At 35.9% G+C, this 144,179-nt stretch overlaps 8 protein-coding genes and 1 long non-coding RNA gene across 13 annotated transcripts in view; 6 read left to right on the top strand and 3 right to left on the bottom strand.

Annotated features, from left to right (window-relative positions):
* The window catches only part of myb (v-myb avian myeloblastosis viral oncogene homolog), a 10,128-nt gene extending 3,600 nt beyond the window's left edge, over nt 1-6,528 (top strand). Inside the window, exons 4-16 of one of the 5 annotated variants that reach the window (XM_048178457.1) lie at nt 252-344; nt 760-980; nt 1,064-1,283; nt 1,392-1,460; nt 1,790-1,894; nt 2,185-2,379; nt 2,474-2,632; nt 3,346-3,470; nt 3,624-3,735; nt 4,197-4,319; nt 4,590-4,673; nt 4,765-4,869; nt 5,125-6,528. In XM_048178457.1, coding sequence (XP_048034414.1) covers nt 252-344; nt 760-980; nt 1,064-1,283; nt 1,392-1,460; nt 1,790-1,894; nt 2,185-2,379; nt 2,474-2,632; nt 3,346-3,470; nt 3,624-3,735; nt 4,197-4,319; nt 4,590-4,673; nt 4,765-4,869; nt 5,125-5,235 — 1,722 coding nt within the window. In that variant the 3' untranslated portion in view covers nt 5,236-6,528. Of the gene's footprint in view, nt 1-251; nt 345-759; nt 981-1,063; nt 1,284-1,391; nt 1,461-1,789; nt 1,895-2,184; nt 2,380-2,473; nt 2,633-3,345; nt 3,471-3,623; nt 3,736-4,196; nt 4,320-4,589; nt 4,674-4,764; nt 4,870-5,121 lie in introns of all 5 variants that reach the window. The other 4 variants (XM_048178456.1, XM_048178455.1, XM_048178459.1 and 1 more) reach the window with 4 other exon arrangements.
* Nucleotides 6,529-46,138: 39,610 nt separating this feature from the next.
* Nucleotides 46,139-49,225, top strand: LOC125260655. The gene is made up of 3 exons (XR_007183095.1): nt 46,139-47,891; nt 47,985-48,077; nt 48,994-49,225. It is a non-coding gene; the product is annotated as an uncharacterized LOC125260655 (long non-coding RNA).
* Nucleotides 49,226-54,229: 5,004 nt separating this feature from the next.
* On the bottom strand, nt 54,230-63,679 carry mtfr2 (mitochondrial fission regulator 2). The gene is made up of 8 exons (XM_048177308.1): nt 63,579-63,679; nt 63,127-63,276; nt 62,893-62,997; nt 61,240-61,364; nt 60,800-61,017; nt 58,658-58,946; nt 58,397-58,580; nt 54,230-54,845 (listed from the first exon to the last, which is right to left on the bottom strand). Exons 2-8 carry the CDS (start codon nt 63,196-63,198, stop codon nt 54,801-54,803), a joined length of 1,038 nt encoding a protein of 345 aa, XP_048033265.1. The 5' UTR covers nt 63,199-63,276; nt 63,579-63,679; the 3' UTR covers nt 54,230-54,800.
* armc1l (armadillo repeat containing 1, like) lies at nt 63,666-69,256 on the top strand. Its single transcript, XM_048177309.1, has 7 exons — nt 63,666-63,799; nt 64,993-65,157; nt 65,748-65,839; nt 66,072-66,261; nt 66,381-66,497; nt 66,642-66,716; nt 68,557-69,256. Exons 2-7 carry the CDS (start codon nt 65,005-65,007, stop codon nt 68,746-68,748), a joined length of 819 nt encoding a protein of 272 aa, XP_048033266.1. The 5' UTR covers nt 63,666-63,799; nt 64,993-65,004; the 3' UTR covers nt 68,749-69,256.
* Nucleotides 69,257-69,357: 101 nt separating this feature from the next.
* On the bottom strand, nt 69,358-85,724 carry nlrp12l (NLR family pyrin domain containing 12-like). Its single transcript, XM_048177306.1, is given in 14 exon segments — nt 69,358-69,990; nt 70,884-71,057; nt 72,137-72,310; nt 72,596-72,769; nt 74,490-74,663; nt 74,733-74,906; nt 76,892-77,065; nt 77,172-77,345; nt 81,579-81,752; nt 81,857-82,257; nt 82,259-83,651; nt 83,830-83,931; nt 84,022-84,138; nt 85,602-85,724. Coding segments are annotated over 13 exon segments (3,342 nt in total). The 5' UTR covers nt 84,066-84,138; nt 85,602-85,724; the 3' UTR covers nt 69,358-69,980.
* A 395-nt stretch (nt 85,725-86,119) lies between these two features.
* si:dkey-126g1.9 (uncharacterized protein C1orf115) lies at nt 86,120-92,203 on the top strand. Its single transcript, XM_048177310.1, has 2 exons — nt 86,120-86,538; nt 91,263-92,203. Exons 1-2 carry the CDS (start codon nt 86,284-86,286, stop codon nt 91,398-91,400), a joined length of 393 nt encoding a protein of 130 aa, XP_048033267.1. The 5' UTR covers nt 86,120-86,283; the 3' UTR covers nt 91,401-92,203.
* Nucleotides 91,958-98,636, top strand: nemp1 (nuclear envelope integral membrane protein 1). The gene is given in 11 exon segments (XM_048177307.1): nt 91,958-92,096; nt 92,347-92,515; nt 92,518-92,562; nt 93,423-93,544; nt 93,631-93,850; nt 94,021-94,093; nt 94,221-94,314; nt 94,746-94,860; nt 95,884-96,109; nt 96,195-96,362; nt 97,926-98,636. Coding segments are annotated over 10 exon segments (1,341 nt in total). The 5' UTR covers nt 91,958-92,096; nt 92,347-92,457; the 3' UTR covers nt 98,146-98,636.
* Nucleotides 98,637-105,957: 7,321 nt separating this feature from the next.
* On the bottom strand, nt 105,958-111,992 carry ormdl2 (ORMDL sphingolipid biosynthesis regulator 2). Its single transcript, XM_048178846.1, has 4 exons — nt 111,850-111,992; nt 111,226-111,400; nt 110,672-110,823; nt 105,958-107,231 (listed from the first exon to the last, which is right to left on the bottom strand). The coding sequence occupies exons 2-4, from the start codon at nt 111,397-111,399 to the stop codon at nt 107,096-107,098; spliced, it is 462 nt and encodes a 153-aa protein (XP_048034803.1). The 5' UTR covers nt 111,400; nt 111,850-111,992; the 3' UTR covers nt 105,958-107,095.
* A 6,873-nt stretch (nt 111,993-118,865) lies between these two features.
* Nucleotides 118,866-142,713, top strand: pan2 (poly(A) specific ribonuclease subunit PAN2). Its single transcript, XM_048178017.1, is given in 27 exon segments — nt 118,866-119,022; nt 122,030-122,330; nt 122,641-122,810; nt 122,977-123,097; nt 124,007-124,084; nt 124,785-125,055; nt 127,866-128,211; nt 129,187-129,283; nt 129,573-129,692; nt 130,011-130,130; nt 130,744-130,872; nt 130,999-131,198; nt 131,314-131,462; nt 131,647-131,753; nt 133,199-133,297; nt 133,606-133,688; nt 134,732-134,873; nt 135,014-135,151; nt 135,233-135,292; nt 135,436-135,526; nt 136,893-137,050; nt 137,148-137,270; nt 137,272-137,292; nt 140,607-140,786; nt 140,878-140,971; nt 141,064-141,255; nt 142,172-142,713. Coding segments are annotated over 26 exon segments (3,612 nt in total). The 5' UTR covers nt 118,866-119,022; nt 122,030-122,042; the 3' UTR covers nt 142,207-142,713.
* Nucleotides 142,714-144,179: the final 1,466 nt, after the last annotated feature.

Genomic DNA, 144,179 nt, shown 5'->3' with positions numbered 1-144,179 from the left:
GTCAAAAATCATCTATATCTAGATAGAGATTGCTACGCATCAATCTCATCACACAAACAAGAATAAGAAACTAAAGCTGTTTCATTTCTGATTCACTCTGTGGGGTTTCCGAAACACCTGGGATCTCATGTGCGGAACATTGAACTTATATTAAATTTACTTTAATTCAAGTTACACACCACAATGACAACCCAAAATTAGTTTCCATTCTCTGTTAGCTCACTGTACTTGTGTGTGTGTGTGTTTCACAGAATCGAACAGATGTTCAGTGTCAGCATCGTTGGCAGAAAGTTCTTAACCCTGAACTTATCAAAGGACCGTGGACGAAAGAAGAAGACCAACGGGTAAGACATCTTCAACCTGACATAAAATAACCATACCACAACCAATATGTTACCTCAGATAACCAAAACACAGCCACAGGATTGCAATTACACAACCCACTAATCCGCATACAACCAGGAGAAAGTTGAGCGGGAAAGCAAAGATCCATTGAGCGGGTGTTGTGTTGTAATGATTAACTGGCGAGACCAGGTGTTTCTCTATTTATCGTCATTTTTATGACCCAGCAGAAGTCATTAGCAGGTGTATTTCGCAGATATTCAGCGTAATACCACTATCTGTATCTGTGTGCAATCTTTTAAAACACTTATGCAACGTTAGTTCCCTTTCTCTCTGGGTTTGTGCTGGCCCCCTCGTTCACCTCCTTTTCCTTTTCCCGCGCTTGCTCACCATGATTTTCTTTTCTCTCTGTCTCAGGTGATCGAGTTGGTTCAGAAGTACGGTCCCAAACGTTGGTCTGTGATCGCGAAGCACTTAAAGGGGCGGATCGGTAAGCAATGTAGAGAACGCTGGCACAACCACCTGAACCCTGAGGTGAAGAAGACTTCCTGGACTGAGGAGGAAGATCAGATCATCTATCAGGCGCATGAGAAACTTGGAAACCGATGGGCTGAGATTGCCAAGCTACTTCCGGGCAGGTAAGGAAATGCTATTTAAATGCTTACGTTCTACATATTTGTATGTGATTTGTGACAGTCGTATATTATGTTCTCGTCATCAGAACCGACAACGCCATTAAGAACCACTGGAACTCCACTATGCGGCGGAAGGTCGAGCAAGAGGGCTACCTTCAGCATGCTGCTAAAGTCAGCCCCACTCCACTAAACAACAGCTACGCTAAACCTCACCTCCTAAACTACAGTCACACTCCGACCAACACATCCATGCCTCCCTCTTCCATGAGCAATCAGTATCCGTACTACATGCCTGACTCACAACGGGTACGAGAAAACGTATCTCGCATATGTTTACCTGTTAAAATAATGGTTTGAAGTTTGAAGCAGCAACTTCTTCAGTTGGTAATTGATCATTTTTTTTCTTGTGTTCAGGTGCCATTTCCACTTGCTCTTCAATTGAACATCTTGAACATTCCTCAACATGGCACTGCTCCTATCCAGGTAACCAAAGAGCAAATGAAACCATTTAAATAAATGCTGTTTGTTTCTATTCATCAAAGAATCCTGAAAAAATGATCATTGTTTCAACATTGATAACAATAAGAAATGTTTCAGCATATTAGAATGATTTCTGAAGGATCATGTGACAAATGATGCTTTGCCATCACAGGAATAAATTGCATTTTAAAATACATAAACACTTATTTTAATTGGTAATAATATTTCACAGTATGTTTTCTCTTTATTGTTTTCATATTATTTCAATGCGCCTAGTTTTTTTATCTGATCGCATTCACTCATTTTGCTCGATTTTGATTCCTGTGATCTAGAGACACTACAGCGAAGAGGACCCCGAGAAAGAAAAGAGGGTGAAGGAGATTGAGATGCTCTTGATGTCAACAGAAAATGAGCTAAAGGGACAACAGGCACTACCAGTAAGTGTGTGTGTCTGTGTTTTTGTGTAAGTGTGTGTGTGTGTGATTAATTGGAGGAAGCATCTGGGGGTCTATTTCACATTCTAACTGCTTGGCTAAATGATGCAATTGTGCCTTATCACACCACAAGCTCTGTTTAACTCCTTGTGCAACTCCGAACCCCCTCCCAACACTTCACATCATTCAACTCAACAAGTTCCCTTTCTCTCTGACTGTTCTTCCTGCATGCATCCCTCTCTTTATTTTGCTTAATTTCTGCCACTTACTTTTTTTTCCTGCTCTCTCTCTAGCAGATCTCCATGAATGGCTTCAGTGGGTGGAACAGAGGCTCTTTGACGGACACCTCGGTCGGCGTGGTCGTTTCAGTCCCGGCTCCATCCCTAGACCAGGGATGCCTTCCAGAAGAAAGTGCCCATGGCAACACAAACAGCCCAAACAATGACTCCAGCTCCAGTTTACCAGAGTTCATTGATGCTATTGATTCGGTAAGAGACCGTAAAAGCATCCTATATTAGATCGGTCAGCTGCGTTTAGTTACCTGACACCCTCGGTGTGCCTCATGTGATTTCGTCTTCTCAGGCCCCGTCTATCTGGGCCAACATACACTCTGATAGGAGGTTGCCTAAAACTGAGGCTCGATCCAATCAGGGTTCGCCCACCCACAACGATGACAGCACATTTCTTTGCTCTACGCCCAAACTTTCAGCCATCAGACACCTGCATTTTTCTCCCTCCCAGGTAGTCTGAAACTTCTCCGCAAAAATCAATCAGTCACCCAATAACTCAATCAGCACCATGAATCAATCTCTTCACACTAATACAAATCAGTCTGCATTAGTCAACATGCGTAGGATTCATCTAAAGGTCGTCAACATGCATAACCCACGCCCACGAGTGTTTTTTTTTAGGGTGTCATAATGTGTGTGCTAAGGAAAAAGTCTTAGATTGTATTACATCAGCTCTTAGTGCTACACTTTTATGACCCTCTAACACTTTTTATCCCTTCGGAATGACTCTGCAATCAGTGCTTGGTTGTTTTTAGTGAATTAGTTTCAGAAATCATTTGAGTTTATTGTTCATGAAGGAATGCTGCTTTGTTTTCTTGACTGCCAGGGGCAAATTGAAAGGAACGTCTAATGAACGCCGCATGCAATCACGTTTAATTTCATTTGACAGATATTTATGTTGCACTTGACAGTTTTATGCTTAGCAAATATTTGCAGTGTTTTTCATTACATGCTAGTGTTGCTCTGATCGTACAGAACCATAACATCAAGCTACCATAATGCTTTTAGCCTAGTTACAGTAGTGCATGATGAATCATATGTGAAACTCATTTTTTTAATTTATGCTGATTTTGACCCCGGTTAGAGGTCCCTCCTACATCTCTGAATGTTAAATATGTGGTTTTCAGTGATATCTCATTGTTGTCTTCCTTTCCTTTGTTGTAGTTCTTTAATGCATCAGTGAGCCCAGATTCAGACAGTCAAAATTTACCCGTCACGCCCTCACCTGTCTGCTCCCAGAAAGCACTGCAGCAAGACCTTGCGCTTCGGCCTCAGAAGGAAAATGAGCTGTAAGAGCCCATTTTAATACTTTTTGCATTTGTAATGGTTCTTTATTTGATTCATAAAGAAGTTTCCCATACAGATATAAAGCATAATCAAATGACTGATTTAATTTGATTCTAATAAAACACTAAATAATTCATATGGGCGTTCTGTTTCAGGTTCCGGACCCCCAACCTGAGGCGTTCTATCATGGAGTGCTCTCCTCGCACACCCACCCCATTCAAATCCACACTGACAATGCAAGACGCCAAATACGGACCGTTGAAAAGGGTGAGACTCCTTAGTTTCTATGAGAAACACATTTCATCCAATTTTATCCAATACATTAAAAAGCATTTAAATATGGATAGTTCACCCAAAAATAAAAATTCTGTCATCATTTACAGTTCCAAACCTGTATGAATTTCTCTCTTCTGCTGAACACAAAGGAAGATATTTGGAAGAATGTTTGTAACCAAACAGATCTCGCCCACTCCATTGACTACCATTGAAGGAAAAATAAATAGTATGGTAGTCAATGGGGGGTGAGATCTGCATGGTTTCTTCCAAATATCTTCCTTTGTGTTCAGCAGAACAAAGAAATTCATACAGGTTTGGAACTGTAAATGATGACAGAATTTTCATTTTTGGATGAACTATCCCTTTAATATCAGCCAATAACCAATACGGAACCGATACATTATGCATCACTACTTTGGAATATTTTATTCAAGACTCTATTCTGGTTCCAGGCCCACAGCCCTTCCTTGGACTCTGGGGTGGTTGGTACTATCAAACAGGAGCCTCAGGAGTGTGAGATCAGCGTTGGGGGGGTGCATCTGGACCAGCCCCCCCTGAAGAAGATCAAACAGGAGGTCAGTTTGGGCTAATGTGCGCCCCTTCATTTGAATACATCTCAATGTGATATTCAAATAGCAGAAATGTAAAAACTTCTTGTCTGTAGTTTGCTATTTGAATTTGTTAGTAATATCAGTATGCAGTCAAACTTGTCTGAACCGTCTGTGTAAGAGCGGGGGTGTGAATTGGCCATTTGATATTATACGCAGGATTATTATGAAAGCGATACGCTGTAATTTACGCGTGGTGGATTTTGTATATCGTTAATAATGGACTCGGATCTATAGGTGGAGTCGGCTTGTCTGCAGTGGGAGGAGCAAGATCTCCACACCCAGCTGTTCCCTTCCAGTGGCTCCGCCCATGACATGCCTGTGAGTGTCTTAATTTTGTTCGTATATGTACATTGATCTCCGCCTATCAGCATTATTTCGATATGTGACGACTTCTCTTTGGGACTTATAGGATCTGTTGACTAGCTCTGTGCTGATGCTTCCCAATGCAGAGAAAACCGAGGAGGGACACAAAGCCGCCCAGCTGCCCCGCAGAGCCATGGGAAGTCCTCTGCAGGTATAACATCGACCACATTCAAAACGTTCGGCCATCGGAAAGCGTGTAGTTGTTTAGTAAAACTTTATAGCTCATTTTGTAGTAGCACATATTGATTTTATGACTCCAGGTGCTGAATTGTGCCATAAAATTGTAAATGTATGATTTATTAGACACCGAAGCGTATGCTATGCAAAACCTGACCAATCGCCTTCATCTTTGACTTTTTCTACTTCTCTCCATCTTTACTTCCTCTCCTCTTCTCTCTCGCAGCAGTTGAGCACATGGGAACAGGTGCTTTGTGGGAAGACGGAAGAGCAGACGATGCCCTCTGAAGCCACGCACAAATACCTCAGCAATTATTCTTCACGAGCACTGGTCATGTAACGAGACAGATAGAATGAGACAAAGACAAAAATAGAAAGGGAAGAAGAAGGAGGGAGAGTGAAAGAAGACAATCATTCTGAAAAGAAGTAAAAGAGGAACACTCCTACACTTCTGGTACATTATTTGGGAGAGGCTCAAAGCCATTTTGTAGACTGCACAGTTGATGTTAGTCGCCATTGTTTAAGCTGTGCCGTCGCTTATTTGATTCAAGCAACCAAAGACATTTTACATGTTGTTTTTCTACCTTTTTTTGATTTCAATTTAATAATATTGTATTATATATTTTGTATTATATATGGGAAATGAATTCTCTATGTGGGTTCTAATTTTATGGATTTTAATATAAGGAACAATTTGCAGTAATTTATTATTATTTTGTATTAAGAATAATAATTAACTACGATGGGCGCCTTTGCCAGTGTTTGACCCCAGTATTGCTCACTTCTTAATCGCTAAATGTGTGTTAATTGTAAGGAGCGTGTCCTCCTAGCATTATCAGAATCGTACACCTAAAACTAGACAAGATTTGTACTCCGTATCTGTGGGAGTCCCACAGAACTGCCCTTGCAGAGATATGTATTTCGTATGTATTTCAGCCAAATGCCTAAAAGCACTGTTACGTATTCATGGCCAAAACAAACCATGCCCAATGCCTAAAAATGACTTTGCCAAGTTTGAAAATGCAAGTTTGCCTAATGTAGATCTTAGGTGATATATCTAGAGTAAAAAGGTACTCTGTCGGTTTAGTAGTGTTGCCATTTCAAAAGCGTTCAAGATCGAAACCACAACGTTGAGCTTTCATTGTATTAGCACTATTTCAGGTTTTAGATCAACTATGCAAAAGATTTCAACAGAACAAAAAGTGTTTGTTTTTTTACAGTTTTTGTATTAGCTAAATAGGAAAAACAAGGTTTACCAAGCATTTTCAAGTCAAGGGTTTAAATGGTAACAAATTTGCCTTTGAGATGATGAAACATTTCTTGATCGTTTTTTCTTAAACACTTTTTTTTGTAATCAGATTTACATTTGGTATTTTTTACTTTTTGAAACACTGAAATGATTGTTGCTTTTATACCTAGTCGGCTTGTTTTTGATATTTCAATCAGCCTTTGATACTAAGATTGCAGTGTCCAATCAAAAGCATTTAGCAATAACGTTTTTGTTATTCGCTGCCTTTTTGTATTAGCTTCAAGTACAAACACTTTTTTTTTACACTGATTATGAACTTTTCATACATTTTTTATACAAACTTTTATAACTGCCTTGTAAATAAAGTGTGTTTTTGAAAAAATATCTCTGGCTTTATAGTTTCCTTTCCACTTATTTGCTAAAGCCATTGAGTTTGAATGGCTTGTTCCTCAATGTTTAATAAAATCTATTCACTTGTGCAGATGTCCATAAGATCAAAATGAAACCACTTTCTGTATTTGATGCCAAATTACATGAAAAACTAAAATAGTAATTGATTTGTATTATTTAATCAGTTTAGTGCCACTGTATAGCATTTGAAGACTTTAGTAAGTCTTAAAAAAGTAATAAGTCATGCAAAAAAGTGTGTGCTATCTTTAAAAAAAAAATCCCACTTGATGTTCAAGTTTGGTTTTCTTTATAACATAATCAAAAGACATTCATACATTTTTAAGTGTGGCTTAAAATACTGGTCCAAAGGGCAACCAAATACTTTTTCAGACCAATAGGCCTAAGATGGATAATTGTGACCTTAATCCAGTTGTGAAGAAACAACTTCACACACCCACATAAATGAAGGCAGCCATTTTCCATAGACCACTGAGCCATCTCGACTAGTATTCACTCAAACACTTTGCAGGCAGTGAGATAACTACAATAGTATTCAAATGGTTCTGTATAACTCATAAAGAAATGATAAAGGCTCAATATGAATGGAGAGAATCGGGAATGACCTATTAACTCTTTATCAGGGTTTGTAGTAAGGGATATGCAAATGCCACCAACTGTATTCTCTCAGGCTATCTTAGGAATGCTTTCCCTGAATCCCTATACACACCATCACACACACAAATTGCCAAGTTAGATAAAACATCTATTTGTTCATACTGATGTGTTGACTGTTTTTGAGGGTGAATTTGAGATCTTTAAGCGAGGTGTTTTGTAGAGAGCTGTGAGTCCCCCAGGGCTTCACACTGATGGAAACACTTTCCAGCTCTAGCCCTAACAGATGCTCCCCCTGTGTGTGTCTGTGTGGGTGAGAAAATGAAGAGAAAAAAAAAGAACATTATGGGTTTATACTAGCATTTGAACATGTATAAGTGTATGATTGAGGTGCAGAACTCTGCTTGAGTCTCTTGAGGATATCGCTTTTCCTGTGTGGCTGTTGAAGGCGGAGGCCCGGCTCAGACCAGGGCCTAAATTTACAGCTGCCCAGCTCTCACATCCCCCATCCTGACCACCTGCTCAATGGCGTCCCCACACCCACAGTCAGCCCCAAAAACACACCAGTGGTGCCAAATATACACTGACAGAGCGCTAGTGACGGGCTATTCATGGTTCAGTACACTAGAATAATATCACAACCCTAAACCACACATAACGTTGATTTACTGTAAGAAAGATCTAGATATGTGTTCAAAATAGGGTGGTTTTCAGATAAAAAGAGATGATGATGACCCAATATAAATTGTTCTGTCGTCTTATTTTTATTCGGCTAAAAGTACTTTAGTTAAAATGATACACAGTTAAAGAGGACGCCTGAAAGGGGAAAGGGAGGTAGAAAAATGGAGAGATGAGAGGAGAAACAGAGAATTATTGTCTAAAGAGAGTTTTGCTACTGTGTCAGCTGATGTTCTTTTGTGCAAGCATCTGTTCACTAAATGTGTGCTTGTGTGTGTGCGAACGCTGTGGGTTACAGGAACGGAAAGGCCTGTCAATGAAGAGACACGAGCAGACTTTCAGAACAGGAGCACAGCCCCCCAAAACCCCACACACCTGCTCTCTGTCTGAGAGAGAGAGAGAGAGAAAGAGAGAAAGAAAGAAAGAAAGAAAGAAAGAAAGAAAGAAAGAAAGAAAGAAAGAAAGAAAGAAAGAAAGAAAGAAAGATGATGTGGTGGTGGCAGTGGTGGGGGGTGTATCACCACCCCAAAGTGACACCAAAAAAAACAAAAACACAGGTGCAAAGAGTTTCTTCCACTCATACACACACCCCCCGAATGTGACCTTTGTATTGGAAACATGGTGTGTGGAACGTTTCCGAGCTCAATAATGACATCACATATGTCTCTAATCGACCTCCAGTCAGAACTCAGGGTGCAGTTTACTGGGTGGGTTGGAAGGGAAGATCTGACCCCCATAATTAACATTTCAAGAAAATGTTTGGGGGTTTTAATGTAAAAACTATATATATATTAATGTAGAGTTTACATATTACGCATATTTTTAATTGCGCACATTTCAATTGCCTTTTTTAAACTTTTATAAACTATTATAACCACAATAGTAAGCAAGCATTATATTATATTATATTATATTATATTATATTATATTATATTATATTATATTATATTATATTATATTATATTATGTATTCAAATATTGGTAACACTTGTAACACTTTAGGATAGGTAACGTATTCACTATTAACTACAACTTTTCCCTCAATAAACTCCTAATTTACTGCTTATTAATAGTTAGTAAGGTAGTTGTTAAGTTTAGGTATTGGGTAGGATTAAGAATGTAGAATAAGGCATTAATATGAGCTTAATAATCACTAATAAACAGCCAATATTCCAGTGATATGCATGCTAATAAGCAACTAGTTAAAAGACCCTAAAATAAAGTGTTACCGAAATATTTAATATAAACCATTCAATAGATTTTTTTTAAAGAAATTAATACTTTTATTGAACAAGGGTGCATTAAACTGATCAGAATGGCAGTGAAAACACTTATAATGTTACAGAAATTTCTATTTTAGATAGAATGCTGTTTTATTTGTCAAACTGAAAAAATATATATCCACCAAAATATTAAGCAGCACAACTGTCTTCAACATTGATAATAATAAGAAATGTTTCTTGAACAGCAAATCAGTATATTAGAATGATTTCTGAAGGATCATGTGACACTGAAGTCTGGAGTTTTTTTTTTTTTTTTTACAAAAACATTAAAAATATTACCCACCCCAAACTTTTGAAAATTACTTAAAGGGCACCTATTATGCAAAATCCACTTTTACATGGTGTTTGGACATAAATGTGTGCTGGCATTGTGTGAAAACAACCACTCTACAATGATAAAAATCCACCCACTCCTCTTTTTTAAATCCCCACTAAACCGTCACATTAGACATGCCGGTTTTGATTCTCTGAGCAGTGTGACGTCACACTGCTCTGGCTCCGCCCATGGACGCTGACTGACAGTCCTGCATTACCACAGTTTCCGCCCTCAGCGAGTTGTACGCTGTGCGCCATTTTCTTCGCGCTCGAGCAGTTTTAGCAAAATAAATGTCTCGTAAGCAATCCCCGTGTTCTGTTGGATGTAAGCGTGAACATAAGAGACTTAATTTTCTCCCAACAAGTTTTACTTTTGAAGGTAATGCGCCCCAAAATATACCTAAATTCGTTTATGTCTGTGCAAATCATTTCACTCCAGACTGCTTTGTGAACAAGGGGCAATACAAGGCAGGCTTTTTGCTAAAAGCTGTTGCTCAAGGATGGTCTTTACCAACTGTTTTGTGATCCAGCTTCACCTCCAGAAGAAGTAAGTGTCACACTGTTTATTTTTTTATGATTTTTGAGCAAATTGCCATTTCAGTCGTTGTGCCTGTTAGTCCAGCTCCACAACAAATGCGGCTAAAGCTATTGTTGTCTTAGAGACCAGATGTCTGTCTTTTATTTTAAAGGTGCCCGCGAATGAAAAATTGAATTTATCTTGGCATAGTTAAATAACAAGAGTTCAGTACATGGAAATGACATACAGTGAGTCTCAAACTCCATTGTTTCCTCCTTCTTATATAAATCTCATTTGTTTAAAAGACCTCCGAAGAACTGTTACGTAACAGTCGGGGTGTACGCCCCCAATATTTGCATATGCCAGCCCACGGTCCAAATTATCATTATGAAAGGCATTAGACAAGGGCAAAACGTCTGGATGTGCATAGCTGAATCAACAGACTAGCTCAAGCAAGAACAACAGCGAAAAATGGCAGATGGAGCAATAATAACTGACATGATCCATGATAACATGATATTTTTAGTGATATTTGTAAATTGTCTTTCTAAATGTTTCGTTAGCATGTTGCTAATGTACTGTTAAATGTGGTTAAAGTTACCATCGTTTCTTACTGTATTCACGGAGACAAGAGAGCCGTCGCTATTTTCATTTTTAAACACTTGCAGTCTGTATAATGCATAAACACAACTTCATTCTTTATAAATCTCTCCAACAGTGTGTAATGTTTGTTTTAGCCACGCAGCATAGCCTCAAACTCATTCAGAATCAATGTAAACAATATAACAGTATACAATACTCACATAATCCGACGCATGCATGCCGCATGCATGACGAACACTTTGTAAAGATCCATTTTGAGGGTTATATTAGCTGTGTAAACTTTGTTACGGCACTGTTTAAGGCAAGCGTGAGCTCTGTGGGCGGAGAGCACGGGATTTAAAGGGCCACAGCATAAATCGGCGCGTTTATAATGATGTCCCCAAAATAGGCAGTTAAAAAAATTAATAAAAAAAAAATCTATGGGGTATTTTGAGCTGAAACTTCACAGACACATTCATGGGACACCTTAGACTTATATTACATCTTTTAAAAACATAATCTAGGGCACCTTTAAACCTTGTTTACTGTATAACAACACATTTGTAAAGAACATTGTAAAAGGTGATTTTCTTGAAAACTGTGTACATTTTCTGTAAAAATAAGGCATTAAAAACACTATGATTTATTTGCAAAGGCCAGCACATTTATCCATGTAACCATTTAGAAAAGTCCAGATGCATTTTATAAGCTGTAACGTCTTCCTGAGTCTCTCCATCAGTGTCCGACTCCGGTTTGAACAATGTAAGGCTGAGCACCGTTACTGATAATCATCATTTTGGCTGCGTGTGAGATTCTCCATCTTTATTGTTATTGACAGTGTTGTCCAAGTCTGCGGTTTTCCCACGGAATTGGGCTACTTTTACACTGGTTGTCCGCGGGTTGTTTTTCATGTCCGCGGGTTGAAGCGACCCCAAATAACATGATATTTAGCCCCTGGAATGCGAAATTTTACCTGGGGAGCCCCGTCAAAAACGCAGGATTTTACCCCCCGGAACGCGATTTTTACTGCAGTGGAACCCCCGTGCGATTGGGCTAGTTTTGGGCTAGTTTTGAGTAGCAATTGGGCGGGTTTTGTTTTGGAAATCTGGCAACCCTGGTTGCTGAGTATCCGAAGCAGGGTTGCCAGGTTTTCACAACAAACACGCCCAATTGCTACTCAAAACTAGCTCAATCGCATTTCACAGGGGGTCCCACAGTAAAAATCGCGTTCCGGGGGGGGTAAAATCCGTGTTTTTGACGGGGCTCTCCCAGGTAAAAGTCACATTCCAGGAGCTAAATATCATGTTATTTGAGGTCGCTTCAACCCGTGGACATGAAAAACAACCCGCGGCAACAGTGTAAAAGTAGCCCAATTCCACAGGGAAAACTGCGGACTTGGCAACACCGATCCGAAGTGCGAGCTGTTAAAGCTCCACCCTCTTCTGGAAAGCGGGGCCAGGAGCAGCAGCTCATTTACATTTAAGGGACACACACAAAACATCTTGTGAAAAGGGGCATAACAGGTGCCATTTAAGATTTATTTGATAGATTTATTTGAAGATTTATATAGGTAAATAGTAATACATTATATAATAAAAGTATATGTCCCACTGGCACCAAATAAACACTTGCAAACAAAGGTCATGTTAGGATAACAACTGCATTGACATTAACTGTACATAAATGATTATTTATTTACTTTAATACATATTTACAAAGTATATGACAAAAATGTCGTTTAAAATTTTTATTTACTTTTGTTTGACTTCTTGCTAACAGTACCTAAAAATGATAAACCTCAACATATTGTGTGTTGCAAATTAAAGTGCTTTAAAACTGTTGATCGCTCTGAAAGTCATGGAATAATTTGCATACAGTCAGAAATGATATCTTTAAGAAAATCCATCACAAATCTAACTACATTTTCCCCAGTTATCTAATGTTTCAAACCGGGGTTAAGAGCTCAGTGTCACCTGCAAGATTATGTTGCAGGATGGTCAATGTGGTTAAAGTCAGCTCTGACCAATTTACCTGTCAATGGTTAGTTTACATGATGACACAATCAAAGCAGACATAAACATGCACAGGCATCTCAATGCAAACTCCACCTTCAGTGCAGCTGACATACAAAGATCCTTTGCGCAAAGCAATTAGAAACGCATTCACGTATGTCTCCAATTTGAATTGATTTGCATGTGAGTCTATAGGGTATATGAATGAAAACAAGTTGACATGTGGTGTCAAGAATAACTCTGGCATTCTTTCATATCTCTCAGTTGAGTCACAGCTCTTTTTCCTCTCTGTGTTCAACAGGGCATCTCTGTGTCGCAAGTAGATTGGCACATAAATTCAGTTCGTTCGACCTGTCACAATAAATTATTAGCCGGATGTTGCAGCAGCACCATTTTTCCTTATTTTTTCACTCACGCACTCTCTCTCTCGTTCTCTGGCTCACTCTTCTCTGACTTACCCACCCATACACATACACACACACACACACACACACACACACACACACACACATATACATGCACATGTACCCACTGGGAAGATTACAATAGGCTGATTTCCTCTGTGGTCAGGCCTAGTAGCCACTCCCCGTTCCACTGGCAGGTACAATGCCTCTGAGCTGCCATGATAAGTCTATGTGTGTGTGTGTGTTTGTGTGAAAGATCTAGAAGACTGTCACAAAATTTGTAACCCGAACATTAATTAAAATCATGATGAACAATTACCCATTAATGTCTAATGATTCTTCTGTTTATGATGGAACTGCAATGACAAATAATTAATAACTATTAAACGCAAAAAAAAAAAAAAAAAAAAACAGGGGGAGGAGTGAGGATTTAGATAAAACATGTTTGTCTGTTATTTTAACTTTCCAATAACATCATTCAAACCACAATGTGTACAAAAACGACATTTGACGCATACACAGCTGTTTAATGTGGGGGGAAAATCTTATGATAGATTCATGGAGATATTCTCAACATATACTGACTGTTAAATATGTTAAGTACATCTTAATATATTGTATGCATATTTTAGATGTATTGCTGTAGTGCCAGATGGATTTAACTCATTTTACAACCATAACTTAATCTTTAATTTCTTTGAAAAAAAAAAAAAAAAAAAAAAAAAATCTTACTGATCCCAAACTTATGAAATGGTAGTGTATAATGTTATAAAAGATAAATGCTATTTTTTATTAAGATATTTCAGATAAATGCTCTTCTATTGCATTCTAAAGAATACTGAAAAAAAAATTATAATTGATAATTTGATAATATTATTAATAATAATAATAATAATAATAATAATATTTCTTGAGCAGCAAATCAGCATATCAGCATATTAGAATGATTTATGAAGGATCATGTGACCCTGAAGAAAAGTAATTTGCTGAAAATTTAGCTTTGCCATCACAGGAAAAAATGTTAATTTTAAAATGTATTAAAAATAAAAAACAGTTATTTTAAATTGTAATAATACCTCACAATACTACTGTTTTTTGTGTGTATATTTTTATTCAAATAAATGCAGCCTTGGGTACATAAGAGATTTAAAACAGAGATAAAAACATTTAAAAATCTTACCGATCCCAAACTTTTGAACAGCAGTGTATGTATGTATATGTGTGTGTGTATATATATATATATATATATATATATATATATATATATATATATATATATATGTGTATGTATGTTTATTTATATATAGTCAAACCAAAAATTATTCAGACATTTTTGATATATTTTTAGTAGTGGGTTCAGGACACTATAGTTCATTTATGTAAGTGAGAATAGCAAAATAAGTAAACTGACATATTGTACCCAAAAATTCTTCATACAGTGGACTACTAGTAAAATTTATAAAAAATTTGGAACCAAAAATTATTCAGACACTTTGACCTGACCATGTTTTGCTTAAGTGTTATCTGACATAATTAAGATAATTATAAAATAAATTTTGGTTTGACTGTATATACATACACTGTAAAAAAAATCCCAGTAAAATTTACGGTAAAAAACCGGCAGCTGTGGTTGCCAGAACTTTACCGTAAAAAATACAGTAGCAACGTAAAAAAAAATCTGTTAGATTTACGGTAAAATAACGTATTTCATTAACTGATATAATGTTAATTTACCAACCTAATGAAGTACTAATATCTGTTTTGTACCTTTATAATACACTGACAGTCACCAAACACAGTGGTGATAAGAGTCACATGATGAATCAAAGTTCATCACAAGCAGCTTTTCCACAAGCTGAGGAGGACAATGCTAATATATAGAAGGTGCACACAGTGTCATTCACACACACACTAAACACCATCATGGTAACATGCATGAAATTTTAAAAATGCAATAAACATTAATTTAACAACATTAGATGTAACATAAAATGTACATAACTGATTAGAAAAAAATGAGAAAAACTAAGAAGAAACAGAGTTATTTCAACGAAAATATATCAAATGTGAAGTGTCACGCAGGGAATTGTGGGAATGTCAACAGTGTACATACACACACACACACACATCATAACTTAAATCATAACTTAAACAACATCTGCAAAGTTACATCGCTCAAAGTTCAATGCAAAGGGAAATATTTTCTTTTACAGAAATGGCTTTTTAAGGATTACAATAAACGGCTGGTAGGGGCTACAGTGATCTTCTTCCCGGGTTGGTGACATCACAAACCCCAAAATGTTTTTGCTCACACCCAAATAGGGGCAAAGTTGACAAGCTATAATAAATGATCTGTGGGGTATTTAGGGTGAAACTTCAGAGACACATTATGGGAACACCAGAGACTTATATTACATCTTGTGAAAAGGGGCATTATAAGGTCTACTATATCTACTATATATCGAAACATACTGTCAGGACTTTTCAGAGCTTTGATGGCATTAATAAGCAACACATTTGTTTATATTCATAGGCATACAGTATATGTCAAATTAATGTTCAATAAAGCTTTTAAAAAACTTTTTTTTAAAGCACCAGTTCACCCAAATATGTTACTGAAATTTGACATTCAGCCTAGCTTAAGTTCATGAGAGAAGCAAAAAATCACAAACAAATAATTTTTCACTCTGAGAAAGAAAATGGTACAAAAGCTGTCACTGGGATGGTACCTTTTAAAAAGGTTCTAACATGTACCATTTCGATATTAATATATTCACTTTTGGTACCAATGTGTACCTTTTAAAAGGGTATTTCCCCAGTAGCTTTTTTTCTGACAGTGTTTTGAATCTGGTCAGAAAAATCACTCAAATCAAGGATCTGCCTTCCCAAATTTCAAACTTGCTAGAAGGAAAGATGAATAAAACTTTAGTCTGTTTCTCACACAAATCTATCATATGGATTCGGAAGACATGGAATATGCAGTGAGTCATAAGGACCACTTTTATAATAAGTTTATGTTAATTTTTTAAGCTTGAATGCTCCAGTTCATATTAATTTCTATGGAAAAGAGGGACCTACACAGTACGCAAAATTTTCTTTTTTGATGCAAAGAAGACGGAATGTAATAACAGTTAGGAACAACATGAGAGTGAGTAAAGGATTAAAGATTTAAATGTTTTAAATAAGACAGAAACTTTCAAATCAGCCAAAATTACATATTAAACGCAATGAAGTGTAACCTAAATCTGGACATTTTCACAATTAACAACATGGTTACCAAAATACAAAACTTGTGCACATAATCCAGACACCTGATATTTGATTTGGTTCACATTGTGAAATATTATTGCAATTTAAAATAACTGTTTTCAATTTAAATATATTTCAACGTCATTTATTCCTTTGACAGCAAAGCTGAATTTTCAGCATCATTACTATTCTCATATGCTGATTTGCTGCTCAAGAAACATTTCTTATTATTATCAATGTTGAAAATGGTGCTCTAAATTGTGCTGCTTAATATTTTGGTGGAAACCAAGATGATTTTTTTTTTCAGGATTCTTTGATGAATAGAAAGTTTAAAAGAGCAGAATTTATTTGATATAATAGAAAATAAAAAACTTTTGTAGCATTACAAATGTCTTTACTGTAACTTTTGACCAATTTAATACATCCTTGCTCAATAAAAGTTTTAATTTTGTCCAATAAAAAGACCCCAAACTTTGAAAAGGTACCGTATATTCTTCTACAAGTGCAGCTCAAAACATAATGCCAAAGTAGACAGACTCAAACTCTAAACAAGCTTTAATGAAATTTTAAAGATCTCTTTGATCATTTGATCTCTGACAGAATTACGAGAACAGCGGAAACATGAGGAAGATGGAAGATGAAGGACGTGCTTTGAATATCTGTCTGTTAAGGTAAAGGTTGAAACGATGAGGCAACACCGTGAGATAAAGACAAAAGTATGTGCTGATGAGTGTAAACAAAAGCAAACCAAAACCAAGTCACAAACACACACACACACACAGAGCGAGGGATTGAGGTGACAGATGGTTTATTAGCGATAGAGGAGAGAACGCAGGACCAGACCCCTGCCCAAAACGACCCACTGTCAACCAGACACTCTCAAACTTACACAGATTGATCAGATAAAGAGAAAGCGAGAGAAAAAAGGCAAAAGAAAGAGGAGAAAGGGAGGAGGGCCGAGCAAGTGAGTGCTGCACTGAGGGTGATTAGCCGAAGAAACTGTCTCTGTCCTCAGATTTGGCCCAGTGTTGGCATCCGTACGTTTGACCGTTTGTTTGTGAGAGAGCAGAATCATATATAGAGCAGCTTGCCAGTGGCTGATAATCACAGAAAAACAATATTAACTGTAAACACACACACAAAAACAACAGTAGAACAGTTCACAGATGAGAAGTAGGTCAAGGAGAAAAGATACAAAGCAGGGCAAAAGTGATGCAAGAACAACAAGGAAACAAAGATAATAAAAGAACATAAAAAAAATCACTGAAATCAGCTGAAAACATATTCAGATTCTGATACAGTCAAATAGTCATTGTATTTCATTACTGTTTACTTTTAGCAAATTAGTTGTAGAATTAAAAATGTTATGCCTACTGTAATTCAAATGTCACAGTTTGGAGACTAATATGTTTATGCCAGAAGTACTGTAATTTGAGACAGCAACACTTCAAATTCATGAACTCATAAATTATTTAGGTTATTCTACAAAATGGGTGTCATTGTGTTCCTCAAATATTATGTTAAAAAATTAATGAATTAATGAAGAGTTGATTCCAGATTTTACTGTTCTAAACACATCAACAAAAGTCCTCTAACTTTCTTATATATTTGAAAGATTTTAAACAATAATTTTACATAAAAGATACATTATTGTTTAAAATCTCATGAGAAATAAATTACTAAAAAAGCAAAAAGCAAATTACTACATTTCCATATGAATTCCCCTTAATATTCTTTTATAAAAAAGCACAAACGTTGGCATATATTGGCATATCAAACATACCAAGCATTTAACTACACTCTAGTTTGATTCTATTATGGTTGTTTTTATATGATGTCATATTTAAAAATGCTACGCATTTGTAAAACTCCGTTTCCAGCTTTTTAAATTATAAATAAAAAAAAAACACGATTTTACTACTTGGAAACATACTGGGGTTAATGAATTTCTTGTTGAAGGGATAGTTCAAGTCAAGACAAGTCACCTTTATTTATATAGCGCTTTATAAAACGGTTACTTCCTGTCCTTGATTCTGATTGGTCAATAGCTGTGTTTTATTCTGGATAAAACACGGCTATGACTGCTTCACCCAACAGTTCTGTGTATCACTACACAACACCCTTAGCAACCACTCTTAGCAACGTAAACGGTATGTTCTCAGTTGATATTGTTCATTGAAGCTTACTGTATTATGTAGAAGAGTATTGTGAGAAAGAGATCGAGTGAGTGAGTTTATTACCTGCATTCAGATTTAGCATTTTCCTTCAGGTCAGTCCTATGTTCATAATAAAAAATCTGTTTAAATGTCCGATGTATTATCTTGTCCTTTTAACATTTAAGGGGTTTTCCGTGACTGACAGCACTAGTCAAAGCATTTGTCAGTTGCGTCTTGTTCCGTGTTCACAACAATTCAGTCTTTTCAATGTAAAAGTCTTCGCTACTGACTGACACACTCATAAAGACAGTCTTTGCTGCCATCTAATGGCGTAATAAAGTAACTTCTATTGCTGTTCACAGTCAGGGACTATTTTTTTCTGGCGGAAGGAAGGCTTTTAGTGATTTTACTTCATGAAAGTTGCATTGATGCATATATTTTTTGGCTTTAATATTTGTATTGTGTGGTAACCGTTTTATAAAAGCAATAAGGTACTCGAGTGCTGTATCGTGAATACTCCGCTTCGTGTCGTGCCTAACAACGCCCTTCAGCCGTTATTTACTCACGATACAGCACAGCCTCGATTACCTTATTGCTTACTTTTACAATACAGATTGTTTCAAAGCAACTTAACAGTAATAAACAGGAAAATAATGATTCAATGATGCAAACAATTTAATTTTGCAGTAAAGCAGCTCTGAAAAGACAAAAGTGAACAGTCATTATTCAGTTGAAATCAGTTCGGTGTTGATTCAGTTTGGTTCAATAACTGTGTCAAGTACATCAATTATGGAATGAGTTCAATTCAGCTATAAAGCAGTTCTGCAGAAAACAGTGATGTCATCATCAGCTTAGTTCAGGTCTACTCCAATAGTGTCAGTGCAGTCAAATCAATAATATTGTATATATGTGTGTGTGTGTGTGTGTGTGTATATATTCTACATTTTTCATCTTTTCTTTCATACAGTGGAAGTCAATGGGGTCCAATGTTATTTGGTTCCCTATACATTCTTTAAAATATGTTCCGCATAAGAAATGCATACCAGACGTTTTACCAAACATCCAAATGTTTAAAACATGAAAATAAACCTACATTTTGGCAATTACTTCCACATATAATAAATACAACATGCATACACAAACTGAAACTTAAATGTACAGTTCACACACATGCACACATACACTTTTACACAAGGGGCAAAACAAGAACTACCACTCTTGTGGTAAAAGCTGAAAGCCCAGAGGGGCCTGTTCAGTGACTGCTAGTCCTGCTGAGAATGATGACATATCCTTGTAGTGTTCATTTCCTTAAGGGAAAAAAATTTCCATAATTGCTCAAACACATAATAAAGAATATTTATAAGCAAAACAGTACAGTAAAAGTGAACATGAATGCAGACACATGTATGCATGGGGGTTGGGGTTGTTTGTTGCTGAAAAAGTAAAAAGCCTCCTGCTTCCCGCGCTAAGTCAGTTTGTGTATGTGTGTGTTGTGCTCCATTCACCTGGTGAAATAGAGCAGAATGAAAAGACTAAACGGAGCTCATTATTCTTCCCGATACACACTCCCGCCACACACACGCATGCAAACCCCCTGCCCTGAACCCCCAACACCAGGCTGCTGTCCGCTCTTTTGTTACTCTCTAAATGATCCTGACAGCAAATGAAGCAACACAATTTGGGCCACTCGTCATTGGTCACTGGACATCACCAGCTCGAAAATCTCTAAACATGTCACTCAGTTACACTATATTAATTTATTCAGTGTCTTCATCTATACAGTGATGCAACTCTGAATTCTGTGAAATGAAAGCGAAAGTTGGTCTGTAAATGACAGTGCGGGTTGGTCACAAGTCTTTCCGGTTTCTCCTCTTCGCTGGTGTCTAAAAGCGAACATTGATTTTTTTCACAGACCTGTGCTTTTGTAGTGCGAGTCATTTCAAACACATTCCCACTAATATTTTAGAATAGGAACATTTCAACATGCAATATGACTCCGGCTGTCACCAATGTGACGTAAACATGATGGCAGTCATTCATGAAATCAGAATGAAATTCTGTGAATCATTCCTAAAAACACTCTTTCATAAATGCCACATGAATATTTGTCATTTGTAGAACTGTAAAAATCTATTTTAAGGCTAATTGACGATTTACATTAAAAGTAAAAAATTTTTTACATACACTAACAATTTAAATGTTTGGTGTCAACAAAATATTTTTTAAAGGAAATTAGCATTTATTCACTAGGACAGTTTCTACAAAAAAAAAAAAATATATATTAGGCATATTAGGCAAAAATATATATATTAGGCAGCAACTGTTTTTAATATGGATAATAATAAGAAATATTTATCGAGCATCAAATCAGCATATCTGAATGATTTCTGAAGGATCACATGACACTTTTTATGCCAGAAAGTTTTTCTTTATTAATTATTTCCACAAAAATCACTCTGTCTGTGTTGCATGAATGAGGGCCAATCAGTATATAGTCTATAAAGACTAAATATAAAGTCTATTTAAAAGTCTAACAAAGTTGTTCGAGTGATTGTGTTGCAGGGGTGTGGAATGTGTGTGTGGTCCTGGTAAACCCTTGTTATGGAGACAAAATGTCCCTACAAAGATTGCAATATCCAACATCTTTGTCCTCGTGGAGACATTTTTGTGTTCAAAAACAGCTTTTAAGTTGTAAAACTGCAGAAAGTTTTCTGTGATGGGTGGTTTAGGATTAGGAGATAAAAATCATTATGTCTATGGAATCTCCCCATAAAACATGAAAACCCAATGTGTGTGTGTGTGTGTGTGTGTGTTATTGTGTAGGGCAATGCAGTCAGGGGATTCCACAACACCTGTTCAAGTGTTATCACTCATTTTATAGTGGTACATTAAATGACAGTACTGCTTCTATAAATATAAAGTCATACAAAAGCAAACAACTCACACACATTCATATGCATGTTATCAGGGAATATTCATGATATTAGACACAGTAGCCCCTGTGAGGGGGTTTCCAAGTTGTGTGTGTGTAGTTTGAAGTATACATGCTGCTTTGAACCCACTGTACCTATAATGAAGTTCTGCAAAGTCTATTAGAAATATGAGTGTATTTTTAGCACATTTTGTACTGTGAATGTGTTAAATACACTTAAATAAGGAATAACTAAGTGTTGCATGCACATACACAAACAGGAGTACATCATACAAAAGAAAAAGAAAAAAAAGGAGAAGTAGTGTATGTGTGCGCTTTGTTAGTGGTTAGCGTAAGAGAGCTGGAGTACGAAATGAAAACAACTCGACAAGTCACTTCCCTATAGCTACACACACACACACACACACACACACCTTCCACAATACCTCATTAATGTCATAGAAATATCCTCTTAGGACAGTTAGGGGAGGGATTTGGAAGTGTTTTCGTTTACTGTTTGTGCGATTGGGTCAATAATGTGAAGGAGAGGCTGTCAGCGATGGACGGTGCATGACGATGCGTGGATGTGTGAAAAAGAGCGACAGTAGATGATACAAGGGAAAGTGTTAAAAAATAATGCTGATGATGTTCAGAAGAAATGGAAAAGAGAAGCATGAGAGAGAAATTAGGCTAACTGTAAAAATTAGAGGTTACTAGATATTTGCACAGAGCTGAAACTACGATAAATACATGTGATGGATGTAAAAAAAAAAAAAAAAAAAAAAAAAACAAGCAGTTTAAATAAGATTCTTTTTATTTAAGACATTTTAGCACATCAATTCATGAAGAGTTATCTTATAAAGGTAATTACACTATATATATATATCAGAATATGAAATATACATTGTCAGAAATTAAATGTTAGTTAGTAAAATGATATTTAACACACACACACACACACACATATATATATATATATATATATATATATATATATACATATATATAGTAACACTTTAGTTTATGGGAACACAAACTATTAACTATGACTTGCGTAGTTGTTAAGTTTAGGTATTGGGTAAGATTAAGAATGTAGAATAAGGTCATGCAGAATATGGCATAAATATGTGCTCTATAAGTGCTAAAAAACAGACAATATCCTAGTAATATGCATGCTAATAAGCAACTAGTTAATAGTGAGAATTGCACACATCCACACATTTGATACATATCAGTTGTTCTAAATTACGGCAAATAAACTTTAGTATATGAAACAGAACAGCTGAACTCAGCACACTATCACATAACACACTGATGCAAATACATGCAACTCTGCAAGACAAAAGGTGGAAAATACGTTCCGAGTTCTCTCATATCCACCCTAAACCACATCGCTATTAAACTGGGAAGCCACCACTCTGGGTTCCCCTTCACACACAAATGTATGCATGTACGCACACACACACATACACACACACAAAGAAAGAGAGAGAGAGAGAGAGAGAGAGAGAGAGAGCTAGGCATTATCAGAGCACAGCACTTGGGTAATGTGTCATTAGAAACACTTGGGTTTCAGACAGACCTAAACAAAGATAACAGTGACAGAAACCACAGACACACACACACACACAGAAAGAGAGAGAAAGTGGATAGGATTGAAAAAGTAGAAGCACAGAAGGTCAGAGAGATAAGAAATGTTTTTGTTTGTTGTTTGATGGATAGAAAGTGCAACATGTCATTGAGGACTTCTCAAACATGATCTACTATCATTGTGTCATAAATAAGGCAGAAATACTTAATAAACCAAAAATATTATATGGGTAATTAAAAATTATAACTCATTTGACTTTCTCCTGCAGAACAATAAATGAGATATTATGAATACAGATACAAATGAATTAGTACTGAAGCTTTCACGCTTCAATACGGTATAAAAATGTGGTCTTTTGCTATATTCCAAATAATAAAATAGTTTAGTTTGAATGTTAGACAAGTCCCCTGCTGTGAACTATTAATCATTGAGTCATTGAGCGGAACTTCAGAAATCAAACTTTTTAATCATTTCATTGAAAATATCCAACTTAAAACAACAGTTTTGCTCACAAATTGGACATCTTTTTTTTTTTTTCATGAATTTGCAAAGGAGAGCCATTATGTGGAACACTTTAATGACAGTTTTTTTGTTTTGTTTTTGTGTCCTTTTTGATGCTTAAAAACTTCAATCCTTCTAGATATACAAGAAGATTCTTCAGAATTTTCAGAAGATAGAAAGTTATACGATTTTAGATCGACATTAGGGGGGATAGATCATTTTTAGGTGATTAATCTAAGATGTGGACCAAAGTTAGAATGTGATTTTTTCAACAGAATATATAAATTTGTATTGCAGTATTATTCCTCTATGTGGAATTGTAGATGATATTTTGTTGTAAATATACTATGTGGTCTCGCTAATTTCATAATAATTTGAGGAATTTTTCAAAATCCTTTTATTGAATCGGTAGCATCGACTAACTAAAAAAATAAGTTCTGCTTTATGGCATTTTTTATTAGGATATTTGACAGCAAAACTGAAAAAATTTAATCATAAAAGTAAAAATCATTAGCCTTAATTCAAATGTCACAATGGCTTTTTACTTTCCTTTCACACTTTCACAAATAAAACAGTTTTGCCAGATTAACTGACAAGATCAATGAAAAGCTGAGACAGTTATGTTGAGCATATTTGAGGAATTGTCTGAAAACTGATTCATTACTAAAATACCTTACAAGCCAATAAGAAAGCAAGAGAGAATGAAGAATGAGAGAAAATTACCCATGTCATCTTTAGCCGAGTCCAGTACTGCGGCTATTTACCTTCACGTTTTATCCTTCAACATCCTCTCATACAAAGTCAGTAATCCATCTGAAAAACCACACAAACACACACTAAATCACATACAAGTGCTCAAATGATATTTGCTTCATACTCACTTTTCCTTTGAAATTTCAACAAATTGACTAAATACGAACCTCACGCAAAGCTAAGTAAGAATGAGTAGATCGAGCCGACTCACCGTGTGATGGTTTGTTCGGAATGGGGAAGAGGGAGCATTGGAGTTATGCAAAACACGCATATATTCACTGCCACTTTGCACAGCTGACTCATTACACTGCTTTTGGACAAACGTTTGGTCAAAGATTACTGTTATGATGTTTAAGGCTAACAATTAAAAAGAAACAGTCCTTCATATGAACACATTAACCAATCCAGTCGCCTGCTTTTAGAAGTCAAGTCACTGTATTGGGAATCCACCGCGAATCCTACAACATACTAGTCTGCTTCTTAAATTCTTGTATTGAAATATAAAGTAATTACAGATTGATGATTTAAAATGTTATCTATTCTCAGAGAAGAGTTTTTGTGCAGTTTATGGAAGTAGAGGAATAAACTCTACTGCTCTGTATGTTTTTAAGAATTGTATTAGCCTACAATTTTTTAAAGACTTTAAAAGAAATTAATAAAATGAGATTACATCAAATCAGTCACAAGTGAGTTCTAAGTATACATATACAATAAGTTGTGGTTACTTAATTTTCTCAAGGCAACAGGATTCCTCAATTTAATTAAAGGGTTAGTTCACCCAAAAATCATGTCATTCTACACCCCTAAGACCTTCACTGATCTTCAGAACACAAATTAATATAACACAAATTGATATTTTTGATGAAAACCGATGGCTCAGTGAGGCCTATTGCCAGCAATGTCACTGAACCGCTCAAAATCCATAAAGGTACTAAAAACTTATTTAAATCAGTTCATGTGAGTTCAGTGGTTCTACCTTAAGATTATAAAGCGACGAGAATACTTTTTGTGCGCCAAAAAAACAAAACAAAATAACGACTTTTCAACAATATCTAATGATGGGCGGTTTCAAAACACTGCTTCGAGAACTTTACGAATCTTTTGTTTGGATTCAGTGATTCGGATCGTGTATCAAACTGCCAAACTGCTGAAATCACATGACTTTGGCACTCCGAACTACTGATTCGAAACAAAAGATTTGTAAAGCTCCGAAGCAGTGTTTTGAAATCGCCCATCACTAGATATTGTTGAAAAGTCGTTTTTTTTTTTTTTTTTTTTTGGCGCACAAAAAGTATTCTCGTCGCTTTATTAATAATAAGGTAGAACCACTGTAGTCAACTGTTTTAAATATGTTTTTAGTACCTTTATGGAACTTGAGTAGTGACGGTGACATTGCTGAGCCATTGGATTTCATCAAAAATATCTTAATTTGTGTTCTGAAGATGAACGAAGGTCTTACATGTGTAGAACGACATGAGGGTAATTAATGACAGAATTTTCATTTTTGGGTGATCTAACCCTTTAAGTAGACAGAACTCAGAAAAACTTGTTAGCTTTAAGTTAAGTAGATTGACATTTTTAAGTTATTGCAATTTAATAAGATTAAGTTAGTCCAACTTAAAGAATAACTTGAAATTGTCAAGTACACATAACTTAATATTTTTGAATTATGCAGATTTAATGAGTTTAAGGCAACGAGTTTCCTCAGTTTTTTTTTAAGTTAACTGATCACTTTTTACAGTGATAGCCTACATTTCACTATAGGACTAAAGGAAAGTCTCACAATGTGCTTCAGAAAACAAGCATACTGTACATTAAATGCTCATTAACATTAGTCACTTAAATGTTAGATGATTATTTAGACTTTTACATACTGAACAGAATACAAAATGTTTTAAAAGGTGTATTACAAGCCCATGAAGCCAACAATAAAAAATGTAAGTTTTTGCAAAGTGTGACCTTTGACACGACCTTTGACATGTGCAGTGTGATGATAACTGCTGACATCCAGTTATAATGCTAAGTTTTGAATCAATATTCCAGATGCACAAATGGTTTATTCTTGCAGGTAAAGCAAATTAGAATATTTTTTTGTGATTTAAATTTTACAAGCTAAATTTGCAATAATCATATACATTATTATTGTTATAGTTGTTGTGTTAACAAGGGAACACAAAATCACAAGTGCATATATGCATGCAAAAGTCAAATATATAATGAAGATATTAACTGAAAAGTTAAGTGTGAATTAAAAAGACAAAACCAGTGCATGATGTCACATTTTTATTGGTGCATATCTTGTAATTTTGATTATATGTAGGTCAGAACATTAGTTTGATATTGTATCATTTTGCACTTCTACAAGTTTTATTACCTACATTATCCAAAAACTCATTAAATAACATGTCAAATTTCAAACTGAGACAACTTACCCCATATGATGTGACAACATGCACTGCTATTTAGTCATGACCCTGAGTAATATTCACTGGAGTAAAAAAAAAAATGTGACAATTACCGTCTTCCATATTTCACAGTTTAGAAAAGTAAAAAAGTGGATGTGATCTATGTGGGCAGACCATCAAAAAGTAGACTGTTCCTATTCAACATAAATAAATGTGGCTTGTGAAGTGCCCCTTAGTCAGACCGGAGGAAGATATAAGGAAGTGAATTTAAAGCTTTACATAAACATTTATAAAACAAAATAGAAATACCTGAGAGCAAATGCAGGTACAAAATGGAGGCAACATCAAGCATAAGACACAACGCAATCTGCGGTGTAGTGGGGTTTTTCACCATTTTGCAATTGCTAAATTTATTTGAGACCTTTATTAGTTTACGACACATGTTGAAAGAAGTGGTGAGAAAGTACAGCCTGGTTTCAGGGGTTCCCTGCATGGCAGAAATCCACCACAAACTGCTTTGTCTTGCTGATTCAGCTGAAGTTTTCCTTGCACACAACACAAATTGCCCCACTAGTTCCTGTACTCTAAATCATCTCCATTGTTGATGCTGGCAACAATGGAAATGGTCGTCTCAAAACATTTGGAGAGGAAGTCTAACCGGTGCCCCAAGGCAATTCACTAAACTTCTAAGGTGAATCATTAACATAGTCTTTTCCCTACCACCCATTGTCAAGATAATATGTGATCCTGGAAAATGAAGTCCCAGAATGCATCAGTCTTGTGAGGTTATAGGATGGCAGTGAAGCCACTAGAGAACAAAAAACTGTGGAGCCAATCACAATTAAATTTTGAATTGGCCAAAGGATGCAAAATTGCAATGGGAATTTGAATCAATCTATCTATCTAATTCATTTAATGGACAAATAAGTAAATATTTACTACCATTCAAAAGTTTAGAGTCTATATTTTTTTTAATAATTTAATTTTATAGTTTTATTCCACAAGGAAGCATTAAATTGATCAAAAGTGACTGTAAAGACATATTTAATGTTAAAAATATTTGAGCACTATGAGCACTAAATCAGCATATTAGAATGATTTCTGAAGGATCATGTGACACTGAAGACTGAAGTAGTGATTGCTGAAAATCAACCACAGGAATTCCACATTACATTTTAAAATATATTCAAATAGAAAACAACAATTTTTAATTGTAATAATATTTCACAATATTGCTGTTTTTTTGCATTGCGTTTCTGTATTTGATTGAGCTGTGAGTATTTGCAGTGTGTTTCTGTATTTGATTGAGCTGTGAGTATTTGCAGTGTGTTTCTGTATATGGTTGAGCTGTGAGTATTTGCAGTGTGTTTCTGTATTTGGTTGAACTGTGAGTATTTGCATCGCGTTTCTGTATTTGGTTGAGCTGTGAGTATTTGCAGTGTGTTTCTGTATTTGTTGAACTGTGAGTATTTGCAGTGTGTTTCTGTATTTGGTTGAGTTGTGAGTATTTGCATCGCATTTCTGTATTTGGTTGAGCTGTGAGTATTTGCATTGCGTTTCTGTATTTGGTTGAGCTGTGAGTATTTGCTTTGCGTTTCTGTATTTGGTTGAGCTGTGAGTATTTGCAGTGTGTTTCTGTATTTGGTTGAGCTGTGAGTATTTGCTTTGCGTTTCTGTATTTGGTTGAGCTGTGAGTATTTGCATCGCATTTCTGTATTTGGTTGAGCTGTGAGTATTTGCATTGCGTTTCTGTATTTGGTTGAGCTGTGAGTATTTGCAGTGTGTTTCTGTATTTGTTGAACTGTGAGTATTTGCAGTGTGTTTCTGTATTTGGTTGAGTTGTGAGTATTTGCATCTCGTTTCTGTATTTGGTTGAGCTGTGAGTATTTGCATTGCGTTTCTGTATTTGGTTGAGCTGTGAGTATTTGCATCGCATTTCTGTATTTGGTTGAGCTGTGAGTATTTGCATTGCGTTTCTGTATTTGGTTGAGCTGTGAGTATTTGCTTTGCGTTTCTGTATTTGGTTGAGCTGTGAGTATTTGCAGTGTGTTTCTGTATTTGGTTGAGCTGTGAGTATTTGCTTTGCGTTTCTGTATTTGGTTGAGTTGTGAGTATTTGCATCGCATTTCTGTATTTGGTTGAGCTGTGAGTATTTGCATTGCGTTTCTGTATTTGGTTGAGCTGTGAGTATTTGCTTTGCGTTTCTGTATTTGGTTGAGCTGTGAGTATTTGCAGTGTGTTTCTGTATTTGTTGAACTGTGAGTATTTGCAGTGTGTTTCTGTATTTGGTTGAGTTGTGAGTATTTGCATCTCGTTTCTGTATTTGGTTGAGCTGTGAGTATTTGCATTGCGTTTCTGTATTTGGTTGAGCTGTGAGTATTTGCTTTGCATTTCTGTATTTGGTTGAGCTGTGAGTATTTGCAGTGTGTTTCTGTATTTGGTTGAGCTGTGAGTATTTGCATTGCGTTTCTGTATTTGGTTGAGCTGTGAGTATTTGCTTTGCGTTTCTGTATTTGATTGAGCTGTGAGTATTTGCATTGCGTTTCTGTATTTGATTGAGCTGTGAGTATTTGCAGTGTGTTTCTGTATTTGGTTGAGCTGTGAGTATTTGCATTGCGTTTCTGTATTAGGTTGAGCTGTGAGTATTTGCAGTGTGTTTCTGTATTTGGTTGAGCTGTGAGTATTTGCATTGCGTTTCTGTATTTGGTTGAGCTGTGAGTATTTGTTTTGCGTTTCTGTATTTGGTTGAGCTGTGAGTATTTGCATCGCATTTCTGTATTTGGTTGAGCTGTGAGTATTTGCATCGCGTTTCTGTATTTGATTGAGCTGTGAGCATTTGCATCGCATTTCTGTATTTGGTTGAGCTGTGAGTATTTGCATTGCGTTTCTGTATTTGATTGAGCTGTGAGTATTTGCACCGCGTTTCTGTATTTGGTTGAGCTGTGAGTATTTGCATGACGTTTCTGTATTTGGTTGAGCTGTGAGTATTTGCAGTGTGTTTCTGTATTTGATTGAGCTGTGAGTATTTGCAGTGTGTTTCTGTATTTGATTGAGCTGTGAGTATTTGCATCGCGTTTCTGTATTTGGTTGAGCTGTGAGTATTTGCATCACGTTTCTGTATTTGGTTGAGCTGTGAGTATTTGCAGTGTGTTTCTGTATTTGGTTGAGCTGTGAGTATTTGCATCGCGTTTCTGTATTTGGTTGTACTGTGAGTATTTGCAGCACATGTGTTGTCATAATGATGAAGATGTTTTCTTAATATGCTGGTGCTTTTCTATTGACGTGTTTTCTTCAGTTGCAGCGTGTTGAGCTCTCTTAACCACCGTAAATTTTACTGTTTTTGATCAAATACACTATATTGACAAAAGTATTGGGACACCCCTCCAAATCACAGAATTCGGGTGTTCCAATCACTTCCATGGCCACAGGTGTATAAAATGAAGCACCTAGGCATGCTTCTACAAACATTTGTGAAAGAATGGGTCGCTCTCAGGAGATCAGTGAATTCAAGCGTGGTACCGTGATAGGTTGCAACCTGTGCAATAAGTCCATTCGTGAAATTTTCTCAGAACTAAATATTCCACGGTCAACTGCTAGTGGTATCATAACAGTATGTCATATCATAACGAAAGTGGTAGGCCACGTAAAATCACAGAGTGGGGTCAGCGCATGCTGAGGCGCACAGTGCGCAAAAGTCGCCAACTTTCTGCAGAGTCAATAGCTACAGACCTCCAAACTACATGTGGCCTTCAGATTAGCTCAAGAACAGTGTGTAGAGAGCTTCATGTAATGGGTTTCCATGGCCGAGCAGCTGCATCCAAGCCTTACTTCACCAAGTGCAACACAAAGCGTCGGATGCAGTGGAGTAAAGCATGCCGCCACTGGACTCTTGAGCAGTGGAGACGTGTTCTCTGGAGTGATGAATCACGCTTCTCTGTCTGGCAATCCGATGGACGAATCTGGGTTTGGCAGTTTCCAGGAGAACAGTACTTGCCTGACTGCATTGTGCCAAGTGTAAAGTTTGGTGGAGGGGGGATATTATGGTGTGGGGTTGTTTTTCAGGGGTTGGGCTTGGCCCCTTAGTTCCAGTGAAACGAACTCTTAAGGCTTCAGCATACCAAGACATTTTGGACAATTTCATGCTCCCAACTTTGTAGGAACAGTTTGGGGATGGCCCCTTCCTGTTCCAACATGACTGCGCACCAGTGCACAAAGCAAGGTCCATAAAAACATGGATGAGTGAGTTTGGTGTGGAGGAACTTGACTGGCCTGCACAGAGTCCTGACCTCAACCCGACAGAACACCTTTGGGATGAATTAGAGCGGAGACCGTGAGCCAGGCCTTCTCGCCAACATCACTGCCTGACCTCACAAAGGCACTTCTAGAAGAATGGTCAAAAATTCTCATAAACACAATCCTAAACCTTGTGGAAAGCCTTCCCAGAAGAGCTGAGGCTGTTATAGCTGCAAAGGGTGGGCCAACTCCATATTAAACCCTACGGATTAAGAATGGGATGTCATTAAAGTTCATGTGCACATAAAGGCAGTCGTCCCAAAACTTTTGGTAATATAGTGTATATGTCCTTCAAAAACATTTCAAAAAATCTTTAAAATTCAAATATCATTATCAGCATTTATTTTAAAGGTGCCATCAAACGTTTTTTTTACAAGATGTAATATAAGTCTAAGGTGTCCCCTGAATGTGTCTGTGAAGTTTCAACTCAAAATACCCCATAGATTTTTTTTTTAATTAATTTTTTTAACTGCCTATTTTGGGGCATAATTAACTATGCACTGATTCATGCTGCGGCCCCTTTAAATCGCGCGCTCACTGCCCCCTCTGAGCTGTCGACTATAATACAGTGCATTTACAAAGTTCACACAGCTAATATAACCCTCAAATGGATCTTTACAAGATGTTCGTCATGCATACATCGATTCCTGTGAGTATAGTATTTAATTTGGATGTTTACATTTGATTCTGAATGAGTTTGATAGTAGCTAGGCTGCAGCTAACGGGCTAAAGCTAACATTTCACACTGTTGGGAGAGATTTATAAAGAATGAAGATGTGTTTATGAATTATACAGACTGCAAGTGTTTAAAAATGAAAATAGCGACGGCTCTTGTCTCCGTGAATACAGTAATAAAAGATGGTAACTTTAACCACATTTAACAGACATTAGCAACATGCTAACGAAACATTTAGAAAGACAATTTACAAATATCACTAAAAATATCATGTAATCATGGATCATGTCAGTTATTATTGCTCCATCTGCCATTTTCACTATTGTCCTTGCTTGCTTATCTAGTCTGATGATTCAGCTGTGCACAGATCCAGACGTTAATACTGGCTGCCCTTGTGTAATTCCTTGAACATGAGCTGGCATATGCAAATATTGGGGTCGTACATATTAATCATCCCGACTGTTACGTAACAGTCAGTGTTAGGTTGAGATTCGCCTGTTCTTCGGAGGTCTTTTAAACAAATGAGATTTATATAAGAAGGAGGAAACAATGGTGTTTTGAGACTCACATTTCCATGTACTGAACTCTTGTTATTTAACTATGCCGAGGAAAATTTAATTTTTAATTCTAGGGCACCTTCAATAAAGTTTTCTGAAAAATCTAGTGCACATTTTGTGCTATATGAGGCTAAATAAAAATCCCTTTTCCTGTTGTTAAGTGTTTTGACACTGAACTATGTTTAAAATGATCAGTCCATCAGTGAATAAATAGGCATAACTAAGTTAAATTAAGTTTTGAAACTTAAGCAGTTCATCGGTTCAATTTCAGCTTGGTAAACTCCACCTCCTATACTATATGCACCTTTAGCTCTATTAGTCAGCATTCCTGAACTCCTACTGGACAATAATGAACACAGCAGTTCTGTCAGGACAGTCCTCACACGTGTGTCGCAGAACAAACATACTGTCTGACAGACCAAAACACTCCCTGAACCACTGACACACCTTGCACACATACACACAAACAAAAACACAAACTTTTCTAACCACGCCTTAATTTGCACACCCACACAGCCACATAAAAGACAAAAACTTTGCTATATTTTATTCTTCTTCCATTAACCCTTCTAACTTATTGAAGATCTTGTACAAACAAAAACCCTCTTCTAAGGAATGGATTTTTAGCAGAGCAAATATTTAACACAATTGTGGGGAAACCCAAGCTATGACATGATCCTATTTGCTTTTAATTATATAATATCAGCACGTTTTCATTAGCATACAGGTATGTATGGTGGCTTTGAGGCTGACTGACAGGTGAGTCATAAAGAACAGGTGCAGAGCCTTGAGACTAGATAAGAGCTTGTCAACCCTGTACCATCCCCCATGAACACACACACACACACACACACACACACACACACACGCATGTTTAAATACACACACATGCATTCATGCGAACGTGCAGTTGTGGTAATATAAACAATGGACGCCTGAACGCTTGGGGTGCTTACACAACAGGAAGTCAGATTTTGATAAAGACAGGGTGGCAGGTTATGGAAAAGGGCATGCATCCTATAAACACGGGCTATTTCCAACATATACCTACTCAAAATTACCCACCAATGCAACACACAAGCACACACACTTTAAATATTCAAAAGAGTCTGTTGCAAACAGTATTATTGTTAACTCTAAAACTATTAAAAAAACATATTTGTTCATTTAAATGAGAATAAAATATAAATATTATATAAAAAAACTGAAACTAAATGAAAATTTGATGTTTAATTGGCAACTAACTTACACCCGGTGCAATGCGAAGCCAGGTGCGACGCGAGTGTTTTTTGCTAGTTATCAACACAGTTATCATTTTCACGTCCAGCGCCATGTTGTTTAAATAGCAAATGCACTCGGGCCCATCTGTTCGTCCATGGGCGTGCTGGTCTAAAAACAAGGTGTGTTCAGGCGCATTATTGGCGCATTGCTATTTTGAGGCAACTGAAAATGACTGCGCCATTGACCAACAAAATTCCACCATGTAAATAGCTAATCTGCCATGGTGCAAGCACAACTGGCTTTTAAAGGGAATGGGAGATGACACTCTGATTGGTTTTTCTGATTGGTCTCATTAAGAGACTAGGAACAACTCCTTTTGGACCGTGCGCCTGGTGCGCCAAATATTTTTTCTGTGGTTAAACTACCCTATTTTGGGGTAAAATCATACCCTTTATATTGTATTGTTATATATTGTGCTTACAACTCATCAATTAAATATTTACCATCTTATATTTTGCATAACTGAGCGTTTTTAAATAAACACTGACAAAAACTATACAAGTTTTAGGGCTGGACAATATGATGATATATATAACATGGATATAAGTGATCACTCAGATTTAGACCTACCTATATTGTAGTTATATAAAGCGTTCACAGGCAGATTTGCTTTATGTATTTTCCTGGCGGCGAAATCAGGCACATATAAATGTCAGTAAACACGATTCCTGGCTGCATGTCAATATCCATAGATTATGTTTCTTTCTTGTTATAAGGAAACACTTTCGAGCCCAACCTTTAGTGTAATCATTTGTTTTACTCGCGTTTTCGCAGTTTCCACTACTAAATCCAGTCATGCAGCAGGTTCTTTTGCCACTCAGTCCAGCTGACAGAGCGTGTTCCGGCGGGAAAGTGACGTCAGTGCATACCCTCTATAGAAGTCAATGCAAAAGTTGCTGCCTAGAGTGTTACAAACTAGTCACTTTATGAGGGCCCGTGATGATTAGGATGATGGCTATGTAGTAAACAGGCAGCTCACTATGTTTTGACACAGGGCTAAAGCTGAGAAAATGAGCAGCGAAGAGAAGACAAAAGGAATATTTCTGTCACAAAACAACAAATCTGTCAAGTTCCTGGCCATACAAATACACACACATACACAAATGTGTGCATACATGCACAAATAATAATGAGGAATGGAATACAAAAACAAGAAAGAAAGGACTGGGTAGAAAAGGAGGATGTAAAAGTTGTGCTATGTGATCCTTCTGGCAGAACCTGATTGGGATAAGTGTGAATCAGCACAGGCTCGGCTCATCTCTGCCCCCTCACCCTCCCATCACGCCCTGGACCTCTCCCCTGGGATCCGGGATCAGTCCAGACACGCTAACATACACAACACAACCCGGACACGCACGACTAACCTGTACTGTCACCCTGCTCCTCATTCTCTTTAATCATACCAGAGTGAAAGAGAAATGACAAGTCAATAAAGGTTGTTTACAGCAAAGTGGGGTCACAGAGATGCTATTTTCTCATTAAATTAAGATTTAATTAATTGCAATTTCATTAACTCCAATGACAACAACAGTGTGTCTAAACAAAATTCCAAAATAAACTGAGATGTTTATGCAAAATGAGCATCAATAACACAACAATATTGTTCAAAATGAAAAAAAAAAATGGTTAACTGTAAGTTACATTACAATTTACAGTGCAAATTTGTAATTTGTAAATATATATATTTATTCATAAATTTATATACCTCTTTATAGAACCACCAAAAAAATATTTGTAAAATATTCAGGAATCCCGTAATACCTTAATAGAATTTCTGGCAACCACATGTAGCTACCAGGTTTTTTTAATCATAAAAATAACTTGATATTTTTTAGTGTTAATCAGGTACAGATGGGAGTGGCAAGCCTTCGGTGGGGAAAAACACAGCTATTATGGTCCAGTGGGAGTGTAGCAAGAAAAGAATAGATAAAAAGACATATGGCTAGCAAGAAAGTTGGATGGCAAAGCATTGTCAACAGAGCCGTCTGCCTGCCTGACACATGGAAGAGCCACAGGCCATGGCAATCCTTCTCTTTAAAGCTGCATACGTCAGTCTCCTGTGTCCTGGGAACCTAACCAGCTGGTTTAGCTCAGAGATATCTTTGCCTCCAGTCCAAACAAGTACATCATGAAGGCTGCACTGATCCTGGAGTGATCAAGGCAAGAGGAGGCACAACTGGATTTCTGCCCACCTGATGTACATATACACCACCTCAGAACGGCTGTCAGTGTTCTGCAGCATAAACATACCATATAATGCAAAAATGTGGCAAGGGATCAATGATTATTGGGAGAAATAATTAAATATATAAGGTAAATAAGTTTATTACCTAAATTTATCGACAGATGTTATAGTACACTGACATAGAGCTAAAATCCAACTGCTCCCAGAACATGTTCACATTACTGACTTATTCTTAGTGACTATTAACAAACAGTGCCATGATACTTATCAAATAGCAGATATCTAATGTACTGCCCACATGACACTTATTCAGACAGTAAACACAGAGACCTATTCATGCTGATATTCAAAATTACTCTTTACGCAACAGTTTAGCAAACACTTGTAGCAACCTGATAAGCATCCATGTAATACCTTGTCAAATTCATAGGAAAAAAAAAAACGTCTTGTATCCGGTTTCTATGATATCTAGACAATTAAAGGGAACCGTATTAAAGGAACAGTGCACTCAAAAATAACAGTTTTGTTATAATTTACATTCCAAACCTGTATGAGTTCATTTTGAAGATTTTTATGAATACTCTTTTCCATTAAATTACAATAAATTGGAACTGAGGCTTTCAAATGTCAAATATGATTCATTAAAACATATATTTATGAACAATAAAACACTTCCATTCAAAAGTCTGGTGTCTGTAAGAAGTCTCTTATGCTGACCAAGGCTGCATTTATTTGATCAAAAATACAGTAGAAATTGTGAAATTAAATTAGTGCAATTTAAAAAAAATAACTTTTGTATTTTAACATATTTTAAAATAAAATGTATTTTTATAATAGTATAATAATAATATTCTGCATTATTATAAATGTATTTACTGTCATTTTTTTTTTACCAATTTAATGCAGCTTTTGCTGAATAAAAAAGTATTTCTCTTTCAAACTAAAATATATATTACTGACCCCAAACTTTTGAACAGTAGTGTACATCATCTTATTAAGTTGAAATGGCCATAAATGGTTTTTCCATCGCTGCAGTATCAAAAAATACAGTAAAACATGATACTAGCCAAGAGAAATGAATTCCTTCAGGACAAACTGCTTGCAAATTAGACATTGGTTAGTGATTGATAGAATTTAATGATTTATAATGGCTAAACGGCACAGTACGGCCAAATATTTGAACTTGCAAAAACTTTTTTGACTTTACATTTGAAAGCTAATAAAAGAAAAAAGCATGGGATTCAACCAGGTCACAGAGACACATGCTGGATGAATATCTGATAACACACAGACACCCTCATTTACAGAAGCCTTCCCTTAAATCCCAGTGGAACCCCCAGAACCGCTTGGATGGTCACGGCTGTTCTCGTGGGAAAATGCTGGACCGATACTCCCTCAGTCGGGACACAGACCTGGAATCCCGTCAGGCCTGTTTCCACCTTCTCCCTATTCTCAGAGTCCCCAGCATGTCCAAACCCGCCTTGGTAAAGACTTGCCGAACGGGAAAAATGTGACCCATTTGACGTGGGGAGCTTATTTAGGCTTAATTTAATTTTTTTTGTCAGAAAAGGTTGCTCGTTCTTCTAATTGCCTGTTACCCCATTAACGTGCAGGAATTAGGAAGCCTTAGAGGAATTTTATGAAGCTGAATAAATATTAAAAATCTTTTAATATAGCAGAATTCAATTTACATTTATTGGGGTCACACTTCTGAATCAACAACGGGCAGCACAAAGGGTCAACTACTCCTAAAACACAGAACAGGTCTATAAATCCTGATATACACGGATAAGCCTGACCTCTTCCCCTCTACCTCTTTCACCGCTTCTTCTTTCCTATAAATTCCAGAGATAGAGGAAAGAGGAGGCAAACAGGACAGACCGGATCTGACTGATGTATAGTTCTGCCAGAGGACTGAGATGAGGATTCTCCATCATAACGTGGGAGGTTAATCACCTGCCTGAAGCCCTGGCAAGCAGGGTTTCGCCTGAAAAGAATGAAGTCATTTCCTCAAAAAAAATTTTAGTGTGCCGTGGACAGGTTTTGCTGCTTATGTTCTCAATTCTAATAAAAATATATAATATGAATTCCACTTGTTGCAATGCCATTCATACATTTTTTAGTGCCTTGGGTCCTCTCTGCATGAATTTCAATCCAACTTTCATATATCATATTTACTAGTAAGTATTAACTTGATGAGCCTAGGTGATGAATTGCCCCATAAAATTGTACAGAGTTTGAACGCTGTCGTAACACTTTACAGTAAAGTTTCACTTGTTAACATTATTTAACAACATTAGTTAATACGAACTAACAAATGAACAATACTTATAGAACATTTATTAATCTTAATCTTAGTTAATGTTAAAATCAAAAGTTGTATCTGTTAACATTAGGTAATGCACTGTGAACTGACGAACAAACAGTGAACAATTATATTTTTTATAACTTTAACAAAGGTTAAAGTTCACCAAAAAAATGAAAATTCTGTCATTAACTACTCACCTTCATGTAGTTCCAAACCTGTAAGACATTCGTTGATCTTCGTAACACAAATGAAGATCTTTTTAATGAAATTTGAGAGCTTTCTATCCCTCCATTGACAGCCTACGCAACTAACACTTTTAAGCCCCTAAAAGGTATACATCATTATAGTAATCCATGTGACTCCAGTGGTTTAACCTCAATTTTATGAAGCGACGCACATGCTTTCTTTGCACAAAAACCATAATTTATTTACAAAAATATTTAAAAATATAAATCACTTTATTTATAAAATATTTATCTCCAAAGCACATTCATGCAACAACATCTGGGGCCTGTACCATGATGATAGTTGAACAAACTCAGGGTTATAGGATTAGTTTCGAGTTGACAAAACCAAACCCCTCCAATCCGGCTTTGTTGGTACCATGATGCTGATCATCAACTTTCTCTGTCAACTCAGGCTTTGATCCTGAGTTTGTGGAGCGCGTGCACATGAATGCGTGACATCAGTGGTGAATAGCCAATCACACGCCTTGCAACAGAGAGAAACTATGATTCACTTCTCGTGAGAGAGCCAGTGTGATTCAAAACTCATTTGCTGAAAATGAAGAATTTAAATGCATTTACACTAATGGAAAATACTTGTCTGTGAAAGAGGACAAATAAAAGAAATGATCTTACTCTATCAGTGCAAGTGAAAGTTGTGACGTTAGTTTATATAGTTGATAATATATAGCGATATAGACTCAAACATATAAGGTCACATGTAGTCATATTTAATATTTACACCTTATTTATATTACATATGATCTATATATATTAATATTCATTGAAACTAAATACTTAATAACAACTGTTAAACTAAACGTGTGTGTGTAATGGATTAATAAAAATATAGATCATATAATTAAACAAATCATATATAAATCATAAAATAATTCTAAGTAATTATCATTAAAACTAGACAATTTCATCGTTAAATATTTGTTTTCACTATATAGTGCCCTTTAATTTGGAGGAAGATAAACTGGGGGAGTGACTTTATTATGTTGGGTGTGTTCAGTGTCACTTAGCTTACATCTGATTGGTCCAATTTCAGTTTGAGATCTCTAAACCAGAACATAACCTGCTCCGGAGCAGGTTAGCCGTGGAGCTTAAGTTACTATGGTGATGAACACCACTAAAAGCCAAGTCACTCTCATGGTACCCAAAACCCAGGATTGGTGCAAACTAATCTGAAACAAACAAAGCATGAATAGCGATTTTATTTACATTTATTCATTTTTGGCAGATGCTTTTATCCATCAATATCTAGTTATGGGCGATTTCAAAACACTGCTTCATGAAGCTTCAAAGCTTTACGAATCTTTCATTTTGAATCAGTGGTTCAGAGGGTGTATCAAACTGCCAAAGTCATGTAAATTATTGATATTTTGTAAATTGTAAATCATGTAAATTATTGATATTTTGTAAATTGTAAATCATGTAAATTATTGATATTTTGAAACATTATGACATAACGAAGCCTCATTTACTGAAATCACGTGATTTTGGTGCTCTGAATCACTGATTCGAAACAAAAGATTCAAAAAGCTTCGAAGCTTCATGAAGCAGTGTTTTGAAATTGCCCATCACTAGATATTGTTGAATAAAGTCGTTATTTTTTTTTTTTTATTTTTTTTGGCACACAAAAAGTATTCTCGTCACTTTATAACATTAAGGTAGAACCACTGAACTCACATGAACCGTTTTAAATATGTCTTTAGTAGCTTTCTGGGCACTTGAAAAAGGAAATGATCTTGCTGGCAATGCAGGCCTCACAGAGCAATCAGATTTTATCAAAAATATCTTAATTTGTGTTCCGAAGATGATGAAGGTCTTACAGGTGTGGAACGACATGAGGGTGAGTAATAAATGACAGACTTTTCATTTCTGGGTGAACTAACCCTTTAATAAATGCTGTATAAATATGCTGCTCATTGTTAGTTCATGTTAGCTAATGCATTAACTAATATTAACAAATAAGACTTTATGTAAAGTGTCTCATATTAATTTTAAGTAATTCTCCACTATTCTAGTACACCTATTTATCGTATTCTAATGCATAAGTTTGCTACTTAAGACTTTAGAACTTCATAAAAATAATAAATTTAAAGCACAATTAAGAACAAAAACACTAATTTGCCTCAGCACCCCATTATGATGTAACTCTCTCTTTACCACTCTGAAAAACACCTGGCAATGTCTTGATGGCCTTCTAGACACACCTTGTCACGGGTCTCCTTATTTGCATAACATTTGCAAGTCAAATTAAATTCTCTGCCTGATATCAGGCCAGGGGTCTCAGCAGCCAGTTTTCCACACACTCTGTCTTCCCCCTCAACCTCCCAGACACACCTCAAACTACCCATAAAACATAGCCTCAAGCACAAAAACACACATCAAGTTTACTAAGCAAAATATGTTGCAATTTTTATCATCCAGATCTACAGAAAACACAACACACCAGTTAATGAAAAATTATTAACTACACTAGGCCATTTGACAATAGTCGGCTGTTTCAAATAGACACGATTGCATGTGTGTTTGTGTTTTTCTTGATAGGAATGATATGATAGATTTCTTGATAGATTATCATGTAGTTTAAACTCCTAGGGCCCTATTTTAACGATCTGAGCGCACAGGCGCAGATGCACCATGTCTGAATCCACTTTTGCTAGTTTAACGATGGAAAAAATGGTCTAAAAGAGTTGTTCCTAGTCTCTTAATGAGTCGTGGATGTGTTTTGGGCATAATGTGCATTAAACCAATCAAAGTCTTATCTCTCATTTCCACTCATTCCACTATTTACATGGAGGATTTTGCAAGCAGAAAGACTGAATGCTTCTCCAGAGAGGGATCCTTTTATTTTTAATATTTAAAATTGTTTGTGTGCTGCTGCGCATCCCTGTGTGTAACAAGCAGAGTGTACGCTCATTGCGCACTTGCCTATAGACACATAGGCGTACACTTTAAATAATAAAAATAAATAAATACTACACCACTGACTTTAGACCAGGTTTTAGTTGGTCAGTGGCGCAGTCATTTTCAGTTGCCTCAAAACAGCAACACGCCAACAATGCACCTGAACACACCTAATTTTCAGACAAGCATGCCCATGGGTGAACAGATGGGCGCGAGTGCATTTGCGATTTAAACAACGTGGTGCTGGACGTGAAAATGAAAACTGCGTCGGGCTGAAACTAGCAAAAAACACTTGGGTCTGCATTCTCCACCACATATGAAAGAAAGTTCAACTCAAAGGTTGAAGTTTTAAAAATAAAGTTTGAAAGTACAAAAAATAAATAAACAACAGAAATAAATATAAATAAATATTGAAAGAAAGAAAAGGGTTTTTCTATAAAACTTCAAAAGGAAACATGTTTGAAAGAAATTTTTAAAAAAGAAAGAAAATTCTAGAGAAGTTCAAAAGAAAGTTTACAAAGTGAAAAAAACAAGGGAACAAGCAAAGTAAAAGATGTCTGAAGGTTTAAAAAAAAATTGAAAAAAGTTCTGAAAATGTTCAAAACAAAGTTTGAAAGATCAAAGTAGAATAAAAATATAGAAAGAACCCAACCAGACAGAAGGATTGAAAAACAAGAAAAAGTTTAAAAGAATTATTTTAAGAAAGTTTGAACAGCTAATGGATAGTTGCACCACCATATGTGTTTGATTCGCACATTTACAAAGAACATAAGAAAGAAGGCAGAAACGTTCTTCCAAGAAATCTCTCAATAAGAATTCTTGGGAAGGCACTGAGAACGTAATGACGCAAGAATGCTGTGGACCGCTGTACTCATAATGTGGCAGAGGCAACGTAATTCTACATGTGTGTCCCTATCTTGGCCTACACAAAGCATGCATACTCACATACTCATACCTCTCTCTCTCTCTCTCTCTCTCTCTCTCTCTCTCTCAGCATGACCGCCACACACACTCACACAACTGGCAGACACATGACCACCTCCTTGACACACCCTAACTCAGGGTCCTCATTTGCATATAGATTTGCAAGTCAAATGAGATTGTATATTCCCTGTGTCAGTCCAGGGTTAGACATCTCCAAGTTTATTTCACAAACACACACACTTTCCATTCCAAACCCTTCAGTCTCACAAATTCTTGATACACATGCAAAATGTTCTTGGCACTCATAGTTCCACATAAAAATTATTGTTCAAACAGATTTCCAACTAGTCAATGGTTTAAAAAAAAAAAGAAAAAAAGACCACACACTCACATTATAGAATGTAACAGTACCCATCCCAAGGACAAGGACAAGGACAATTCACAAAATGGACAGATAATACAGAAAATACAGAAGTACAAGCAAAGTACAACAATCAGGACAATAATTCAAACAGTAAACATATAGCATGGCAGATAATAACTGGACAACTCTTGAAATAACAGGAAGAAGAACCAATTAGTTGCAAAACAATGTGAATAAATGACTTATAAGTTCTGTCTTAAAGGTCTGTAGTGATGAGACGGCACAGTTTCTTGGAGCAGCTTATTCCATGTCTTATAGGGCCCATAATACTGAATGTCCTACCACCAAGCAGACAGTTTGAACTTGGGTAAAACAAGCAAGCTGTCTGAACTAGATCTAAGAGAACGGACAGGAGCGTAATAAGTCAGCTAGATATGAAGATGCTAAACCATAATAGGCCTTATTAACTAACACAAGTAGTTTAAACTAAATGCAATAGGGAGCCAGTGTAGTTGGTGAAGGATCGGAGTGATACAAGCAGATTTTTTGTTAAATGTAAGGGCACGAGTAGCAGAGTTTTGTAGCAGATCCAGTGCAGACTTTAGCTGGAAGGACACTTAACAATGAGTTACAATAGTCCAATAGTTACAATAGTCTAGAGGTTATGAAAGCAGGAATAACAGTTTCAGCATCTTTATGGTTAAGTGAAGGACGTATGCGAACAATATTTGTGAAGGTGGAAAAAACAAGATTTTAGAAGATTTGCCAATGAAATAATCAAATAAAAAATTGAAAAATATAAAACGATTTATTTTACAATGTTGATTATATGTATGAAAACAATATATATACACCAATCAGGCATAACATTATGACCACCTTCCTAATAGTGTTGGTCCCCCTTTTGCTGCCAAAACAGCCCTGACCCGTTGAGGCATGGCATGTTGTGCTCCTCAAACCATTCTGGAAGCATTTTTTCTTTGTGGCACGGTCCTGCTGAAAGAGGCCACAGCCACCAGGAAATACCGTTTCCATGAAAGGGTGTACGTGGTCTGCAACAATGCTTAGGTAGGTGGTACGTGTCACGTGACATGGATGGCAGGACCCAAGGTTTCCCAGCAGAACATTGTTCAAAGCATCACACCGCCTCTGCCAGCTTGCCTTCTTCCCATAATGCATCCTGGTGCCATGTGTTCCCCAGGTAAGCGACGCACAAGACCCAGCCATCCACGTGATGTAAAAGAAAATGTGATTCATCAGACCAGGCCACTTTCTTCCATTGCTCCGTGGTCCAGTTCTGATGCTCACATCACTGCGGCGGTAGACAGGGGTCAGCATGGGCACCCTGACTGGTCTGCAGCTATGCAGCCCCATACGCAACAAACTGTGATGCACTGTGTATTCTGAAACCTGTCTATCAGAACCAGCATTAAAGGTGCCCTCGAATGAAAAATTGAATTTATCTTGGCATTGTTAAATAACAAGAGTTCAGTACATGAAATGCTACAGTAGTTCAAACTCCATTGTTTCCTCCTTTTTATATAAATCTCATTTGTTTAAAATACCCCCGAAGAACAGGCAAATCTCAACATAACACCGACTGTTACGTAACAGTCGGGGTGTACGCCCCCAATATTTGCATATGCCAGCCCACGTTTCCAACATTATGAAAGGCATTAGACAAGGGCAGCCAGTATTAACGTCTGGATCTGTGCACAACCAAATCATCAGACTAGGTAAGCAAGCAAGAACAATAGTGAAAAATGCAGATGGAGCAATAATAACTGACATGATCCATGATAACATGATATTTTTAGTGATATTTGTAAACTGTCTTTCTAAATGTTTCGTTAGCATGTTGCTAATGTACTGTTAAATGTGGTTAAAGTTACCATCGTTTCTTACTGTATTCACGGAGACAAGAGAGCCGTCGCTATTTTCATTTTTAAACACTTGCAGTCTGTATAATGCATAAACACAACTTCATTCTTTATAAATCTCTCCAACAGAGTAGCATTAGCCGTTAGCCACGGATCACTATCAAACTCATTCAAAATCAGAAGTAAACAATATAACAGTATACAATACTCACATAATCCGACCACTGCCGCAGATGACGAACACTTTGTAAAGATCCATTTTGAGGGTTATATTAGCTGTGTAAACTTTGTTAAGGCCTGTTCAAGGCAAGCGCGAGCTCTGTGGGCGTGGACCACGGGATTTAAAGGGCCGCAGCATAAAATCGGCGCGTTTATAATGATGCCCCAAAATAGGCAGTTAAAAAAATTTATAAAAAAAAAATCTATGGGGTATCTGAAACTTCACAGACACATCAGGGACACCTTAGACTATATTACATCTTTTAAAAACATAATCTAGCCATCACAATTTGATCTATAGGCCCTTGTCAAACGGACCAGCCTCGCTCATCCGCTCGTAATCAATGAGCTGGCCGCCCGTATGCACCGGTTCACCACTGCCCTTGGAGCACTTTTGATAGATACCTGCAGACCAGGAACACCCCATAAGAGCTCTTTTGGAACTCTGAAATTAACACAATTCGGCCCTCAAACTCGCTCAAATCCTTATGCTTGCCCTTTTTTCCTACCAAATTAACTTTCAGGACAAAATTCATTTGCTGCCAAATATATCCCACCACAAACAGGTCCCATGATGAATAATCGGTGTTATTCACATCACCAGTCAGTAGTCATAATGTTATGCCTGATCGGTGTGTATATTATATATATATATATATATATATATATATATATATATATATATATATATATATATATATATACACACACACACACACACACACACACACACACTACCGCTCAAAAGTTTGGGATCGGTAAGATTTTTAATGTTTTTAAAAGAAGTTTTGTCTGCTCACCAAGGCTTAATTTAATTTAATTAAAAATACAGTAAAAACAGTAATATGAAAAATTCTTACAATTTAAAATAACTGTTTTCTATTTCAATATATTTTACAAAGTAATTTATTCTCGTGTTGGCAAAGCTGAATTTTCAGCATCATTACTCCAGTCTTCAGTGTCACATGATCCTTCACAAATCATTCTGATATGATGATGTTCCTCAAGATTAGTTCCTTGTTATTATTTTCAATGTTGAAAACAGTTGTGTACCTTTTTTTCAGGATTCCTTGATGAATAGAAAGTTCAAAAGAACAGCATTTATCTGAAATACAAAGCTTCTGTAGCATTATACACTACCGTTCAAAACTTTGGGGTCAGTAAGAATTTTTATTTTTTTTTTTTGAAAAGAAATTAAAGAAATTAATACTTTTATTCAGCAAGGATGCATTAAATGAATCAAAAGTGACAGTAAAGACATTTATAATGTTACAAAAGATTAGATTTCAGATAAACACTGTTCTTTTGAACTTTCTATTCATCAAAGAATCCTAAAAAAAAATATTGTACACAAATATTTTGTACAATTGTAAACAATAAATGTTTCTTGAGCAGCAAATCATCATATTAGAATGATTTCTGAAGGATCATGTGACACTGAAGACTGGATTAACGATGCTGAAAATTCAGCTTTGCCATCACAAGAATAAATTACATTTTAAAATATATTCAAATAGAAAACAGTCATTTTAAATTGTAATAATATTTCACAATATTACTGTTTTTACTGTATTTTTAATTAAGTAAATGCACCCTTGGTGAGCAGACGAAACTTCTTTTAAAAACATTAAAAATCTTACCGATCCCAAACTTTTGAGTGGTAGTGTATATTTACATATATATATATATATATATATATATAGACACACACACACACGTCTATAAAGTAGTTTGAGAGTGTAGAGACTGGCTGTTTCATGGGAATGGGTGGGCGTTAAAGAGTTCTTTTGGTGTGAATTGCTTGTTTTTGTTCTCTGATTGGATGATGATATCTTTGCAAAATCTTCGGTAATGTGGTTAGTTTCTCACAAGGATTTCCACTGTTAATTATTTTAAAAACACGTTCAAATAATGTGGGCTGATGGTTTCAACAAAAGCATATACCATTAATTAACAACCTTTTAACTTAGACAGTAGGCCTGTCTTTAATAGTTTATAAGTTATCATTAAAAATCAATTCACCTAAGAGAAAATGAATGGGATTTTTACTTCCAGAAATGGACAGTTGCACTCTATTTGAGCATGTTGCAGGTAGGAATTTTCAAACAAACAATCTTTTGATGGCATCACATTGACACAACAGGGTAACCAACTTACAAATGTCTTACAGTTGTAATAATAAACTAGGATAGTTTAATTAACATCGAAAAACTACACCCCACTTTAGGTTGTTATCTGAACATTATAGTTCAATGTAATGCCACACATGTCATGAACCCCTGAGAAACAAATGTACTGAAACATGAAATGTTTTCTAATCATGATCATAACCATAACTTTTTAGTCATCACAGTAAGTCACGGTGAGTCAGTGTGTACTCACAGAAGGAGATATTGTTTGTGACCTAATATTTGACTAATTAAACAACAAAAAAAAATACAATTAAAGCAGACAGCTGAAAAGCAGATAAACTAGCTCGACTCAACCTACAGGTTCAGGTTATTGAAACACCTTTTTTCTATTTATCATCTCTTCTTGTGTGGAAATCACACACACAACAGCTGACCCGTGACACTTAGCGGCCTGCTAACACACAAAAAGCCGCTCTCTCTTTCTTACACACGACTATTATGTTTATGATTGCTATAAGAGCAGGTGATAGAGACAGGTGTGTTTTCCTCTGTTTATAGGGGCTAATAAAAAATACATGAGACTGTGAAAAGCACAAAGTAGTATTTAAGCATACACACACATCCACTATCCACAAATAAAACTTGCGTATGTGTGTCAGAGGGCTAGATGTGCGTAGACTTAAAAGTCTAAATGAAGTGCAGAGTGGAGGAATTAAACAGAAACAAAAGGAGAGCAGGAAGAGACAGAGTGACAGGAAGAAAGAAAGAGAGAGAGAGGGAAGAGAAAAGGAGAGAAAAAGAGATGGGGGCAGTAAAAAATTAACCCTTTCCTTCCCAGAACTTAGCTTACTCATTTAAAAACTCAAATGACTCTCACGGGGAAAGTACCAAGCACAGGCCAGAAAGGAGGTTACACACGCAAATGACGCTTATACAGTACATTTATGTGTTGCAAACGTTAAAAAGAATTTAATTCTAGAGAAATTAAATTAGTCAAGTGTAGTCCTGGCAAACGATGCAAGTGCAAATGTGGTCATACCAGTCACAATGGGCCTCATAGGGCTTTATGTGTTGGGTGTAAATAGTGCTTGTGTAACATGCACACATAAAAACAGATTATGTTCAATGACTTTAAACGTCATTTGCACCTCCTGCTAAAACTTAGATGCAGTCTTTGCTTTTTAACAATGCAAGTCAAAAGTTACATGAAGACTCTAAAATTGTATGCTGGTTTCTGCCTGTTGGGACATTTTATTGGGTTGAGTAGTTTTGTGTCACCCACTGCTGGGTTACATTTCACTGACAGTACCTGCTGGGTAGTAACTCACTGCTGGTTTAAAAATGAAAACACGGTTTGTCAACGGTCATTTTGTCCTCCTGTCCTGAGAGAAAACGTCCTGAGGTGATATTCGTGAATAGCGTTGAGGTTTGTATTCACTTGTATATAAAATAATAACTGTACAGACAAAAATCATCTGTAGTTTCACCCTTTTTATTAATATTATTTCACGTTTCCTAGGTTCGCTTGCACTGCAGACCGAGTGACAGACGCGACGCCGCCATATTAAATTATCAACGTCAGCGACGCGTTTCGAAACGACAGGTTTAAAGGGTGAGTTCACCCAAAAATGAAAATTATGTAATTTATTACTCACCCTCATGCCGTTCCACACCCGTAAGACCTTCGTTGATCTTCAGAACGCAAATTAAGATATTTTTGTTGAATTCAGATGGCTCCGTGAGGCCTGCATAGGGAGCAATGACATTTCCTCTCTCAAGATCCATAAATGTACTAAAACATATTGAAATAAGTTCATGTGAGTACAGTGGTTCAATATTATTATTATAAAGCGACGAGAATATTTTTGGTGTGCCAAAAAAAAAAAATGACGACTTACATAGTGATGGCCGATTTCAAAACACTGCTCCCTGAAGCATCGGAGCACAAATGAATCAGTGTATCGAATCGTGATTCGGATCGCGTGTCAAACTGCTGAAATCATGTGACTTTGGCACTCTGATCAGCAGATTCGATACACTGATTCATTTGTGCTCCGAATCTTCCTGAAGCAGTGTTTTGAAATCGGCCATCACTAAATAAGTCGCTCTTTTGTTTTTTTTTTGGCGCACCAAAAATATTTTTGGCGCTTTATAATATTAATATTGAACCACTGTACTCACATGAACCGATTTAAATATTTTTTTTAGTACCTTTATGGATCTTGAGAGAGGAAATGTCATTGCTCCCTATGAAGGCCTCATGGAGCCATCGGATTTCAATATCTTAATTTGTGTTCCGAAGATTAATGAAGGTCTTACGGGTGTGGAACGGCATGAGGGTGAGTAATAAATTACATTATTTTAATTTTTGGGTGAACTAACCCTTTAAAAATCTGTAACATCTCAGTTGATTATAATGGGAGTGATGGTCGTGCCACGAGACTGTAATGTTTTTCTTTAACATAACTTAGCAAAAGCGAATATTGCCATTGAACTGAAATTCATTCCGTGTTTTCTTCTTCTCACAGATGCCAGAAGGGCACTGAAACTGCTCCTGTCACTTTCTGATGTTTTATGTTTTAATATACTTGCCATCAAATAAAAATACTGTTATGTTTGTTTAATGCCGATTCATTCTCCTGTAAACAGACAATAGTTTATCAATATAAATATATATATATTTTTTTTAATTATATAAATTCACTAAATACTGTTTACATTTTACCATTTATGAGGTAAAATTAGCTCGCTTTTATGATCAAAATAAGCTGACATTGGGTTAAACTACAACTCAGCCAGCTGGGTTAAAACATGTAAACCTTAGGCTACTTTAACCAAGCATGTGTTCTGTCCAATATTTACCCAGTGCTGGGTTGTTTTTAACCCAGACATTTCTAGAGTGAGATTTTCCTGCAAAAAAATAGAAATAATAACCATTTTTGAGGTAAAATAGGTCAGCTTTTAGTCAAAATGAGCTGACTTACATAGGGTTAAACTGTGCAGCTCAACTTGCTGGGTCACTTTAACCCAGCAGGTGTTCTGTTCGATATTTACCTAGCGCTAATTTACCAATTTGGCTGTTTTTAACCCAACCATTTTGGGTTAAACCCATAAGTTAACTTATGTAACATCAAAACCCACAAAATTACTGTTGGTCCACTAATATAGTGATAAAATATTAACATTAAATAGGTTTTCATCAAGGTCTGAGGTTCCAGTACCTTGCAGTGTTGTAAATACCTTAATTTGACCCCTGACCTTCAGATGTTTAGCTTCTTCTAGCCTCCACATGCTTTTCAAACACAGAAAACACCTATAGAGACACACACAAACACAACAAAATCTGCAAACTGATGTGTAGAAACCCTCCACAAGGAATTTTTCTCCCAGGTAAATAGGTAAATGTTCTAAATAGTGAACAAAGAGTGCATCAGGTGACCAAACAAGCAGCCAATCACGTTGCAGTGTTCCTTTAAATCTTTGAGTTGACTTTGCATTGCAAATGAGTTCATACAAGTATGCAAATTCAAAATGACACCGACTCATGAACTTTCGTGGCCTCACCCTCGCCCTATTTTTTTTATTTTTCCACTCTTATCACATCTCTGCACTGTATGTTTTGTTTCTCTTTCTCTGTAAACTGGCCCTGTTCATCAGTAAGATATCAGTTTCTTCAGGGTTGTTTCTGATAGCACGACGCCAATCCTTAAGCGCCCTCTTGTGGTTCTTTAAATCATTTTTGTTCATAAAGGTTGTCGTCAAGTACAGAACTTCCATGAAACAGTCTGTATTTACCCTATACTTTATTATTATTCGTGCAGTTAAGAGCTCACATTAATACAGAATATATGTGACTAAACTGACTATATATACTGACTACACAGTATTTACATTAATAAAAACAGGGAAAATCTTAACACATTGGTGATCCATTAAAAAAAACATCTAAAAATATACGTTCCATTAAATGCTCAATATTAATTCAAATGTAAATTCCTGATTATGAAAAAACATTTGGGTTGCCTTCAGTTAAAGGATTAGTTCACTTTCAAATTAAAATTTCCTGATAATTTACTCACCCCCTTGTTATCAAAGATGTTCATGTCTTTCTTTCTTCAGTTGAAAAGAAATTAAGGTTTTTGATGAAAACATTCCAGGATTTTTCTCCGTATAGTGGATTTCAATGGAGCCCAAACGGTTGAAGGTCAAAATTACAGTTTACAGCGATCCCAGATGAGAAAAAAGGGTATTATCTAGAGAAACCACCGCTCATTTTCTAAATAAAAGTTACAAATTTTAACAATAAATGCTCATCTTGAACTAGTTCTCTTCTTCTCTATATGAATTCCAGCAGTGTAGATGCTGCTAAGTGTATTACTGCCCTCCACAGGTCAAACTTTGAACTAATTGTCATACAATATGCTAGTGCAAGTATATAACAATTAGTTCAAAGTTTAACCTGTGGAGGGCAGTAATACACTTAGCAGCATCTACACTGCTGGAATTCAAATAGAGAAGAAGAGAGCTAGTTCAAGATGAGCATTTATGGTTAAAATTTGTAACTTTTTTTTTAGAAAATGAGCGATGGTTTCTCTAGATAAGACCCTTATTCCTCGTCTGGGATCGTGTAGAACAATTTGAAGCTGCACTGAAACTGTAATTTTGACCTTCAACCGTTTGGGCTCCATTGAAGTCCACAAAATGGAGAAAAATCCTGGAAAGTTTTCATCAAAAACCTTAATTTCTTTTTGCCTGAAGAAAGAAAGACATGAACATCTTGGATGACATGGGGGTGAGTAAATTATCAAGAAATTTTAATTTGAAAGTGAACTAATCCTTTAACACAATAGACGTGTCAGTTTGCTACATGCTATTGCTAATCAAAAAGCTGCCCACGAGTGACTGGAAGAGAAAGACTGCAAATTTTGTACGTGTAAAAATCTGTTTATTCATTTTGTCTAGTTTTACTAGTACACTAGCAAATTTATGGCCTCAAAATCACAATTAAAAGGCAACAACTTAACTCAAGCTTGAATCTTTTGACAAAATTTTGAAATAAAATAAAAATGTCTCTGAATGCTTCAGCCATCTTACATTGTTCAAATCCTTAGGAGGAAAGCAAACAGCCACCTACAAGATGATCAGCTAACAGATGAAGGCCACAGTCAGGGTTGAATCACAAAACTTATTTCCTTTCTGGTAGTATTGACACGTTTTATTTGTGGTATTAACAAAACAAAAAAGGCGGGATGGGGGGGTGGCATTATCATCATCATCCTCCTCCTGCCAGATTCTCTCACCCTTAACAACAAACAAACATGTGTTACGGAAACGTGGGGGCATTAAATTTAGTCCACAAGTTTCTCATTAGAGCAGGTGCATTTCTGAAGATAAACAAAAATAGAAAGCATATGCAAGATATAGCAGTGGGGGTGAGACTTTACACTACAATATTCCACTCTGAACACCCTCCTGTCAGACCAACATCATAACATGTCTGACGGAAGCAAAGGATCAATCAGATTTTCAGCGTGTAACCATTTCCTGTCTCGGTAGACCAGCATATCCTCTCCATGATAACCTTTAGTGATTGGAAGGATGTGGTTTACAGACACAACACGTCGCAATTATTCCATCAAACAAGCATCCACCCACACATACAAGGCCTGACAACAATAGTGTAAACACATACTGGTTTGAGGAGGTTGTTAGGTCAGGGTCAAAGGTACACACAGCGTTATTTCTAAAAAAAGAAAAAAACCACACACACACACACACACACGCATATGCATGTGACCATCAGTGGTTTTAATGCATTTAATGCAAGTGTGCTATAGCCACTGTTTTTGCTCTGCATATGGCAGAAAAAGTATACTGCTGTCTTGAAAATCATAGTACTTTTCTAGTAGATTTTTTTTTTTTTTTTTTACGAGTATTCAGCTAAATGAGATATGCAATTAAAATAAATTTAATTTTTTACAAGAGATGTGAAAACAGTGGCAATTTTAATTAGCTGGGTGAGAATACATGTATTTAAAGGTGCCGTAGAACGTCTTTTTAAAAGATGTAAGGTGTCTAAGGAGTCCCCTGAATGTGTCTGTGAAGTTTCCGCTCAAAATACCTAATAGATTTTTTTTAATTAATTTTTTTAACTGCCTATTTTGGGGCATCATTAAATATGCGCCGATTCAGGCTGTGCGGCCCCTTTAAATTCTCTTGCTCTCCGCCCCCGGAGCTCGCGCTTGCCTTAAACAGCATAAACAAAGTTCACACAGCTAATATAACCCTCAAAATGGATCTTTACAAAGTGTTCGTCATGCAGCATGTCTAATCATGTAAATATGGTATTTATTTGGATGTTTACATTTGATTCTGAATGAGTTTGATAGTGCTCCGTGGCTAAAGCTAACATTACACACTGTTGGAGAGATTTATAAAGAATGAAGTTGTGTTTGTGCATTATACAGACTGCAAGTGTTTAAAAAATGAAAATAACGACGGCTCTTGTCTCCGTGAATACAGTAAGAAACGATGGTAACTTTAACCACATTTAACAGTACATTAGCAACATGCTAACGAAACATTTAGAAAGACAATTTACAAATATCACTAAAAATATCATGATATCATGGATCATGTCAGTTATTATTGCTCCATCTGCCATTTTTCACTATTGTCCTTGCTTGCTTACCTAGTCCGACAATTCAGCTGTGCACAGATCCAGACGTTAATACTGCCTGCCCTTGTGTAATGCCTTGAACATGGACTGGCATATGCAAATATTGGGGTCATACATATTAATGATCCCGACTGTTACGTAACAGTTGGTGTTATGTTGAGATTCGCCTGTTCGGAGGTCATTTAAACAAATGAGATTTATATAAGGAGGAGGAAACAACGGTGTTTGAGACTCACTGTATGTCATTTCCATGTACCGAACTCTTGTTATTTAACTATGCCCAGGTAAATTAAATTTTTAATTCTAGGGCACCTTTAAAGGGTTAGTTCACCCAAAAATAAAAATTCTGTCATTAATTACTCATCCTCATGTCATTCCACACCCGCACAGGCTTCCATTGACAGCAAGATAATTAACACTTTTAGATGCCCACTTTCAGTGGTTCGGAGCGTGAAAGTCACGTGATATCAGTAAATGAGGCTTTGTTACATCATATGCGTTTCGAAATTTTACTGGTTCACCACTGGGGGGCGTGATTTTGGCAGTTTGATACGCGCCCCGAACCACTGATTCGAAACAAAAGATTCGTAAAGCTTCGAAGCTTCATGAAGCAGTGTTTTGAAATCGTCCATCACTAGATATTGTTGAATAAAGTCGTTATTTAGTTTTTTTGGCGCACAAAAAGTATTCTCGTTGCTTCATAACAATAAGGTTGAACCACTGTAGTCACATGAACTGTTTTAAATACATCTTTAGTAGCTTTCTGGGCATCTGAAAGTGTTAATTATCTTGCTGTCAATGGAGGCCTCACTGATTTTATCAAAAATATCTTAATTTGTGCTCCAAAGATGAACAAAGGTCTTACGGGTGTGGAACGACATGAGGGTGAGTAATTAATGACTGAATTTTCATTTGGGTGAACTAACCCTTTAATATATACAGCATTGGCATGGATAATGGCGAATATTAGGAAATATCAGATGGCAGAATGGTGCAATTCACTAGACAGAATAAAATATTCCAGAGACCTGTGTCATAAACTAGTTTATGTTATAGTACACACTTGACGGGCGGAAGACGACACATTTGAAAGGCTTCTTACTTGTTTATTGCTTCTGATAGTGATACTGCATTAACAGTTTGTAGGAGAGGATGAAAATACAGCAGAAACATGGATGAACCAATTATTAGCAAAAATAGGTACCAAACTTAAAATATCACTGATAAGTTGTTCAGAGAACTTTTGTTAGTCCAACTATGCTTTAAATGAAAAAAAAAAAAAAAAAAAAAAACATCAGTATAAAAAGAGGCATTGCATAGATCCACATTTGTGGCTTAAAGTTGTAGCAACTTATGACATAATTACTGCCATCCTGAATCAATACTTTTGATTCAGGATGTAAAGTATTAATCATTCACAATTAAGAAGTCCTTTGTATATAATATTTACAAATAAAAATCAGCATGTACAAAAATTACTTGCCCACACACAAAAAAAAAAAATCTCAAAAACATGCACAGTGTTTTCAGATGGAGGCATGTGTGATAAATTCAGAGAGAAAGTGGAAAAGGAAAAAGAGACCAACATTGAAAAGAAATCTGTCCGTCACATAAGTCCATGACAATTTTGATTCCGGAAGACTTTAAGGTCAAGGGTCAAAGGTGAATGCGTCCCTGGCTGCGTCTGGTGTGATGGAGAATCTGTAAACCATTAAGACACTAAAGTCACAACAGCACACAATGCATTCTCATGAAACTGCATTCTCAACTAAATTTTACAGCAAAACGTCAAGGGTTCTGTCTAAGTATTGTGCAATAGTGCTACATAAACACAGGTGTAGGAAAGTGGTTAGGAAAAGCTCTTCGTTACAGAAGACCACAAGTGTTTTAGAAAGATATACTAAGATCTGAGCATAAAGAGCTTAAAAATGAATTAGCACTCATAACTGCTTTTAATAGGAATTCAGATTTAATTCCCATAAACGGTTTCTATTCGGCAAACAAATGGGTTCAGTCAATGCTGAGGTGTCTCATTTGCGTTTCACGTGGCTGCTGCACTGTGATGAAAAGTTGCCCTCTGCTGGTCTAAAGGTAACAATTAGGTTTCTGGACTTACACAACTTCCCCTAGCGGTTCAAATTAAAAATGCACTGCTATTATTGCTCTCAAAAGGCTCAAAAATCCAACATGAACCCTGCTTGCTGCTAGTTTAACATCTATTTCCCAAGTTGTGCTATGTTTTTATGGCACTCAGAAACTCCTGTAAATTAACAGGACTGGTGGAGAAAATTAGCATGTGTGCTAAAACACTTAAGCAAGTGCATATGGTTCGTCCAATTGAACTGTGATGTCCATGTCAAAAAAAATGTAATAATAATAATAATAATAATAACAACAACAGTACATATCTATAATCTGAGGAGATTACTACTGAGGACATTACGAAAGCGACAGCAATGAATGCATGGACAACACCACAAATAAGTGGATAAACATTTGCATATTCTAAAAAAAACGGAAGAAAACTATGTTTACATGAGATTTGAAAATATTGTATTTTTCTCAAATGCCTATTAAAAAAAAGGTAATACAGAAGTTCACATACAGTGTAAAATCAGGGTAATGGGTAGGGCTGTATGAATTGCAATTGTTCTGCTTGTTTGACAATTTGGCCAGAAATTGTCATTTATCTCAATATGGCTTTAAATTAATGATAATATTATATTATTATATTTTATTGTAATATATAACTATTATTATTATTACTAATTAAAAATATTTAACAAAGAAATACAGTGCCCTCCACAATTATTGGCACCCTTAGTAAATATGAGCAAAGGTGGATGTGAAAATAAATCTGCATTGTTTATCCTTTTGATCTTTCATTCAAAAAATTCACAAAATTCTAACCTATCATTGAAGGAAAACAGTTGAAAGTGGGGGGAAACTCACATTATGAAATAAATGTTTTTCTCCAATACATGTTGGCCACAATTATTGGCACCCCTAGAAATTCTTATTAGTAAAATATATCTGAAGTATATTCCCATTCATATTTACATTTTTTTAGCACACCAGGGTGATCATAAACATGAAATTGTCGAGCCATGACTTCCTGTTCCACAGGAGTATAAATATGAGGAAACACAAAGGCCAAATTCCCTTAATCATTCATCACAATGAGAAAAAACAAAGAATATAGTTCTGATTGTTGAGCTTCACAAAATAGAAAGTGGCTGTAAGAAAATAGCTAAAGCATTGAAAATCCCCATTTCCACCATCAGGGCAATAATTAAGAAGCTTCCAATCAACTAAACGTGTTACAAATCTGCCTGGAAGAGGACATGTGTCTAAATCGTCCTAATGTGAAGTGAGGAGGAAAGTTTGAGTAGACAAAGACTCTCCTAGGATCACAGCTGAAGAATTACAGAGATTAAGCTTGAGTCTTGAGTCTCAGAAAGCCTAAAAAAATGATCAAACAGCACCTACATCCCCACAAGTTGTTCGGGAGGGTTTTCAAGAAAAATCCTCTGCTCTCATCCAGAAACAATCTCCAGTATATTCAGTTGTCAAGACACGACTTGGAACTTCAAACGGGATCCAGGCTTCTATGGTCAGATGAAACTAAAAAAAGAGCTTTTTGGCAGCAAACCCACCAGATGGGTTTGGTGCACACATGGATAAAAAGTGCCCCATGCCCACGGTTAAATATAATGCTGGATCTTAAATGCTGTGAGCCTATTTTTCTGCTGGAGGTCCTGGACATCTTGTTCAGATACATGGTATCATGGATTCTACCAAATATCAACAGATAAAAAAAAATCAAAACCTGACCGGACTTTCTGCTAGAAATCCAATAATGGGCCGTTGGTTGGATCTTCCATCAGGACAATGATTCCAAAACAAACATCAAAACCAACACAAAAATGTGTCACTGAGCACAAAATGAAGCTTCTGCCATGGCCATCTCAGTCCTCTGACCTGAACCCTAAAGAAAATGAGTGGATTGAACTGAAGAAGAGAAGCACCAGCATGGAGCTGAAAATCTGAAGGATCTGGAGAGATTCTGCATGAAGGAATGATCTCTGATCTCGTCAGGTGTTCTCCAAACTCATGAGGCATTATAGGTGAAGACTCAGAGCTGTTATCTTGGAAAAGGAGGTTGCAAAAACTATTGAATAAAAGGGTGCCAATAATTGTGGCCAACGTGTTTTGGAGAAAAACATTTATTTCATAATGTGACTTTCCCCCCACTTTCAATTATTTTCCTTAAATGAAAGGTTATAATTTTGTGAATTTTTTGAATGAAAGATCAAAAGGATAAACAATGCAGATTTATTTTCACAGCTGCTTTTGCTCATAATTACTAAGGGTGCCAATAATTGTGGAGGGCACTGTATCACCATTGTAATATTTACTGTAAAATTGTTTAAGATAAATAATACAATACTGACAATTTTTGTGTTAACTAAAATCACAATACTAATATTTATGTTTTTAATTTCATCAAGCTTCTATTTTGGCAGAAAACAGCTGGCTTATAAGCGCTTATTTCAAATTTGGGAAGATGGTTGGAGCATTTGCATTCCCAAATACAGAGCAGATGCAGATATGAACTTGCGTTGATTAGCATTTACCGTGAGACGAGTCGGTTTGAGCCACTGAAAACATTGAATCATGAGCTGCTTGTGTGTGTAAAAGAAAACAGTGCTGTGCTTCACTCTGAAACACACCCCAAATTCATTTAATTAAATTGCAGCCTTTGCATTTTGATAATTGCACTGACTCATATTGCGATTTTGGTTTTATTTCAATTAATTGTGCGGCTCTTGTGTGGCGAATGTTTTTTCCTTAAACTGTTATTAACTTTTATCTGCTGCATTTAAAGGATTTACATGAACTTACACCATGTCAAGTTATTAAGCATAATCGGTGTAAGACTGTGCATGTAAATGCACTCAATAGGTACAAAGGCATTTTGGATGGTACCTTGAGGTTTGATTGGTTGGCTTGTACATGATTATATTCCGCCCATATTGTTAACTTGACACAGTGCGTGATGTTGACAAAACTGTACCACATGACATAACAGCTAATGATGCCATCTGACAAATACCTCATTTCATTATCACCCTGTACCACCAAATACTCAGCTGTTTTATTTATCGAGTAAACAGTCAAAACAACACAACCCCTATTGCACTACTGTCAACTGAAATAAAAGTTAGTGGAAAAAGAGGAAGAAGACCTACCCTGGGAGTGTCTGGACTGCTGAAAGGAGAGGGTTCAGCCGAGCGGTTCTCTTTACCAAACGAATCGTCTCTCTGTCTGTGTGCAAACTTCTTTTTCAGTGCTTCGGCGATGAGAGCTGCAGGGTCAGATGAACATGCTACACCTTTACTCTTCCGTCTCCTTACTGGAGTTCCACCTGGAGATCTACAAATACAAAACCATGTTCAGTACTGAGCTTAAAACTAAGACGTGCTTCGAGTTTGAAACCGGTAGATCCATACCTCTCGACAGAACGCAGTTTGACCTGATTCAGGTCTCTCAGCACCTCTAACATGGACGGCAGGGCAGCAGGCGCTGTACCCAGAGACAGATCACACTGCGCAAGCTTTTTCCCTTTTGCTGCCTGTCTTTGTCGAATCACCTCCGACACGGACACCTCTGTGCAGCTGGCCATAGCCGGAGGAGGAAGTGGGGGTGGAGGTGGAGGAGGACAGACAGGAGTGGAAGTGAGGACAGGAATTGGTAGAGTAGAGCATGGAGTGCCAGGATCAGCTGGAAGAACGGCACGGCCTGAGATATAAAAAGATATCAGAGTGATACATTAAAGGGGTCATATCATAATTTATTTTTAATCATTTTATTTTGTCCCTGAGGTCCACGAATATTAATCAGTTCATTCGGCATGTGATTAGCTAAGGACAAAAAAAAAATAAAGAAAAGAAAAAGAAACATTTTCCCCATTCAATCTGACTATACAATAATGATAATAATAATAATAATTATTATTATAAACAATATTTTTATTTTATTACAAGGTATCAGTGATGTTATATGTTATATCATAAATTTTTTAGTCATTTTATTTTTCCTCAGCGTTCCACGAGTCAAGTTATTATTTGCTCCAAAAACAGCCAATTAGGACTCTCTGACCCATAAAATATATATATATATATATATATATATATATATATATATATATATATATATATATATATATATATATATATATATATATATATATATATAATAAATATTTAATTAATAATAATTTAATCTATTTAATAATTAATAATTATTAATCTATTTCAATGTAACTTTCATTCTAAATTAAAATACTAAAAAGCACATAAAAACCAAGATTTAAACTGAAATCATCTTTTTTCCCCTCCTTATCTATTGTATTTAATTGTTCTTCAAGCTTTTGGAATCACAAAATGAATTGTGGTTGATTAATTTTACATATAAATAGTCCTAGTTTCTGTTAACAAAAACGTTTGAAAACAAGCAGCTTTGTTATAATTACAGCAGAAATACCAAAACTATCTATTTGGGGGTCCTTTGAATATTGTGTTGGACAACAGGGGGCCTTTAAGTCAAAAGCTTGAGAACCTATACACAGCTAAGAACAGAACTGTCCGAATTTCCAACATTTGACCCCCTTAAGCGCTCTAATAAAGCAATAAGCTCTGTGAAGCCATGCTTTACAGTGAATTTATAACAGCTAAGGGGCGTTGTTAGGCCCGACGTGGAGTGGAGTGCCTAAAACACCCTAAAGCTGTTATAAATTCACTGTAAACATGGCTTCACAGAGCTTATTGCTTTTATAAAACGGTTACCACACAATACAAATATTAAAGCCAAAAAATATGTATCAATGCAACTTTCATGAAGTAAAATCATTAAATGCCTTCCTTCCGCTGGAAAAAAAATAGTCCCTGACCATGAACAGCAACAAAAGTTACATATATTATGACTCTAGATGGCGGCAAAGATTGTCTTTATGAGCGAGTCACTCAGTCGCAAAGACTTTTATATTGAAACTTGTTGTGAACACGGAACAAGACGCAAATGACAAACGCTTTGACTAGCGCTGTCAGTGTCAGCAGGGCACGGGAAAACCCTTTAAATGTTAAAAGAACAAAATCGCAGTGGATATTCAAACAGATTTTTTATTATGAACACAGGACTGACCTGAAGGAAAATTCTAAATCTGAATGCAGGTAATAAACTTGCTCACTCGATCTCTTTCTGACAATACTCTTCTACATAATGCAGTAAGCTTCAATGAACAAAATCACTTGAGAACAAACATATATTTAAGTTGCTAAAAGTGGTTGCTAAGACAGATGCAGCAACATACACACTCAGTGGTGCAGCGATACTTATGTAATGCGGTCAGCTATATGTTTTCAGGAATTTTACAGTGGCTTCGAACGCGGCTCAACCAATCAGAAACAAGGGCTGGAACTATCCGTTTTAAAAAAAAAAAAAATAAACCATGTTTGTTTCTTTAAAAGTATAATCTATGTGAATTTGGGTTTGTGGCTAAAAATATCCACCACAGACAGCCTTTTCATTATATGAGATAGGAATCTCTAACAATCGGTCAGTTACAGCACTGGCATATTAAGAGAGTACAGTACCTGCTGGAGCTGTGACTATCATAGCGATCTGTGCTCGTAGTCTCTGCAGCTCCTCTTCCAGAGCTGAGATCTTCTGCAGGGCCTCTGGCTGAGTGCCCGGCTCCAGCACCCTGCCTCTCTTCTGAGCCGGTACAGACACGGACAATGGACGTTCACACCCCAATGAAGGAATCTCGAAACCTTGCTGTACACAGTGTTTCCTCAGCGGGATTGCAGTTCTGTTATAAACATGGTAAGACATGATGACACTCTGAACTTTCTCCATAAAACAAAACTAGCATAAATTACATACACACTCTCTTGTGAAGATCAGAATCCATCAAGAAATCTCATAACAGGCGTAACTTATGTTCAGAAGTATATTTAGCACTCATACAGACACCGTCAGTGAGCTATTAATAAAAACCTTTGTGTTTTTACAGCTGCTGATGTGTGACAACCTGAATTTAGTGTGGCTCTCTCCTTCATCTTCCACCAGCCAAAGCACATCCGCCAATGTAGGAATGGCTGGTGTATCCACTGACACATCAATATGCCCTTGTCTATTGAATGTCTGCAGAGGAATCTAGAAACAAAGAGTAAGAACTCATTGGTGAAGGTGCACTTAAGTCTTTCAAAGCCTTGAGTATGCGAAGAGACTTTATCAACAATTTATACCATGTGAACACATGCATGTAATAACCTGACCTGTACATTTGCCTTATGCATGTGTTCCAAAATGAGCTATTCATAAAAGATTAATACTTTTTTATATTATATAATAGAAAAATACTTGGTGTACACTTGCTGTATGAACAGTTTTATTATTTTGTGAACAAATGTTCATGCAAAAATAGCCTTTATCTTGTTTGAGTCGATGCTGTTGTTGATAAACTATTAAAAAGAAAAAAAAAGATTAAAAAGAAAAAAAAAGAAATTGAAATAAAATGTAATTAAATAATTAAATTATAAATATTAGATGAAATGCTTTTTAAAAAGAGTAACTAAAATAAGCAGATTAAGTGCTAAAAATACTAAAACTGAAATAAAAGCAAAATTGAATTAAAAAAAAATAATAATAAAATGACAAAAGCACAGCAAGTTACTAAAACTAAAATGAAGATGAAAACGAAAAATATAAATATAAAAACTAATACAAAATATTAATAAATAATTAAAATAACACTGATGTTGAGTGTAGATTTTTTAATTATATTTTCTAAAAGTTTTAAAAATTAGAAAAATAAATGACTGATCGGATCTTTAAAGGATTAGTTCACTTCTGAATAAAAATTTCCTGATAATTTACTCACCCCCTTGTCGTCCAAGGTGTTCATGTCTTTCTTTCTTCAGTCGAAAAGAAATTAACATTTTTGAGGAAAACATCCCAGGATTTTTCTCAATATAGTGGACTTCACTGGGGTTCAACGGGTTGAAGGTCCAAATTGCAGTTTCAGTGCAGCTTCAAAGCGTTCTACACGATCCCAGACGAGAAATAAGGGTCTTATCTAGCGAAACGATCAACCATTTTTTTTTTTTATTATAAAAATTTATATACTTTTTAACCACAAATGCTTGTCTTGCACTGCGATCTGCCACGCATTACGTTAGAAAGGTCACACATGATGTAGAGTAAAAAACTTCATCTAATTTTCTTCAAAATCTTCCGATATCATTGTTTTAACTTTTTTTTGTAAAGGGCATTTAGCTTAATTTTGGCACGTTTGGTTTGAAGACACTGGATCGGTAGTTTCGGTACTACGTCACGCATGACCTTTGTAACATGATTATGTCATGTGTGCGGATCGCAGAGCAGATTTTTTAGAAAATGACCGATCGTTTCATTAGATAAGACCCTTATTCCTCATCTGGGATTGTGTAGAGCTCTTTGAAGCTGCACTGAAACTGCAATTTGGACCTTCAACCCGTTGAACCAAGTCCACTATAATGAGAAAAATCCTGGAATATTTTCCTCAAAAAACTAAATTACTTTTCGACTGAAGAAAGAAAGACACAAACATCTTAGATGACATGGGGGTGAGTAAATTATCAGGAAATTTTCATTCAAAAGTGAACGAATCCTTTAATAATACATAGATACATAGAGACAGCACCTGAAACCGCAGCCGTGGGTGAGGACAGAGAGGAAGGTTTGTTCCAATCATACGGACTATACTGCGGTACTGTCCACACTGTGTACTCTCCCATACTGGAACCAACTGCAACAACAGTGTTCACAAACATATACTGTTAAAAAGTTGCATTTATCAACTTGAGCATGTAAAATCTCGTTTATTGATTTGTTTTTCCACATAGTCACACTAATTTAATTCAATTATCATATTTACCATATCAGGAGGCACTCCAAAGTATTCCAGGACACATCTCAGCAGATCAACGATGTCCTCCAGCAGAGACATTGACAGTTTCCCTGTGTTTTCCACGCTGGATTCTGCTGACAGATGAACAACACACTGCAGCAAACTTCTCCACGTGACCTGAGGGAGCAAATCCGCTGCAGCCGTTCAATTCTCTAACAAAACCGTCGGTAAAACGTTTATCGTTTAAAACTTTAACGATGAAATACCGAGAACAAACGGCATAACATTATATTATATGAGAGAGAAACGTAATTAAGGACAACACTAATTATTTATCAGCATCAGCCACTATCCTACAATGAGCGCGTGAGAACACAAACGTATTTCAAACCGCGTTAATCTAATTTATACACCTATGCGTTGAATTGTTACTAAAATAGCGTTTATATTTACAAAGACAAGCGTATTATTCACTTTACCTCTTTCCTGTATCACGCTTTCCTTGTTCAGGTAAACTCAAATAAAGCTCTTTGCTTGAGAGCGTTTGTGATTGGTCCGGAGAGGAGGGGTGGAGCCTGTTGCCAATCAGATTGAACGTTTTATAAACGTCGTCAAGCGCCTTCGACCAATCATTTTGTTTGAATAGAAGCAGTGGGAAGTTTTGTATTTTGTGTGTTCGCTGTTAAAAGTAACGGTAGTGGTGAGTACACTGTAAAAATGTTTTGATAATCAACATATTCCAGGAAGTAAGTTTTGAGAATGATGTGTAGGTTAAAATGAATAAAAAACAGATTCTCTTTCAATTACAGAGATGTAAAGTATGTAAAACTTGAATCTGAATTCAAACTACATTAGCTATCATGCTAACAGACTGCTGAATAAGGAACTGATGGTCTCGAGGTTATTAGTGTCTTCAGCTTTTGTGCTATAATTAACTATTTTTCTGTTAACTCTTTTAATTCCACTTGTGACCATAATATACTTGTTGAGAAGGACTGAAAATATGTATTTTACTCATGGTTTTGATTTAATGTGGGTATTTTTACATGACTTGTGTCAGTGGTCACATGACCGGAGCTGTTGTTCTTTCTGAAATATGTTTGTGTCAAAGCTCTATAGAATAAAACATAAAAACATGGTACAATACGCCCACAGCTACCATATTAGTACATGTATACTATTTATAGGGTCTATTATTAAAGGGTTAATTCACCCAAAAATGAAAATAATGTCATTTATTACTCACCCTCATGCCGTTCCAGACCTTCGTTCATCTTCGGAACGTAAATTAAGATATTTTTGATGCACAAAGAACAAAGCCATTCAAACTCTCAAGATCCATTAATGTACTAAAAACATATTTAAATCAGTTCATGTGAGTACAGTGGTTCAAATAAAAAAATAACGACTTATATAGCGATGACCTATTTTTAAAACACTGCTTCATTAAGCCTCAGAGCATAATGAATCAGCGTGTCGAATCAGCGGTTCAGAGCGCCAAAGTCAGCAGTTTGGCGGTTGATTTAAATATGTTTTTAGTACATTAATGGATCTTGAGAGAGGAAATGTCATTGCTGGCTATGCAGGCCTCACGGAGCCATCGGATTTCAACAAAAATATCTTAATTTGTGTTCCGAAGATTAACGAAGGTCTTATGGGTGTGGAACGGCATGAGGGTCAGTAATAAATGACATTATTTTCATTCTTGGGTGAACTAACCCTTTAATGTGCTATTACAATTTCTCTATCAATTATGACCACAATACATAAAAACAAGTGAGAAAACAAAAAGATTCGTTTTGATTAAATGAAAGTATTGGATCATGTTTTAAAAGGGGATTTATGTAATCAAATGTTTCAAATAATTTGTCTTCATATCCCTCGGTGTTTCAGGTATCCACAAAAATGATGGACGCATTATCAGTAGTCACACAGCTGCGGGACTTGGCATCAGAACCACAGAATCGGGAGGCGATTGTTCAGGACCAGGGTTGCCTTCCAGGACTAGTGCTGTTTCTAGACCATAAGGACTCTAAAGTGCTTTTTGCCACCCTCCAGGTACCCTCAGACCTGATTTGTCAGCGCACAAAAACTTTCTTGTTTATAAAAGAGGGCCTATTCTACTTTTTACATTTTCAACTTTCTTTAGTGTTTAATGTTGTCCACTCTAAAAGGAGTTATTCTCTATATCAGTAAGCAAGCACTGTTTCTGAACTCACTGAAACGCTTTGATTGTAGTCTTGAGTTTTATTCCAGGGATGTACACGTCACATTATCCCTCATTTAAATATTATCGACCAAGGTTGAGTTGCATTAGTTGTGTGTTTAAACTTGCACTTATGGAAAGGGGCATGACATTTCTGAAACACACTGAAGCGGTTCACTAATCACAACACACTGGTACAGCCAACCAATCAGAGCACACTGTGCTTTTTGGAAAGAGGGCGTTCATAGAGACCAGAGCAAAAAAGCGCTTCCTGACAGACTGGGAAAAGAGGTGCTGCAACAATGTAAAATATGTGAAAAATAATGTGTTTTTTGTACATTCAAGCATAAAAACTTATTCTGTAAGACCCTAAAAACAAAATCAAGAGGGTATAATATGGCCTCTTTAAAAAGTCCTAACCTTTTCTGCTATGTCTCCTCAGACTTTGCGGTACCTGGCCGAATCGCCCCGCAACATCAACACTATGAAAAATGAGCTTGGCATGATGGTGAGCCTGGAGACACTGATGGAGAGGTGATTTTATTATTTTATCTTATTTACTGGTAGATTAAGTGATCTAAGATCTATTTTTAATATATTGAAATTTCCATAAAATCTAATTTGACCATAATTACTTTCTTTATACATGTTTTTTTTGTGTGTGTATTACTGTGCACAATCCATCTATTCACCTTATTTTAAAGAAAAAAAAAAATAGCTTGTTTTCATGATTTTTTTATATCTCTCCCCCCTCTACTGATTGAAGGACTGGCATGACGACTGATATTACAGACCTTGCGAAAGAGGTGTATGGTGTGTTGAGTGGTCAAACACAGAGACAGGCTTGTCAGACTCCAGAGCAACAGAAGAGGAGAAACAAACCACAGTTCTTCATCAACAGCTCCAACAAGAAAGCCAAATCAGTTACCCTGCACATACAAGGCTTAGATGGGGCAGTACGTACCATACATACCTTTCTCACATGCCCTTTGTTAATCCTTCCTGGATCGTAAACTGTTTCTCTTACATTCATGCAGATCACTGGGTAAAATCACATGTGGTATTGTGTTGACAGGATCAGAGAGGTGTCTGTGAAGAGGCCCTTTTGAGGGTCAAAGGTGTAATCAGTTTCACGTTCCAGATGGCTCTGAAGAGATGTACCGTACGCATCCGTGCCGACCTGCCCACTGAGGTACATATACCTTATGTGCATTATATTCTTCTTTCTGTGAGGAGAGAGTCAACTAATAAAAGCAGCATTGTTCTCATTATGTGCAAGAGAAACTAATGTCTTAGTGCACTAATGCACTAACTAATGCAAATGTCTTTTGTTCAGAGTCTGGCCACTGCTATTGCTGCCACAAACATGCTTTCAGCTAAACAGGTAGTGAAAAATGAAAATGGAGAAGAGGTGAGTGTTGCTGTTGTGAGAATGATGATCCGGTCAGGTCAAATTTTTACATGCCATGACATTGTTTTGAATTGTCATCATTAAATAATTAAATTAGATATACATAATTGATATTGATATACATTTTTAATGTTTATATTTTCTTATATTTTATTAGATTAAAATTTGATATATATATATATATATATATATATATATATATATATTATTTATTTTTTTTTTTGTTGCAGTTTGACAACTTTTTATTTTCAAACATTACAACAAATAATTGTTTAGGTTTATTGAGTTGACTTGTTAATTTACAATACTAGCCAGAAGTTACACAGCTGTAATGTAACTATACCAGCTATAAATCCATAAAAACAGTGACATTCAGTGGTTTGAACTTGCCACTATATATATATATATATATATATATATATATATATATATATATATATATATATATATATATATATATATATATATATATATATATATATATATATATATATATATATATATATATATATATAGTACAGTCCAAAAGTTTGGAACCACTAAGATTTTTAATGTTTTTAAAAGAAGTTTCGTCTGCTCACCAAGGCTACATTTATTTAATTAAAAATACAGTAAAAACAGTAATATTGTGAAATATTATTATAATTTAAAATAACTGTTTTCTATTTGAATATATTTCACAAAGTAATTTATTCCTGTGATGGCAAAGCTGAATTTTCAGCATCATTACTCCAGTCTTCAGTGTCACATGATCCTTCAGAAATCATTCTAATATGCTGATCTGCTGCTCAAGAAACATTTAATGTGTACAATTGTACAAAATATTTGTGTACAATATTTTTTTTCAGGATTATTTGATGAATAGAAAGTTCAAAAGAACAGTGTTTATCTGAAATCTAATCTTTTGTAACATTATAAATGTCTTTACTGCCACTTTTGATTGATTTAATGCATCCTTGCTGAATAAAAGTATTAATTTCTTTAATTTCTTTTCAAAAAAATAAAAATAAAAATTCTTACTGACCCCAAACTTTTGAACGGTAGTGTATAATGCTACAGAAGCTTTGTATTTCAGATAAATGCTGTTCTTTTGAACTTTCTATTCATCAAGGAATCCTGAAAAAAAAGTACACAACTGTTTTCAACATTGAAAATAATCATAAATGTTTATTGAGCAGCAGATCAGCATATTAGAATGATTTCTGAAGGATCATGTGACACTGAAGACTGGAGTAACGATGCTGAAAATTCAGCTTTGATCACAGGAATAAATTACTTTGTCAAATATATTTAAATAGTACACAGTTATTTTAAATTGTAATAATATTTCACAATATTATTGTTTTTTACTGTATTTTTAATTAAATAAATGTAGTCTTGGTGAGCAGACGAAACTTCTTTTAAAAACATTAAAAATCTTAGTGGTTCCAAACTGTGGACTGTACTGTGTGTTATATATATATATATATATATATATATATATATATATATATATATATATATTTTTTTTTTTTTTTTTTTTTTTTTTTTTTTTTTCCCAATTTGACAACTTTTTATTTTCAAACATTACAACAAATAATTGTTTAGGTTTATTGAGTTGACTTGTTAATTTACAATACTAGCCAGAAGTTACACAGCTGTAATGTAACTATACCAGCTATAAATCCATAAATATATATATATATATATATATATATATATATATATATATATATATATATATATATATATATATATATATATATATATAAAATACACTGCTTTAAGAGTTTTATGTTATATTTATATGTATATATATTTGCTGTTATTTATTATTTACATGGCTGTACTATGGTTACAGGTTCTCATTCCACTCAGCACCTCTGGCTCAAAGGTAGAAGAGAATTCCCACCTGCCAGATTACCTGCCAGAGGACGAGAGTCCAGAGAAAGAGCTTGACCGCGCAGTGTCCCGTACTGGTGCTAAACAGGACACCGGTGGCAGCTGGCTGAACACAGCAGCCAGTTTCCTCACTAAGACCTTCTACTGGTAAAGCTTGAGTTTCACAGGCTGTTCCTGTCTGAGTTTGGACCTCAACATTTTTAATGAAGATCGGCCTAGAAGAGCAACTCACACCACTGTCAGAGTCTAAAGCACTAGGGAAGGTTGAGTAACTGACAGATGTGCTTTTACAAGCTACCAAAGGTGTCGTTCAGTTTATGAGCGCAACCTTTCGCACAAAGCATCAGCTTCCACCTGATGTATGAGATCTCAGCCACATAACTCGGTATTGAAAACTGTAGATGTTGAGGTCATGTTGTACATTTTATATTATGTTAATGAAAACATTTCTTTCCTCCCTCTCAGGGATCAGATATTTTCTGTTTCTGCTGTCAAGTTTGTCTGTATTTTCTTTCCACTTGATTTCTTGTAAATATTTCCATTTTGGTGTTATAAGGAGAAAAGCATCTTAATTCTCTTCTAAAAATGGAAAAAATTGAAAAACAGATTAAATACATGTTTGATGCTGTTTTGTGTAAAATAAAAGTTTGGAAGGAAAAGGTCTGTGCTGATCTTTGTGTTTTTTTTTTTTTTTTTTTTTTTTTATAAATTAAGTGAATATTGAATTGAATCTATATTGAATATAGATACCCACACCAAATAACATGCAGTCTTTAATTTATTTATAATAAGGTTTATTTATACAACTGTGGAGTTTTACAATATAAATATTACAATTTTGAATTATATACATTACAAAATAAATGATAACATTAAATGACCGTACATAACTAAAAAAAACATAACCAATGTAATGTATGAAAGTTGTAATGACACAGGTTTAACATAACTGTACCGTTGAAATCGTGTGTTAGTGACCTTAAAGCAAGGAGTGGAGCACAACTTTGCCGTTCTTTTGAAAAAAATAAAAAATATTGTAACATTTGTTATTGGTACATATACTTCAATGTATTCGTCTTATTACAAAGGTTGTGTTCATGCTGAGAAAATATGCAATTTATTACATATGCAACAGCAAAAAGTGTTGCATTGCAAATTTGCAGTGCTGTTTGTAGACAAAATTGTATTAAACGATGTAAATTTCTGCTCAGTATTCACATTTAATAGTGTAATATAAATAGAACAATATAAATAACAACGGATTTAAAATAATACATCTGAAAACGTCATAAATTAATAAGAAGTGCAATCATCAGTGAGGTACGGCAGTATTCTGCTACTTTCATCAAATGTTGATGTGTGCTGTGATACACAGGTCTGACGTTAATACAAGCTGGAAAGAAAAAAAGAAAAAGTTTATTACATTCAACATCACACAAATGCAAATGTACAGTTTGAGTATTGAAGGAGTGGATTCTGGAATCCACTGCCGCTTCAATATATATCTTTTAAGTTATTAATCAACATTTATCTTTCTGTTAAATTATTTGATTGACTTCTTCGACGTATGTTAAAGAATTTATTTTCCTTTTTCAAACACTAGAAAATAATTTTGAATATTGTCTGTACCTCTCACTGAGAGAAAAGAACATGTTATCATTATGTTTTGGGAAAGTTTCCTGCTCAGAGCAGAGCTTAGATCAACATCAGCCTTGACGAAGTGGCAAATCATGTTTATCTGTGTATGTGTGCTAAGTGTTCTGTGCTGATCCTTTGTACTGGACAACTGGCACTCTGTTTGAGACCAGCAGACACCATGTCATGACCCCAAAAGGACATCCAGTACCTAAATCCAGGGTCCCCTCGTCAGCATCCTGACGAATGGAGATATGCTTCTGACTGTCCATGTGTGGAAGATTACCAAATTTGTCTATTTTTCTTAGTCAATCAGAATCATTCAACCTGAAGTAATGACGTAGTTAGTAGACTCTTGTTAGAGTATAATTATTGTGAAAATGTAATGTACGCAGAGCGGCCTACGAACTCCTTGTGAGACTTGAAGCTGGCTTCTGCTGATGGAACTGCAAACTATTCTTGTTTTCTTCAATTTATTAATTTTTTTAACTTTTACTCTATTCAACTTTATTCAACATATCTGGTCTTAAGGGTCCTAAACTGTTTATCCCCAACAGTATTTTGTACGACACACTGTAGCTGTTATGCTGTTTCAGATGTTCATGTGTTCATAACTACTGCAAATATCCTACCCCACCAGGAACTACTTACACGAGTTTCTCTAGTTTACAGTCTGGATGGTCCAGTAGAACAGATAGCGGCCTCACGGTTGAATCTGTCAGACTGTTTTCACTCAGGTCCAGCTCTCTTAAAAGTGTGTGTTTGGATTTCAATGCGGAGGCTAAAACTGTGCAACCTTCCCCTGTGATCCCACAGTTAGATAGCCTATAGAGGAAAATATTAGTTACGTGTAAACAATATAATAGGCATAGATAATTTATCAAAGAAAAGTGTAAAATTTTAAAGGGTTAAAGGATTAGTCCACTTTTAAATACACTTTTCCTGATAAATTTACTCACCCCCATGTCATCCAAGATGTTCATGTCTTTCTTTCGTCAGTCGAAAGAATATCTAGCGAATCGATCGGTCATTTTCGACAAAAATACAACCGTTTATGCTTTATAAACAAAATATCACCTTGAACGTACTTTCCGCTTCCGCATTCTTCATAACGCTTACGCTGAATGTCCTACGCCTTCCCTATTCAAGTTACGGAAAAAAACGAAACTGGCGCCACATTCGTTCCATAACTTGAGTAGGGAAGGCGTAGAACATTCAGCGTAAGCGTTATGAAGAATGCGGAAGCGGAAAGTACGTTCAATGCGATATTTTGTTTATGAAGCATAAACGGTTGTATTTTTTTCGAAAATGACCGATCGATTCGCTAGATAAGCCCCTTATTACTCATCTGGTATCGTTTAAAGCCCTTGAAGCTGCACTGAAACTGTAATTTTGACCTTCAACCTGTTGGTAGCCATTGAAATCCACTGTAAGGAGAATAATCCTGGAATGTTTTCCTCAAAAACCTTAATTTCTTTTCGACTGACGAAAGAAAGACATGAACATCTTGGATGACATGGGGGTGAGTAAATTTATCAGGAAAAGTGTATTTAAAAGTGGACTAATCCTTTAATTCACCCAAAAAATGACATTTCTGTCATTAATTACTCACCCTCATGTCATTCCAAACTCATAACCCAGAAAGGTAGTAAATATACCATGTCACTTCATACAATTAAGGTTGAACCACTGTAGTCACGTGGACTATTTTAACAATGTCTTTACTACCTTTCTTGGCCTTGAACGTGGTAATAACACTGCAGTCTATCGGAGGGCAGAAAGCTCTCAGATTTCATCAAACATATATTAATTTGTGTTCTGAAGATGAACAAAGGTCTTACATGTTTGGAATGATATGAGGGTGAGTAATTATTATTATTAATTAATTATTAGGTAAGTATTACCTCAAAGTGTCCAGCTGACAATGTGGATTTTCCAATCCAGCACAGAGGATTGTAATTCCCAGATCTTGTAGATTATTTACTCCCAAATTCAATTCTCTAAGTCGTGAGGATTTTTCTAAAAGAGTTGCAGCCAGTGAATCACAGCAGTCCACAGTTAAACCACACTGGCTCAAACTAGGGAAAACAATGGTAGAGAGGCATTTTTTGCTGATTTGAATATGCTGATTTGATGATTATTATTATTATCAGTCTTGAAAATAGAAATATTTTTGTTAAAACTGTAATGTTTTGGGATTTTTGGATGAATAGAAAGTAAAAAAATTTTTGTAATGTAATGTTTTGTAATGTAAAAGTCACTTTTGAACAATTTAATGCATCCTTGTTGAATAAAAGCATCCGGTTCTTCAATTATTATCTGATATATTAGAATGTTATTGAAAGTATTTGTACAGAACCTACTCTAATTTCATAATGTTGCCGTTGTGATTCCTCAGGACAGGAGATAGGAGCCTCATCCCTGCATCCGTGAGCTCATTATTGCTGAGGTCCAGCTCTCTCAGATGAGACGGGTTTAAGTTTAGAGCAGCAGCGAGGACAGCACAACCTTCCTTTGTGACCCCACTGTCTCCTAAACTGTTATGAAAGACGTTTGTTCATAAAATGCTATTGATTTAATGTTAAAACATTTAAAAGATTACATTTGCTGAATATCAGCAAAGTCCCTTTAAGACAAGTCATTTCACTCGGCGGCCATCTTTGAAACGCCTCTCTTGCATCCTGGGCATCATGCAATCTCTTTGAATGGGAAAACATCAAATTCTCCAAAACTGTTCGCCAACCTTACGATTAAATTTAATATTTGAAATCACCAATGAAATCTAACAACAACCGGCTCATAAATTTAGTTTCTAAACGCTCGAATCATGACAAAAAAACTGTGTTTTTCAGGCTGGATCAAGCTAATGCGCATGCACAGACCTAAATGCGCGTCTCTTCGGAGGTGCGCGTCTGACTGTTTCTATAGAAACCGGTGATTCTAACGGCCGCTGAAGTGACGCGAAGACTTTACCAGTCGGCGATTGGCTCTTATTTAGAAGGCGGGACTTATTCCGCCATATTGCGCGTTACACTTTCTCCCATTCAAAACAATACGAGCGACACGTCTTGTGTTATTCTATAGTCTTTGATATCAGTCACAATTCAGCATCTAAATAAATGCAAGAAAGAAGACCAACTGCAACTGACATCATAATCACATCATCACTGTCGGTTGTTTTTCAAACTTTAATCTTAAAGCTGCAGTAAGTGAGAAACGCTGTTGATATTTGAAATCATCAAAACAAGCATGCCCCTGCCCAAAAGGATCACACCTCTATCTTGATAGCTCCGCCCCAAAATTCACAAACATTTTATGCAGCACAGGCACCTCCCCCTCATAAGTGGACACACCCTTTACTGCTGATTGGCTACAAATGTGTTTTGATGCTCAGTCCAATCCACTTTCAACAGCCTTTCTTAGAAATCCCTTACTGCAACTTTAAATTGTTAATAAAGTATAAACTTTTCAAAAATCAACAATAGTTAGCACACCTAAGACTAGTGCTGGGGAAATTTACTTTTAAAAGTAACTAATTACGTTAGTTTTATGGAAAGTAATGCGTTACGTTACTTTTAACGGATTATATTACCTACTGTACAAGTCTTTTTATTGAAATTTGAAAGTAATGTTTTGTTACTTTTGTACAATTTGTCTGTTCCCACTAGGGCTGTCAAACGATTAATCGCAATTAATCGCATACAAAATAAAAGTTTGAGTTTGCCTAATATATGTGAGTGTACTGTGTGTAATTATTATGTATATATAAATACAAACACATTCATGTATGAAATATTTACAAGTATATGTATTTATTTATATTTTTATATAATTTATATATAAATAAAAATATTTTGTTCATAAATAAGATATTTCTCTCAACTATATACATTAATTTGTTTGTATTTATATATACATAATAATTACACACAGTACTCACACATATATTAGGCAAACTCAAACTTTTATTTTGTATGCGATTAATCGTTTGACAGCCCTAATTCCCACACATGAGGTACGCAGTAGTTTAAAAAATGTTTAAGCAAATTAATTAAACTGAAAAGTAGTTTAAAGTAATGTGCATTACTTAAAAAAAAAAAAACTATTAATGTGTAAACTGACATTATATTATCTGATTACGTAATGCTCATTACTTGTAATATGTACCGCAACACTGCCTTTGAGACTGAAATGATCTGCATAGCTGCCTTGTAAGCACTATAAAGAAAGTCTCAATGCTTCGGTTCTTCTGCTCACCATAACGTCTCCAGCCTACAGTTGGAGTTCTTCACCACATCAGCAAGTCTTGATACACCAAAATCCTTTATGTGGTTCTGCCTCAAGTCCAGCTCTCTCAGAGAACCAGGGTTAGAAACAAGAGCTGAGGCCAAATCAGCAACACCCACCTCTGTGATCTCGCACAACGCCAACCTGAAAAGACAGGATGTGCTTCAAGTGTTCGCTGTGTGTAGGATTTAAATGGAGATTTGAAACCCTTACCTCAAAATCTCTATTTTACAATGAGGGCTTCCAAGTCCATTTGAGAGCATTTTTACTGCTTCATCATATATTGCGTTGCCACTCAGGTCTAAAGCTTTCAGAGTTGAGAAGCTGGACCTCAGAGCTGAAGCCAAAGACTGACAGGACTTCACAGTGAGCAAACCGTAACTTAGCCTACGGGTGGAAAAATAGACATTTTAATTAGAGATTAATATTTATAATAGCACACTGTTCAAAAGTTTGGTGTCGGGAAGACCAAGGCTGCATTTTTATTTATCAAAAATATAGTAAAAAAAGTAGCTAATATTGTGAAAAATTATTACAATTTAATTAAATATTTTCTATTTTTATATTTTAAAATGTCATTTATTCCTGTGTTGGCAAAGCTGAATTTTCAGCATCATTATTCCACTCTCATGTCATATAATCATTCAGTCCCTTCATTCTAATATGTCAATTTGCTGCTTAAGAAACATTTCTTATTATTATCAATGTTGAAAACAGACATGCTTAAAGGGTTAGTTCACCCAAAAATGAAAATTATGTCATTAATTACTCACCCTCATGTCATTCCACACCCGTAAGACCTTCGTTCATCTTCGGAACACAGTTTAAGATATTTTAGATTTAGTCCGAGAGCTTTCTGTCCCTCCATTGAAAATGTATGTACGGTAGACTGTCCATGTCCAGAAAGGTAATAAAAACATCATCAAAGTAGTCCATGTGACATCAGAGGGTCAGATAGAATTTCTTGAAGCATCGAAAATACATTTTGGTCCAAAAATAACAAAAACTATGACTTTATTCAGCATTGTCTTCTCTTCCAGAATCCTTTCCATTGAATTGATTCCATTGAATCCTTTCATCTGTCGGCATTGGTAATGCACTTTTACGTCGCCGTGGTTGTTTTTGGCGATTAGGACATCCACAACATTTTGAAGCATCGAAAATACATTTTGGTCCAAAAATAACAAAAACTACGACTTTATTCAGCATTGTCTTCTCTTCCGGGTCTGTTGTCAATCCGCGTTCACGACTCCGCTTCTTCTTCTTCTTCTTTCCTGTTTTACGGCGGTTGGCATCCAGCTTATTGGTGCATTACTGCCCCCTTCTGCTTCGGAGTGTGGTTTACTACTCCGCAGTGACGCTGCTGATGTAAGACGCTGCTGACGTGTTATCTAGTGCACCCGAGCTTCGTTTACAGTCTGAGGGAGACGCACGCTGTATTCAAGCTATTCTACATTGTTTGTATTTTGGTATTGCTATATTTTTAAAAATGGTGCGTAAGTGTGCATGTTGCAGATGTCCTAATCGCCAAAAACAACCACGGCGACGTAAAAGTGCATTACCAATGCCGACAGATGAAAGGATTCAATGGAATCAATTCAATGGAATCAATTCAATGGAAAGGATTCCGGAAGAGAAGACAATGCTGAATAAAGTCGTATTTTTTGTTATTTTTGGACCAAAATGTATTTTCGATGCTGCAAAAAATTCTAACTAACCCACTGATGTCACATGGACTACTTTGATGATGTTTTTATTACCTTTCTGGACATGGACAGTATACCGTACAAACATTTTCAATGGAGGGACAGAAAGCTCTCGGACTAAATCTAAAATATCTTAAACTGTGTTCCGAAGATGAACGGAGGTCTTACGGGTTTGGAACGACATGAGGGTGAGTCATTAATGACATAATTTTCATTTTTGGGTGAACTAACCCTTTAATATTTTTTAATTTTTAAAATATATTCCAAGATTCTTTGATGAACAGAAAAAATATATATATATATTTATTTGAAATTGAATTTTTTTGTAACAGTGTAAACATCTTTACAGTCTCTTTTTATCAATTTAATGTGTAACGGATGTAAGCTAGTAAGAGTTGTGCGTTTAAACCTCACTCCCCTGGCCTCAAGAGGTGCGCTAGCAACTGATGCTAGACGCTGTGGCCTTTAGCATCTTTGTTAGCGCACCCGCCTCCCATGCAAGAGACTCCGGTTCGAATCCTGCTCGAAGCGGTTCGAGTAGGACCGGTTAGAAATGCATCTTTGCTATAAATAAAAGTATTAAATTCTTTTCTTTCTTTTAAATCTTACAGACTTCAAACTTTTGAACTGTATATATGACAATACATTTCATAAATAAAAGTGTACCAAAGTGTTTCAAGTCGGGAAAGAGGATGCTGTATTACAGCTGAAAGCGTCTCCACTCCATCATCTCCTGGGTTATTCCAGTGCAGGTCGAGCTCTCTTAAGTGAGATGGGTTGGACTGTAGAGCTGAGGCTATTGCGAAGATGCCTTTTGGTGTAACTCTGCAGTCCTTGAGTCTATGAATAATGCAATGATGACATGAGATCATGAGGATCAAATGAATTCTACATTTGGTATTGATGTCTTCTAATGGACTGAAGTGGTGTGAAGAAGGATGTTTACCTCAATATCTCAAGTTTACAGTGCTGATGCCTCAGGTAATTGGCCAAGATTTTAATTCCTGCTTCTCTCAGACTGTTTTCACTCAGGTCCAGCACCCTAAGGTTTGGAAGACTTGGGAGCAGTCCTGATTCCAGAACAGAGCAGCCGCGTGTGGTGATTCTGCAGTATGAGAGCCTGAGGAAACAGTAACACATCACATGAATCTTTCAAGTGCTAATGTAGGTACTCAAATATGAATCCGCACAATATTAAATCATTGTTTTGAGGACATTAAAAATTATTCTAATGTGTATTTTAAGCAAACAATGTCTTTTCATTTTAGTTGTAACATCTTAGTGAAATGGAGCCCAGAATCATTTCTGCACCGATTTTCGGACTGTGGAATTCATCCAGAATGGATTATAAATATGTGTAAAATGGAGTTGATAATAAACTCTTATTTGCAGCTGAAAACATTATCGTATCATCCAAAATATTTAATAAGCAACATATTTAATAATATATTTCCAGTAAGATTATTCTGTACATTAGTGGTGGGGATTTTTCAGTCTCTCTTTCTGCAGATTACATCAATACGCCAGTAGGTGGCGACATGTGACTATTATTATGAGAGTCCGTAAAGAATTCATCCAAACCGATTCGTTCTGAGTGAGTCACTGAATAACTCGTTCAAACGATTCGTTAAAAAACGCTTAATTCAGGAACTAATCACCACCTTTTAACTGTCAATATTGTGTAAAATGCAAATTACTCGATTATAGTAATAACAACAACAACAATCATCATCTTTTAAGGTTTCATGTTCTCACACCACATCCAATGTAATTTAAAATAAATGTTAATGAATTATTTTTTTAAATTTTATTCAGCACTGATGCATTAAAGGTGCCCTAGATTCAAAAATTGAATTTACCTCAGCATAGTTAAATAACAAAAGTTCAGTACATGGAAAAGACATACATTCAGTCTCAAACTCCATTGTTTCCTCCTTCTTATATAAATCTCATTTGTTTAAACGACCTCCGAAGAACAGGCGAATCTCAACATAACACCGACTGTTACGTAACAGTCGGGGTGAACGCCCCAATATTTGCATAATGCCAGCCCATGTTCCCAACATTATAAAAGGCATTAGACAAGGGCAGCCAGTATTAACGTCTGGATGTGCACAACCAAATCATCAGACTAGGTAAGCAAGCAAGAACAATAGCAAAAAATGGCAGATGGAGCGATAATAACTGACATGATCCATGATAACATGATATTTTTAGTGATATTTGTAAATTGTCTTTCTAAATGTTTCGTTAGCATGTTGCTAATGTACTGTTAAATGTGGTTAAAGTTACCATCGTTTCTTACTGTATTCATGGAGACAAGAGCCGTATGGCGTTATTTTACTGTCTAATGTCGAGAGCACATTATTGTGACGCGAGAGCATATCAATGTAATGCGCGAGCGCAAATCTGTCCGCTCGCGCGCGGATATCCTTTGCTCTTGCGCAAATCTGTCCGCTCGCGCGCGGATTTCCTATGCTCTCGCGCAAAACTGGACGCGTGCTCTTAAATATACAGTGCTCTCTTATGAACTGCCTCTCCTCTCGCTCAGATGCGTGTGCACACTCAAACTGTTTCCTGCGTGCTCAAACTGCACATGTGCGCTCACGAATCTTTCCGTGCTCTTCCAGAAATTAATTTGCTTTTGGATTAAACGCTGTCAAAAGTTATCAACCAATCAGAAGAGACGACTGATCCATGAAAATGATACGTGGAATCTTATTGGCTGAGATTGAATTGCGCCTGGAATTCTTTCTACAAAATGGATATTTCATTTCTTTACAATTTAATAATATTTAATAATATTAATCAAAATGCAGGACATATCTTAGAAATGGCTTGGAATGGGGCGCTTGGATGTTTTCTATATTAATAAGCTATCACATTACAGGTCAAACCCCACTGAACGATTTATCAAAAACCATCATATTAGCCAATATCATGGACCAAAACATTAAATTAAACATTAATTAAAAACAAAAGATTAAACAACTAATAATGTTATAAATCAGTCTATTTAGAAATGTGTAAAATGTTATAAAGCCTATTTAAAAATATGTATTAATTTAAATGAATTCATTACAATATCGTTTGAAATTAATGAAGATATGATTCGTCCAGTGTTTTTAAATGAATTTCTTGAATTAATAATTCTGATCATCAAATACATTTAACAGTCACTGGTCACCACCTACTGCAGAACAGTGTAATAACATTAGTTTCAAAGGTCATTTATTGCTAAAATCAGTGTATATTCGGACTATAAATTGTTATTGCAATACTTGCATTATTATTTAATGTTTGCAACACAGAAGTAGCAATAGTGTGTTGTTGAAAACGCTTTGTGAAGCTGTTTAAAACATATAGTTTATGACCACTGCTTTCAGCGGCAATGCAAACCAGGTTTAAATATTCCAATATGTTCGTAATTTCAAAGGTTTAATAGACATAACCGAATCATTGTCATTTAGGAATAAGATCGTTTTATTTTGATTAATCATGCATACATACGAGCTTAAGTATTTTTGTATGTCATGTTTTATACCCGACCTCAAAAGAAATTGACTATGGTGGTATATGTGATCTCCACATTTTAAGTATTAAGGGAATGATGATCTGACCTGATCTTGTTCGGTCTTAAATCAGAAGATATTTGTTGGTAATACTTTACAATAAGGTTTCATTAACATTATTTAACTGCATTAGTTAACATTAACTAATAATGAACTGCACTTCTACAGCATTTATTAATATTTGTTCATGTTAATTTCAACATTTACTAATACATTATTAAAATCAAAAGTTGTATTTGTTAACATTAGTAAATGCACTGTGAAGTAAACAACCAACAAACAGCTGTATTTTTAACCTTAACAAAGATTAATAATTACAGTAATGTATTGCACATTGTTAGTTTATGTTAGATAATACATTTAACTAATGTTAACAAATAAAACCTTATTGTAAAATGTTACCTATTTTATATAAATTTCAACACAAAACGTATGACCACAATAACTTTAAGAAACATTTTTTGTTTGTTTGTTTAGATAAATTGGGGTTTGACCTGTAATGTGATGCAGTTACTAGGTTACATTTGATAAATATTATGAAATATCCATTTTTTGTCGAAAGAATTCCAGGCGCAGTTCACTCTCAGCCAATAAGATTCCACGTATCATTTACATGGATCAGTCGTCTCTTCTGATTGGTTGATAACTTTTGACAGCGTTTAATCCAAAAGCAAATTAATTTCTGCAAGAGCACGGAGAGATTCGTGAGCGCACGTGTGCAGTTTCAGCGCGCAGGTCACGTTTGAGCACGCAGGAAACAGTTTGAGTGTGCACACGCAATATCTGAGCTAGAGGAGAGGCAGTTCATGAGAGAGCCCTGTATATTTGAGAGCGCGCGTCCAGTTTTGCGCGAGAGCATAGGAAATCCGCGCGCGAGCGGACAGATTTGCGCGAGAGCAAAGGAAATCCGCGCGCGAGCGGACAGATTTGCGCGAGAGCAAAGGAAATCCGCGCGCGAGCGGACAGATTTGCGCTCGCGCATTACATTGATATGCTCTCGCGTCACAATAATGTGCTCTCGACATTAGACAGTAAAATAACGCCATAGAGCCGTCGCTATTTTCATTTTTAAACACTTGCAGTCTGTATAATTCATAAACACAACTTCATTCTTTATAAATCTCTCCAACAGTGTAGCATTAGCCGTTAGCCACGGAGGACAGCCTCAAATTCACTCAGAATAAAACGTTAACATCCAAATAAATACTTTACTCACATAATTCGAGGCATGCATACAACATGCATGACGAACATCTTGTAAAGATCCATTTGAGGGTTATATTAGCTGTGTGAACTTTGTAAATGCGCTGTAATATAGTCGACAGCTCATGTGGCAGGGAGCATGTGAATTAAAGGGGCAGCGCTGCCTAAATCAGTGCATTGTTAATGATGCCCCAAAATAGGCAGTTAAAAAAATTAATTAAAAAAAATCTAGGGGGTATTTTGAGCTGAAACTTCACAGACACATTCAGGAGACACCTTAGACTTATATTACATCTTGTGAAAAAGCATTCTTGGGCACCTTTAAAATTGACCCTTATAAAGACATTTATAATATTACAGAAGATTTCTATGTCAAATCAACTGTTTTTTAAACGTTCTATATCTTCTATTCAAAGAATCCTGAAAAAGATGTATCAAGGTTTCCACAAAAAAATATTAAGAAAAACAGCTTTCTTGAGCTTCAAATCAGCATATTAGAATGATTTCAAAAGAGTCATGGGACACTGAAAACTGGAGTGATGATGATATATATACAAGAAAGTGACCACAAGCTTTACCTCAGTTCCTCTAAATTACACAGTGTGTTTTCCAGTCCGGCTGTCAGAAGCTCCAGTCCTTTGTCTCCTATGGAGTTATTGCACAGATCTAGCACTCGTACATTTGAAGAGCTGGAACCAACAGTGGAGGCAAGAGCTCTACAGCATCTCATAGTAAGTCCACAATTATCCAGTCTGGAATATAATGTAGATATATAATCAATAAAACCAAACACACTACATGCGACCTCAATCACACTAGGTGAACTTGTGAAATATGAAACATCAAAAGTACTTACAGAGCAGTTTCTGAAGCTTTGACCACCGGCAACAATCTGGTAAGGCCTTCATCTGATCTGACGTACTTCTTCAAGTCAAACACATCCAGCTTCTCTTCTGATGTCAATAACACAAAAACTAGGGCAGACCACTGTGCAGGGGAGAGTTTAGAAAAATGCCCTGAGTTCAGGAAGCGCTGGATCTCCTTGACCAGAGAGAGTTCATTCAGTTCATTTAGACAGTAGAACAAATTTATGGACTTTTCCGGCAAGGACGTCTCCTCTATCATCTTCTTGATGTATTCAACCGTTTCCTCAATGCTTTGACAGGCTCTGCTACCAGATTGAGAAAGCAAGCCTTGTAAAAGGGTCTGATTGGACTCCAATGAAAGGCCCAGAAGGAAACGAAGGAAAAGATCCATGATGTCCATTCTCGCTCTGTAGGGCCTTGTCAATGGCACTCTTATGCAACTCAAACAAGGTGGTCTCTTGATGCTCTTCATGATCAAGAATGTTGTTGTGGTGGACCTTAAACATGAAATAAACATACATGGCTGCCAAAAACTCCTGAATGCTCAGATGGATGAAACAGTACACTTTGTTTTCGGTCATTGCAGACTCTTCTCTGAAGATCTGTGAGCAAACTCCTGAGTACACCACGGCCTCCTTCACATCAATCCCACAAGCCATCAGGTCTTCCTCATAGAATATCAGATTGCCCCTTTTTAGCTGTTGGAAGGCTAGTTTACCTAGCTTTAAAATCATGTCTTCATCCTCCAGGCCTGGGTTGTAATCTTTAGTGTATCTCATGTTTTTCGCTCTGGTTTGCATGAGAAGAAAGTGTGCGTACATTTGAGTAAGAGTCTTGGGAATTTCTCCATCTTCCGCTGCATTGAACATTCTCTCTAGGACCGTAACAGAGAGCCAACAGAAGACTGGTATATGACACATGATGTACAGACTTCTTGACGACTTTAAGTGTGTGATGATCTGGCCAGAGAGGTGTTTATCATTGATTCTCTTGTTGAGGTATTCTTCTTTTTGTGGATCAGTAAACCCTCGAACTTCGGTCACCAGGTCGATATGCTCAAGAGGGATTTGATTGGCTGCTGCTGGCCGAGATGTTATCCAGAGGAGGGCATCAGGAAGCAACGTGTTATTGATGAGATTGGTTAGCAAAACGTCAATAGAGGCTGGCAGAGTTGGGTTACACAACTTTGCGTTGTTCTGGAAATCCAAAGGAAAGCGGCATTCATCTAGACCGTCAAAGATAAAAAGAACTTTTTGGTTTTTGTGACCATCTCCAAAGTCAGTTTCCATTTTGAAGTGTTGGAGAAGCTCAATCAAGCTAAACTGTTTTGTTTTCATCAGGTTCAGCTCTCGAAACGGAAGTGGGTACACAAACTCGATATCCTGATTAGCGTTGCCCTCGGACCAGTCCAGTATGAATTTCTGCACAGAGACTGTTTTCCCTATGCCTGCAACTCCCTTAGTCAGCACACATTTGATGGGTCTGTTTTCTTCGGGTGAGTGTTTAAAAATGTCATTGCATTTGACTGGAATGTCTTCAGTGGTTTTTCTCCTCAACGCCATCTCAATCTGTCTCACTTCATGTTCTTTGTTGACATTATCACTTTCCCCTTCAGTGATGTAAAGCTCTGTAAAGATGTCATTCAGGAACGTGTGATCTGATTGTTTAGACAAGTCATTGTGAATGAACTGAAATTTTGTTTTCAGTCTTGATTTATATTCTTGTTGGCGCTCCATGGCAGAATTGGAATCTACTATTGAGTCAGGAATATTGTTCTTGTGAAACCTGTAAAAATACACTGACAATGAAAATGTATGAGTGGACTCTCAGAGAACATTACCGTCCGAAAATATGAGGTTGGTAAGATTGTTCAATATCCATAAAGGATCCTGAAAGAAGTGTCCCAGTTTACAAAAAATTGGAAATTGTGGCATTTTTGAGGGACTAAGCAGATGTTACATACCTTTGTACTGAATAGAGAGGTTCCCTTGTCAAATCAATTGGATCCAGCATAGAACTGGCACTTTTTAAAGAAACACGGCCTGGCTGATTTCGTGAAACCACCCTTGAAGAAGAGAAAAATGTTAAGAAATACGTTTATTCAATCATTTATGTCATACATGATATAAAAGACATTTTACCACACTTTTCTCACCATGGAGTCCCAGAATATGGAATGATTAAATCCGGCAGATTCATTAAAAATGCAGTTTACCCATCCACAATTTGTTCTTCAGTTAAACTCCACGTCCAAGGGTTTAACCGCTTACACCTGAACACAAAAATATGATGATTTTTTTCTCTTCTTGGAAAATAGACCAAAAATGAAAACAAGTTTATTCAGAGATAAGAAAAAAGGACATTCATGAAATCTAAATACACAAGATCATTAAACAATACATGCCTGGACACAATCAGATAAAGTAGAAAGAACAAACACATGACATGGACTACAAACAATGATTTCAAAATGTAATACTGTGAGTGAGTCAAAAGTGAGACAGGAAAAAGATAAGACAAAAAAAACCAGAATGTTACAGGTACATTATGTACCATACCACTTATTATAATAACCCATTTGAACTTTTGTTAAGAAATTCTGATCACATCTAAGTACGAAGTATGTTCAAAAGAATATATGAAGTATTGTAGATGATTTTTTTCTCTTCTTGAAAAATGGACTTTCTCTTAATCTATAAATGTTGTGTGATGTGAACATTTATGTTGCAATTTCCCAAATACAGCAAAAGAATGAGGAACCACTAAGTACAGTTGAAGAAGTTAATCAGTTTCGTACATTCATGTGGGTTTTTGTTTGAAAAAAAGTGGTTTAAAGACACTGTTTTGTGGCTAAATTGTATCCTTGTACACACAGTGAGACTGATAAGTGATTGTATTATCCTTAAGCACATTTCAAAAGCATGAGCAAATAAACATTATATCTCCATGTACACTGGATACCATGTGATTTTGAGGAAAAAATCATCACAAAGCATTGTTGCATCATACATCTGTTTTGAACTACTCATAGCATGACAGTAACAAAAGTGGTAAGGCGTTACATGGTTCTGTTGGTCTCAAATTACCCTCAGCTTTCTTTGGCTTCCTTGTATGAGTTTTGCTATGAAATATGCCACTATGTAATTAAAGTTAAAAATGATGACAACACCAGTAAACACATATTTTGTAACTGACACACCCTAAAAACAAAATCAATATTTTTACTGTCATTCCTGTTGTCACTGTCAGCCTGACACTCCCCAGTTAAAGTAAAAAGCAAATAAAAAAAAAACATCTTGACTGTCATTCCTGTTGTTATTGTCAGTCTAAAGTGAGTCTTATGTAATTAAAGAACTTTTGTCTTCTAGCTACTAATATCATGCATTCTAAGCAAGTTTAATAAGCTATTATTATTATTTTGCTTCAGTGATGAAAGTAATGTCTGGATTCAATGATATGATGTCTGGACTAAGTAAAAGACATAAACTATAGACTAATTATGAAAGAGACTTTTTAATGACAGATAAACTGAACATATCAGTAGATTATAAACACTACTACTAAACAAAGTCATCTAATTACAAAGAAGCTATAAAATGAGTTAGCCACCGTAATGACAATTTATTATAGCCTAAATAACTCTCAACCATCATCGATTGTAAAATAGAAATATAGGCTACATTTTAAAAGTTGAAGTCTAATTTACGTATTTTAAGAAAGTAAATATGTACTTACGAACAAGCCGAGTGTATGTCCAAATGTCTGCTTATTCTACTTTCGCTTCAGTGATTTCACTCCTGTCAGTCAATGATCACGTGGTCAAAAAGGGGCGGGTTCTTGTTTAGATCATATGGTTCAAGCAGAGCCGTTAAATATTTCAACGGCTCTGGGTTCAAGTACATCATTTCAGTTTTTGCAAAAAAAAAAAACAATGCATAATTTAATTTATTACTAAAGCTATAACATTTTCAAATGTAATATGTAGGAAAAGGCATTTTGCTTGTGTTAGTGATTCAAAAATTTAAATCAATAATAAAAAATAAAACAGCAGACTATATTGCATCCCAATATAGTTTTTAAAATACATACTACAATGTACTTTCACTGAATAAACTTAATAACATGTTAAGTAAAAGAGTTTTTTTATTTATGTCATTATACAATTATTTGTGTGTAAGCCTATGAATGAGTGAATTCACTAGAATGGAAATTAAATTTTATTGGATTATATACTTCATTGACCCCGGACTGTCAACAAGAGCTTGTTCTCCAGTCTTCAGACGGCCCCTGCTGTGAACTCAATCAGAGCTGGAGTCCAGCCAAACCCAAACACTGCAGAGCTGCTCCGAGAGGATGTGCGTATGTAGTCCTGAGAGCTTTATCAGGGTGCACTCACAACACATTCCTGGTGAATACCATGAAGCCCAAGTCTCTCTGTGTCCCGCGGCTTGGCCTCTTTGAGGACGTTAGCGGCAGATACAGGCGGCAGGTCGATACCGGAGCACCGGAGCAGAGCCTCGAACAGCCGGCGGAGAAGAGGCCCAGAGCTCTGCACTTCACTGTGCTGCAGGAGAGATCCCCATACGAGCCCTTAGTGGAAAATGACAGCCAACACAAACTAAAGGAGGAAAAGAAAGCAAAAAAGAAAGAAAAGTATAAAAAATACAGAAAGGTAAGGTTGAATATTTCACCTGAAAACAAAAAAGTGTGGTTTTTAAAGCACACTAATGTTTAAAAGTTTAAGGTCTTTACTTGTTTGTTTTTGAAAGAATACGATTCTCACCAAGGCTGCATTTGGGTTTTTTTTACAGTAAAAACAGTAACATTGTGAAATATTATTGCAATTTTAAGTAGCTGTTTACTATTTTAATATATCTTAAAATGTAATTTATTCCTGTTGGTAAAGCTGTTTTCAGAACATTACTCCAGTCTTTCTTAGTTTTAAGAAACATTTTTAATCACAGTAGAAAACGGTTGTCAGATTGTCTGTGATACATTTTGTTTCAGAGCTCTTTGATTAATAGCAATTTAATGAGTGCTTACTTAATGAAAGTATTAATATCTTTAAAAAAAATAGTACAGTTTGAGTAGCCTATAGTCAGAGCTGGGTAGATTACTTATGAATTGTAATCAGTTACTGATTACAAATTACATGACCAAAATTTGTAATCAGTAATATAATCTCTTAGATTACTCATTTTTGGTAACGTAATCTGACCTACTTTTGGATTACATTTAGATTACTTTTGTGCTAACCCTTATTTGATGTCACATATATTGTAGGATAATCTTGTACTATTTTGACAGATACAAAGAAAAAATATAGTCCAAAAAATATATTCTATTCACCAACAAGAGCCTCAACAGATTCTTTGCAATGTATGGACAGTTAATACTTCAAAATACTAACACTAATGTACCTGTTAGTGTTTGCTGATAGTAACACTGAATAAAACAATATCACATCTTATGATTTTAAAACAAATGTACTTAAAATTAAGTAAATTTAGAAAACAGCAACATTACAAAAACAAATATTGAAAAACATGAAATTCACAGCAATATCACATCAATAGTTCATCTATATTTCATTTATTATTCTTATTCTTATTCTTATTATTTCATCTATATTTCCCCTCACCGCCGGAAAAACTCAAAGAAGCACGAACATATAAGCAGCAAGTTTATTATGAAAAAAAATAAAAATGTTAAAAAAAAATCAAAATTAGGAGAATCAATGAATTGTGAACAATTTACTGTCATTGTGTAAATAATATGTAATCATGTAATCCATAAAAAAGTAACTGTTGTCTGATTACGAGTATTTTAAAAAGTATTTTAAAAAGTAGGAACTCTAATTACAAGTACTTGATTTTTGGAATCTGATTACGTAATCCAGATTACATGTAATCCGTTACTACCCAGCTCTGCCTATAAATATAAAAAATCATATACATTTATTCCTTAAGACTAACTAGTGTGCATTTTATATTACTGTTACTATAAATAAAATACTAGGAAGTAATCTAGCAATGACTGGTATCTTTAATTTCACTACTAACTGCTACTACTAAGTTTTAATTTGTATTTAATCACTATTTTCTCTATTGGGATACAGACAATCCCAAGTAGGCCTACTTGTTCGTTATAGTACTTAATCATTGCTTCCAGTTGTGACAAGTAAATATACCAATAGTACTGGTAAATTTGAATTTTTTTCAATTCTGACAAATTTTATTTCCAATTGTTAATTTTCTTTTTTTTTTCATTTTGCACAAATTTGAGGGAACTTTGAATGATGATATAGGAAAGTGTTCAAAATGGTTTTGTCCCTTTATCCTGATTTAAAACTGTACCACTGAGTTTCTAAATGACCAGTGCCTTGGTCATGCGTGAGAAGAGTGACATTATACAATAGAAAGTTGTTGTGTGTTATTTAGTAATGGAAAAAAAATGCTTTCAAAAACAAAATGTTGTTGTCCATTTAGGGAATTTTGATTATGAAATCATGCACAGATAAAATTCCCACTTCAGTTAATGCTTTGAATATAATAACCATATAAATGATTATATTTTTAAAACAAGCACATGACTTTTCTAGTGAATTTGCTGAACCTGCGTTAGACTAGGTCAAAGATAAACAGGTGACCTGTCTGGCGTCTTAGACTGTTTCCTTATCAGACTTAGCCAATTAAAACGGCTGAGACTGAGTGGAGTATCTTTAGTAAACATGCCATCCCACCGTAATCCACTTTAAAATCTATATCATCCCAGTTTTTTCTTCCAAAGCACCTTCACCAAAGTAGCTTGTACAAATTTGCTGCTATAATGGCCAACTTTCCCAACAACAAAATTAACAAAATGAAATACAGGGCTCATCAATAAAGATTTTCTGCTGCTGGTCCAGTTGGGCCAGTGTTTCTGGTTCAAACTGGCCGCAATCACAAATAGGACAGATTATATATTTTTAATGCATCATTATGGACGACTCTAACATGAGACTCAAAACATCACAGAAAAAAGAAATGTTCAAGTCTGCAAAACATAAAACACATGTATGGTGATGAATATAAGATTTAATTAAAACTGCAGCAATGGCCCTATAGGATGAAAGAGAATTTACTTGCATTATGCTTTTACATCGCATTCACTCAATACACAGCATCTGTTTTTACCCAAATGGAGGCCTTTCTAGAGGAACTGAAAACAACTAGGGTTAGTACATTGTCAGACATTTATTTTGGGAGGAATGGGTCATTCAGATCACATGCAGTGATCCATTGTCATGCGTTTCCTCCCTCAGGAAAAAGCAGTGCATCCTGTTTCGGACCTGTTGTCACACAGAGAGACAGTTACTAATGTACAGACACTAAACTACATGCTGTTTACAGTTTAAAATGATAAAGTCTAGTGTTTAATCCAGCTAAATTGTCTACTTGGAATTCTGTTAGGTATTTAAACCACTCAAAGTCTTAATTCTATAATATTGTTTCTGGCACAGGCTAAAACTCTCGGACCTGTGAATGAAAATAGGTATTTTCAAAGGAATTGGGTTGTGGTTTAATCAAATCGTTTAAATGATTTTGATTTGTTGCTCAGATTTACTAAGGGCAAAAGTATTGTGAGCACTGTGTTCCTGACGGTCGAATCATTTTGAGTTGGAATTTCACAAAATAAAATCTTTTGTCATTTGTAAAAAAAAAAAAAAAAAAAAAAAAAAAGTATTATTATTTATTCATTTTAATTTAAGTAAATTATTTATCCAAAAATCAAAACTTACAATTACATACAATAAAGAAAAAATTACAGTACCTGCATGTCAAAAGTTTGGAAACATTAAAAAAAATTGAAAGAAGTATTCAGTGTCACATGATCCTTTAGAAATCATTCTAGTATGCTGATTTGGTCCTCAAGAAACATTTATTAATATTATTATAAATAATGTTGAAAACAGTTGTGCTGCTTAATATTTTTGTGTAAAATCCTTTTTTCAGGATTCTTTGATGAATTGAAAGTTCAATAAACAGCATTTATTTTATATATACAATATTTTAAAGAATTTAGTAAATATAGAAATCTTTTATAACATTATAAATGTCTTCACTGTCACTTTTGATCAATTTAATGCACCCTTGATGAATAAATGTATTCATTTCTCTCTTTTTTCTCTCTTATATCACAAATGTTTGAATAATATCATTGTTTCCACAAAAATGTTAAGCAGCAAAAACTATTTTCAACATTGATAATAATAATAAATGATAATAATAATAAGAGAAATGCTTCTTGAGCACCCAATCAGTATGATTTCTGAAGGATCATGTTACACTGAAGACTGGAGTAACGATGTTGAAAATTCAGCTTTGCATCAAATGGATAAATTACATTTATAAATGTATTAAAATAAAAAACAGTTATTTTATATTGTAATAATATTTCACAATATTACTGTGATGTATTACTGTAATATAATTAAATAAATGCAGCCTTGGTGAGCATAAGAGACAAAAATGTTAAAAAAAAAAAAAAAGGTAACGTTTCCAAACTTTTGACAGGTTCTGTACACAAATTAAAACTGGAAAATAAAAAACTAATCATCACAATTCTGAAGAAAGTGAATAAAAGGGGACCAGATCTATTTTTTATTTAGGTGTTGCATTTTGTCATCTAATAATTTTAGTATTAATTCCATTTATTTTGATTATGTAATTTATTAATAATAATACACACATATTAAAGGGATAGTTCACCCAAAAATGAAAATTTGATGTTTATCTGCTTACCCCCAGCGCATCCAAGATGTAGGTGACTTTGTTTCTTCAGTAGAACACAAATGATGATTTTTACCTCCAACCGTTGCCGTCTGTCAGTCAAATAATGCTAGTGAATGGGAACTTCTACTATAAGAGTAAATAAAACTTGCTTAGACAAGTCCAAATTAAACCCTGCGGCTCGTGACGACACATTGATGTCCTTAGACACGAAACGATCGGTTTGTGCAATAAACCGAACAGTATTTATATCATTTTTTACCTCTAATACACCACTATGTCCAACTGCGTTCAGCATTCGCTTAGTGAGGTCTGATCGCGCTCTGACAACGACAGTGATGTTTAGCACTCATTGAAGTATATGCACGAGACATCACTGCCGTTGTCAGAGCGCGATCAGACCTCACGAATCGAGTGATGAACGCAGTTGGACATAGTGGTGTATTAGAGTTAAAAAATGATATAAAATCACCTACATCTTGGATGCGCTGGGGGTAAGCAGATTTCATTTTTGGGTGAACTATGCCTTTAAGACAATATGTTTGTTGATTGGGAGTTGGGGGAATATGTTGGAAGTTACAAATTCACTATGTGTGTTCTTTTCAACACTCTGTTTGTCTCACAGAACGTAGGAAAGGCTCTTCGCTACAGTTGGAAATGTCTGATGTTGGGTCTGCAGAACTTCACTGTGGGATACTCCACCCCTCTCTCTGCTGCTGCCACAATTGTTCCAGATTTCCACCCGGGAGGAGCCTGGGGTTGAGAGAATCTGCGACCAGCATTTGTACTTTACTGTCAGAACCCAAAATCTTCTTATATGGAGCAGATAATGTTGCACATCCAGCTGCTGATTAACAAATGGACCATATTCTGCCCTGGACAGCTCAACCTCTCATGCTGTAAATTGTTGTGAATATCTGATTTTTGGATTTGTGATAAAGTGGAGGTTGACACATTGCTATTGAGATCTACAGCTATGCTGTATAACGTTTTATACTTAGTTCTATCTGTGTATATTTTGCTATAATGAAATATTCTTGTAATAGGCAACTAACATTTTTACCGAATCTGTAATTATTTTATGCATATATGCTGGAAGTTGCAAGTGATGGTCGCCTGATTTCATTCCAAATATTTTATTTGCAACTCACTGTATAGATGTCATTTTAACATAGGTGAAAGTGATTTCTCTTTAAAAGGAACATATGCTCTGTAAAGGGAGTTTAATGAGCTCTGCAATGAAATGTTTTATTTGTTTACATTCATTTCATGGACAAAAAAGAGGATTTGCTTGAGAGGAAATTGAATGTTCTTAGAGAAGGAAGTAAGAGTAAGTGTTTTCAAACTGTAATTGGGCAAGAGCTTTAAAAACAAAGGAAGGGATTATGAGGAGCCACAACAGGAAAAGACAATCTGGCACCGGACAGAGAAACGGATGAGCCATGACTTGTTTAATAGGGTTAGTGAAACTGAGTGTCTTTCATGCTTGTAACACCTGCTTAAAATGAATTCCAAGAAATGTAATTGAAAAAATAAGATAAAATAAAAATTAAGAGTTGCACTGTTTTTTGCACTTTTTTTTATTTTACCAGATATAATTAATAACTATGCAATATAGATCGCTTTAGACTGAAAAAAATCACTCGCATATTAAAAAAAAAAAAAAAAAACAGTATTCAGTATTAATAAGATAATTTTTGACTTTGCAGTTGTCATGTGTGAATGCGCGTGGTCCCTCCAGTGCAGCAGGTGACGCTGTTTAGCACTTGAGTCTCGTCGGTAACGTCACTCCCACCATCGAAGAAACGCGAGAAGACATCATGGCGGGATTAATGAAATCCGAAAGTGGCTTTAGAATCGAAGCTGTCAAATTGAAAGTTATTTGACTGTTGTGTTGTTTTTATTTCATTTTTCTTCAACGTCAGGTAAGCATTAGTTAGACAAGGTTTAAGATATTATATCTTGATATATATTGCTTGTAATTCTTTTTAGGACAGTGAAGAAAGCTACATGTTGTTAGCGTACTAAGTAACGTTATATATATTTGTTGATGTAAGTAACTTAGTTACAGCTGTGAAAACAGATGTTTTTAAAGTAACGTTATGTGATAAAAATGTCTTTCTTTATCAATGTTTATCATTTTTCAAGTGAAACCATCACTTCACAGTAGATTATTGTCTGATTGTTGTAACGTTATGTGCTGTGTGCGGTTCTCATTTAATAATTTCGTATTTTAAGATTTGTGTGTATATTATATTATATTATATTATATTATATTGAAAAATATACACTACCAGTCAAAAGTTTGGAAACATTACTATTTTTAATGTTTTTGAACGAAGTCTCTTATGCTCATTAAGGCTGCATTTATTTCATAATAAATACAGAAAAAACAGTAAAATTGTGAAATATTCTTACAATTTAAATAACTGTTCTTTGTTTTTAATATATTTTAAAATGTAATTTATTTCTGTGATGCAAACATGAATTTTCAGCATCATTACTCCAGTCTTCAGTGTCACATGATCCTTCACAAATCATTCTAATATGCTGATTTATTATCAATGTTGAAAACAGTTGTGCTGCTTAATATTATTTTGTAACCTGTGATACTTTTTCAGTGTATACTTTATGTGTATATGTATGTGTATATATGTGTGTATGTGTGTGTATATATATATATATATATATATATATATATATATATATATTTTTTTTTTATGATTCTTATGATTTTTTTATGATTATGATTCACATAAGTTATTACTCTGTCATTTTCTTGTAGGTGCCACTCGTCCCATCATAGAAATTAAAGATGGACAAGAAATCAAAACACAAGCTGCACAACATTTTTGCTACCATAACTCCATCATACCTGGATGGAGGGAAACATGGACTAGAATACAGGTAAAACTTTGACTATGACTCTTGTCAGTGTGATCAGTAATGTTTGCATCAAGATTGAAAGCCCCGTCCCATTGTTTGATTGACAGGTGAGAGTGTGGAGCACTACAAAGCTGAAAGTGACGGTGGTTAATGATGAGCAGGACCTGCAGGAGCTTGAGCATTTCAGCATCTGGAAACTTGTGCAGTATTTTGTTCGTGAACAGACCAATGAAACCACCGTGAGCATCAGTCTCTTTAGCAACAAGACCTGTTTCAGAGTGGACCCTTCAGACTCCTATGCACTCTATACAGTACAACCTAGCCGACGTGAGTTCAAAAGGCCTAGCGATTAATATATTAGGCAAAAGTTCACATGGATGGGAAAACTCATTCCTGTTGGTCCTTCAGATTATATTGCTTGGATGATATCTTCATGCTCTCATGTAATCAGGGTTGTGTTATTGATTTGTAGATTGATATTGTTTTTTCTCCTGTAGATTTTGACATCTACATGTTTTTGGTTTTTCTGGCTGGAGTGTTGCTGTTCTTTTTTGCGGACATTCTAAGCAGGTAATTGACATTAATGTAATTCAAAATTTAAAATGAATTCTCTTTTCCTGAATTGAGGCACAATTTAGGTTGTTACTTTTTGTGTTTATAACTTTCTGTGCTCATGCCTGTTTCATCCATCTTATAGGAGTCAAGTGTTCTACTACTCTGCTGGCATGAGCACTGGCATGATCGCCTCCCTCATCATCCTCATCTTCGTCATCGGCCGTTTTTTACCAAAGGTAGGATTCCTCACATTCTTTAATATGTACTAAATGTCCTTCTCACTGTCAAACTCATTGGTTAGCAATTAACTATGAACTTATTAAAGGGATAGTTCACCAAAAAAATGAAAATTCTGTAATTTACTCACTCTCAAGTTGTTCCAAACCTGTATGAATTTCTTTCTTCTGCTGAACACAAAAAAAGATATTTGGAAGAATGTAAGTAACCAAACAGTTGATGGACCCCAATTGACTTCCATAGTATGGAAAAAAATACTATGGAAGTCAATGGGGCTCATTAACACTTTGGTTGCCAACATTTTTCAAAATATCTTCTGAGTTTTTAGCAAAAGAAAGAAATTCTTTCTTAAGGGTGAGTAAATGATGACAGACCTATCCTTTTAAGTGGTATTATTACTTTTCAACATGTTTGTTTCCTTGGCCTGTAGAAAAGCCCATTCTATGTGCTGCTGATGGGCGGCTGGTCCTTTTCTCTCTACATCATCCAGCTGGTGTTTAGGAATCTCCAAATAATTCTTAAAGATCACTGGCATCTGGCTATCGGTAAGAGCACCTTGAAAATGTATTAATGTGCATAAGTAAGCAATAAGGTCCGAGAGGCTGTGCTGTATCGTGAATAAGTCATGGCTGAAGGGCGTTATTAGGCAAGACGCAAAGCGGTTACCACACAATACAAATATTAAACCCAAAAAATATGTATTAATTCAACTTTTATGAAGTAAAATCACTAAAAGCCTTCCTTCCGCCGGAAAAAATAGTCCCTGACCGTGAACAGCAACAGAAGTTACATTATTACGCCATTAGATGGCAGCAAAGACTGTCTTTATGAGTGTGTCAGTCAGTAGCGAAGACTTTTTACATTGAAAAGACTGAATTGTTGTGAACACGGAACAAGACGCAACTGACAAATGCTTTAACTAGCGACTGTCAGTCACGGGAAAACCCCTTAACTGTTAAAAGGACAAGATAATACATTTGACATTTAAACAGATTTTTTATTATGAACATAGGCCTGACCTGAAGGACAATGCTAAATCTGAATGCAGGTAATAAACTCACTCACTCTATCTTTTTCTCACAATACTCTTCTACATAATAAAATAAGCTTAAATGAACAATATCAATTGAGAACATACAGTTTACGTTGCTAAGAGTGGTTGTGTAGTGATACACAGAACTGTTGGGTGAAGCGGTCATAGCCGTGTTTTATCGTGAATAAAACACAGCTATTGACCAATCAGAATCAAGGACAGGAACTAACCATTTTATAAAGTCCAATATAGAACACATTTAATTTTTGTAAAATTATATTTCTATTTGAAACAATATTCCATGAAAAATAATGACTGTAAATAAGACTTTTATATACCAGATTGTGAAAAGTGAGCTACAGTTTATTTTATTAATAAATAAAAATTATTGGTTAATTTCTTTATTATTATATTTCTATTTATTATCATATTTATGAAAACAAACTTTATTTTGCACAATATTTGATAAATATTAATTTATACTAGTCTTTAAAGTATACGGAGTGCTGACTGTTTTTTGTTTATATATATTTAGGTTATACCATTGTGGTCGGGTTCATCAGTTTTGCAGTCTGTTACCGCTATGGGCCTCTGGTGGAGGAGCGAAGTATCAACATCCTGTCGTGGACGCTGCAGATATTCGGTCTTCTGCTGGTGTACGCTGGAATTCAGGTCCAGCAAGTGGCTCTGGCCATCATGATAGCTGCATTCTGCTCCAAGAACCTGGAGTACCCTTTTACCAAGGCCTTCATGCTTTATCAGTGAGCATATAATTTTAATAAATGTTGTTCAAATACATTTTGAGCAATGTAGTCATTGTCTTCTTGCTGAATGAATGCTCTGAAGGAAGCTGAAGCCTAAGAAACTCGAGCCACGGCGTCTGCTGACAGAAGAGGAGTATCAGAGACAGTCGGAGGTGGAGACTCAAAAAGCTCTGGAGGAACTTAGGAAATATTGCGGCAGTCCTGAGTTCAACACCTGGAAGACGGTCTCTAGGCTTCAGTCTCCTAAGAGGTATGAGAGAATATTTTAGAAAGGTCTAACATGTTTTGAGCTTGTCCACTTTCGACCACTTCCAGAGATAGTCGAAAACGAATTCAAACCGGATTGCTTTCCTAGTGTAAACGCTCATGTGGTCAAATGTGTTTGAACAATCACAAAAGACCGACTACTCTCCGCTTACTGACCTAACGTGTAAACATTAAGGGAAGCGTGCTAAACAGATGGGTTTGTTGGTTTGAAGACATACCAAGCACAATGTTCTCTCACCATTCCTGATTTCTGACACTAACTCACAGTGTTCGGCGTGATCTTGCAGCTATAAGAGAAGAAACGAAAGCTGCTGCTCTCCGTATGTTTTTCCGCCGTCTCCTTTCACGTTCATATGTAAATTGCACAAGCTTATTTTGTTCATTAGATTGAAAGATCTGAAAAAATGTACCCGTCCATAGACCCTCCCCTCGAAGAAATCAGGACACAAGTGGTTGAAAGTGGACAAAAAAGCTGGATAAAAACAACAGGTGTAAACTGGTGTCTCCCTTGTCTAATTGTGACAGGGCTTTTGTGTTTGCTCGTAAAAACACTGAAATATAGTTTATCACTTCATATTATTTCCATCACAAAAGTTTTTGGGGGAACACAGTAGTTTTTTGAGATAAAGTTTCACAAACGTTTTGCAAGTAAATGCAAATTCTCCTTCCCATCACCTTAGGGGCTCTGTAATCCTGTTATACATCTTATGTTTCTTGCTTATTACCACAGCTGTTTAACACAAAGGTGTGAAACGGAAATGATTAATGGCTTCAGAATATCGAAGAACCATGCTTAAAGGTCCCGTTCTTCGTGATCCCATGTTTCAAACTTTAGTTAGTGTGTAATGTTGTTGTTAGAGTATAAATAAAATCTGTAAAATTTTAAAGCTCAAAGTTCAATGCCAAGCGAGATATTTTATTTAACAGAAGTCGCCTACATCGAACGGCCAGTTTGGACTACATCCCTCTACTTCCTTCTTTAATGACGTCACTAAAACAGTTTTTTGACTAACCTCCGTCCACAGGAATACACAAGAGTTGCGTTTGTAGAGTGTGTTTGTCGCCATGTCGTCGAAACGCTGTTATTTTCATCCCGCAGTCCAATCACCGGGTCTGATTCCAGCTCAAATTGATAGGGTAAAATTAAAGACATGTTTACAATAACACTGAGCGCGTGCATCTCCACGTTATGGTAAGAGGCGTGACTTTTCCAGGCACGGTGCGCTCAGAGCTGTCGAATCACAACGCAGGAACCGCTGGCATTCTCGTTACGTATTTCTGAAGGAGGGACTTCATAGAACAAGGAAGTCATCAGCCCGTTTTTATGACAGTGGAAACAGCGGTATACAGATAAGTAAATTATGTGAAAAATACTGTGTTTTTTTACACGCGAAACATGAACACATGTTATATTGCACACTATAAACACAATCAAAGCTTCAAAAAAACACGAAAAACAGGACCTTTAAGACCAAAAATGAGTATGTAAAGAAAGAAAAAGATCCATTTTGATTTCATGTTGTCTAAAAACCACACTTGCACTCAGGTTTGCAGACTTCATCGAAGGCTCTCCACATTTGCTGTCCAATGAGGTGTCAGTTCACACGCAGGAGTACGGGCTGGGCGGATCCTTCTTTGAAGATGAGCTGTTCTCCACTGATGAGGAAGAACAGGAGGAGGAGAAGGAGGAGGAGGGGTGGGAAACGGACGACGATGTGAAGCCAGAGGCGGTATCTCCACGACTGAACAACACACGGGTGAAATGACTGATGAACAGTGTTGGAAAGTATTTAAACTGGTCTGAGATCTGCTCAAGTGTAGCATTTACTGTTCTTCTGAAGGCATCGGTTGGAATTTTCACTCGGGACTGTAGGCACATGATGCATTCGTAACGGACGATTAATGGTGAAAATGCCCTGGATGTTATTTTTGTAGCTCGTGAGAAAGTCCAACAGTTTGATTTCTTTTTCTAAAAAACTATTTTTATTTGTCTTCAATGTTTGGGTTTAATTTCTGCAGAGACGTCCTGTGTGAGGAGGGAATTGTGAATGCTGTGTTGTTACATAGACTGTATTTTATGATTTGTTTTGTTTTTAAGTTTATACTAAGGCCAAGGCACATGTGTATATCAATAAAAAAACAACTAAAACAGTTGAACAGAAAAGGCACATACGTTATACAGCTTTTTGTGGCCATTGATTGGAGCTGTTTAAGGTCAAAGGATTATTTTTTTATGAATAATAAAAACATAATAATACATAGTCTTATTGCTTTACATTGTAGACTAATGAATATGGTCAAATCTCACCGATATCAGAATTGTTAAATGTGACCACTTGGTGGCGGCATAAAACCAATAGAGCTGTGGTTCAAATCCCAAGTCACATTTATATCTGCACATTTTGTATGTCTCCCTAATTAAACACCTGATTCAACTCATCAGCTTGTCACTAGAGGCTTCAAGACCTGAAATGGTCGTGTCAGATTAGAGAGACATCCAAAATGTCTACAATTTGGGGTACTCCAGGACCAGGGTTGAGAACCACTGCAATAGAGGCTTTACATGGCTAGCTGTTCATCAGGTACTGGGTTATCCATTCACTTTTTAGAGAGGAAATTTAGCATTGGGATAGATGGATGTAAAAACACTTTTGTTTGAGCTAATGGATGTCATTGTTGAAGAATATCCAGTAACATCTCAAATCATTGCTCTACATGTTTCCTTCAATTTCTTTAAGGACAAGAAACTTTTAACATTACTTTTTGATTACTTATCTGCGGTGTTGGGCTCATTATTCAAAAAAAAAAAAAAAAATTATTACTAGTTCTTTTCAAAAGTAATATTATTACTTTATGGCAACAGTAATTAGTTGTACTACTAGTTATATTACTTTTCCTTCATGTCCTACAGAAGTGGTAATTGTGTATCTTCCCCATAAAATTCTTCTAAAATGTTACTAACAACACATTTCTGCCTCATCCACAAATCCACATTGGATCACAGTCAGAAGTTATTACAAACACTCAATGGTGATTGATAGTGACTTTTAAAGGTGATAGAGAGGATTTTTTCGTCGACTGAGAATCCAAAGACTGTTACTGAGTTTTTGAAATGAGCGCATGCGTAAGAACAGCCCCCCTCTTTCACAGCTCATTTCAAAGGAACGCCTCCCAAAACTCGTGCACAAGTATTGGAACACGAGTGTTTACCACCGGCATTTGCTGTGTCGCGTTAGTGGATTCATTATGTCGGACTCACCGCAGGTAACTCATAATCTGCCGTTGTTACTCCTGTCTCCTGACAAAAACATTGCATGCAGCGCCTGTGGAGTGTGGAAAGTTACTGGAGAGCGCAGCCGCGCTCGTCTCTCACAAGGAACGTCACGGCAGTGATTGACAAGCCAGAGGGCCAATTGGCTGATGTTTTTAAGGCCCTACCTCGTGCACAGATGATGTATATTAATATTATTACTTTCAGTGCACCTAATAAATAGTCTTTTATCAGTTAGTAAAGACAGTTTCAAGTAATATTGCAAAAATGTATAAAACAAAACATCCTTTTTAGCACCTTTAAGTAAAAGTGTTGCATTCATCTCATGTGTAGCTTGAAGCTAATTGTTGCTATAATTTCTCTGTTACCCATATACGATTATATTTCATGATATATTTTATCAAAAGAAATCACGTAAGTTCATAAGAAAATGTTTTGTTTTCCAAAAAGATTTTCAATTATATTAATATAATTTATATCAGGATCAGAGGGATGTAGGTGGGCAAGCCATGTAATGCCTGAGTAAAGTAATGCTACAACGGTGTTCAGATCTTTCTGTCTTCTGACAAAATCAGTGTAATAGCTGAATGAATGGCCTTTTCACACCAAAAGTGAAATGAATAAGCCTCAGGCTGAAGGAAATGCATATTTACACCTGTACAGTAGAGGGCGCCGCTCAAACAAACCTTTCAGCTGTGCTGCCATTCTGGATTAAAGAAGAATAGGATGCAGAAGAAGGAAGTCTCTTATTTCTAAATCTAATATAAAGTAATTTTTGTTTATTAGTATTAGATCATTGAAGGTCAGCAGCAAAGATATTGGTTAATAAAGTGAGATTAAATACATAAAGTATATTTGTTTAATTATTACAGATTTGCATAAAATTCTGAGATTGCATTTCACTGTTTTTATTCATTTTGAGGAATACTGAATGTTTTTGTGCAAGTGAGATGAGTAAAAACATGTTCACATTTAATCTAGAACTACAATAACCATCATGTTCACACAGCGCACACAACACCTCTGCACTTTATTTCTCTCAACATGGAGACACAGGAGAGTTGTCGGTCAATAAATGTGAAAAAGTAACTTAGGTATTTTGTTGTAAATTGCAAAAGTAATGCATTACTTTAGTTACTTGAAAAAGTAATCTGATTACATACATCAAGTTACTTGTAATGCGTTACCCTAACTGTAATATTACTGAAATTTTATTAGTAATTAGTTATACTACTAGTTACTGCAAAAAGTAGTAATATTACTGTAACTAGTTACTGCCCAACACTGCTTATCACTGTTATCGTCTACATCTTTCCATTTTTTTCTACAATAATTTGACATTGCTAAAATTCAGCACCATGGAATTATTTTGTACTTTTTAAACCAAAGAACCTAATCTGTTTTGGAAAATCTGTATATATCATTTTACAGCCAGCTTATGGCTGCAACAAAAAAAGGGAAATCCAAAATGAAATGTGTTATAACGAATGGAGTTTATTACAGAATTCTAGGGGTTTCACAGGATATACTAAACAGAAAGAGGCCATTTAAAAAAAAATCCAATAGGACGACAGATCCCATTTCAGCGAGGTAACAAAGAGGCCACCCGGAGATAATGTCACTTCTCCGTGGCCCCCCACCACACCCCCATAAGCATATAATGGGAACAATTATATGAATTTGGACCAGGTGTTCCCCATCTCTCCTGCCTCATACAAGACAACAGCATAAAGGCAACCAAGAAAAAAACTAAAACAAAACACCCACATACCGTAACAATCATCAGCAGGTGCTTTTTTATGTTCAATCGCTTGAACATTACTGTACTGTGGAGCACCTAAAGAGTCATGGTGAGATGGAAGAAAAATATTTGGTCACCCTTGATAGTGGGTGTCTTTAACTAGTACTTGCATTTAAAAAAAATGTTTGGGAGAGCGTACTTATTGTGTTCATGTTGCATCGCAAAACACATTTGCTGCTATTGAGGTGGGATAGGAACAGGTTTTGTGATATAGTTTGGGTTAAAGGGATAGTTCACCCAAAAATGAAAATTTGATGTTTATCTGCTTACCCCCCCCCAGAGCATCCAAGATGTAGGTGTCTTTGTTTCTTCAGTAGAACACAAATGATAATTTTTAACTGCAACCGCTGCCGTCTGTCAGTGGTAAAGGGAGATAATCAAAATTCCCTTGCCTCTTCACTATATATCCTTTTTGAATGATTGACATGAGTGATTATAATAAGAGTGATAATCAATAATCAATATGTAACCTCTTTTATTATTAAACGGATTTGAGTGAATTGTTTTATATACATCCATAGAATGATTATGTGGCTGTTGAAATGTTCTTTTCAGAAGTTCTGCTGATGTCTGTGTCTTTGTCTGTCCATTTGGAGACACTCTCACCAAGGTCACCCTAGTATCTGGACTACGTGACTTTTTCTCATTTTACAGTTATCCTGTCTCTATGTCCTTCTCTAAAGAATAAAGATGAATATTATATGTAATTCTCTACAGAACTGGAACATGTTATCTTATGTTTTGAGAAACCTTCCTGTTTACAGTCTGGAGCCTGGGCTGATTTCAACCTTGGAGAAGATGTGAAGCTGTGTATCTGTGTATGTGTGCTAATAATCTGTGCAGGTCTGGACAATTGGTAGTTCGAGCTGGAGACAGAGAGACGCCATCTCGCGACCTTAAAGGGACATCCAGTCCCTAAATCTAGGGGTCCTTCGTCAGATTCTTGACGCCTGGAGATACGCTTCTGACTATCTGAAAACTTCTAATCTTGTCTATCTTCTCTTAACCAATCAGAATCCTTTTTACCTTAGTAATGACGTAGTTAGTAGTCTCTGTTAGAGTATAATTGTTGTGGAAATATGAATGTATGCAGAGCGGCCTACGAACTCCTTGTGAGACCTGAAGCTGACTTCTGCTGATGAAACTGCAAACTGTTTTTCAGTAAAATTTCTTCGATTGATTGCATCTCTGACTCCTGGTCTTTCATTCAACATATCTGGTCAAGGGTCCTAAAACTGTTCGTTCCCCAACAGTGGTATAATGCAAGTCAGCGGGAACTTGGACTATAAGAGTAAATAAAACACGACAGACAAATCCAAATTAAACCCTGCGGCTCGTGACGACACATTGATGTCTTAAGACACGAAACGATCGGTTTGTGCGAGAAACCGAACAGTATTTATATAATTTTTTACCTCTAATACACCACTATGTCCAACTGCATTCAGCATTCGCTTAGTGAGGTCTGATCGTGCTCTGACAATGGAAGTAATGTCTAGCACGGTTGGAGTTAAAAATCATCAATTGTGTTCTGCTGAAGAAACAAAGTAACCTACATCTTGGATGCGCTGGGGGTAAGCAGATAAACATCAAATTTTCATTTTTGGGTGAACTATCCCTTTAAGGCAGGGGTTTTCAAACAGGGTAATGGGGCCACAAGGGAGTGACAGGGGGTCTGTGGAAAAATCTAGAGAAAAAACTATAAAAATAATATTAATAATACATGTAATAATAAAGATTAAATTAGATTAAAATATTATATATTAACAAAATTTAAAAATGTATCTATCAAACAGATAACAAATAAATAACCAAATAAACAATACTTTTAACTGTTGTAATTTATTTTACAGTACATGCACTTAGATGTACTTACCTAAGAAAGTACTGGTAATAGGTAACTACATGAGTTAATGTTAGGTTTAGGTTCAGGGTTAGTACCTAGTTATTACTCAGTAATTACTATAATAAGTACATATGTACATGCGGAACAGGACTGTAAAATTAAGTGCTACCTATTTAACCGTATAGTGAGTAGAAGAAAATATATAATAAATTAACTTATAAAAACGTATTATTTTTCAGTGTATAAATTGGGTGTTTATAAAAGATTTTAGGATGGGGGTCCCTCACACGAGGATGATCATATTTGGGGACTTCTTAGATTGAAAACCCTTGAGTTAACGGGTGAGGGAAAAGTCCAGTGTAATTATACACACACAAACTGTAGTTACATGCAGGTATTTTTAAAATATATATATATAAGTACAATGTAAAAACACGTAGGCCTATGTAGCCTACACAATAAGTGCACTGTTTAATTTAAATGTTAGTACTTTATAAAAAAAAACGGACCGAATGTTTTAATGCTTTTGCAAAACTTGTCATTGTTCTCTCATCACCATGTCACTTTAAGTGCTTCATAAACATTCGTGTTTTCAACAGTTTTCTCCGCAATAAGAAACCTCTTTAAAATAATGTCCAGCGAAATAATTTCCCCTTTCCTTTCAGCGAAATCATTTTTACTTTTCTTCTGTCTTGTTTGTATTATTGCTGACTCACTTCCCTACTCACTCCTCCAGTAAACAAACTGATAGTAACACAAAGTCATTCCACCAGACGGCTGTTTTACGGCTGATCGCCTCTTGGTCTTCTTTATACAAATGCTGTGGTTTGGCTGACCTTCATCGATCAGTGCAGGCCTTTCTTAGAACAGGCTTCAGAACAGGAACATGAAGAAAGCCGAAAACAGCAGAAGCATTGTCTCCTCTGTCACATGCAGCGCCTCCCAGGTATCCCGCCTCAGCTTTTGGTTTTGATCCGACCGACTTTGAACTGGCTGAATCTAAACCTGCGGGCAAGAGATATTACACCTTTCCTTGTTCTTCCTCTGCAGCTCATGCAAATGCTGTTTGCATTCCTGCGGTGACATCAGCGGTGGTCCTCGTGTCACCTGATTCAGGATTCCTTAGTATTCGAGCGCACTGAGTCAGAAGCCTATTTGCATGTGCTTTCGTGGTAAACAGACAGAATGCGTTACATACGCTAGGCAAATCGGTGGCACAGGTGGGCCGAGGACACTATTCCCCTCCTACTACCTCTTCCCTGAAATGCAGCTTGTTAGCAGTTGGGAGACACCTGAGCTTGTAGGAGGGAATTCCCGTACTACTATCGGCTCATCGCAGTCGCTGGGCTTGCCCCGTGCGCGTGTAGGTGTGTGACATGTAAAACTCACGAATTTCCCCCGGTACACCTTCACAACCAAATGCGCGTCCATATTCCTTGGACCTACACAGAAGCTTCCTCGTGGCTGAGGCGCACGTCCGCCTCTTCCCTGTTCACCTGTGTGGTTTGTTGTTATCCAACAGAGGATTCCCACATTAATCTGCATGTGGTTAGATTGATCCTGTAGTATTATGATTGCTTCAAAAGATTTACAGGCTTCCTCGCAATATGATGCAACTTCACGCCGTTTTCAACAGACTTTAGGATTAATTCACTTTCAAATTAAAATTTCCTGATAATTTACTCACCCCCATGTCAAACAAGATGTCCATTTCCTTCTTTCTTTAGTCGAAAAGAAATTAAGGTTTTTGATGAAAACATTCCAGGATTATTCTCCTTATAGTGGACTTCAATGGAGCCCAAACGGTTGAAGGTCAAAATTACAGTTTCATTGCAGCTTCAAAGGGCTTTAAACGATACCAGACGAGGAATAAGGGTCTTATCTAGAGAAACCATCACTCATTTTCTAAAAAAAAAAATATATATATATATATACGTTTTAACAATAAATGCTCATCTTGAACTATTAGAATTCCAGCAGTGTAGATGCTGCTAAGTGTATTACTGCCCTTCACAGGTCAAAGTTTGAACTAAATTGTCATATGCAATATGCTAGTGCAAGTATATAACAATTAGTTCAAACTTTGACCTGTGGAGGACAGTAATACACTTAGCAGTGTCTACACTGCTGGAATTCAAATAGAGAAGAAGAGAGCTAGTTCAAGATGAGCATTTATTGTTAAAACGTATTTATTTTTTTTTTAGAAAATGAGTGATGGTTTCACTAGATAGGACCCTTATTCCTCATCTGGGTAGTGTAGAACGCTTTGAAGCTGCACTGAAACTGTAATTTTGACCTTCAACTGTTTGGGGTCCATTGAAGTCCACTATAAGAATAATCCTGGAATGTTTTCATCAAAAACCTTAATTTCTTTTCGACTGAAGAAAGAAAGACATGAACATCTTGGATGACATGGGGGTGAGTATAATTAATTTGAAAGTGAACTAATCCTTTAATGTTGTGCTCATTACATGCTTATCATATGTAGAATAAACAAAAGGTGGCTAAGAAGCGAGGGCCATATATTGCCACAAATGCAACTGTAAATGTCATTTCCTTGAGTATAGATTGATGTATGCAGTGACTTGCATAACATACTATCACAGCAGTCCCCTGAGACTTTGAATATTAGTCCAAATGACTTTATGACTGATAAGTTATCTTGTGCAAGAGTCATTTTAATTATACCAGTGCAACACAATGACAGCAGTACTCAAGCTACATGAACTCCATAAGCTTGTGTGAAAGCTGATGATCATGTTCTCCAGCATGACTTCAAAAAGGGTATTGTCAGCATCTGACCATCAGTTTTACAAAGTTGATGCTATTTGTGACATGGAAAAAATGTAAAAAGTGTTGAATATAATATTTATTATTTGTTTTACATTCTAATGTTTTTGTTGTAAATTGTAAAAAAAAAAAAAAATCAGATTATTTCCAGCTTCAAATTAAAATTTGAATCCTATATTTTTAGACTTTTGTCCCTCAGTACTCTCACTTTTGTATTGTGAACAAACATGACAAATGCAGGCATGTACATGTTAAATATTATAACAATAATGTATGTTTACCATGGCATTTACTTCAAATTGGAATGTTTCATGATATGATAAAATAAATAAATACATGAATTCAAGGAAATCCAATATAACCAGCGCTCTGCAGGAAACTTAAGCAATGAACTTTAAGTTAAACACTTCAAGAGAAACCAGATTGTATGCCACAACACATTCACACGTTATCACAGATCATTGTTTTGCATTTTTGGAGAAAATGAAATGAAAAATGCAGCAACAAAGTTCAGATTAAACTGATGTTTTTTTCTAATGATTCTATTTGTAACGTATCTTATTTACTGCAGTTGCCCATGTTATATACTAGAACACTGACCAAAAATTTTATAATTCAGCACTATCATGTTTTGACTCCACAGTGACAGCTTGTTGTGGCAAATGGGATTATGCAAAGCTAGCCTTATTAAAATTAATATCAGCGGATAATAATTGGCACATTGTCTGTTGCAATGTAGTCAAAACATCCTTAAACTTGATGAATCTGGAAATTACGATGACAAAAATTACAGACATAAGTCCGGATTTAAAAAAGAAACACCACAGACTGAGTAAACCTGAGCATGGAAGGCCTTTTTTAAATAATGTACTTGAGTCCAGTGCAGTTTTGGTTCCTTAAGGCCCTACGGCTTTGGACCAAGGAAGCATCATATGGAGAATGAAGGAACTTCAGTCATCTTATCTCCATGATGCTATGACCCCTCCATGAGTGGGCTGAAGTGTCATATCAGTATTTATTTATACCAAACAGACGAACTCCATGAAACTGAGGCAGCTTCGGAAGGAGGACACTTAGTAGCGAGCCTGTGTTGAGTAGGAAATGGGTGGTATCATATTTAGTGTAGAAGCTGGCCAAGATGTACCTATGAAAACATAAACAACAATTATGTAAATATTATAATTAAATGTAACGATTATACTGTTAAATACTATATATAATTGATATAACATCATGAAAACTGTTTGTATATATATATACACAAATATATATATAAAAAAAAAAAACAGGATTCACACCACTGTGTGTGTGTGTGTGTGTGATATATATATATATATATATATAATATATATACACACACACACACAGTGGTGTGAATCCTGATTTTTTTTATTTGCATGTTTGTCAATCAATTAATTTGTGTTCCGAAGATTAACGAATGTCTTACGGGTGTGGAACGGCATGAGGGTAAGTAATAAATGACAGAATTTTCATTTTTGGGTGAACTAACCCTTTAAGCAAAACATGGTCAGGTCTAGGTGTCTGAATAATTTTTGGTTCCAAATTTTTTTCAATTTTACTGGTAGTCCACTGTATGAAAATTGTTTACATGTCACAGTTTATTTTATTTTGCTATCCTCACTTGCATAAATTAACTATAGTGTCCTGAACCCACTAGTAAAAATGTCTGAATAATTTTTGGTTTGACTGTATATTTTATATATATTATATATAAAATTGTTGGTATAATGTGTGTGTGTGTCTGTGTCTGTGTGTGTGTGTGTGTGTACAGGGGTTGGACAATGAAACTGAATCAATTCGTTTTGGGAATGACAGATACAAGTCCTGCACAGTGACCAGAGGGATTTTGAGGCACACATAGTGGCCAGGTCACTATGTGATGCTGGTGGAGGAAAACATTTTCTGACTCGCTCCTCCAAAAAACCCCGAAGTGGCTCAAAAATATTTAGATGATGACTGTTGACTGTGCAGACCATGGGAGATGTTCAATTTCACTTTCATGTTCATCAAACCATTCTGTCACAAGTCTTGCTTTGTGTATTGGTGCATTATCATGCTGATACACAACACCCCCTTTAGGGTACAATATATGAACCATCAAGTGCACATGTTCCTCCGGAATGGTTCAGTAGTCCTTGGCAGTGAGGCACACATCAAGCAAAGTAAGGAATGCCATGATATTCCAGCCTAAACCATCACTGATCCACCCTTGTGCTTCACTCTGTGCAGCAACAGTCTGGGAGTTAAGCCTCTTTTGGCTTCTCCACACCATTAATCCCACGGATGTGGAAAAGACAGTGAAGGTGAACTCATCAGAGAACAATGCATGTTTCACATTGTCCACAGCCCAAGATTTGCACTGTGTTGGCACTAATGTAACTGACATTTGGCACTGGCACGATTGACCAAAGGTTTGGCTATAGCAGCCCGACCATGAATATTGTCTCTGCTCATACTGATGGAATGTGCAATCAGTGAAGATTGGTCACCAGGCCATGCATATAGTCATGAAAACTCATGACTATGAAAACATTATATTGGCCAGTGTTTCAGTTTCATTGTCCAACACCGGTATATACACTGCCTGGCCAAAAAAAAAAATTGCCACCCATTTCAGAATCAGAATGAGCTTTATTCGCCAAGTGTGCGCAAACACACAAGGGATTTGTTGTGTTTTTTTCAGGAGCTCTGGGTACATACTGTACATACAAACAGAAATGTCAAATGTTTGTGCTTTTATTCACTTTCTCCTTTTTGTTGGTGAAGAGGTGATGAAATAATGTTCTTGTAAATACTTTCCAGCATTTCAGTAAAGTATAAGAGTTATCGTACAGTGGACAAAAGGGATTTAAACGGTGACGTGACTGTTTTTAAAATATTATAGCCATAAATAAATAAAGGCTTTTTATATTTGTTCTAAATTCTCAAGTGCCTTGGCCTCATATGTTTTGTGATTTAAACAGTGAATTTTTAATTGATCTCTTCTTGTAAACTCAGAAATGTGGATTCAGAGGTCAATTAAATTACCACAAGACCTTCATGTTTGGTAATTCAGGAGAAGAGTTTTACATGGGGGGAGGGAGAAAAACACTGGCATTCTGGATTTGGGTGGCAATAAATATCACCGTCTAGCCCCTGTAAATGTTGAAAATACCGTACAACCCCATGAGAAACAATTATTGCCCGAATAGGGCTTTAAACAACCATATCGGAAGACATATCTATATATTTCAGAAGGGTCAAATAGACCCTTTTCACATTTTCGGGTTTCTCAGAAGCAGAAGTCGTCATAGTTGGGTAAAATTCTATAGCGGTGAATGAGAGAATACATTAAATATATTTTTTATGTTTCCATTTGCTCAAATAGCAAAAGAAAAACTAACTATCCTGAATTATCATGATCAGAGATCAAATCACAAAAAAAAAAATCAGTAGAACTCATAGAACTAGCTATAGAACTAAGCTATGTTTAATAGTAAAAGTATGAGCATTTCCACATGCACAATGCAAGGAGAACTCAAGGGAATGGGACTAAACAGCTTTATATACTTAAGAAAAACACTTATCAGTGAGGCTAATTGGGGGGAAGCTTCAAATTTTCTAAGGTTGGTGTACGGTTCAGCAACGTCATGTGCCCAAAAAATGAGGTCAGCTGACTGACCAGGTTTTTCCATCAATGGATTTTTTCTTCCCTGACGGAACTGGCATATTCCAAAATTACAATGCCAGGATTCATCGGACTCAAATTGTGAAAAAGTGGTTAAGGGAGTGTGAGATATCATTTTCACACATGGACTGGCCACCACAGTGCCCAGACCTTAAGCCCACTGAGGATCTTTGAGATGTGCTGGAAAAGACTTACACAGCGATCCAACTCTCCCATCATCAATACAAGATATTGGTGAGAAATTAATGCAACTATGGCCAGAAATAAATGTTGTGATATTGCATAAGCTTATCAAAACGATGGCATGGCAAATGCATGCCTTAATCAAAGCAAAAGGTGGTCCAATCAAATATTAGAGTCTGTAGTTGCGTCCCAAATGACGCACTATACACTATGCACTTATACACTATGTACTCATCCATGTAGTGCGTGAATTGTATAAGGTTATTTTGTCATTTAACATCGGAGTCTGACAGCCCCTTCCCCTCCGCTACGTAATTAAAGCTGCGACAGTTGAATGCATGAAATGTCCAACATTCCACACTTCGTTTTTCTCTTAATTTAGTGCATCATCCGGGTATTAAAAGTGTACTTTTTCTTTTTGGAATTTTCAGTGTGAACACTATTCGCACTATTTATACTTAGAAACGTCATAGAATATAGTACGCGATTTGGGACGCACCTTGTGACTTTTTTTTGGCCAGGCAGTGTGTGTGTGTGTGTATGTGTGTATTATATATATATTATATATACACACAAATAATAAATAAAATGTTAATATATACTTTTATTTCAATATATAATAAGAAAAAGAGACAAAAAATAATAAGATTACCAGTGCATGTGGACCCATTTTTGTTTCTGTCAGTTTTAAGAGAATTATGAATATCACTCACAGTACAATGGGTGAGATGGTGAGGAACTTCCTTGATGCTGTGAACTGGATGCCATAGTCCATCTGTTCCCAGTGAGTAAGCAAACGTGCTTTGCCTTGGTCTGGCGTCTCAAACGGTGTGCCTTTGACGGTGTGCAAAAACAGATACATCACCTAAATGGGAGAGAAATTAGTTAACAATGGACCACCAACCTAACCAACTTCTACATTTTTCCTATGGTGTGGCTTTATTAATTCTACTAATTAACTGATTTTTGAAAAAAGTCTCTTATGCTCACCAGGGCTGCATTTATTTGATCAAAAATACAGTAAAAACTAATATTGTGAAATTCTGAAGGATCATGTGACACGCTGCTGTCGAAATATTCAGCTTTGCCATCACAGAATATTTCACATTTTAAAATATAATAAAATAGAAAAGTTATTTTAAATAGTAATATTTCACAATATTACTGATTTTACTTTATTTTAACTTTATCATGTAAATGCAGCCTTGGTGAGTACAAGAGTCTTCTATCAAAAACATTTATGAAATCTTAGTTTTTCCAGACAGACCAGGTTGTGTATGACATTGGTGAGCGTCCACACCACAGGCACACTGAGGAAAGGGATGCTGAGTAAGACTACATGCAGGGCAGTGGTGAGCAGCAGGTAGGCCAGCCAGATCCCCCGGCTGTTCATCACCCGCGTGTTTGGGTTCACCTCGCTGTGAGCAACGCCCACATTCATCCTGCACAAAAACAACAGCCGTGATATGCTTCGTGCAAACACCCAATGCCACTAAAAAAACAAATAAGGATGCCCTTTCATAGGGACTACACTCTTTACAATGAGTTACATACATTATCACGATTACATAACATTTAACTTCCCCCACGATAACCTGTTTGTGGTTTATTTAGGCGTTTATACCACCGACCGAGACTAGTGTGTACTTTGCGGGGTCTTAATGCGTATCCGTACTGATTTAACATCTGGACACTGTTAGCTATCCAGCTAATGGATTCAATACTAGTACAATCGCTGCTGATAGAAGCTGAAGAAAACGCGCGCGCCATGAAAAATAGTCACGTTTGAAGTAAAAATTAAGCAAGCAATGAACACAGCACAAATTATATGTTTAAGTACATTAAAGTGGTGTAAATAAAGAGCTAATGTTGTCATATGACAGCCACCCACCTTGCGAAGTAACCAGGAAATAGAGCGTCTGCGGCTAGGTTTCAAAACACAGCGAGTCGCCTACTTAGACAGCATCCTAAGAGCGCGAGTGTGCGGTACGTGCTTATGACGATGTCTAGGTAAGCAGCGCAGTAGGTTTTGAAACACAGCCTCTCTCCGCCCTCTGACCTACTGTGTCATTAACACAATGAGGATTTTATTTTATTTTTTTATTTTTAAACTTTTATTTCATGTTTTATGAAGTTTTATTGGATTTGTCTCAGGCAGCTTGTTGGGAATGTTTAATTAATTATTTTATTTTCAAGTATTTTAGTTTATTATTCTATAAATTGAATTAAATTTTTTAATAATCTAATTAAATGTACATTTTGATAATCTGATTAGAAACTTACTGTGTTTATTTTATTATTTTTAAACTTTTATTTTATGTTTTAGTAAGTTTTATTGGATTTGTCTCAGGCAGCTTGTTGGGAATGTTTAATTAATTATTTTATTTTCAACTATTTTAGTTTATTATTCTATAAATTGAATTACATTTTTAATAATCTATTTAAATATACATTTTGATAATCTGATTAGAAACTTACTGTGTTTATATTGCTTTATTTGTATTATATCACATATTTATCTTCATAATGCATAGTACTGATATTGTTGTATACATTCAACAAATTCAACTTTTAACATATAAATAGGCTGTATTAAAAAAATTTGATGAGTAAGAGAAGATATCAGAGATATCTAGAGTTTTAAGTTCTCTGGTATTGGCAATAGTCCTACTTCCTCTTTGCATACCGTGACCACAGGAAAAATTTCACACGTTTGTCATAAAAGTAAAAATGACAGTATAGTTAAATAATTTAAAAGTATAATATCAGAAAATGTCTGATGATGATGCTTGCATTCTATCTTTTTAATTATTATTATTCGAGTGCAGGCTACAATTTATTTATTGTTCTTGCCTCTTGTGTGTTTCCTGTCACAATAACAAAAAAAAACAGCATTAGCTGGAAGAAGTCAATAATGTGACCTCTGTCTTTACTTGTCTTGTGTGTTTGTTGGTAAACCAAGTTCCCTTTCAGTTATGACATCATCCTTTTTGAGATAATACACATGTTCCTGAGAGAACAGAGCAGCATCTGAGTTTGGGACATATTTTGCAGGAAGCTTCATGCCGCCGTAAAGAGTCGCATAAATGTTTATGGAAATCACATCTTCCCTCTCCTTTAACAGAGAGCTGTTGACTTCAGACTGGGAAATTTGACCACATGAACTCTGTCATTTCCTTGTTGATTAGAGTACTAATACTAGTAAAAGTAATGTGCTATTAGTTCTTCAATTAATTTCTTTGTTACTTTTTTAATTTGTCAATTAATTTCTTTGTTTTGTATAAGAACAATACACAAGAATGAAGACAACTTATGAATACAATTTCTGAAATACTTGTTCATATATTTATTAGTTATACATTACACACCTTCTTGGAAGTTACATAAAATTAGTGTACGATAAATACGGAAATAAATAAGAACACAATAAATAGTTATATAAATATATCACCTCATGTCACACATGAATTCTTAATGTTAATTCAACTCTGAGCAAAATTAATTTAATCCATGTTATTATAACACAGGAGAACCTTTATAGAAGCAGCAAAAGCTGTTTTAACATTTTGACCAACATGATCACGACTAACATGTTCCTCTCAATCTAACACTGTTTCATCTCAGCTGTAGGAGCTACTGGGGATGCCAGGAAAGAGAAGACGCGTGCAGATATGATGGAGAAAGAGTAGAGCCTTTCCACACTGTCCCGGCACAGGGCGCTGTCGTGCCAGTTTACTGAGTCTAAAGGAGCGTCCTCCACCGGTTCCTGATCAGCAAACAAGACAGTAATGAAATTAAAATTTACTAGAGCAGTTGATAGAGTAACACATTTCCATATGAAACTTTCCAGGAGGATAAGAGAAGAGGATGTGGGAATAACTTTTTGCCTCTTGAAAAGTGGCACTGTGTGCATTCTATCAAAAGGAAGTATTGAAACAATAGCAAAGATTTTGAATAAAACACACATATACCTTAATAAGCACCTGCAGGAGGTCTCCAGTAACCTCTGCGATCTTGTTGGCCTGCTCTCTCCAGTTACTGCAAGCGTCATTGATAAACACACCATCCTTGTGGAAAATTCTGGTGTAGTTTTTCAGAGCCAGAATAATTCTTGACTGGCAAGTCTGAAATGCCAAAAGACAGATGTCAGCACTTGACAACACTTTTGAAGGCTGTAAGTAGTAAGTATGATCTACAACTGTGGAATCATTAATATAAGAATGCATCTTAAATGTTCTGTTACCTCTTTGTTGCTTTGAAGGCTCCAGGGGTCACATTTGTCAATTGGTCTTATAGACATCGGAGGCTCATCAATGATAATTGCCATTTTTTTAGACTCAACCTGCACAGAGCATACAATGGATTTATTTTAATCTACAACCTGAGAAAGTGTCTGAAACAATGGAAAATGAAAATATAATAAGATAAATTAATAATATATTTATTCTTAAAGTACATACCTTGTGGTATAAATCTCTGGCCATCTCGTTGAGTTTGACAGAAAGCGCTTTACACTGCGTGTATTTCACATCATCCGCCGTCCCCGCCGGAGCACCATAAGCGAACTGCGCCAACAATCCAACGAAAAGTACCAGTAATAATGAAGAACTCATTTCTAATGCACCAGCTACAGGTTATCCTCTCTTCTGGAGTGGTTGGAAAGCAAACGTTTTGTAGTGGCAGCCTAAACAGACGCAGTTTTATACCCTAATAGGTTTTGTGAGGGTGATGAGTCACCAGGATTTTCCCCGCGATCTGACAGGTAGGGACCAATTAAGTGCCTTTTCAAGTTTCGCTTTCATTAAAAACATTGTTCCTCAAACACCAGTCTCCAAGATGCTCAATATAATACTCGAAAAAACTTGATGAGCTTAAATAATTATTTAATAGCCTGGTTTCTCATGAAAGGCCATTTCCGCCACTTGAGAAAAAAATCATGATTTGGTGAATCGACATAGGTCGTAATTATGAGATTAAAAAGGTCTAAATGATGACATATCGAGTCATAATTGTTTCATACTTAGACATAATTATGAGATTATAAAGTATAAATCATGAAAAAATGTATGCGCATAGCCTACTAAGTCATTTGATAATTAGCTTTATGACATAAAATTTTAAATTGTGAGATAAAAAGTCCAAATTATGACATACTAAGTTAAATTATGACTTAATGTGTTTAATTATGACTTTGAGTGTCATAATTTCAACTACATGCACTCTGAAAAATGCTTGGGTTAAAAACAACCCAGCAGTTTTTTTTTTAGGCTAGTTACTTTTATTTAACTCAACTATTGTTTAAAAATGACTATATGGCTGGCTTAACATGAACCTAAAATAAGTTGGAAATTAAAAATCAGACACTAATTACTAGAGGCAACAATAATAATCAAAAGGTTATTGATTAATTATTATTCATTAAACTTATTAATACATGTTTATTTATTAAACATATTAATACATGTTCATTTCCAACGTACTTTGGATTCATTTTAAGCAAAGCAATACACTATTTTTTTTTTTTAAAAATAGTTGAGTTAAATAAAACTACCCAGCAAGTTGGGCAAAAGTTTAACCCAACCGCTGGGTCAAAACAACCCAATTGCTGGGTTTGTCCATTTTCAACCCAACTTGGGTTGTTTTTAACCCAGCATTTTTAGATTGCATGTCATAATTATTTCTTGTTTTAATTTATACTTTTCATTTCATAATTACGATTTACCAAAGCCTGATTGTGATGGAAAAAAACATGAAATGGGAGAGAAAAATGTATTTCAATGCTTTTGCATCCTCTCGAAAAAGCGGTTCCTCCGAATTTGTTTGCCCTCTCTAGTAAAACCTTTGCATTCCCTCAAGAAACTTTGTGTGCAAAGAACTTTTTTTTTTCTTTTTGCTAGCAAATACAAAGTTTCTCAGGGAAATGCAGACATTTTGCGAGCAAAGGCAAAGTTTCTCTGAGAACACAAAACATGTGTGAGGTAATGAAAGCATTACAATATAATTTTTCCTCCCATCACCATGGCTATGTCCCTTTAGGGGCTCCGTAACATTACAAGTTAATCAGAGTGTGCTAAATAGATGCTTACAAACAGAAGTCATGCCTGCGGAGGTAACATATCCTGCGTCCGAAAGCTTAAAGGTCCCGTTCTTCGTGATCCCATGTTTCAAACTTTAGTTAGTGTGTAATGTTGTTGGAGTATAAATAAAATCTGTAAAATTTTAAAGCTCAAAGTTCAATGCCAAGCGAGATATTTTATTTAACAGAAGTCGCCTACATCGAACGGCCAGTTTGGACTACATCCCTCTACTTCCTTCTTTAATGACGTCACTAAAACAGTTTTTTGACTAACCTCCGCCCACAGGAATACACAAGAGTTGCGTTTGTAGAGTGTGTTTGTCGCCATGTCGTCGAAACGCTGTTATTTTCGTCCCGCAGTCCAATCACCGGGTCTGATTCCGGCTCAAATTGATAGGGTAAAATCAAAGACATGTTTACTATAACACTGAGCGCATGCATCTCCACGTTATGGTAAGAGGCGTGACCTTTCCGGGCAAGGTGTGCTAAGCTGCTGTCGAATCACAACACAGGAACCGCTGGCACAATCAGAACTCGTTACGTATTTCTGAAGGAGGGACTTCATAGAACAAGGAAGTCATCAGCCCGTTTTTATGACAGTGGAAACAGCGGTATACAGATAAGTAAATTATGTGAAAAATACTGTTTTTTTTTACACGCGAAACATGAACACATGTTATATTGCACACTAAACACAATCAAACCTTCAAAAAAACCACGAAAAACGGGACCTTTAAGCAGCTGACTTGTTGCCTCGCTGCCCTATCAGGCAATGACTTCGCAGGTAACATCTGCGCACCTCACCAAACTGATTTCAGACAGGCTTCTGAGGCAGCATAATGATTTAATCATCTACAACAAAAAAGAGAAAGCTTTGGTGATAACTAAGTGAATGTTTAGTTACTATGATGCTAATTTCTCGATAGAAATGACATCAAAAGTGGAAAGAGTTGGTAAAAGTGTACATTTACACACAAACTGACCACAAACCGCAACTTTCAGCCGCCATCTTTATTTTATAGCTTAAAATGGAAATTGTGGGATATCAAAGGCAGTGAAGGATACATATATGTGCTGCATTCAATATCATGTAGCCTACTGTCTGAGTAGGTACTACATTTGAATTCACTTGAAGTATGAATGAATCCGCCATGTTGTTACTGTCACGTGCCCTACCAGCGTCAGTTGTGTCGCTTCACTGCCAATCATAAGTCCTCTCCGTGGCCTAATGGGACAGTAAAGTGTCCATATGTGCACTTCAGAATCTCGCCGGAAGTAGTAGGTCATCCGGGTACTTTTCGGCTACTGTACTTTGAATATTCAGACTGTTTTGGAGTACTTTTTTCGCATACTGTATAGTAGCCTAAGTATTTTATTTCAGATACAGCACAGATGAAGGTATCTCAGGAGACAGGAAGCCAACATTGATTCGGACGTGCCTTGATGCCTTCCTACCTGAAAGCAATTTAAGCCTTACGATTAAATTAAATTAATTAGCCACATGGAAATACATTAAAAACTGTAAGAAATGTAAAAACCCTATATACTGTGTGTTTTTTACATTTCTTTTTATTTTATGTGTTTTTTGTATTTCTAATCTTTTCCCCATGGTATTCGTGTTATGTGTGGAATTTTCTTCAAAATTTGCCCTCTGATTGATATTGTAACAAATATTGTTAGTCTACAGATTCCTTTTAATGTGAAATGTAATAGAATGTCCACTATCAGTAGATAAGCACACTTGCGATATACTAAAAAGAGGGCCATAACAAAAGCGATACGGGAAGTGTGATGTAATAATTTGTAAATGCACCCAATGCTGAACCATTGCATATTCATGTAACTTACATATACTTGGCAGTAGCTCCTGAATTTCACATGAATATTTTCACCAAGAATTTTCTCCAAGGTATTTTTGGAGTGCACCTCCATATTGCTGATAAAAGTCACAATTACATTGCCATTAACTTAGAAGTCAGTATTACATACAGGAATTTTCTTCCACCTCAGCTAAACACATAAGACATTCATGAGAATTTGAGGTGGTGAATCTCTTCTGTAGATCTTCCCATTCACAAATGTTTCGCCATTTCATTGACATTATGATGGAGCAAAACAATTCTTCCATTAAGACAAATGAAATGATAGAACTTCCAAAGCTGTAAATCTATAACCACACACTGTTCTTAGAATCCTGAATGAGATAGTTTCCTCATTTGAGAGTTTTTTCATGATTGGAGGAAGTGAGTCAGTGTGCGCAAACCGAGCCTATCGCGTGCACAGAAATCCTTCTGTCCTGAAGATGGCAGTCTGCTTGTGGTGTCATTTTATAGCTTTTCTAGTAATGTTTGTTCTGAAACAGTCCTACCTGGACTCACCACTTACCTCACTTCTCTGACTTTTTACAAGCATCTTATTTCATTTTACATGTCATGTAATTAAAAAAATACACACAAAAGAGATGTGCTGTTTATTATTTGACTAATTGATATTAAACTGTATTAACAAAAGCCTGGAAATATATCTACACAATCTACTGAAATAATCTTGGGTTCAACACACTCTCTTTCTCTCTCACACACACACAGGTTTGTTTTGCTATCTTAGTGAGGACATTGCATAGACTTCCATTGATTTTATATCAGGTCAATGATATTTTCTATCACCTAACCCAACCCTACTCCTAAACTTATCCATCACAGAAACATGTGCACATCATTAGATTTAAATAAAAACCTCTTTTGGCTGAGATAAAACTAGTTGTAAAACTATTTCACAAAATAAGTGAGGACATTTGGTCCTCACAAGTATAGTCAAAATAAGTACAAGTACACATACACACAAGCGAAGCTTCATGTCACACACCGTTAAAGCGCCTACGATTATCCCGGATGCAGTTCGATCTTACCCGGAAGTGCGTGCTTGTTTTTGTTTTGAATGAAGGGAGTAGTATGTGCATATGGATCCGAGGATAACTGTAGTCTAAAGGTATGATTTATCCTGTTAAGTGTTTAAAGAATACACATTTTAAGGCCCTTCCTGTTACGTTTGTAAAATGACTTTAGAAACTGTTGAAATCGTGAGTGTAAATGTCAGACGTTCCACGCAAAGAAAATAAATAACTTTGCTCTTTTATTCAAACGGATTCATGCACGTGCAATTTTAAAATATTTTCATGCATTATAATTCTTGTTTATACTGCGGTAGGACACCTGAAAACTGTCGCACACGATCAAATAACATCCCGTTTATTTACGAAGAATCCAGCAGTATTGTTGTGTCTCAAAGCTACTGAGCTGTCATAGGCGCTTCAGTCGGAATATTGAATTCATGCTGCTCAAGAATGCTGACTAGGCTTTGAAAAGCAGCACACAAGTCTCCACAACTGGGTCCATTATCTAAAAATCCGCATTTCCATTTTGAAAAGTTCGTTTTAAAAAGTAATTCTCTTATCAGATTGTGTTGTTCATGTGCACTTGTGTGTATTTATATACACTATATTGCCAAAAGTTTTGGGACGCCTGCCTTTACGTGCACATGAACTTTAATGACATCCCATTCTTAATCCGTAGGGTTTAATATGGAGTTGGCCCACCCTTTGCACCTATAACAGCTTCAACTCTTCTGAGAAGGCTTTCCACAAGGTTTAGGAGTATGTTTATGAGAATTTTTGACCATTCTTCTAGAAGTGCCTTTGTGAGGTCAGGCAGTGATGTTGGCGAGAAGGCCTGGCTCAAAGTCTCCGCTCTAGTTCATCCCAAAGGTGTTCTGTCGGGTTGAGGTCAGGACTCTGTGCAGGCCAGTCAAGTTCCTCCACACCAAACTTGCTCATCCATGTCTTTATGGACCTTGCTTTGTGCACTGGTGCGCAGTCATGTTGGAACAGGAAGGGGCCATCCCCAAACTGTTCCCACAAAGTTGGGAGCATGAAATTGTCCAAAATGTTTTGCTATGCTGAAGCATTAAGAGTTCCTTTCACTGGAACTAAGGGGCCAAACCCAATCCCAATCCCTGAAAAACAACCCCACACCATAATCCCCCCTCCACCAAACTTTACACTCAGCACAATGCAGACAGGCAAGTAACATTCTCCTGGCAAACCCAGACACATCCATCAGATTGCCAGACAGAGAAGCGTGATTCGTCATTCCAGAGAACACGTCTCCACTGCTCTAGAGTCCAGCGGCGGCATGCTTTACACCACTGCATCCGACGCTTTTTGTTGCACTTGGTGATGTAAAGCTGCGCACACACTTAACGATTGTAAGGCCGATTATGAATGTAAATTGATACTTATGACTGATCGCGCTCAAACGCGTCCAGTCAGAGCCAGTTGCGTTCAGTCTGCGATTACAGACGGTGTTCAAATTCCATGTGTGAGTATATAAATCGGCTCCTGTCGAAGGAAACAATCGGTATGTGTGTTCAGTTCAGTCTTAGAATGTTTCAGCTAATCGTTAGGTGTGTCCCCGGCTTAAGGCTTGAATTCAGCTGCTTGGCCATGGAAACCCATTCCATGAAGCTCTCTACGCACTGTTCTTGAGCTAATCTGAAGGCCATACAAAGTTTGGAGGTCTGTAGATATTGACTCTGCAGAAAGTTGGCGACCTCTGCCCACTGTACGCCTCAGCATGCGCTGACCCCGCTCTGTGATTTTACGTGGCCTACCACTTCGTGGCTGAGTTGCTATTGTTCCCAATTGCTTCCATTTTGTTATGATACCACTAACAGTTGACCGTGGAATATTTAGTTCTGAGGAAATTTCACGAATGAACTTATTGCACAGGTGGCAACCTATCACGGTACCACGCTTGAATTCACTGATCTCCTGAGAGTGACACATTCTTTCACAAATGTTTGTAGAAGCATGCCTAGGTGCTTCATTTTATACACCTGCTGTGGCTATGGAAGTGATTGGAACACCCGAATTCTGTGATTTGGAGGGGTGTCCCAATACTTTTGGCTATATATATATATATATATATATCTCATCATCAGTCGGCTGCAAATATTTATGGTTTGCAGGCATCAACAATCGTTTTCCATTCCGTTCTGTTTCTTGCTGCTGTTCTCATTTCGTCAACTCATGGTGGTATCTCACTGTTGATCAATTTGCCTATGTACTGCGGGTAGAGAAGTTTTGGTTTACCACGCTTTCTTCGCCCGTGTCTTTCGATTGGTTGATAGAGAGCGTACTTGCTGTTGATCAGCTCGAACTCTGGTTTACGCAGACAATGACCGACATATCTAAGTTGCCTCCGTTGTATCTGGAGGTCTAGCGGGTCAATACTGCTATATATATATTAGTTTTTATTTTATTAATGTCATGACACTAATTACAAAGGCATTTAATACTAATATTAGCAATAAAAAGTTAAGTTTTGAACAGGATAACATTTTACATGACGCATGTCTTCATCTGAAAACATGGAGGGAGAGAATAACTACTAGCTTTTATGTCCATATTCTGGATTTTAAGGAGAAATTGGAAACACAGAGCTGGGAAACAGGCCTGAAAGAGTTAGTTCACCCAAAAATGAAAAGTTTGTCATCATTTACTCACCCTCAAGCTGTTCCAAACCGGTATGATTTTCTTTTTTTTGTTGAACACAAAAGAAGATATTTTGAAGAATGTGGGTAACCAGACAGTTGACAGTAGCCAGTATTTTTTTCCCTACTATTGAAGTCTATGGGTACTGTCAACTGTCTGGTTACCCACATTCTTCAAAATATCTTCTTTTGTGTTCAACAAAAGAAAGAAAATCATACAGGTTTGGAACAACTTGAGGGTGAGTAAATGACAGAATTTTCATTTTGTGGTGAACTATACCTTTAAAGCCATTTCATTAAGAAGGAGGATGGAAGTAAAATAAAAAGATTTTTTGTTGATGTATTAAGAACAATATCTTTAATAACATAGAAAAAAAAGAGTCCTGTATATTCATAAGGGTCACAAAGGCACCCTTGACTTCATTTTGCTGTCCCTCTAACCCAGCACCACCATCCTCATGATGAACTTCGAGGGTCTGGACCCGGGCTTGGGCGAATACGCGCCCGGCCTGCACGGCAGCCTGGAGCCCGGTCTGGACTCTTCCATGGACCCGCGGCTCGACCCGGCGCTGATGCAGGGCGTGGAGCTCGACCCCGATGCGCTGGCCGTGCCGGTGTCCGACTCGGTGCACATAGTGGAGGGGATGTACTCAGAGCTGCACAGTGTGGCTGCTGAAGTCGGGATCCCTGTGACAGCCACACATTTCGACTTGCAGGAGGAGCTGCTTTGGATGGGGAACCATCGGGTGAAGTGACACATCATTACATCATTTATATAATTTACTGAAATAACACACCAAGCTATAAATGAAACTATATACATAGAAAGTGTTTTCAACAAAATTTTTGCATGAATGGATGAATGTTTCTATAGAAGTTGGAAGATTTAAGGTTAAAGTTTAATCTCGCTCCAAAAATTCAGCTGTGGTTTTGATAGTGAATCAGATGCATTATCTCTGATGAACTTCCACGTTGAGATGATGTCACTTTATTCACAAGCCTGAGCCGCATTGCTGACCTGTGTGTGTTTCTTCTTTTGTCTCTCTTTCATAACAGGGACATGCAAGTTCCTTCTTTGGTCCCACAATGGGCCGCTACTCCTCTTTCCAGGTGCACATGACTGATGACATTCGCCACATCCAGAGTATGGACACGGGGGTGCTGTTTCTAACCAAAAACAACCTTAAATGCCTCACGCGAGGAGGTTTCATTATGTTTGATTATCCGTGAGTTGCACACCCACATATATTACATTTACCGTGTGAAGATGTAAATGCAGGTACCATGTTCAGACAAGCACTGGTGTAAGGCCTCAAAAGCCTAATGTCATACAGAACATAGGCGCATACTGTGAATAATGTGTGGGTTTTCATTCGTTCATTTTGTTTTCAGAATGGAGGAGGGTGCAGACATGCACAGTTTGATTCTGAACGATAATAACACATTGTTAATGGGGGGTCTGCAGAACTATGTGGCAGAACTGGACCTCACCACAGTACAGGAAACACAAAAAGTAAGGCGATACAATACCACTTCGGTAATACCTAGATCTAATTATTTTTATATAGCATTTATTCATATTTTTTTAAAATACAGAATAAAGAAAAAAATACATTTACATTTTATAGTTCATCTTTTTAAAATGTATATTTAGAATTATTTAATTTTTTATAATCACTTTTTTTTAAAGATAAAGAAATAAAAATTCTAGATAGCACTTTTTATTTATTTCTTTTAAAAAATAGAGATATAATTTAATAACATTTATAGCTTTGTTTATAACCTATAACTTTTAAAATTATATTTACAAAAAAAATACATTTATAGTTCATCTTTTATATTGTATATTTACAGTCAAACCAAAAATGATTCAGACATTTTTTATATTTTTTTACTAGTGGGTTCAGGACATTATAGTTCATTTCTGTAAGTGAGGATAGCAAAATAAAGCAAACTGTGACATATTATACCCAAAAAATTATTCATACAGTGGACTACCAGTAAAATTGATAAAAATTTGGAACCAAAAATGATTCAGACACTTTGACCTGACCATGTTTTGCTTAAGTGTTATCTGACATAATTAAGATTAATATTTTCTGACACAGTTTAACTCTGAGATCCTGTCATATTTTATTACCATTTTTTAAACTTTTGTGAATAAACTGTATTAATGAATGAAATGTTCACGGTGTCTGAATAAATTTTGGTTTGACTGTATATATATTTATTTGCATCAATTTCTTTTTAATGGCATTCATGGCAGTTCTTTTTAATTTAAATTATTTTGTATGTCATTTTTTAAAAATTTAGATTTATAAATCTATGGATGTTTTCAAGACTCATTTTACAATCTTTATGATGGGATGTTTCAGAGATTTTTTTTTCTAATGTGCTCATTTAATTTCCACTGTCATTGTAGTTTACTGTCGAAGTGCCTGGAGTCGCCATCATGAGACAGTCCAATCGCTTCTTTTTTTGCGGTCACACCTCTGGCAAGGTTAGTGAAGGAGTAAAACGAAAATGGATGTGGAACCCATAGTTTCCTCCTTTCGCTTTTCCCACAGAAATAGAGGGATGTGGTGTGTGAAAAGTTTTGCTCTTAGCTCATGTGGGAACGTGCTGCCTACATTTTAGCTGTAAACACAGGTAGAATTCATAGGGCTTTTTTCTTTTTGTTCATTCACGCATTCCCAATTTTCTCACATGCAGATCAGCACAGATTATTTGGTAGTGGGAATTTTCAGCTTGTCCACAAAATTAAGTGGAAGAGCTTTAAGTGCATGGATCGATCTTTCTCACCACAAGAGATCACATTGCATATTTATTTCATTAGTAACTGCAGCTAATGTATTTTCCAACATTTGTTTTAAATAAAGTATTTTAAATAATGTTTTTCTACATATTTTTCTTTTTCTTGTTTATACATTTTTTTAATTCATGCATTTGTATGACTTAAATTTCATGTTTAAGTCAACAGCAAAAAAAAAAAATCCCTAAAAGGTTACTAACTAAAATTTATTTGCATAAATTTCATTTGTTTTTGGAGTAGATTTATAGATAATGAATGAGCCATTATTGTTGAAAGCATTCATCAATATGCATAACCTTAATTTAATCTCTAAAGTTTATAGTAAAAATATATATTAAACAATGTTAAATTAATCTCCCAATTGTCATTATTGAATTATTTGTCACAGGTGTCTCTGCGTGATCTACGTACATTTAAAATGGAGCACGAGTTTGACGCGTTCTCCGGAAGCCTGTCAGATTTTGACGTACACGGTAACCTGTTAGCGGCGTGTGGCTTCTCGAGCCGTGGCCTGAATGGACTGTCATGTGACCGGTTCCTCATGGTGTACGACCTACGCATGATGAGGGCCATCACCCCACTGCAGGTCCACGTGGACCCCCTTTTTCTCCGCTTCATCCCCACATACACCTCCCGTCTGGCTATCATTTCACAAACAGGTATGATGCATGTGTGTGTATGTCTCAGAAGTGATAGTACTGGTATTTACCTAACTATTACCACTAAAAAAGTGAATATTAAAATTATGGTAATGCTATTGGTGTGGTTGCCACACCCCAGTCAACTGCTAACTGTCCCTGATCTGTTGAAGAAATGCTCGGGGATTTTTATTTGCAACTTTCAAATGAATTTAATCTACCTGTAGTGGTCTTCTTTGGGCTATCGTTGTTGTTCCCAGCTTCATGTTAAATCTAGTTCTTTTTTTCTGAAGCTTACTAATGTTATGTCTCCATTGGGTGGCGTTTTTCAGCATTCAAAAGTCCCACCTTGCTTTCATTTCCCCTTTGGTGGTTGTCATGGTGTCCATATAGATTTTCAGTCTGTGGGTCACATGAACTAATCCTGCTGAAGGAACTAATCAGTGTTCCAGACATGCATTGCAATATCCCTGGCTTGAGAACATTCTTACACAGCATGATCAAATAGAAAAAGAACAAAATGTTGGCTGAGGTTTGATTTTATGCTTTGGGATTTGTTTGAAATCAGAAAAAAGGAACAAAAAGGAACGAAAAGTTGTTAGAGAAGCCTAGTTATTAAATAGTTTTTGACGATTGCAGGTTAAAAACACGACAATATATCACACCTTGCTTGTCTTTACAGGGCTCCACGCTGCAACTAAAATGGTCGCAAATGTGCACAAAAAAATAAAAAATCAGGATGATAATTTAAAATGTATTTGGGAGAAGTTTGGAAAACTTTGTGTGCGTCCATGTGTGGTTTTGTTAGATAATATCTCGCTAGAGTTTGCTGCATGAACTATATGGAGATATTTTTATTCAATCAAACATACTGTACTTGAGAGCAAAATTATGTGTTGTGATAAAGACTAAAAGATTGTATAAAAATAAAATGTCTTCTTAAGACTTGTTTTTAAGTACAAAAATAAAGTCAATTGATAACACTCTTTTACTTACTCTCTCACACACTTAGATCATGTGATGAATCTTAACCAGCATCAGTTTAATAAATAGAACCTCTTTGTATAAGAAACATGGGAGGAATAGAATCTGATGGCGAGCAATTCAGCTGTCAAAAACTGTTCCCCCACCCCTCATGGTGTAATTTTTTTTGTGTGTGTTTTTGTGACTTATTTGCATGTGACTTTTTTGGTGACTTAGAAGTCGTTTATTCTATGCTGTATAGGGATGGATCTTAACCAGTAGCAAAATGATTCTTACAAATCGGTTCTTTTTAATCTTATTCAAAAATATACCCTCTTGTTTTTTGTTTTGAATCAGGTTCCTGTGAGATTCACTGATTGATCAATGAATCATTTAGAGTCATTACTGAATTTACAGTTGACTCCCTCACTAAACTGTGAGCCATTTTCCCATTATATCCAATTTGTGAACCATGAACCAGGAACCTTTGCTGTGATTTATTAGTCTAATTACTTAATAATTGTTCATATGACAATGTATGATTACAGATACCAGTTTACAACAGAGTTTTGGTGAATTATAATATATACAGTACAGTCCAAAAGTTTGGAACCACTAAGATTTTTAATGTTTTTAAAAGAAGTTTCGTCTGCTCACCAAGGCTACATTTATTTAATTAAAAATACAGTAAAAAACAGTAATATTGTGAAATATTATTACTAAATATTATTTTCTATTTGAATATATTTCACAAAGTAATTTATTCCTGTGATGGCAAAGCTGAATTTTCAGCATCATTACTCCAGTCTTCAGTGTCACATGATCCTTCAGAAATCATTCTAATATGCTGATCTGCTGCTCAAGAAACATTTAATGTGTACAATTGTACAAAATATTTGTGTACAATATTTTTTTTCAGGATTATTTGATGAATAGAAAGTTCAAAAGAACAGTGTTTATCTGAAATCTAATCTTTTATAACATTATAAATGTCTTTACTGCCACTTTTGATTGATTTAATGCATCCTTGCTGAATAAAAGTATTCATTTCTTTAATTTCTTTTCAAAAAAATAAAAATAAAAATTCTTACTGACCCCAAACTTTTGAAGGGTAGTGTATAATGCTACAGAAGCTTTGTATTTCAGATAAATGCTGTTCTTTTGAACTTTCTATTCATCAAGGAATCCTGAAAAAAAAAAAAGTACACAACTGTTTTCAACATTGAAAATAATCATAAATGTTTATTGAGCAGCAAATCAGCATATTAGAATGATTTCTGAAGGATCATGTGACACTGAAGACTGGAGTAACGATGCTGAAAATTCAGCTTTGCATCACAGGAATAAATTACTTTGTCAAATATATTTAAATAGTACACAGTTATTTTAAATTGTAATAATATTTCACAATATTACTGTTTTTTACTGTATTTTTAATAAAAATAAATGTAGCCTTGGTGAGCAGACGAAACTTCTTTTAAAAACATTAAAAATCTTAGTGGTTCCAAACTTTTGGACTGTACTGTGTATATATATATATATATATATATATATATATATATATATATATATATATATATATATATATATATATGTGTGTGTATATATATATATATATATATGTGTATATATATATATATATATATATATATATGTGTATATATATATATATATATATGTGTATATATATATATGTGTATATATATATATATATATATATATATATATATATATATATATATATATATATATATATATATATATATATATATATATATATATATATATATATATATAACATTCAAATATGATACAAAAATGTTATTGGTTATTATTTGTCACTGAGATCCTGGTGTGTCTCGCTGTAGGTCAGTGTCAGTTCTGCGAGCCCACCGGCCTGGCCAATCTGGCTGATATCTTCCACGTCAACACTGTGGGGCAGCTGCTGATGAGCTTTGATGTGTCCTCCAGCAAACAGGCGCTCTCCTTTGGGGACTCTGGTGGCTGTGTGCACCTGTGGTCCAGCGCCCCAGAGGTTTCCTTTAACAGTTACTCCAGGGAGACGGAGTTAGCCCTGCCCTGCCTGGTGGACTCCTTGCCCCAGCTGGATTGGAACCATGAGCTGATGCCTCTGTCCCTTCTGCCCATGCCCCTCACCAGTACAGAGCCCCTGCTCTCTGATTGGCCCACCTCCCTTATCACACCCAGCCCCAGGTATGACTGAGCCTCATTCTCTGTGTGTATATATATCTCAAAATACACTAAAACAGTCATTTCACTATTTCAGTTTAAAATAATGGTTTTCTATTTTAATACATTTTAAAATTGTAATTGTAAATCTGAATTTTCAGCATTACTTGCAGTCTTCAGCGTCATATGATCCTTCAGAAATCATTCTAATATGATGATTTGATGCTCAAGAAACACTGTCACTTTTGATCAATTTAATGCATCCTTATCGATTAAAAGTATTTATTTCTTTTTGACCACAAACTTTTGAATTGTAGCACATATATAAATATTTGTGAAATATTGCGTAAAGGATGTGGTGCTTGAAGATAAATTAGAATAAGGTGCTATTTTGTTTATATCAAATTTCTATGTATTGTTTATATGTTTACTATTTTATTATACATGTATTTATTTTTATTTTGTTTATATCGAATATAAACTGTTATGTCACATTTTTAATCCAATTTTGTGGAAACATTGTGAGTTAAATCAAGTTATAAGTTTAAGATAAAAATTACTGATGGTATTTCATTGAAAACTGAAGGTTGAACATATTTCATTGTGTGATACGGTATTCAAACATTGTGTTCTTCTGTATAGTGCATATTTTGGCTAATGTAGTAGTTCATCTTGGTACTCTGTGCATACATACAGTTTGCATACTGTACACAATATGAATACTATATTTTGCAGTAGTGTGGTATTTTGCACATATCCCATGTATCTGAGTGTTATTGAGTAATACTGCCCCCTGCAGTATGTCTCATTCTAGGTCATGACCCTGCTAAACCTAAATTCATTGTGTTGTTCAATTTTAGCAAAAATATATATCTTGTATCTCACACTTTTTTTGTTGTCACCAGTTTTATTTATGCAGTTTATGAATATCAATTACCTCAACAAATGAGATGTTGTGTAGTGGTTTGTTGATGTTGATGTGTTATTTGACTGTTACAGACGAGCCCCTGCAGTCGATCCAGAGATTCTTAGGACTATGAAAACTGTGGGCTTTATTGGATATGCCCCCAATCCTAGAACCCGTCCCAGAAACCAGGTAAGCATGTGCTCTTTTTTAACTTGATTATAGTTTATGTTTGAATGATCTAAATGCTTAAAAAGCAACAACAGATTTGAAATTTCAATGGTTTCAGCATAATTAAATGTGTAAACATGGTTTCTAAACAATTACTGAGTAATTTCCCTTATGTTATAAGAGTGAAGTCATATGTTACAGTAATGTAGCTGATCCAGTGTCCTTGGTATGTTATTTGACAATGCGTCAGTGCAGTAATGCTGTCTAACCGGTAATTTCTTTACAATTACTTCATCTCTGTTTTTGCCAGGTTCCTTATAAGATTAAAGAAGTAGAACTTGAGTATGACAGCTATAATCAGGTCCCGGAGTCTCCTATTGGTCGAGATGAGGAGCCGCATCTTTACATGATTCCAAAGAAATACAGGAAGGTAGTGATGAGCCATGCATTGTGCATAATCCATTGATCTTGGTGATGTTTTGTTCAAATAATTACATACTTGAGCTGTTGTGTCCATTACACATGTTTGCATGCAAATTCTTTTTAGAAGAGATGATGTTATGTATATACTGTTTTTAGAACAAAAACTGAACTGAAGTCATAGAAAGGTTTGCTGCAGTTGAATGATAAAATATTAATAATTAATCAACGTCCTATTGTGGGATCCCTGGTGATTGTCATGTTTATTAAATATACCTGAAACACTGGGATTAGACCGTTCTGATTATGTGACATATGTTTATGTCAGGTGACCATTAAATATTCCAAACTGGGACTGGAAGACTTTGATTTTAAGCACTATAACCGGACTCTGTTTGCTGGTTTGGAGCCTCACATACCCAATGCTTACTGTAACTGCATGATCCAGGTGAAAATACACACACACTTTCTTTTACTGCAATATGTTGTTGTTGTTGTTGTTGTTATCATTATTATATGTAATATATTTATTATTAAATATAACTAATAGTCAATTTACAAGTACTAGCAGAAGTATCAATTTACAAATTCTATCAAATGATTAATCGTGATTAATCGCATCCAAAATAAAAGTTTGTTTATATAATATGTATGTGTGTACTGTGTATATTTATTATGTATACATAAATACACACACGTGTATATATTTTGTGTCTTTATATATGCAAAATAAATATACACAGTACGCACATATATTATGTAAACTCAAACTTTTGTTTTGGATGCAATTAATTGTGATTAATCATTTGACAGCACTAACAAGTACATACTTATTTTAAGTAAAGTAAGTAAATACATACTTATTCTATAAGATATATATTTTCATTGAAATGCAGTTTTAAGTTTGGGGAAAAAATTCCAATACATCACGTGCCGGTTACTCTAAAAAGTCCTTGGGAATTTTTGAGCTCCGAGGAATTTTGTGAATGCACAACTTTCACTTTGGATGTATTAGCCCTCTGGAATTTTATTAATAGTTAACCCTGTGTGTGCTCTGACAGGTGCTGTACTTCCTGGAGCCAATCAGGTGCCTGGTACAGAATCACTTGTGTCAGAAGGAGTTCTGTCTGGCCTGTGAGCTGGGCTTCCTTTTTCACATGCTAGACTTGAGCAGAGGAGACCCCTGCCAGGTACACTAGAGCTTTTCATCCAATCACAGTTATCACCAGCTGTAGTTGCAGATCTTTTGCCATCAGAGCTGTCAGTGATGCATAGCATATGCACCTGCACAGAGCATTTGTTTGTTTCCTTCACAGGCCAGTAATTTTCTCCGGGCTTTCCGGACAATCCCAGAGGCCTCTGCGTTGGGTTTGATCCTGGCTGACTCTGATGAACAGACAGGGAAAGCCCGTCTGGGGCGTCTCATCCAGAGCTGGAACCGCTTCATTCTCGCACAGCTGCATCAGGAAACACTGGAGCAGGAAGGACCTCAAGCATACAGAGGAGCCAGCAGCAGGTGTGGACTCCACAGTGGAGCTGCATCATTCATGAAACACAAGCCCAGTCTGTTCAATGCAATAGATTACACAAGAAATGAGTTATGAACAATTTGTGTTTTGTGTCCATGGCAGTGCACTGGGTTCCTCTGGGGAGTCTGTGATTGGCCGGTTGTTTGGCTGTGAAGTGGAGAACAGCAGTTCGTGTCGCTGTGGAAAGGAGACGGTTCGCTCTTCTTTGACCCTGCTGTTTACCATGCACTACCCTGAGCAGAGCTCTCTGGGTCAGAACCACCAGACCACACATTATTCACACATCAATATAGACCAACATAAGTATGAACAATATAATGTTTGCTAGAGTTTTTAATGTTTTGTGGAGATTGGTTTGATTTAGGTTTTTCTCATCGTAGAAACTGAAATAATTAACTAACTTAATTGCGTTGCTTTTTAATTGGATGCGGACAGATAAGAAGATAGAGGAATATGACTTTGCAGACATCCTGAAGAAGAGTATCTGTCTGGAACAGAGCACACAGGCCTGGTGCGACAACTGTGAGAAATACCAGCCAACAGTAAGTCATTCTGTCTCTTTCTTCTCTTTTATATGTAATATAATTGACAAAATTTGATGAATGATTAGAATGATTTTTGAAGGATCATGTGACACTGAAGACTGGAGTAATGGCTACATAAAATTCAGTTTTGCCATGACAGGAATAAATTACATTTTAAAATACATTAAAATATAAAACATTTATTTTAAATTGTACCTAGATGAGTAAAGTTTGATGACAAACTTTGATGTTGGCTTGACAAAGCCAGGTCTGAAAGTTTAAAATAATTTTGAACAGCTTGAAGTTTGAAGGTTTTACTCAGAGAATGTAAAAAAAAAATGTTACTAGCAAGATTTAACAAGTTGTTAACATGTTTTAACATGTTACTAGCATTAATTCGAAGGTTGTTAAATTATTAGCATGCTATTACATGAAGTTAATATGCATTAACATGTTGCTGGCATGATTTAACACATTGGTAGCATGAATTAGCATGTTTTTAACAATTTAGCACATTGCTAACATGAATCAACATGTTGTTAACATGTTTTAGGACATTGCTAACATGAATTAGTATGTTGCTAGCATGTTTTACCACATTGTTAACATGAATTAGCAGTTTGCTAGCATGTTTTAACACTTCTAACAATATTTAACATGTTTTAGCACATTGTTAACAATAATTAGCATGTTTTTCCACATTGTTAGCATGAATTATCACTTTGCTAGCATGAATTAACACATTGTTAACATGAATTAGCAGTTTGCTAGCATGTTTTAACACTTCTAGTAATATTGAACGTTTTAGCACATTGTTAACAATAATTAGCATGTTTTACCACATTGCTAGCATGAATTAGCATGTTTAACACATTGCTAGCATGAATTAGCATGTTTACACTTTGTTAGCATGAATTAGCATGTTGTTAGCACATTGTTGGCATGAATTAGCATGTTGTTAGCATGTTTTATCATATTAATAGCGTGTTTTAGAATGTTGTCCTAGGATAGTCAGTAAGCTTTGCTTACTTTGTGATAACGTAAATACTCTTTAAGTCTTATAGTACAAAAGTCTTGACCCCTCAATGAAAGTCTGTGGAACTTTTCGTACTTTTGATTGTCTGTTTAATGAAAATCGTACATCAGTTTGAAAAGATAGAGCAACCCGAGTCCGAACAGTTTGAAGGTCTGACGTGATTTTGGTGGATGTAGCTTGAAAGCTTTAGGAGATATTGTCCAAATTTTGGCTCAGAAGAATAATAATCAGTTTAAATGTCAAGCCAACATAATAAAATTTCACAATATTACTGTTTTACTCTATTATTGATCAAATAATTGCAGCCTTTTGTGAGCATAAGAGACTTCTTTCAAAAACATTAGATAATATTATCGACCCCAAATTTTTGAATGGTAGTTCATACAGTATATTGAGCAAAGTTACAATACTAAATATCTGTTTTTAGGTGCAGACCAGGAACATTCGCTGTCTGCCTGATGTTCTGGTGATCAACTGTGAGGTGAACAGCACTAAAGAGGCAGAGTTCTGGAAGGCACAGACTGAGGTCAGACCCATATCACTTTCTGTTGCCAGAATATATAGTCATTTATTTACAGAATGCAGCCATAAATCTGCCCTTAAATGTTCTCTAATTCTTTACACATTCACTTAAGTCATGAGTGAAAAATCCTTTGCCTCATGATGTTTTTCTCTCATAATATGTGACTATGTGATATGTTTGTGGTGCATCAGCAATGCAATAGCCTGTTCATTCAGGTGATCGGTGTATAATTGGTGTAAAAATAACTCTAGGCACATTGATTTGTCTCGATTTTCCATTCATTCAGCCATGAAAACTGTTTTTGTTCACAGTATACGTTCAACAAAGCTCTGAAGAAAGAGGCAGCTGAACCTCAAAAACCCAAAGAGCCTCTACCGACAGAATGGTGTTTAGAGTAAGTGCACTGATTGGAGAAACACGTTTGTGTATTTTAGCTTATTATAGTTTTATTCATTTTTTTAATTTGTTTTATTTTTAGTATTTAATTTTTCATTTTTAATATAATTTCATTATGTGCATGTTATTTTATTCATTTTTTTTAATAAATAATATTATTTAGTTTATTTATTTTTATTTGTTTTATTTAATTTCAGCTTTTATTTATTTCCAGTTAATAATTTTAGTGCTTCATCTTAAACTTTTCTGTTTATTCCCATTGCAACATTTCATTAAGATTAGGTTTTTCCAACTAATATTTTTTTTCAGCTTTATTTCAATTAACCCTTTATTTCAAATAACCCTGATATATAACGGTTAGTTCCTGTCCTTATTCTGGATAAAACACGGCTATGACCGCTTCACCCAACAGTTCTGTGTATCACTACACAACCACTCTTAGCAACGTAAACTGTATGTTCTCAATTGATATTGTTCATTGAAGCTTATTTTATTATGTAGAAGAGTATTGTGAGAAAGAGATCGAATGAGCGAGTTTATTACCTGCATTCAGATTTAGCATTTTCCTTCAGGTCAGTCCTATGTTCATAATAAAACATCTGTTTAAATGTCCGATGTATTATCTTGTCATTTTAACAGTTAGGGGTTTTCCGTAACTGACAGCACTAGTCAAAGCATTTGTCAGTTGCGTTTGTTCCGTGTTCACAACAATTCAGTCTTTTCAATGTAAAAGTCTTCGCTACTGACTGACACACTCATAAAGACAGTCTTTGCCGCCATCTAATGGCGTAATAATGTAACTTGCTGTTGATGTTCACGGTCAGGGACTATTTTTTCCGGTGAAAGGAATGCTTTAGTGAAAGTTTACTTCATGAAAGTTGCATTGATACATAATTTTGGCTTTAATATTTATATTGTGCTTCACGCGTTGTGCATAACAACGCTCTTCAGCCGTGACTTATTCACGATACAGCACAACCTTATCATATAATATATAGCATAATTAAATTATAAATATGTTTGTGTGTGTGTTTTGTACAGGGAAGAGCTGTGCAGTGTGGAGGGCTTGACATTTGACTCTCAAGCGGAGGACATGAGGCACGTGTGGATCCCTCTTAGTCTGAAGATGTGCATTAGTAAGTCTCAGGGCCTGGAGGTCAGCAGCCTGTCTGAGGGAGAGGAGGTGAGGAACACCTTTTCACTCTTACCAGCAGATGAACTTCATTAACCACATCAAGAATGGCCAAACCTCAGACAGATGACATTGGAGGTTATTAAAAGAAAACTCTGCTCAACCAAATTGTGAACTGTTTCTTCTCATAGCTGACTGAAAGTGAAGAGGCAGAAGGGGCTTCTATCTATGACCTGGTCGTCACTGTGTCTCATATCCAAGATGCTCGGACCGGAGGAAACCTGGTGGCACATATCAAAGTGGGCGAGACCTACCATCAGAGGAAAGAAGTGAGCAAAGTCTTTAAGCACTTGCTAGATATTTGACATAATATATTGAACATGAACAGAAGTTTATTGTCTTGCTTTTAGGGAGTAACACACCAGCAGTGGTATCTGTTCAATGATTTTCTGATTGAGCCGATTGACAAGGTAAAAATACCAAACAAACAAATTTTCACTGTACACACCCCATATACACTGTGATGTTTTAGCTCAGTAAATTATCTTTTTTTCCTCACAGCAATTGCTTCAAATATTACACTGAATTGTGTCACAAAATATATCTCCATTAGGCTGAATCAGCACAGTTTGATGCAAACTGGAAGGTTCCTGCTGTACTTTACTACATCAAGAGGAACTACCACGCCAAGTATGATTTGCGAAGTATGTGATACTATATCTCACTTTAAATATATCCTTTCATTAAAAATGTGCTTGCATTTTATTATGAAGACGAATATTTATTATATACATAGCAATATACATAGTATAATATACATAGCGAAGGATGCATTAAATCAATCAAAAGTGACAGTAAAGACTTATTATGTTACAAAAGATTTCTGTTTTAAATAAATGCTGTTCTTTTGAACTTTCTGTTCATAAGAATCCTGAAAAATGTATCACGGTTTCCACAAAACACCAAAATATTAAGCAGCACAACTGTTTTCAACATTGATAATAATAGGAAATGTTCTTGAGCACCAAATCAGCCTGTTAGAATGATTTCTGAATGATCATGTGACACTGAAGACTGGAGTATGATGATGCTGATGCTGTATGATGCTGAAAATTCAGCTTTGCCAACAAAGGAAATAATGTCATTTTAAAATATTTTAAAAACAGTAATTTTGATTTGTTATAATGTTTTACAATATTACTCAACTGTATTTTTGACGAAATATGCAGCCTTGGTGATGTGTATGACACTTTCAAAAACATTACAAAATCTTTCTCACCCCAAACTTTTGAACTGTACTGTAGTGTAATCTTCTCACAAAAAATGTTTTAATATTAGTACAAAAAGGTTATGAAGTTTGCTTGCATTTTATTATGAATATGTAAGCAATAAGGTACAAGAGGCTGTGCTGTGTTGTGAATAAGTTCGGCCGTGACTTATTCCTGATACAGCACAGCCTCTCGTACCTTATTGCTTTTATAAAACGGTTACCACACAATACAAATATTAAAGCCAAAAATATGAATTAATGCAACTTTCATGAAGTAAACTGTCACTAAAAGCCTGCCTTCCACCGGAAAAAATAGTCCCTGACCGTAAACAGCATCAGAGATTACATTATTACACTATTAGATGGCGGCAAAGACTGTCTTTATGAGTATGTCAGTCAGTAGCGAAGACTTTTACATTGAAAAGACTGAATTGTTGTGAACACGGAACAAGACGCAACTGACTTTAACTAGTGCTGTCAGTCATGGGAAAACCCCTTAACTGTTAAAAGGACAAGATAAAACATCGAACATTTAAACAGATTTTTTATTACGAACATAGGACTGACCTGAAGGAAAATGCTAAATCTGAATGCAGGTAATAAACTTGCTCACTCTATCTCTTTCTCACAATCTCTTCTACACAGCTATTGACCAAATCAGAATCAAGGACAGGATCTAACCGTTTTATAAAAACCTTTATAATACACATGTATATAATTTTCTTTTGTGACAGTCGTTTTGCAGCTGTTTTGTTTTTGTGCTGTTTTAATTATTCCTGTATTTTCTCCATTTCCCATAGTTAAGAACCCTATTGAGGCCAGCGTTCTGCTGACAGAGGCCTCGTTGGCACGGAAACAGAGGAAGAGTCACGCCACCTTCATACCCCTCATGGTGAGCGAAATGCCGCAGGCTGGAGATCTTGTTGGATTAGACGCAGAGTTTGTCACGCTCAACCAGGTCAGTAGGTAACACTCAGCTTGATGTTTTTGGCTTTAATATTCTGTAATTACTGACATTGTTTTGACATATTTAATGCTTTTGTGTGCTTGAACAGGAAGAGGCAGAACTGCGCAGTGATGGGACCAAGTCCACCATTAAGCCCAGCCAGATGTCTGTCGCTCGTATCACATGTGTGAGAGGCCAGGGTCCTAATGAGGGAGTACCGTTCATTGATGACTTACATATCTACACAGGAACAGGTCAAGACTCTGTCAAAACATTCTAAGGACATTTACACACTGTAAAGTTTCAGGAGTGACTACCGCATTTTAATGCAGTATTTGAATCCCCTAAATTGTGTCTGCGTCTGAAATCACATGCTTTCTTGAGTAGGTAATTATTTTGTATAATTACTTCACGACCACTAAAGTGTGTTCTACAGGTGCTGGTCATATAATTAGAATATCGTGAAAAAGTTCATTTTTTTATTGTAAATTATTTTTAAAAATGAAACTTTCATATATTCTAGATTCCCTACATGTAAAGTAAAACATTTCAAAAGTTTTTTTATTTTTTTATTTTGTTGATTAGAGCGTACAGCTCATGAAAGTCCAAAATCCAGTATCTCAAAATTTTAGAATATTTACATTTGAGTTTCATTAAATGACCATCCCTACAGTATAAATTCCAGGTATCTCTTGTTCTTTGAAACCACACTAATGGGGAAGACTGCTGACTTGGCAATGGTCCAGGAGACAATCATTGACACCCTCCACAAAGAGCGTAAGTCACAGATGGTCATTACTGAATGGGTTGGCTGTTTACAGAGTGATGTATTAAAGCATATTGAATGCAAAGTTGACTGGAAGGAAGAAATTGGGTAGGCAAAGGTGCACAAGCAACAGGGATGACCACAAGCTTGAGAATACTGTCAAGTAAAGCCGATTCAAACACTTGGGAGAGCTTCACAATGAGTAGAATGAAGCCGGAGTCAGCGCATCAAGAGTCACCACACTCAGACATCTTCAGGAAAAGGACTACCAAGCCACTTCTGAAACAGAAACAACATCAGAAGCATCTTACCTGGGCTAAGGAGAAAAAGAACTGGACAGTGAACAGTGGTCGAAAGTAAATTTTGCATTTCATGTTGAAATCATGGTCCCAGAGTCTGAAGGAAGACTGGAGAGGCACAGAATCTAAGCTGCTTGAAGTCTAGTGGGAAGTTTCTGAAGTCAGTAATGATTTGGGGGGCCGTGACGTCTGCTGGTGTTGGTCCATTGTGTTTTATCAAGTGCAAAGTCAATGCAGCCATCTTCCAGGAATTTTGGAGCACTTTATGCTTCCATCTGCTGACAAGCTTTATGGAGATGCTGATTTCCTTTTCCAGCAGGACTTCAGCACCTGCCCACAGTGCAAAAACCACTTCCAAGTGGTTTGCTGACCATGATATTACGGTGTTTTATTGGCCAGCCAACATGCCTGACCTGAATCTATGGGATATTTTCAAGAGAAAGATGAGAAACAGTTGATCCAACAATATACAGATGATCTGAAGGCTCAATAGTGCCTCAGCAGTGCCACAGGCTGATCACTTCCATGCCACAGTTCACTTCACTAATTTGTGCTAGGAGCAAGTCATTTGCTGTAATATGTGCTGCCGACCAAGTATTGAGTGCACAAATGAACATACTTTAAAGAACTTGAACTTTTCTGTTTTGAAAATCCATTTTTTGATTGATCTTAGGAAATATTCTAATATTTTGAGATACTGGATTTTGGACTTTCATGAGCTGTACGCTCTAATCATCAAAATAAAATAAAAAAACACTTTTGAAATGTTTTACTTTACATGTAGGGAATCTAGAATATATGAAAGTTTCATTTTTAAAAATAATTTACAATAAAAAAAATGAACTTTTTCACAATATTCTAATTATATGACCAGCACCTGTATACAGTATGAATGTGGGTAGTATGAATGTAATCTAGACGATGTACTACTTCTGCCATGTTGCCCTTATCACGTGACCTACCAGCATCAGTTACATCGCATCACAGCCATTCACAAATCCTCTCCTATGGCCTTATGGGACAATAAAGTGTCCATCGTATATATACACTTAATAATCTCGGCGGAAGTAGTTGGTCATCCAGAGACTTTTTTTGCCTACTCTTTTGTGAGCACTGAGAATTTGGACATACTTCTTTTGTCACATACTGTTTTTCCACTACCATATAGTAGAGTAGTATGCGATTTCAGATGCAGCCGTTCCGCAATTGACATTAAGGGGCTGTTTACACCACAAAGGTTAAAAACTAAAAACTGAAATTTTTTATGCATTTTTATGCATTTTGGCCGTTCATTTACAATGGCATTTTGGGGGCCTGAAAACACAAACTTTGGAAAACGGGTTTGAAAGTGCAAGTTTTTGAAAACGATACCGTTATCGTCTCTGTGTAAACAACAAAAAGGCGGATCTGTGAAAACAGTGACAGCATGCATATGCATATTACATGTTTAGTCTATAGGCAGAGTGCTCTGTAAAAGAATGCGTCTGTGCGCAGGCGCGTAGTCTTTCTTTACAAAGTGACATCGGCCATCTACTGAGCTGGCATGCATAATACAGCGTTTCTAGTCGTTTTCACGGATCCTTGTGAATGTGGATCATTTTGACAGCATTGTCATCTATACAAAGAAAAACTTTTCTTTTTTTTTCCTTTTTTTTTTAACATTGTTATTGTGTAAACGTTCCCTAAACTGCAGCCGACAGAAGTGTCATGTTTTGTTTAAGGCTGCTTCGCAGAGCGCTCTCATGGGTTGCCATGTCCACTTAATATAAGCATTTTTCAGCTTGGATCATAAACCGATCAAATTTATGAAGTTATTAAAGTGGGAAAGTGTGGGTCGTGATATTTTGGTCTTACTTTCAATATAAAGCTTTTGGATTGATTTCAGTATGAGCATGTTCTTGTTCAGTGTTTTTTTTTTTTCTAGCAAGATCTGGCAACACAAATAAGTCAAGGCTTGTATCTCTTTCCCTGTGACTTTCTTGCACCGCACATATACAGAAGAGTGATATGTGCATTTAAATATGGCATTAACAACAACTAGTTGTTTAGTTCAGTTCCATACACACTGCACAGAATTTTTGTAAATGCGGTTGTCACTACCTGCATTTTTCGGGACTTGATTTGGTTGTAAAATGCGGTTGTCACTCCTGTAAATTAATAAACTGTGTGTACAGAACAGGTTTAAGCACTAAAAGGTGAATTTGAGGTCACATATTAGGGAAATTACCTTTGAAAATGATAAGGGCTTTTTAATGATCTCATAAAGTGGAACCTCAGTTTTGGGCCTTATCAGGAGAGATCTATTACCATCATCGTAATGGTGATTATTTTTGAATCATTAAATTGAAGGTGAATCACTAAGGAAACAACTATTACTGTACTAGTGATTTCCTTATTACTGTAAGTTTGCTTTCGGTATTTTTGTCAAAATCATGAAATCATGTTCAAAATTTTGGGGAAACACTTTCAGCTTCTTACTAGTTTAACCTCTTTGCATGTACAGGTGGTGGACTACCTGACCCAGTACTCTGGTATCAAACCTGGAGACCTGGATGCAAAGATTTCATCGAAACACTTGACTACTCTGAAATCTACGTATCTTAAATTGCGATTTCTTATCGACACTGGTGTTCGCTTCGTCGGACACGGGTTGCAGAAAGATTTTCGGGTTATTAACTTAATGGTGAGTTGAATTTTTGTAAATTCATTTGTCATTAAGTATGTGGGAAAAGTTTAAAATGGACAACAAATTTTAAACCCCTCACCTTTTTTAGGTTCCAAAAGACCAGGTGATTGACACCGTCTACCTCTTCCACATGCCTAGAAAACGTATGATATCTCTGCGTTTCCTGGCATGGTACTTCCTCGGTAGGTTTCTCGCATGAACTTTCCTTATCTCCTGACCTCATATGTCATTTTCTGTGTATCAGTGCTTAATGGCTTTTTGAATGTTTATTTAGATCTGAACATCCAGAGTGAAACTCATGATAGTATCGAAGACGCACGGACTGCCCTACAGTTGTACAGGAAGTACCTGGAGCTGAGTCATAACGGACGACAAGAAGAGTTCCGGAAGGTTCTCAAGGCTCTCTATGAGAAAGGACGAAAACTAGACTGGAAAGTTCCAGACGTTGACTCTGCAGATGGTCAAGGTAGCCCAAAAAGTACGAATCACTGACATGGCAGTGAGATTATTTCACATAATATATATTATTGCTGATGTCTATATCCAATAATTATTATATACATAATAGTATAATATTTTGAGAGGGTGGTAAACTGTTTAGAAGTAACTATTTTGCAATGCATTCACAGTTGACCAGTATGGGTTTATCAAATGCTGATACTGATATCTTGTAAGCTAATTTGCTAATATACTGTATACATAATTCAATGTCATTTATATAATATTTACTTCATGCTTTTTGAGCATGAAGTCACTCCATAGGGAGTTTTTGTCTAGATCAGTAAGCACGGTTTCTGAAGTGGTTACGGTAAGGGGTGTGACATTTTTGAAACGCACTCAAAGAGGTTGACCAATCAAAACACACTGGCCCAGCTGACCAATCGGAGCACATTGCTCTTCTCGGAAGGAGGGGCTTCATAGAGACCAGAACAAAACGGTGTTTCTGAACGACTGGGACGAGAGGTGCTGCGCAACAATGTAAAATATGTGAAAAATAATGTGATTTTTTTTTTAAAAATCGATCATGAAAACCTATTCTAGTAGACCCCAAAAACAAAATCAAGACTTTGAAAAAGGGCATAATAGGTCTCCTTTAAAACTTGATTGGAGAATTTGTGTATTATCCATAAGCAAGACTGTCAGTAGTATTTATAACTGACAAAATGAAGAGCTAACCCTTCTGTAAACTGACCAAGATGACTGAATATTGACCAGTTAATCAGCCTGGCCAATATTTTTGTCTACACTGCAAAAAACTGAAATGTTTCCATTTAGCCACATAACAAATCATTAAAAAAAGTCTTTCTTTTTGTCATTTTTATGTGTGCACAAGTTTAACAAATGTTGTTAGATGGACTTCTGATGCTCTTTTCCCTCTGCAGGTACAGCCGTGTTTCCCTCTGTGATGGGTTTATGATTCGATTCTCGTGTTGGTTATATTCCTGCCAAACAGACGCCAGCTCACGTCATTTCTTGTACAGCCTTTCAGTGTTCTTTTTTCAACATGTCTTTAGCCAAAATTGCCACTTAATGAATATTTAGTGTCATTAGGTAGCAAATCTAAAATAAGGCATGTTTTTCTGTGCTAGAAAAAGTCTGTTTTGCCCTTTAAAAATTGGGGGAATCAAAGGAATTTTCATGATGTCAGGGTTTTCTCCACAGAATGATGTATCCTGTATGTCTGTCAGGAAGAATATGAATAAGGATGAGGGAGGGAAATGTTTTCAGGACTAGTGTATGTATGAACCAAGTGTTTTTTGCTCTTTTGACTCCACGGTGGCTTTTTGCACCAAGGTATTTATATCATGTCAGAAACTGCAGAATATGAATTAAGCACTCAATGGATTTACTGTGTTATTTTCTATTTTGTATCTATGATGTGTATTTCCATGAAGTGGCAGCTGAATAAAGACTTTTGGATAAATCTTAGTCTATTTAAGGTCATTTCCACTGGGTGGATTATTTCAGCAACTTTGCATTAAAAAACATTATTTGGAGAAAAAAAAAAAAAAAAACTGATATAATTAAAACGAAATGAAAATCTCTTAAAATGCTATTCTATGAAAACACAAAACCACAATAGAGGCAACAGTCAGGTTAAAATTGTTTTCCAGGTTTGGTAAAGTCACAAAAATGAATAATAAACTCATGGCAATCTATCTAAATCAATTACATTTTCTGATTATGCTCTGTTCACAAAAATACTTATTTAGCTGGATATCATTCTTGTGTTGTGTGTGTATTTGCTCACAAGAAATGATTTAGGAGTGAATCATTCTCTTGATTTGGCTCTTCTCCAATGAAATCTGAGAATTTATGAAAACACAATGATCTGAATTTGAATGATTTTTAACAATCAGGCAGCTGTTGTTCTCATAGGACATTACGATTCTGCGATCTTTGTAACTCTAAAGCTGTTGCTCATGTAGAGAAACACTTACTGAAGAGGGGCATGGATGGTTCTCTCTTTTCAAATAAAGAACCATCTTTGTTTTAGGAATAATTTGTCATTGGGATGTACATATTTCTGGTCAGGTTCTCTTATTTTTGAAACCTGCTTACTGATCTTTAAGTACAATTCAAAGTTTAGCACATTGTTCACTGTTGTTAACCAGAATTTAACTGCAATTTGCTTTGCTGGTGTGGAGGTGTAAGGGATGTGAATATTTTTAGCCCTTGAGACAGCATGTTCTGCACTCTTGCTCTTAACTAGTATGTAACCTGGCAACAATGATATATTATTTCTGTATTACTGACTGGAAAAAGCATGCATAATCTATTCCTTACTGGAAAGTAGCCTAAAACTGTACGGTCTACGCAGTATAGTCTATTATTCTAGCAACATTTATTTTCCTAGTCTATCCATATAATGTTCACTATGCCAACAAACAATACATATTACTGCACAATATTTAGAATGATGCATGCTTTATTATACATTATTTGTTTGATTATTGTGTGTGTGTGTGTTTCTAAAGTACTATTTGCTGAAGAAAAAAAAAAAGATTAACAAACCAACAAAGTTTACAAATTTCTGTGTTAATATTCTTCTTTTAAAGGAGTTCTGCTCACAATATTGAGATGGTTGTTAGTAATTTTATAACAATGTGAAAACTAGATGTGAGATATATATTTGATTTTATAAGACAACATTATGCAATTTTAACTTTGCTTTAACATTCTCTTGCATTAATTCAAGTAAGAATAATTGAAAATGTTAAGAAATATATTGTTTTTAATTGCAGTCTTTTGTTATGTTTGCAAAATATAATGTTAGCATGTAAGTGTTGTTTTTACAAATATTCTAAATGTGATTATATATTTTAAATGTGTTCATTTTCATTATCCACATTCAGAATATGAATATATAGCTAATTTTGTAAAATGTAG

Source organism: Megalobrama amblycephala, linkage group LG24 (genome assembly GCF_018812025.1).
Source record: "Megalobrama amblycephala isolate DHTTF-2021 linkage group LG24, ASM1881202v1, whole genome shotgun sequence".
Classification (NCBI taxonomy): Eukaryota; Metazoa; Chordata; class Actinopteri; order Cypriniformes; family Xenocyprididae; genus Megalobrama; species Megalobrama amblycephala.
Note: the sequence above shows the minus strand (reverse complement) of the source record. Positions and strands in the feature narration are given on the sequence as shown.

Coding starts and splice junctions, on each gene's coding strand:
- armc1l (XM_048177309.1), top strand. CDS start 65,005: ATGATGGACGCATTATCAGTAGTCACACAGCTGCGGGACTTGGCATCA. Junction 65,158..65,747: donor TGCTTTTTGCCACCCTCCAG/GTACCCTCAGAC, acceptor ATGTCTCCTCAG/ACTTTGCGGTACCTGGCCGA. Junction 66,262..66,380: donor TACAAGGCTTAGATGGGGCA/GTACGTACCATA, acceptor TTGTGTTGACAG/GATCAGAGAGGTGTCTGTGA.
- si:dkey-126g1.9 (XM_048177310.1), top strand. CDS start 86,284: ATGAAGCCCAAGTCTCTCTGTGTCCCGCGGCTTGGCCTCTTTGAGGAC. Junction 86,539..91,262: donor AGTATAAAAAATACAGAAAG/GTAAGGTTGAAT, acceptor TTTGTCTCACAG/AACGTAGGAAAGGCTCTTCG.
- mtfr2 (XM_048177308.1), bottom strand. CDS start 63,198: ATGTCTCTGCTGGAGGACATCGTTGATCTGCTGAGATGTGTCCTGGAA. Junction 61,365..62,892: donor ACCCACGGCTGCGGTTTCAG/GTGCTGTCTCTA, acceptor CTTTGTTTCTAG/ATTCCTCTGCAGACATTCAA. Junction 58,581..58,657: donor AAACTGCGTTCTGTCGAGAG/GTATGGATCTAC, acceptor TTGTATTTGTAG/ATCTCCAGGTGGAACTCCAG.
- ormdl2 (XM_048178846.1), bottom strand. CDS start 111,399: ATGAATGTGGGCGTTGCTCACAGCGAGGTGAACCCAAACACGCGGGTG. Junction 110,824..111,225: donor CCAATGTCATACACAACCTG/GTCTGTCTGGAA, acceptor TCTCCCATTTAG/GTGATGTATCTGTTTTTGCA. Junction 107,232..110,671: donor ACCATCTCACCCATTGTACT/GTGAGTGATATT, acceptor ATGTTTTCATAG/GTACATCTTGGCCAGCTTCT.